Source organism: Muscardinus avellanarius (genome assembly GCF_963383645.1).
Source record: "Muscardinus avellanarius genome assembly, chromosome: 2".
Classification (NCBI taxonomy): Eukaryota; Metazoa; Chordata; class Mammalia; order Rodentia; family Gliridae; genus Muscardinus; species Muscardinus avellanarius.
This window is the reverse complement of record NC_137787.1, coordinates 127,417,728-127,561,906: the sequence shown is the minus strand read 5'-3', so window position 1 is coordinate 127,561,906 and position 144,179 is coordinate 127,417,728. Positions and strand designations below refer to the sequence as shown.

At 40.6% G+C, this 144,179-nt stretch overlaps 1 protein-coding gene across 1 annotated transcript; it reads left to right on the top strand.

Moving 5' to 3' along the window:
• Window positions 1–31,102: 31,102 nt before the first annotated feature.
• On the top strand, window positions 31,103–98,879 carry UBL3 (ubiquitin like 3; the record flags this gene model as incomplete). The annotated part of the gene is made up of 5 exons (XM_080719952.1): window positions 31,103–31,158; window positions 87,649–87,757; window positions 94,400–94,486; window positions 98,475–98,552; window positions 98,827–98,879. Exons 1-5 carry the CDS (start codon window positions 31,132–31,134, stop codon window positions 98,877–98,879), a joined length of 354 nt encoding a protein of 117 aa, XP_080576078.1. The 5' UTR covers window positions 31,103–31,131.
• Between the last annotated feature and the right edge of the window lie 45,300 nt (window positions 98,880–144,179).

The window sequence follows — 144,179 nt, the reverse complement described above, 5'->3', positions numbered from 1 at the left end:
CTACAGATGCAAAAGTATTAATCCATGCTCTTATAATGGAAAAAAGCCATTAAGCTTGAATGACCTTTTTCACATCACCAGCACGCTTTCTGTAGTGTCTACTGCAAAGTACTAACCTCATCTTTTGAATGTTTATTTTCTGCTATAAAGTGGGAGTGGAATTGATATCACTAGGCTAGGCATGACTATTATAAACATTCATGTATATTAAGACAAAACTCCAGGCTTGGTAATAACAAAGCCATAAAGCACTAAAAGTGGTGGAATTAGAACATCTAAGTTCTACATATTAAAAAAAAATTAAATTTGTCATGTTGACCATGGTATTTTAAGTTTCCAATTATTCTGCTAATTGCAAAATCTTAAACAAGGACAAGGAAAATGGGAAAATAGATTAATGTTACCATGAGAACCCTAATTTTTTGGAGCATAACTGTGAAATAACACCATGCCTTTAGTTTTTATGCATAAGGGGAAGAAAGAGAGCAGAGGGTGAAATGCCAGTGTGTGACACTCACAATGAAGAGGTCCATGCAAGCTTTGATGTTAATACTGAACAGTGTTAAAGAAGGACCAGTTAACACCTCACCTGCTGCTAATATTCCACTGGGCATAATTAAACCACCATCAAGTTTTCCAAGCAGAGAGGAGACACATTTTCTTATAAGAAGTAAAGTACTTCTCTCTATTCTGCCTAAATAATACCCCCAAACACTGTGAAGAATTTCTCCTTCAATTGTGACTTACTGAAGTTAACCTTTTGTAGCCATGACAACTAATGTCAGATCCTGATCTGAAACAAATTCTCTTTCATCCTGATCCCCAAGTGTTTCTAAATTCTCAGGGTACCTCCACATGCTCATTAAAAAGCCTGGTCGCATTTCAGAAATGGCTGCCATGAGCCTGGTAGGGTGGTGCACACCTGTAATCCCAGTCCTTGGGAGGCTGAGATGGGAAGCTTACAGGTTCAAGGCCAGCCTTAGCAATTTAGCAAGGCCCCCAGCAACTTAGTGAGATCCTGTTTCAAAATAAAATAGGGTTGGGGGGGTATAACTCAGAGGTAGAATCTTCCTCAGTTCACTCCCCAAAACCACACACAAATGAGAGAGAGAGAGAGAGAAGAGAGAAGAGAGAGAGAGAGAGAGAGAGAGAGAGAGAGAGAGAGAGAGAGAGAGAGAGAGAAGAGAGAAGAGAGGAAGATTGAGGAAGATAGTATATTGTTTCCTTTCTCACACTCCCCACGTCCTGGTTCTTCCCCTTCCCATGTGTGCTCTAAGTCTCTGTGGCACCTGACAGCTCTTCTGGTCACTCGAAGCTCCCCAGTATCCTTCTGGCCAGCACTGGCTACATGATCAGTAGAAATGTGGAGGCACAACTGAACTCCAACAGTGGGCCAGCTTAGATGGGAGCTGTAAACCTGTGGCAGAGACTCGTTCTCCGAGTATCCTTACTCCTCTTTTCCCATAACTAGGAGTCATAGCTCCAGCTGCATACATGGCTACCCCAGATAAAGATCACAGTTTCTAGCTTCACCTCCAGTAAAATGTGAGAGCACATGTCTAAGTTTGGCCATTACTGGATATAAATGGAAATGGAAGCAAAGGGTTATGCCCTTTCCCTTCCTTCTTCCTGTCTATTGTTCAGAACATAAATTCAATGGCTGGAGCTCCAGCAGCTCTTGGGAACCATAAAATGACCTGATAAATGGAAATTATGCATGAGGTAGAGAGAAAAAATTAAGTTTGTGTTCTTTTGCCATTATGAATACAATCTAGCTCAGAACTAACTGGCCCTCTGGATGTATAGAACAGAGGAAATAAATCATCTTATTTCTTGCTTAAGCCACTGTTACATGTTAGTTACAACCAAAATTAATCCTAACTGTATACTAAAAATATAAAGCTAACTATAATCAAAATAACAACTAGGTGAGTTGATTTTTCACCATCTAGGGCTCTGTATTGACCCTTCCCCCATAGCCCCATGCCTTCTGATGCCCTCTGTCTGCCTCCACACTGGTACTCCAACACGGCTCTCATGCTCTGCAATTTTGGGGGGTCAAAGGTTACTGGGGATCAAACTCAGGGATGCACATGATAGGCGCATGCTCTACCACTGAGCTCTACCTTCAGCCCTCTGCAATTTTTAATCACCCACCTTGTAGCCAGATTTGTCCATAATAGAAAATAATGGATGTCCTTATTCCAATATAGTGTTCTAACAGAGGCTTGGGATGACTAGACCCAAAGAAGGGGTCTCCAGCAGGTAATTATGGAAGGGATGTTCAGGTTTTTGACATTCAATATACGAAATACAGTTCGGCAGACTGTCAGACAGCTGCACGTTTACATATAGTATTTCAGAGTCAATTAGGATCTCCAGCTACTTATTTATCTCAACTTTCTCCTCACCCTGCTTACTAGCGCAAAACCATACTGATGTTCAGAATAGGCTACATGGAGCCAGCTAGAAGAAGTATGGAAGTTGATAGTTAAAAAACGTGTCAAGCTTCCAGAAATTATATTCTTTTGATTTTCCAAACACGGAAATTAGTGTTTAAAAAAAGCCCCATGTCCAACACAACAGCATGTGTTGGAGAGTCTAAGGCCCCTCATGTCTTCATTAGCTAGACCTTGAGCACTAGTAATGAACCTGCAATTCAAGGAGAAACTGTTCCACATGGGAACATTGTTTCTGGGTGGTTCCTTGACTCCACACTCTAATAAAACTGTGACCCCAGAGCCTTCCATTTGGAAATGGTGGACAACCACTGATTAACACAATATCATATTTCTTACCTCTTCAAATCATCAAAGCCAAAGCTACTAATAATAATTGGTGAAACATGAGAATTTGTTGTTATTTCAGTAGTTTATATGAATGATCTTTTCTCTAACATCATAACTCACAGTCAGCTAACAGAGAAATAAGTAATAGGGAAATAGAGGACATTGCTCAGGTCATAGAATACTGCCTGAATAAACATCCACTTTTTCTTTGCTTTCTTTAGTATCACTTCCAATAAAAACACAGTAACTTGAGCCTCTGTCCCAGACCCCAAAGCAGCAGCTTGTGAAGAAACACGGCGTTTCCTTAAGATGAAACGGAGTTCCTTGAGAAGAAACTCAGCATTTCCTTACCAGATTCTTGTCTGCGATGAGCGAAGAATGACACCTGCAGACTGCAGGAAGAGGAGTAAAAGGTTTATTGGAAGCAACAGGGAATAGGAAAGTGGCCAAACACCCCTAAGGGCTATCGGGGCTCTGGTGTCCAGCAGCTGCCTTCAGGTCACTACCCGAGTGTTGCCCGGGCCAAGTGCCTTCAGTTGCAAGCTGCTTTCTCCCAAAGTCCACATGATCTGCCAGAAAAGAAGTGCAGGTCTCCCCCTAGGGACCCTGATCGGCCTTGATGTCCAGGAGAGGCCTTCAGGTCACTACCCGAGTGTAGCCCGGGCTAAGTGCCTTCAATTGCATCCCACCTTCTCTCAAATCTAATGCACCCTTGCGAGAGAGAAAGAAAAGCTCCCCAACGGGGTGGGGTTCCCAGAGTGGGTAACTGTCCTGGTGACTGGTCTAGGGGTTTATATATTTCTGCATGTCCTCTATTGCTTGGACTTTGGGAGGCAGTTCTTAAAATTTGTATAGGGTATTTGCATGTCCTTTGAGGGGTCTCCTTTCAGAAGGGGTGTCAGACTTGCTCCAGGGATGTCTCCTGGGTTTGTTGATTAGTAAACAGATGGTTTTGTGAAGCTTTGGTCATTCTTATCTCTGAACCTTGGAAGAGCTGGTCTCTTTTAGGAGCCTTGGAAGTTAATTAGTATTTGTCGCCCCTCAGGAAATTAAGTTTTTCTACCGAGGCCTCTTCCCTATCTGCCTACTTCCTTTCTACCTCCTCACTTCTTCAAATCATCAAAACCAAAGCTAATAATAATAATTGGTGAAACATGAGAATTTGTTGTTATTTCAGTAGTTTATATGAATGATCTTTTCTCTAACATCATAACTCATAGTCAGCTAACAGAGAAATAAGTAATAGAGAAATAGTGGACATTGCTCAGGTCATAGAATACTGCCTGAATAAACATCCACTTTTTCTTTGCTTTCTTTAGTATCACTTCCAATAGAAACACAGTAACTTGAGCTTCTGTCCCCTACCCCAAAGCAGCAGCTTGTGAAAGACATGTAATTGTAAACCAACTTCCTTAAAGATAGCAGAGCCCTGAAATGCAGGGCTGGCCTTGGAAACTAGGAAAGCAAATAACCTTGGGCTAAATGTTATCATCCTCTTCTTCTCCCCTTTCTTTTATCCTATTACTGTTTACAAAAACAAACCTCTGGCAGGAAATGCATTTAAAAAAATGATTAAAATAAGTTATTAATAATTAAAATACATATATGTTTTAAATACAGAAAGAGGTATAGAAATAGTTACATACATCTATATAAATTACCTGTTATATCCAGGTTTACCCATATATGTAAATAAATATACATATATTCTCCTTTTTACTAGAGAATTTGCATATGTATATATACATATAAATATTAAAATATGGGGTTTATATATTCTGTTTTATACTTTTTAATAAACACATGTGTGTGTCTTAAGCTACCTTTCTTTTATTTTTACTGTAAGAACTATCTCTTAGTTATATATCATTTTTGTCCTTGTATTAAGGCCTCATTTCCTTAGCTCAGCAAGTCAGAATGACCGTTTCTTGATGTCAGGACACAGTCCCTGGACACGCAGGGCACTGGAAACTGTTACACACGGGTTGTCAGCACCCTTCTAGGCATTGTGGGGAAGGATAAGGCATCTTGTTCCATGACTGTGGCAATTAACTGGTAGTCTCATGAGAGATGAGGCAGAGGGTTGGAACAATGTCAGAACAATGCCAATTGAAGATAATTAGCAACGATGTCATGCTACACATGTCCTTGAAATCCTGACCCACAAGCCTAAAAATAGACCTCAGGTGAGTAAGGAGCTAGGTAGCCAGAGACGTGTCATGGTTCTGTGGGGGAAAAGCCAGCCCGGCCAACCTCAGAGCTTTCAAAACTGCTATAAGGAGTCATTTAGGTCAGAATTTAATCCCATTATACCATTGGTAAATTTTCCATTTTGAAGCATCCATCACACTGGTAAAAGGGACTCTGATGTGAGCCCTTCTTACTTCTCTAGGAGTGGGAAACTGCTCACTTGACAGTAAGGGAATGACCCTTAACCCTCTGTTCTGCCCACTGAGAAAAAGAGCCTGGGGTCTTCTTGTGCAAAATCCTTTGAGAGGCAGGAAAAGAAAGGGAAGAGAGAGGCTTACGCCAAAAATCCGTTAAAGGGAAATAAATGAAAACAAAATAAGGTTTTAACCTTACTTCTAAACCATATTATGCATTATGATGTCTAATTTTAATCTTTTTGTAAAGTGAGCACTAACTTAAATGCACTAAAATCAGTATTTAATTACCCATGAGTTCACAATAATTTATCCCTTTGCAAATATAAGAAAAAAATTCTTACCATAACAAGAAAAATCAGCCTAAAAGGAGTAAGATTTTGTTTTAATCCCATATTTAAGTAAAAGTTATTTAAATACATGGTTTAAATTGTTAGATTCATCAACTCATGAATTTGTGTTAAATAAGATAGAAAATGCCCAGCGCACTGCTAGCCACAGAGTACAGTGTTCAGCAAATGCTAATCCATTATTTTTAACAAAACCATATAATTAAGCAATAATCTTCAGTGTCACAAGTTTATTGAATATTTTAAAAATTTCATTAACTCGCTCATCTTATGTTTTTTTTTTCCACCTGGGTGAATTTAAATTGTACAATGGGAACTATTTTAAAATGCTTAGTAGTTTTAAGTTCTGTAGGACCCTCTCTATGGATAACTACTTATCTCAAAATTTTTGTGTTAGAATTAATTCTTCTTTATGTACTTTAGCAATCATACTATCTTGGCCAAGATCTCAGACTTACAAATTGTTATTATCTCACCATGTCCAACAGGTCTTTACGGACAGACAGACCATTCTTCTCCTTCAAAGTGGAAACGTGGCAGTGTATTCGTAGGGGCATCTGTCATTCATTTTTAAAGAAATTGCCGCTGATCCAATTCATCTCTGCAGTATGCAATAGCCTCTTTCTTCAGACTTTCTTTAGTAAGTGGTTAAGTATTTTGGGGTATCTTTGGGCCATTTGCAGGATTTTGCAAAGCTTTGCTTAATAGAAGGGCTTTGGGTAAATGTAGGAAAACCAAATTATTTTAAATGCAATTCAGCTTTCAAGCAAATCCTCTAGTTGCTCCTTTGCAAAGGGAAGGATTCTCTTACAAAGCCAATAATTACTTCCTAATGCATGGGTTTTGCAAATCTGAAATTCAATCCATCAGATTTGCTTAAAACAGGTAGACCCTTCATTATTTGCTAATCTGAGGATTGGTCTTTGGGCTTATTTTTAATTTAAAGAAGAACAAAAAGAATCAAGAGAAGATTGCTTTCATCACACTCTTGTTTTGGCGGATCTGATTGCTGTCCTAAAGAGCAATGTGGCGCAAATTGGAAAAAATCGTTAGCTCTGGAGATGGATGGAGCCAGTTGAAGCAAAACGGCTAAGACTTCGCTGAACAGTCCCCACCTGAAGACTTTTTATTTTTCTCTGCACTTTGACCAGGTTCTTTAGGAGACTACATCCTATAAAAGCAAACAAACAAAACTCCAGAATTTCACATCCCCTAGAAGGAAGGCTAAATCTGCAACTGATTCTGTTCAGGGTGGCAGCAAATAGGGTGGGTGAATCTCATACAAAGAGATGTGTAGGCAGAACAAGTGTGTTGGTAAGCTGATGTTGTAAATCAAAACCACTGGGGTGGCAAAGGACAGGGGCTGTTGGAGAGACACGTTTTTCTAACGTGGAGAACATAAAACTAAAAATAAGACCACCTTCCAATTATGAAAGGCTGGACCATGTCTTTTAAATGTATCCTTGGTGCCCCTCATTCACAGGCTTCTATCTTGCTGTTGCTGCCATCTGATCCTCCAGGGAGGAAAAGAATCTTGTTTTGTCCCTGCCAGACCTTCAAAGTAAACCTAGCCCTTTGTTTCAGAGCTTTCTCCCTCACAGAAAGCGGATACAGTTGCTACAAATGATTGGGAATCTGACAGTGGGAGTGGGGGCAGGTTGTACAAAAAAAAGAATTTTCCTTCCTGCCACCAAGACATTTAAAGTCATCTCCCCAGAGGTAAAGAACATGTTCAGTTGGTGCCCTGGGCTAAGAGTTCCTCTCTGGGGTCCCAGGCAAAGCAGTGAGATGTACAAGGGGGGGATCTATGCCTCCTAAACACCCTGCCCATCTCTCTGTCTAAATTTGTTATCGAGATTTTTGGCTGAATGTTCTTTAAGGTGATGTATTTTCAAAAGGAAGCCTCCAATTCTGACTGCTCAGCTTAATCAACCTCTTTGAACTCTCCTTTCGGGCTTTCTAAATCCTCAGTGTACTTGACTGCTTGAAGTTGAGCAAAAGGGCATTTCAGGAGATCAATCAAAGATAATAGGAGGCTTCTGAGCTTTCCCAGTTTAAAAGAATGCTGTTTTCAGAAATCATGAACAAGAGTACTATTATGAGCATTTAATTATTTCTATGAATACATTACAAACTCCTCCATCACTAGAATGTAATAACTAAAAACTGCCTTACAATGAAATTTAAATGAATTTCATTCCATGAAAATGAGACTTGAAAATTAGACAGGCAAACAATGGCACAACTCCCCCCAGTTGGTTCCTCAAAACTGTTGCTCCGTCAAAACACCAGAAGAATGTTGTCCCTGGCATGTACGACATGATATAAACACAACTTTTATCATAATTTCAAGACCCTAGTTATGTAATATTCTAGTGCAACTCCAACTACTTCAAAGATATTGTGAAATCCCTTCAAATAAAAAGCCGGGCATGGTAGCACATGCTTGTAATCTCAGTATTTGAGAGGCTGAAACAGGAGGATGGCATGTTCAAGGCCAGCCTCAGCAATGTAGCAAGACTCCCATTAATCTAGTGAGACCAATTTCAAAACATAGAAAGGGCTGTGGGCATAGCTCAGTGGAAAAATGACCCTAGGTTAATTCCTAGTATCGGGGTGGGGGTGGGGGAGAGGGAGAAATCTCAAATAAAGTTTAGTGCACTTTGAAAAGAAGCTACATGATGGTGTTTAGAGGTAGAAGAGCATACATTGCCAATGATATAAATATATTTGTGTCTACTACATATATACTCAAAAATCTTTGCCAAGAGCCTAAAGTTCTGGGATTGAAACAATGTTAGATTGAGCTTTAAATATAAAAAGTAAGAAAATAAATGAACATCTCAAATACATTTAACTTTGACTAAACTTTATTTACACAATTTATGAACTTTTTCTTTTCCTTCCTGATTATACTTGGATTCTGGTTAACTACTGCTCAGAAACTTCCCAAGACAGGTGGTTTGGTAAGAGAAGATTTGAAAGTCATACTCAAGTATGATCAAAATGTTGGTGGGGACATAGATATTTCTAAAAAATACTTTTGTGACATAGACCTATATTGGAACAATATGCAGCCATTTATTAGGATATTTACGAGGAGTTGTGATGCTGGCAAAGTGCTTATAGTGGTGAGAAAAGATAAAATTCCAAACTCTACATGAAGTAGGAGTTCAGATATTTAAAAGAAATATAGAAGTTGGGCATGGTTGTACACACCTATAATCCTAATACTTGGAAGGCTGAAACAGCAGGCTTATAGGTTTGATTCCTGCTTTTAGTAATTTAGCAAGATCCTATTTCAAATATAAAATAAAAAAGAGCTGGGGAAATAGCTCAGTGGTAGATCCCACTCTGAGTTTAATCCCCAGAAACACACACACACACACACACACACATGCACAAACACACGCACGTGCGCGCGCGCACACACACACACACACACACACACACACACACACACACACACCAAGCTAAATAGTGCGGTAGAGGAAGGTATGAGGGATTTTTTTTTTTTACTTTATATCTGATTGGCTGGGTCCTCTGGAAGTGACCACAGCGGGGACAGGAGGCAGAACCCTGGAAGCGGAGATATCAGGAGAGTCCAGGTGCTGAGACATACTTGAGATCGTGGGACTACAGATGTCGTGAGAGAATCAGCGTTCCCATGCTTAGTCCCTCCCCCACCCAAAAAAACCCACTTAAAAGTAGGATCATTTCCGCCTCTCCATGTGGGTGACTCAGCGGGCCAATCTGGACTACTCGCAACCCTCCAGGCAGATGGCTCATCGGTCCCTCCCAGACCCGCTGACCTTGCCCCCAAACCCAAACCCGAAGGTGCTGAGGTGCTGAGGCGATTCTTCTGATTAAAAGTAGATTCTGCTACCTCGCTGGCTGTTTGCCTCCTTCGTAATCTCCCCCAACCTTCTCAAAACTCTCAATATCCTTTCATACTTTTCTAATGAGGATGTATTGTAAGACCCCCGCCGAGGGGAAACCCTCAATCAACCTCGGGATAAGCGACCTCAAGTACCACGAGAGACTACGTCCTTGATGCAATGAGCAAAAGATAAAGGTTTATTAAGGAGCCAGTGCACTGGGGCCGACTCACTCGTATAGGAGTTCAGCCCGGAGCCACTGAAACTGAGGGTATTTATAGGGAAAAGACCATTAGTTAGGGGGTTTGGGGCTAAATTGCATGCGTTTACAGAAAATTACAGAATCATTTGAAAAGTACATTCTGTAGTCAAGTGTTAGATAAAATACCAGGTGCAGTCAGTAAGCTCCCGGGTCAAGGCGCTCTGGCCCAGACAGTATAGATAAGATGGGGTGGGCTTATCGCATATCTTACATTCCTAAGCTGTAAGCTGCAGTAAAATATACTTTTTCTTTTTAACTATTAGCTGGCTGTTTTAACTATTAGCTAGCTGCTAGGGGCTTATGATTTTTTCTCTAAATGGAGCCTTTCAGTATTACTCTAGTAATGACTTTAAACAAAGTTTTAAAATACAAATTCTTCAATTTCAACCCCTTTGGAAAAATCATAATAGCCAAAATATGGAACCAACCTAGGTCTCCATCAACAGCTGATGGATTGAAAAATTTGGGGGAATACACACAATGAAATTCTACTCAGCTATAAAGAACAAAATTATGTCATTCGCAAGAAGATGGAAAGACCTGGAGAACATTATGTTAAGTGAGATCGGCCAAGCACAGAAAGAGAAGGGACATATGTTTTCTCTAATATGCCCAAACTAGGGAACATTAGGAATACCAGAGGGACTCCAGATAATGGAGGGGAAACCTCAGCAAAGCTAGAATGGAAGGATAGGAGAGGAAGAAGGCTGAGGTTGATTAATGGAGGGGCTGCATCTGAATATGTTTAAAAGTATGAATAGCATAGTCAACCTGGACATTTATTGTTGGGAGTGGGGAAGGAAAGTGGGGGGAGGACACAAGCACAGTCTGAATGTATGCCATTTTCAATATGTTATATATATAAAAAAACTAAAAAATAAAAATGGATAACCAGTTAATAACTAAATAAATAAAATACAAATTCACTTTTCTGTCTTCTTGTACTCAGTGATTCTTAACTCATTTGTTATTTTTGCAGTGGTTAGAGAAGATCTTAAGGTATTGCCATAGAAATTTCCAATGACTACTGTGGTCATCGTCCAAGTTCACAGAGTGGGTTAAAAGGTTTCTGTCTACATGTATCATATACTCTGTAATGATGTTTTAGTCCACGACATATATGACTGCATATATGACAGCGGTCCCATAATATGCTATCACCTACTGACATCATAGTCATCTAAGTTTGGGCAGGTACACGCTATGATCACACAGTGGCGGACTCATCTCATGATGCATTTCTCAGAGTGTGTTCCATTGTTAACAATACATGACTATGCATGATACATCATCTATGCATTATATGACTGTCACTGATTATTAAGATTTACCTTTATTTTATTATTTTATTCTATTTGGGTACTAGAGGTTGAATCCAAGAGTGTCCTACTATACTGTCAGTCTTTTTAAATTTTTTACTTTGAAACCGAATCTTACTAAGTTATGGTGCATTGGCCTCAAACTTGCTATCTCCCTGTCTCAGCCTCCCAAGTACTGGATAACAGGCATACACCACCACAGTGGACCCGGCTAAGGTTTAACTTTTAATGGCTAAACAAAAGACTTTATTCATTCTCCCAGGAAAAAGCAAATGGAGCCCAGCAAGTAATAGTCTATTTTTTTAAGATTTTTAAATACTTTTATTGATGCATTACAGTCTCACGTCATAATGTAAATCATAGTGATCGTGTCATACATGCACACAGCACTCAATGGGCTTTCCCTCAACTCCCTCCTCATTCGCACACACTCCTTCTCCATACAGGGAACTGAGCTTGACATCGGTATTCTCACATATGTACATAATGTGGATGAGAGTAATTCCTTCATTCATCCTCCCTCTCCCCTCTCCTTCCCTAGACCACCTCCCTGACTCCAGTGAAGTTTATCCTCCATTATCTGAATCCCCTCTGGTATCCCGATTACTCTCAGTTTCTGAATATTAGAAAAACATATGAACCTTCACTTTCTGTGACTGGCTAATCTCACTTAATATGTTTTCCTGGTCCATCCATTTTCCTGAAAATGACATTATTTTGTTCTTCTCTATTGCTGAGCAGAATCCCATTGTATGTATATCCCACAATTTTGTAATCTATTCATCTGTTGATGGACACCTATGTTGATTCCCTAATTTGGCTCTTGTGAATTGTGCTGCTATGAACGTGTATATGCATATATTACTGTAATTCTCTGATTTCAGTCCCTTTGGAAAGTTACCCAGGAGTGGTATAGCTGGAAAACAATAGTTTAAAAGGAAATAAAGACAGAAACAGAGGAGCATTCTAAAAGAGAGACTCTTAATATTTTCATGGAGAGTGAGCATCAGAAGAGACCTCTTTTTTGGGTCAGAGGCGTTTAGCTGGGAGCACTGCCAGGGCTGGGGCTAGAATCGAGGGATGGGCACAATCATGGCTCTGATATTCAGGAAGAATAACTCAGGTTGGTGTGGGAGCTGGGGGAGTGAGACTCCAGAACACAGAGTTTGAGGGAGTCTGGCAGAAACCAGGGGTAAAAGCAGCCCTGACTCAGGAGGTTGGACAAAGCCATCCTCACCTGGGGACCTGAGTCACCTGAACCAAACTACGCTATTTTATACCTGTAGCCACCTGGCTGTGGGTGGACAGTGTCCTTGCTGATGAACACAGAGAAAAGTTGCTTTCATTATCACGGTTGCCAAGGTAAGCCACCACATGTACTGCTCTCAGGGCAACAACTTCTGAGGAAAAGAAGTACAGAGACGTCAGCCACAAGTAGAGGGAGGATGCAAGCAGAGGCCATAGCTGCACGCTCCTGGGTGCTAATTAAATTGCCATTTCTTATCGCTGCTGCAGTAGCTACAGGGGAACATTCCCATTCCCACAGTTTGTCTGTGATAGGATCACTGTCTTCTCTGTGATCCTTTCCCTTCTATGACCTCAGGTCATGGCTGCTGCAAGGGGTGGGAGGTGATATAGTTGGTTGTCATCTCTCCCTTAGACATATCTAGAATCTCACCACCTGTCTTCCTCTGCTTCCACTGGAGTCCAAGTCGTCATCATTTATTTATTTATTTATTTTTCTTTTTGTGTGGTACTGGGGGTTGAACTCAAGGGCATTCTATCCTTGAGATATACCCTCCCAGCCCCATTATTTTGAAACAGGAACTAGCTGAATTGTCAAGGCTGGCCTTGAACCTGTGATCCTCCTATCTCAATCTTCTAAGTACTGGGATTACAGATATGTACCACCATGCCTGGCATAATTTCTTTTTTTAATAAAGATATCTAATTGACAAGAATTGAATATATTCAAGGTGTACAATATGATGATTTGACATGGTATATTATGATCAAATTAATAAACACATCCACCCCACCCCTGCTGTAACTTAGAGCCTCATAACTTGTTTATCTTATCACTGAACCCTTTGATTGGCTTCTCTCCATTCTACCCCAACCCCCAGTTCCTTCCAACTACCATTTTTCTTCTCTACATCTATCAGTTGGCAAGTGGCCACCATTTCTCCTAGATTATAGTAAAAATAGCCAGAGATCTCCTTGCTTCTTCCAATCTTTCTCTACAATCTCTTCTTCGTGTAACAGCAGGTACAATTACCTGTGATGTAAGCCACATATTGATTCTGCCACACTGCCTGCGGCTACAGTTTGCATCTGGAATGTCCTCAAAAGTCCCATGTGTTAGGTGCTGGGTCCCTAGCAATGCTGTATTGGGAGGTGTTGGAAAATTTAAGAGGTGGAGCCTAAGGGGAGTTTTTATGTCACCGGGGCTGTGTCCTTAATGGGATGATGGGACCTCTTCTTTCTCTCTTTTGCTTCCTAGCCACAGGCAGAGCAGCTGGGCTCCACCATGTGCTTCCAGTCATTGTGTGCCACCTCGCCACAATAGACTGAAATCACAAGCCAAAAACAACCTTCTCTCTCTCTCTCTTCTTTTATTTCCTTTCCTTTTCTCTTCTTTTCTTTTCTTCTTTTCCATGTTGGAAATTGAATCGAGGGGCACTTCACCTCTGAGCTGTTTTATATTTATGTCTTATTTTGAAACAGGGTCTCACAAAGTTGCTAAGGGCCTCACTAAGTCACTGAGGCTGGCCTCAAACTTGCAATCCTTCTGTCTCACCCTCCCAAGTACTTGGATTACAGACATGTGTCACCATATCTGGTACAACCTTTCCTCTCTGTACATGTTGATTATCTCAGGCATTTGTTACAGTGATGGAAAGCTGACTAACACACCCACATAAGCCCAACATGGTTTTCCTGTGTGTGAATATCTTTCAAAATCCTTGGCTGGGCCTTCAAGGCATAAGTGACTCAGCCCTGAGCTCTCTGAGGTCACTCAGGTCATTTTCACCTAGGGCTACCTCTGGTCTTCATTCAGCTTCTTTGTTGGGCCCATCAAGCCTGCCATCAAGCCTGCCATTTCAGGGTCTTAGCACTTGATGACTTTGCTCATAAAACTCTTACTCTTCCTTTAAAAAAAAAAAGTTTGAGTTTATCATAGTTGTTTTTTCTTTTAAATTTATAGGTTTACTTTATGGGGAACTGGGGAGTTAAACCTGGGGGCTCTACCACTAAACTATACCCCTAGCCCTATTTTATTTTTATTTTGAAACAGAGTCTTTGCTAAGTTTGAGGGTCTCTAATTGCTGAGGCTTGCCTTGAACCTATGATCCTCTTGTCTCAGCTTCTCAAATAATGGGCTTATAGGTGTATGCCATGGCTCTCGGCTTAATCTATACATTTTCAAAAACAATGACCATACCTAAATACTTTATAAAATCCTAATGTTTTGCTAAGCAGAGTGTTCCGCATTTTGCAGCCACTTGATGTCTGAGAGCAAGAAGCATAAGTATTCAGGGAGGATCAGGCACCTTGCTGGGGAAAAGCACAGCTACCTGGTCCCCAACAAGCTTCTTGGGTCACATCTTCTCAGTAACTTTACCAGAATCTGGGTTCTGGTCCTCATGTTTCTCTCTGCTTCTTAGGTGGCTTGTCTTCTTGCCATCACAGCTCAGTATAAATGTCCTTTCTCAGAGAAGCCTCTACAGCCACCCAGTCTAAGTAAGCTTGCCCACCACTCTGTCTTCTAGTATCATTATTATTCATTCATGGCATGTAGCACAGACCGAAGTGGCCTACCTGCTTACTTTTTGTTTCTTCATATTAGGATTCCAGATTCATTCACTTGTTAGAGCAGGATGATCTTTTTTTTTTATCACTGCTGCGGTACAGAAGCCCAACACTGTCTTTTCATAGGCAGCCCCAAGAGTTTGTACTAAAGCAATCAAAAGTCAGTAGATTGGAGAAATTTTTAATGCCTTTTCCCAAGGTACCCCCAAAGACTTTCAGAAAAAGTCTTTTACAAGAGTTTTATTTCCTGAACTGTACTGATCAAGTTTTTACTAATGCATTTTTCTCATGAGATGATCCATGCCATCGTGTTCCAGCCAAAAGCCACGAAATCTGATATTTCAATTCCCCAAACAACCCTATCAGTTCTAAATATACGATTCCTTTTAACTTGTTTTTTGTTTGGTTGTAGTTGTTGTTTTAGGTTTTAGGAGGGTTGTTTTTGTTTTTGGTACCAGGGATTGAGCCCAGAGACATACTATCTCCAAGTTACATTTTCAGCCCTTTTAATTTTTCATTTTAAACCAGATCTACCTAATTTGCTGAGATTCTTGCAAAGCTGCTGAATCTGGCCTTAAACCTGCAATTCTGTCTCACCCTCTCAAGTACTGGAATTATAGGCATGTGCTACCATGCCTGGCTTCCTATTAACTTTTTTTTTCTTGTGATACCAAATATTGGGAATAGAATCCAGGAGCCTTCTACCTCCTGGCTATGCCCTGCCCTCAGACCTATTTTGGCTTTTATTTGGGAACAGAGTCTCACTAAATTACTGAGAGCCTCACTGAATTGCTGAGGCTGGCTTCAATCTGTGATCAATCCTCCTGTCTCAGTCTTCCAAGTACTGAGGATTACAAGTATGTGCCATCCGACCCAGCCTAACTTTTTAAAAAATATTGAAAATATCTCAGGATTCCTCCCTCTATTCTTCCCCATCTTTAAAAATCCCAAGCATCAAGAAATCCAAGCTGGAAAACTTGTGGATTAACCTTCAAAGAGTTTTCCACTCCAACTTCCTGTGATTCTATGGGGCATTAGAACATGTCAGCTGATCAAAAACTAAAAATGTCACTCTCATCTAAGAACATGCTGGTGTTTTTTTAAATTATTATTTCTATATGGGTCAAACAAATTTAGATCCACAGCCAATTAGTTTATCTGAGCTGAAAACGAAGGCCAGAATGAACACGCAGAAAAACTAAAGCAACAAAAAAGCTAAAAACAAAGGAGACTATTTACTTTCAAGAGTCCCTGCTGAATCATCCCATAAAAAACATCCATTCCAAAAATGGTAAGCCCCTGTCATTGATATGAAAGCTCTTTTCTCTCTTGCAGTCAGCAAAAGAAAGTTTTTACAAGAATGAAAATAAACACACCCATGGTGCTATAAATAAAGGGTGAAAAGAGAGCCAGCTAACCAGGCATACCACCACCACCCCCAGCACAGAGGAACACCAGGCAGCTGTTCAGAGAGGTGTAGTGTGCCCCGGCCATGAGGCACCAACGGCTCATAATTACACATTTGAATTTCATGCTTAGCCTCATAAGAATCATAGTTAACACATTTGTCAACTCGCGCTATCACACAACTGATTTACCACAAGACCTGGAACAAATCAGCCCATGCCCAATGCTCAAATATAACTGAAGTTTAATTTTTAGAAAGAAGAACACCTCCAACCATAACAACAAAAGCCTCCCCGAAGTATTTTTACAACTGTTATTTGGCATATTCTAAAAGAATGACCTTAGAGTAAGCTAGTCTGATCATTTAATTGCCATGCAGTCGAAGTCCAACAGAACCATGCTCAAACATCCAACAAAATAATAATAATAATAATAATAATAATAATAATAATAAATTTTATTATTTAATAATCATTTTATTATTATTAATTATTGTGGTATTGGGGATGTAACCCAGGGGCATTTTACCTCTGAGCTACACCCCCAGCCCTACTTTTTAGTCTTTATTTTGAAACAGGGTCTCACTGAGTTGCAAAGGGCCTCACTAAGTAGCTGAGGCTGTTCGTGAACCATGATCCTCCTGTCTCAGCCTCCCAAATGCTGGGATTACAAGTATGTGCCACCATGCCCGGCTATTATTCATTTTGTTCAATGGGTCCGGAAGGAAATTTGAATTTGCAATTTGGCAAGCACTTCTTCAAACACTTTAAAACAACAAAAGGGCTTTGAGCCATTTGCTCATGTCCTGATGAGAGAGCAAGAAAAAGGATAAGAAGTCACTGGGTACATTCAATCCTCCAAACATTTAATATTATGAAGAGGTGGGTCTAAACTCGCCATTGTTTTTGTTTGTTTGCAGTATTGGGGATAGAACCCAGGAACGCTGACGTGCTAGACCAGTCCTCCACCATGGAGCCACAACCCCAGCCTGCCACTGATTTATGCTAATAGATATTAGTGGTGTGCTTAGTTTTTAAATAAGTGGTAACATTTTATTTCAGATTTTCTTTTAGACTACTTTACAATGCAGAGCTGCTTTAAATCCATCTGTGTAGAAAGTTAGGCTATCCTTCCAGGAATGGACAAACCTGAGAATGGATTTGATGGATAAATCATGTCCTTCAAAGAAAGCAAACTCACAGGCCCTGTATTAAGTCAGTAACTTATTGCTGAATGACCACAGCTCCTTTCTTGTGTTATCTGTTTATGGAAAGAAAAGTATATGTGCCTGAGCTAAGGAGAAAGAAGCTCATGTTCTGATGTTTTAACTCAACTCTGTAGGAGCGAGTCAGTGCAAACTGCTAAGTGGCACCTTTTCTTTTTTTTTCTTTGTTATTTTTAAATTTTCATATTTATGTTTTTATTTATTTATATCTGAAATACACCCCCAATCCTATTTTATTTTATTTTATTTTTGTTTGGTAACAGAGTCTCACTAGGTTGCTCAAGGGCTCACTAACTTGGTGAGGCTGGCTTCGAACCCATGAACCTCTGTCTCAACCTCTCAAATACTGGGATAACAAGCATGTGTCACCATGCCCAGCTACATTTTCTAATTGTCCCTTTCCTTTCTCCTTAATCCTTCTCAGAGTGAAACAAACCTGTGTATGAATCCCAGAGACCATGAGAAAGTTATTTATCTCCTGAGATTCTTTTCTTCATCTGTAAAGATGGGCATAATGAGGTGACTTTGTGGAGTTGAAAAAATGATCACATAAAATAAAGTTTGCAAAGGCTCAGGTGGTATTTGACACACAGATGCCTCCCAGGGGCAGCAGTGCCATCCAGCTTACCATCAGCTTCTCCTCCTCACCCTCATTTTGCCCTCACCTCCGATATCCTTAAAACCGCATGTGTGTGGTTGAGTCCAGGTAGGAGTGTGGGATGTATCCCATGTTCTTTCCCTCCTCTTCTGCTGCCTCATTAAAGCCCTGTGAAAAATGAAAAATTACAAATGAAAGAGCTTCACCAATCAATGTATTTCCATGTCTTTGTAATTGGTATGATTTCCTTTAGGCAAGGGAACAACAACAACAAAAAACTCTCAAGCATAACTCAGGGACTTTCTCAGGAGTTGAGATATTGGAGATGGAGAGGATGGAACCTTCCCTGGGCTCCCCAGAGCAGAAGCAAGACAGCCGCAGGGAGTCACTGTGCACTCTGCCTCCTGCCCGGGGCATTCATCTGTCTCTGTTGCTGGTTTCCAATTAGCATTCTCTTTTGCAAACCTTATCCATGGATATATTGTTTTCATCTTTCCTTTTCCTTTCTGTTCATCTTCTATTCTACGTAGCATCCAGACATTTTTTTTAATGAAGTATGCTCTAAGTTCCCTAAGATTTGGGGGAAAGGTAACTTTTAAAAGATAGCCAACAAGATGATTATGATTATGATTATGGAGATCATATTCAATCATAATGAAAATTGCTGGATTATGCTATTAAAATCTTCAGCCCAACATCATCCAGTATATCTTTGTTTAAATTGTTGCAGTGCACAGGGCCTAGTGTCACCTGCCTGTAATCCCAGCACCTGTGTGGCTGAGACAAGAGAATCCCAAGTCTGAGGTTAGCCTTAAAACCTTATCAAGATCCTCAGCAACTTAGCAAGACCTTGTCTCAAAATGAATTAAAAAAATTGTAAAAAGATGTGGGCGTATCTCAGAGGTAGAATGTCTCTAAGTTCATCCCCAGTACCAAAACTAACTAACTAACTGGCTGCGGTGTTTTGAATTAATTTAAAATAAAGTGTTTTTGAGTAATCCCCTCATACTAGATTTTCTATGAATAGATAGTAACCTTTTGTTCTCAACTTTGAAGCTGATTTAGAACTTAGATGTGTTTAGTTTTCAAGCTAAGTCTGAGCATTTAGTATTTCTATTCTGTTTATAGGTGGTAGGATGTGTATTCCACCAAACAGACTTATGATATATACTGCTGGGGCTTTAGCAAAAAAAAAAAAAATCTGCGTGACTATCTCTTTCATGAAATTTTGATCTCACTGAAGTACTTCTAGTCTCACTTTAATGTCATATCGGTCTAAGATCTGAGATGGAGAAGAGACAATAGAGAAAATAACAATAGGAAATTTTCAGAAAGGCTGTATGGGGCAGGTATCAACCATTTGGCTCATGAGATGATCTGTAACTGTTAAATAATGTGTGTCGTGTATAAAGAATGGACATATATACACATACATCTATCTTACAGATGATCCACTATCAACCATTTCAAAAGAAATTATTTTAACATCAAAGAAGTAAGAAGCTCCTTCTCTTTAAACAAAAGGTGAATGATTACATTTAAATAGATCTTATGAAAAACACATCTATTATTTTCCATATTTCCCCACACTTTATTACAGGGTGTGAGCCCAATGCTGGGAGGCCACGGAGATGGCCGTTGGCCCCAGGAAGGACCAATGAGGAAGTAAACTAAGGGGAAGTGGGTACAGAAATGTAGGCGATCCACCCAAGAAACAGTAAGAAGCTAGACTCGGTAAGACATGGCTGTTGAGGAAGAGTGAGGGGGAAAAAGGCGAGGGTGGACTATGGGAGGAAGGGGGTATGACTGGGAGGAGGGGGCAGCCTGGTGGACAAGCATGTGAAGCTTTAGAGTCCAGTTGGGTGACACCATAGGAAGGTCTTATGGTCTGGAGCCCAGAGGAGAAGACTGTGCCTTTGATGTAAAACTGGACATCATCAACTTCAGTGAAGCATGGGGGTGGAAGGTGTGCAGGCTGAGAAGACAGAAGGAAAAGAAGGGAAGCGAGGTCAAAATTAGCAACCTGGAAAAGATCCACATTTAATTTTGATGTAGAAATGAGTGAAGAAGATGGAAAAGGAGCAAAGAGGTGGTCAGAAAACCTGGAAAGCGAAGCCTCGTAGAAACTGGGTCATTTTTAAAAGATAATGATGGTGAGCATTTCTAGAGCACTGAGCACGGTCTGAGCGCCTCGCAAACCCTGTTTCCTCTGGCACTGGCAGCAGTCCTCTAAAGCAGGTGCTGTGATTACTCACGTTTTATGGCTGAGACGCTCACATTTTACTCAGATCGAGTAAACGTGTCCACAGTGCTAGTGAGTGGTAGTGCTGGAATCCGCTCTAACTCCAGAGCCCATTCAAAGGCCAGGGAGTGGCCTGTAGTGTCAGGGAATCAGAGCACTGGTCAAGAGTGACGAGTCCAGAAAGGTGTCCCTGGCATCTGTCAGATGAAAATTTTAGCCTAGGAGTCAGGTGAAGTGTGACCGTGAAGGGGATGCCACACTGAAGTGGACCAGGCCCTCAGGCATTCATGAAGGTGTCTTGCACAACTCCTGGGTCAAAAATCCACATCCGTTACAATATGAGTCACTTCAGGAGTTGTGCGGTGTACAACCTCCACGGCTGCACACGGTGACCTTGTGTTAGGGTTATGTGGAATACACCGGATGTACTCACATACGGTCATCCCACAGCCTCCGTGGGGATTGTTTCCAGAACCCTCACAGAGACCCAAATCCTCAGAAGATCAAGTCCCTTAAATAATATGCCTTAGTATTTGCTTAGAGCCTACCACATCTTCTTGTGTACTTTACTTTTCTATTTTATTAATCTTTATAAGTGTATTATGATTGTAAGCAATGATGGGATTAACTGTGATAAATTCATATGTACATCCTATGCACTTTGGATCATCTCTAATTTAACTATAACACCCAACACAGTGTAAATGCTATGCAAATGGTAGCTGTACTATATTTTTTGGGGAATAGTGACAAGAAAAGTGGTTACACATATTTAGTACAGTGCATTTTGTGTTGGGGAGGGTACCAAGGATTGAACCTAGGAACATTCTACTTCCAATCCACACTTCTGGTTCTTTTTTTTTTTTTTTGGTACTAAACCCAGAGGCATTCTACCTCCTCTGAGTTATACCCCAGCCTGGCTTTTCTTCCCTTCTTATTTGGAAACAGGGTCTTGATAGGTTGCTGAGGCTGGCTTTGAACCTACAATTCCCCTCTCAGCCTCCCAAGTACTGGGATTACTGGTGTATGCCACCGTCGCTGGCTACTTACAGCCTTTTTCATTTTTTTTTATTTTGAAACAGTCTTGCTAAGTTGCTGAGGGTCTCACTAAGTTGCCAAGACTGGCCTCGAACCTGCAATCCTCCTATCTCAGCTAGGAAAGTACTGGTATTCCAGGCATGGCCCATCATGTCCAGCTCAATTGTTTGTTTTTCAAATATTTTCCATGGATGCAGAACTCACAGATGCAGAGGGGAACTTGGGAGAACTTGGGAGAAGTTTGATGTTCAGAGAAGTTTGATGTTAAGAGAAGGAACAAGACGGGGTAGGAGTTGGAGAAGAGTACTAAGAAATTAGCGGGGTCCTTTTTAAATGGGAGAGATTTCAATAGGTTTCCATTCTACAAAGAAATCAATGTGAGTCTCATCTTTCCTGTTTTTTCCTGCATATTTGTGGACAATACCCCTTTTCCTCTACCATTTCCTGTTTTGGACACATAGTTTAGGGCCAACCTTAGGCAGAAGGACCACGGGAGAGGGAGGAACAGGGGATGTAAGAGAGAGAAGGATTGCTTATTGAAACAGGTTTTGGGAGTGAGAGAGGGTGGCTAATGGCAAGTAGAAGCTGACTTGGCAGAGAGAGGGTAGGGCTTTCCCTGTCACAGAGGGTGAAAAGGCAGAGTGTATAAACAGCAAAAGGAATGGATACAACTATGTGATATTCCTTACTTGACCCCTTTTCTTTGTGCAGTAAGTGACCATGAGATCATAGTTTGGGTTCAAATTTCTAGGCCCAGCTGGGCTTATTCTGTTAGCCATGGGGCCAACCTATTCATAAAAGTGCTTCCACCAGTTTCTATAAGCAAAGCAAAGCAAAGCAAAGCATGCTGGGCATGGTGGCACACACCTGTAATCCCAGCACTTGGGAGGCTGAGACAGGAGGATTTCAGGTTTAAGGACAGCCTCAGCAACTTAAAAAAAAAAACCCTTAACAACTTAGCAAGACCATATTGCAAAATAAAAATTAAAAAAAGAACTGAGGGGTGGGCGTGGTGGCCCATGCTTGTAATACCAGCTTTCTGGAGGCTAAGACAGGAGGATCACAGTTCATGGCCAGCCTCAGCTACTTAGTGAGGCCCTCTGCAGCTCAGTGAGACCCTGTTTAAAAAAATAAAGAATAAAAAATAGGGTTGGGCACCACTCTGATAGGAGAATAATATCCAGAATACACAAAGAGCTCAAAAGATTCTACACTAGCAAAACAAACAAACCAATCAAGAAATGGGCAACTGAAATGAATAGACACTTCAAAAAAGAAGAGATACAAATGGCCAATAGATACATGAAAAGATGCTCTTCATCACTGGCCATCAGGGAGATGCAAATCAAAACTACGCTGAGATTCCATCTAACCCCAATCAGAGTGGCAAGCATAAAGAAATCAAACAACAACAATTGCTGGCAAGGATGTGGGGAAAGAGGAACTCTTTTACACTGTTTGTGGGAGTGCAGAGTAGTTCAGCCACTATGGAGATCAGTATGGAGATTCCTTAGAAAACTGGGAATAGATCCACCATTTGATCCGGCTATATCACTCCTGGGTATCTTTCCAAAGGGGTTGAAATCAGAGAAATACATTAACATATGCATACCCATGTTCACAGCACAGTTTGTAATAGCCAAAATACGGAACCAACCTAGATATCCATCAACAGATGAATGGATTGCAAAATTATGGGAAATACACACAATGGAATTCTATTCAGCTATAAAGAAGAATAAAATAATAGCATTTGCAAGAAGATGGAAGGAACTGGAGAACATTATGTTAAGTGAGATTAGTCAAGTACAGAAAGAGAAAGGACATATATTTTCTCTAATATGCCCAAGTTAGGGAGTAGTGGTAATACCAGAGGAACTCCAGATGATGGAGGGGAAATCTCAGCAAACCTTGAATGGAAAGATAGGAGAGGAAGAAAGCTGAGGTTGTTCAATGGAGGAGCTACATACCAATATGTCTAATAGTATAAATATAACATGGTTAACCTGGACACTCTTTATTGGGAGGGAGAAGGGAAATGAGGGAGGAAGGGCACGAAGCACAGTCTAAATGTACACCATTTTCAATATGTTCCACTTATATATAAAAATAAATAAATAAATAAATAAATAATAGGGCTGGGGTGTGGCTCAGAAGTAGAATGCCCCTGGATTCCATCCCCGGTACCTAAAAAAAAAAAAAAAAAAAAAACCAAAAAAAAAAAAACACCACCACCAACACCAACAACAAAAACCTAAGGATATAGCTCAGAGATAGTATGTTACTGGGTTAAATCTCAGTACAAAGAAGGAAAAGGGGAGGAAGAAAGGAAGGACGGAAGGACGGACAGATGGTTTGGATAGGTCAGTGCTGAGCATGATCTATCCAGTGTTTCATAACTGAAAGCATGTGCTGTAAGAATAAAGGCTTAGGCTATCCCATTCGAACAGTGGCATTTCATTAGGATAATCAAAACACAGCTTACTGAAAGCTTATTAATGCTAGAGCATATTCTAAGTTTTAAACCGATGTGCTCTGATGCAATTTCCTAAGTGTGTGTATCTCTATTTGCAATTTTACCATTTCCTTCTTTTTTTTAATATATGAAGAAAGTGAGTAAGTCATACAAGCTTTCAACTCTAATAAGTGTCAGAGTCAGGATTTGAATCCAGGGCCCACCCCACCCAGAGTGCTCTCTCCTGTGCTTGCTGTTTTGTTCTCTTGCTCTTTCTCATCTGTTTAAGTTCAGTTCAGCCCTTCTCTTTTCTCTGAGGCACTAAGTCAAGGATTTTCATTGTGATAAGTTAATCGTGTCTGAACTCTCCAAAATGGACGAGCTGGTAATCTAACTTGAGGGCTCCTGACATTCCAGAGTAGCCGCCAAGCTACACAGGATAATCAGTTCTCTGTATTACGGACACCCCCCGTAAGACAGTGAGGCCCCGGCTCTTTCCTGGAGTCTCTAGTCTGCTTGTTGCAGGAAGTGATGCTAAGCAGATTGTTCAGTTTAGGAAACACGGTCATGAAATCCAATCATGTGGACACTTGCTCAATGAAGCCTGACTCAAGAAACCCACGGGCAATGACAGAAGCCTCTCTGTGGCTGCAGCCATTCTCTAACTGTAGAAACTGTCCTACCACGAGGATGCCTTTGAGAGCAAGCTCGAGGCTCTGAAGAAATGTCTCCTTGCTTCTTTATGCTACGCTGTTGAATATTAATATAATGTTCAATATGTTTACTTATAGAGCCAACATTTTCCTTGGTGAATACAGAAAAATACAACTTGAACATATAGAACAATTAAGAACCAATGAATGAATCAATCCAAAAACTATATACATCATAGCCATGCTAGAGGTTACTGGGGTATAATAGAAATAGCATTTGCAGTTTCCAACATGAGATTAGTGTTAAGGAGAATTCACTTGTGTGTACTGGAGGGAATATAATGCTCCAATAGAATTTTTTAAACTTTCATTACTTTTGATATTAAATTTTATTTTTAAATTGTGAGCTTATTTCTATGAGAATGAAAACCAGGAATAATGACTGTGTTTTATGATACCAATCTGGTAATAAGTTCTATACTTCTTGGGCATATTTGTCATGATTTACCATAAAATTATATAATAATTCAACAATTACATAATACTGCTAGGAATCATTCTTTTTGTTTCTTGGAACTTCTTAGAGGAAACTCGTTCTCCTGTATATTTGAAAATCACAAAGAAAATGTGGCTGCTTCTCAAAGAGTCTTTATTTCCTCATTTGTTCAAAAGAAGGATGGAGGTGATATCATCTCTAAGATTCTTTCTAGCTGGATGATTTGATGACCCACAGTGTGGGCAAAAGTGGGGGCCAATAACAAAGAAAGGCACTGTGGGGCACCGGCAGGGGACAACACAAGAACTGCTTTTCTGGTGGCCTATGAATTCTTAGACTGCCCAACTTGTGCATTGAATGTGACCCGCAGCCACATTCTCAGTGGTTTAAGGACTAATCCTATCACATTGCCCTCTTGTCCCCTGTATCCCTTAGGTAACTAAGACCTTCATTGACTTCTCCTTGATACATTCTGAGTCTCTATGTTCCAAGAGTCCCCCTCCAAGTTTGCTCAGACTTCCATAAGAGATATAGACAAGTATGATGAAAATTAAAATACCAAATGAGGAGTTGACAAGCACTACCATAGGAGCAGGACCAGGCATTTTGACAGTGCATAGGGAATAAAGCCGGCTCTGCCTTGAGGTGTGTGGAGTGTAAGCAGGTGAAGGCCCCGTGAACAGGTGGGAAGATGGGGACCTGGGACACGTGGGCCAAGACTTGAGGCTGGGGGTGGAGGGAGAGGCCAGGGCTGAAGCTCGGGTGGCTGCTTGAGAGTTAGGGTAGAACTGGGTTCAGGAAAGTGCAGGAGTGGGAAACCAGAAGCAATTCATCATGTGCTTTGTGAGTCTGAATGAGCAGGAGTTGCTCTGACGAGGGGAGCAATTGCAAGATTTTGAGCTAGAGTGCCTGATGAAGTTCTTTTCTTGGAAGTAAACACAGAAGAATTCTATCACTGAGCTATATACCCCCAACCCTATTTTGTTTTTTAAACAAGGTCTCACTAAATTGCTGAGGCTGGCCTGGAACCTGTGGTCCTCCTGTCTCAGCCTCTCTAGTACTGGATTACAGGCATGCACCATCCTACCCAGCTGAAGCTTGTTTTTATAATAGGATGGGGGAAGGCTTCTCAACTCCAAGAGTACCTTTCGACTGTAAGTTTGGGGTCAGCCATCATGTTTCATGAGTATAATGTGATTTTACAAAGTAAATCTTTGAAGTGATTCTTAGACTGGTTGAAACCAGAGAGGAGACTTAGCATAAGAACTCTAGGTGTGGCTAGTTGTGCTTAGTCCACACTGGGCCCTGGCCCTGGGACAGACAGGATCACAGCTGCTCATTGCTGGGGAATCCTGGACTGCACCTTCGGTTCTTTATACCTTCAAACCAAACAACCTTGAGCAAAAGCAGATGGAGGTGGCCAAGGCCCTCCTCACGTCCCCTGTGCAGTGCACTGTGTGTCCATGGGGTCCCCATCTACATTGCTACAGCTTTCTCTGCCTCTTGACAATGGATGCCATAATGAGAAAATTTGCTGAAGAAATGCCTGGTAAAAGGCTACTCGTATCACAAAAAGTAATGCTTCCACTTGCTCTAAATCCATGCCTTGAGAAGACACGTAAGGGGATCACTAGAGATCCTTCCCTAATGTATGGGGGAAATAGTTTGCGAAATAGCTTTATTAAAATAAAGTTTATATATTATATGATTCAACCAGTACCTAAAAGGTAAAAGCAACCCAACTAACTATTTACATATATGCATACAATAGAATACCATTCAACTTTAAAAAAGAAAGAAATTTTGAAACACATGACAAGTTTGAACCTTGAAACATTATGTTAAGTGAAAGAAGCCAGTCACGGAAAGACAAAAAATAGAAACAGAAAACAGTGGCTGCAAGTGGGGGAGACATGGAAGGGGCATTCATTGCTTAGTGGTGCAGAGTTTCACTACTGCAAGATTGAAAGAGTTCTGTGAATGGATGGTGGTACGGTTCCATAACAAAGTGAATGAACTTAATGTCACTGAACTGTGCCCCTGGAAAGGTTTAGATGGTAAAATTTATGCCACGAGTATTTTGCCACAATTTTTTTAAATGCCCACTTAAAGCACTCCATTCAGTGGTTTCTAGAATATTTAAATTAGGTAACCATTGCCATAATCTTTTTTTTTTTTTGTACTGGAGATTGAACCCAGGAGCATTCTGTCTCTGAACTATACCTCCAGCCCATTTACTCTTTATTTGTTTGTTTGTTTGTTTTGCTACTGGCAATTGAACCTACGGGAATTCTATTTTCCAGCTACACGCTCAGCCCTTTTTATTTTTTAATTAAAAAATATATTTTTTTCGGTACTGGGGATAGAACCCAGGGACATTCTACTTCCGAGCTACATCCCAGCCCTGCCCCTTTTTAATTCTTTACTTTAAAACAGGGTCTCACTGAGTTGCATAGGGTCTTACTAAGTAGTAGCTGAGGCTGTCCACGAACTGCGATCCTCCTGTCTCAGCCTCCCAAATGCTGGGATTACAAGCATGTGCCACCACACCTAGATTATTTTTTATTTTGAAACAGTCTTGCTAGGTTGGTGTTACATTGCTGAGGCCGGCCTGGAACCTGTGATCCTCCTGTCTGAGCCTCCCAAGTACTGGGATTACAATTGTGCACTGTAATGCCCAGTTTTTATAATCTAATTTTATAACACTTTCATCATCTTCCTAACCCCACCCCCAAAAAAAACTAACCTTTTGCACTGATGAAGAGTCACTTGGAGTCGCTGTTTCCAACAAGCCCCAGGTGTCATGCCCTATTTTTCCAAAACATGGTACTCACAGCTCAGAAGGGCCCTTAGAGACTTAGTTCAAGCTCCTCAGATCAAGAATTTGAGGCTGAGAGAAAGCAGCATCCTGACAAAGGGCACACAACCAATGTGTGGCTCAGCCAGGTCCTTGGTTTCTTGTGAAGCTATTTTTCTCCACCCCCAAAGCTCTGTCATTTCCAGCTGATACTGACAATAGACTCTTTTTTTGTTTGTTTGTTTGTTTTTGGTGGTACTGGGGTTCCTGGAAGCCCTTCTACCTCCGGGCTACACTCCCAGACCTATTTTTACATTTTCATTTTTGGAAACAGGGTTCTCCTAAGCCAGCGCGCGGCTGGCTTCGAACCTGCGCGATCCTCCTGTCTCCGCCTCCCAAGCGCGGGGATTACAAGCGTGCGCCACCACGCCCGGCTGACAATAGACTCTTGAGTCGGGAAGATGCTGTGGACAGCTGGGACCCTTTCTGGGAACTTCCCTCTCGCCCTCCTGAGTCTGGAAGCAGAAAGAAAAGGGAGAGGAGCAGACAAATCTGTAACCATATTTGATGATGTCTCCTATGTTTTACCTATGCCAAGGAGAAGTTGTAATGGGTTTTATAGAGAAGAATGTCTCAGTCTCTCTTAGAAGAGTAATTGGATGTGGTGACTTTGCTTTTGAAAGATGTGGCCTTTTGTGGAGGGGGCAGCGTTACGTGGAAGCCCACAGTAGCAGCATGGGCAGAAATGCCAAGGTCTTGAGCCGGCAGTGGAGGGCCTTCCATCCCTGGCCACAGGACGATGGGAAGCAGCCGGAGACGAGTGAGTCGGTGCTGCCATCTGTCCTGCGGGCTTCTGATTTTTGCCTTGTTACTTATTATAGTACTTAGGCCCTCCAGAGCCATGATGAGGGCACTCACGGGGGAAAATCTGGGGTCAGGGATGGCGTGGGGGACTAACAGTGTAAATGAGTGCCTTCAAAATGTGTTCCAATCTTCCTGGCCAGCTGCAGCATTCTTGACTGCTATTTTTCCTGGAGGGCTGATGGAAGGGTAGAGGGGTTTGTGGTTGCTGAACATGGAGAATGAGAAGCAGAGTATCAGAGAACCAGAGAAAATCATCTAGCCACAGACTCAGACATATCTAGACAAAGTCCTGGAGTCTGATCCTGTTGGTGAGACTGGGCCCCTTGTTTCTGTGCCCTTTGGATTCTTTAATAATTTGATCTGTCCTCCTAGGAGTGCCTGGAATTCCTCCAGCTACTCAAGCGGCAGGTACTCTAAAGGTCCTGTGAGTTTCCACTGGGTGAGGCAAACCTGACTGGAGACACTGCTGTGGAGAATGACACAGGCTCACAGACAATGGTCTCCCTGAGGACAGTGACTGAGTCCTTCATTCTAAAACTGCTAGCACCTAGCAGAGTGCCTGGCCCATTTGTTCACTGAATGAGAGAATGAGTAGTTACATTTCACATCAAATGATGCACTGTTATTTACGATGTGATTTATTTCCCATGCACGAAACTCATCCTCACAAGGGCCCCTACTTTACTCCTGAAAGGCAGGCAAGAATGTTTTACCCATGAGGTCACAAAGCTTAGGCTGAAGAGGTGGCTTCTGGAATCCAAATCCATTGACATTTTTATACAAGTGCCTTATTGAGACCACCCGTCCTTAAAAGGGCTAAGACAGATATGGATAAAAATTCAGATGGACATTTGTAGCTTCTGTATTCTGTTCCTACATCTGGAGTAGGCATTTTAACCTAAATCTCTTGTTAATGACATTATTTTCTTCTATTTAAAACTCGTAGTTCAATTACATTATGAGTTAAATAGGATTTAGAGACTAAACTGGCAAACCGGTGAATCCTCATGCAGTTCTTAGTAGCTATTTCCTGATATGGATTTGGCATGATAACATTATTGTATCTAATACAGTTTTTGGTAATTTCAATTTACTAGATTGTATCTTTATGGCCCTGGCTCTTCAAGAAACACATGTTCAAAACTTCTCATAGCTTAATGAGATCCTTGTTCCTGTTGAACTTCTACGACCTTATTGGAAATCAATGACTGCTTCTGATCTTCAAAATGCAATGTGGAAGAGACCTAGATGGAATACTCCACCAAATGGTTTGAGATGGCAGGATGTGGAGAGAGTGCTGTAATTAAAAGAAATGCTTCTGCTTGGAGAGAGAACTTGTTTTAACTCTGTGTGCACGTAGCGCAGGAGGGGCTTTTCCGTGCAGAATTATTTTCCCCCAACGATTCGCGCTATCACAGCACTCCAGGTAGCAGAGGATCACTTAACTCCAGAGCCAGGAGCAGCTGGGCAAGACAGCGAGGAAAGGGAGCTTTCTTTCCCCAGCAACTGTTGCTAGGGGGCGTGGCTTCGGAGCCAGGCCCGTACGCGCTCGGCGGCCCCTGCTCCCACCCCGCGCGTGAGACTACACTTCCCGTGATGCTCCAGGGTGGTCTCCGTGGTGACGCACTTGGTGTCCGCGGAGGGAGGCGGCGCGGGCGGGCGGGGGCGGCGGCTGGGGGCGCGTTCTCCCCGGGTCCCCTACTCGCGCTCCGGCAGCCGCCGCCGCCGCCATGTTGGCTTGAGAGGCGATGACAGGAGGCGGCCGCGGTGTGCGGGACTGAAAAGTGCAGGAGGGGGAGGAGAGACGACGCTCCGAGCGGATCCCTCCGTGGGCCGAGGCGAGGGAGGACCCGGCGGCTTCCGGAGCCGGCGCCGCGCCGCTCGCGAGGCCGCGCAGGAGGAGGGAAGCGGGCGCGGAGGCGAGGAGCGGAGACCATGCGCGCCGACCCCCGCCGCGGCTCGCCGGCGCCGGCGGCCTGACCGTCGCCTCGGCGCCCGGCTGGTTAAATGCCCTTGAGCGCGGCGGCCCGCGCCCGGCCCTCCGCCCGGCTCCAGCCGCCTTCCCGGCCGCTGCGGGCCGCGCGCGTCGATGTGTAGCTACATAGTTATCTCTGCACTTCCACGCCGGGGCATTTTTGTCCTGCTTAATGAGGACTTGACTCGGGAGCGAGTGTGAATCACTGCTGGGGCTGGGAAAGGAGGAAGGCGATTTAACCCCCTCCCACCCGCTCCATGTCCCTGTGTCACTCGGCTCGGTCCACCTGGCGCGGCCGGTCCTGGCGCTGCTGCTGCTGCTGCTGCTGCTGACGACGACGGGGCTGCCCCTGCTGTCCCGAGAGTTTCCTCCGGCTCCGGCTTCACAGCTCCTGGATATTGTTCCTCTTCGCACCAGAACCTCGGCCAGACCGACACTTTGACTCCGAAATAACTTAATATTACTTTTCCGGGGTGGAAAACCCATCACGACCGGTCGAAATCGTGAAGGTTGATTCCTGTAGCTGGAAGACTTCTCTTTTTTTGTTTCTTCTGCGTAAACATCTGGGTAAATCTCAAACGGCAAGATGTCCAGTAATGTCCCGGCGGATATGGTAAGTGCACGATAAGTTATGACAGTCTTTGATTTAATGGTGGTTTCTAATCGTATTTAATCAGAAAAGACTCAGGCACGGGGCTCGAAAGGGTGGCCGGGGACTGTCGAAACGCCACCGTTCTGGGAGATTTGGAGAAGTTGATGCTTCTGGTTTCCTCCTTTTAGGGAGTACTGTTTTTAAAACGGGTTTTCTCATTTGGTTGGGGTTTCAAAACCATTAAAAGACACTGGAGAAGTAGAGATATATTAGCAGCGGCTTAACGAGGGGGAGACATTTCCCTCTTTGCTGGAAGCCTCCGAACACTTGTGTTTTAACGCTTTTGAAAACGTCAGTGACAGTGGGCAGAGGACTGACGCCGGTGCTGGGTACCGAGGTAGACAGGGAAACGGGAATCCTCCTCTATGACTTACACGAGATCGTTAATGCGTAGGTACACAACAGATATTTTTCAAGAGCAGGGATGTACATCTCTTCAGAAAAAAAGTACAGTAGACATTGCTGTGAGCTTTTTGGAATGTCTAGGTGAACAAGTACGGCGACAGAAACATTTTAAGGTGTTTTGGAATCTTCATAAATCTAGGCTGGCCGTATATTGGTACTTGTAATGGATATTCCAGGGCATTTTAGTGACAGATTATTTAGTGGTGTATTGGACTTTTAAAAGCTTAGGAAACGTGTTACTGAGCCTCTATCCCTGAGTGTTGAGAACTTGAAACAAAAAAACACTTGTTTATTGAGGCTTTTCCTTTGGTTGATAAAGGTTAGGGTTCTGAGTCTGTTGACTAACAGTTACTGTGTAGTCTTCCAGTGCTGGGGGAGGGGGTTGTGGGAGTGTGAAATTACACTTTGCAGTCCTAAGGACAAACACAATGCAGTGAACAGGAAGATGAATAATCCTGTTTATGAAAACTGAAGTTAATGCAATGATGTTCACTTAAGTTGACGTTTCAGTGTGTGTGTTCCAGTGAGAAAACAAAATTGAACTCTGCTGATGATTAAATTTAAAAACGTCAAATATTTCTATAGGAGCAAACCTCCTCTACAGAATTTAAAATAAGAAATTAAATGGCTTTAAACAAAGTGTTTTAACCTTGCTTTAAAGACATTTTGTTTGAATTCACAATGCAGGACAACCTCGGTGTTCTGTCTCTCGGGGTTGACAGACGGCGCCTTACACTTTGCTTTCTGAGACCTAAAACTCTTGCATTGTCCTTTTGGTTTTCTTTTCCCTCCCAGTGTGCACACGCGGGAGAATAGACTCCTGCCTGTAAGAGTGGCTGACATGGTTTCCTCTACACTGCCACCGCTCTGGAAGTTGCCTGGAGAGGTCTCTAGACAGTGCTTGGAAATGCTGTTTCCTCTGCTTGATGAGTGATCTGTGGGCTCATCGCCTTTGGCAAAAGATTTGCTCTCTCCTCTCCAGAGCCTCCATTTTCTATTACCATGCACAGCGGAAGATATGTTCACCTAAGTACCATTTATTCTGTCACAGAAGTTGTAATGAAATAGATAAGTGTCATTAAACAGCCACTACTTTCTTTAGGCCCAGTGATGATGAAAAGCTGGGATGTGCGTAGCATCAGTGACAAATTGAGATGATTTGGGGAATACTGTTTCTGAGTTGGAGAGAGGGATTGGAACTGGGACCAGGGGCCTGGGAAGTAGGGGCAAGGTTGTATTAATAGCTGCAATTGTAAAATAAAACTACATATCAATTTTCAATGGTATGTTAAGGCCTTGATGATTCTGTGGTGCTTGGAGATCCCTTGATTAAAGGTGATATGCAAGGGCAAAGCAGTATTATGTAAGAAACATATACTGCCCCAATGATGCTATTTCTGAATGTGTACTGAGGTACAACACAGGTTACATTATTGAGGTTTTTTTTTTTTTTGTCTAAGGTTCTTCTTGGAGATTAAGTTTTTTTTGTGAAAGCCTTTTAAACCTCATTTGGTATTTGCCTAAGAAGTGCCTTTATTGGATGTGTGCCTAGAATTCCCAACTTTTTGAAACACAATATAATATTTGTTAGAGGTTATTGATTAGATGCTTCATATTTGTTAAACTTTTCATACCAATAATCGACAGTTTGGGTTTACATTTATGATTTAGAATCAGAACAATTAACCACTCTGAATTTGAAAGCTGATCTCTACCAATCCCAGGTCTTTCCACAAATTAACATTTCCCTTAGAGCAAAACTCTAATCGATTAGGATACATACTATAAACTTGCAAGGCTGAATACAGACATTTTTGCTAGGTGCATTAAAATGTTAAACTAAGTGTTGACTGCTAGTAGGTGCTATTTAGAAACAAATGTTGTGCTCTTTTACATTTTAGTGGTGCTTGTCAGCTCTATTAAAAAAAAAATCCTATCCAGTAGCTAGGATAGGGAGTGATGGGGTAGGGTGGCTGAACGTGTAAACCCTGTCATGTTTTCATTAGTCATAATTCTTGCTTGAGGTATGGTTATTGCTAAATCGGTTGATATTTTTGGAAAAGTCTTATGGCTGTGTTTGTGATTCATTTTTAAAATCAATTTTTAGCATTGTTTTTGTTTTGTAAATGAAATTCACATTTAAAATTTTAAGCATTCAGTAATTTTTGTATTTGCTGTAAATGAGTCTTTTATAATGACAAGAGATTTTTTATAATCTCAATTTTTCAAGGGGGAATTGGCCTCTGTAGTGAATGGATTTGCTGTACTCTTAAAAAATCATATGCAGTTGCTACTTTTTCTGTTAAAATTCTGTATAATATATATATATATATATATATATATATATATAGTCCTATAAATATTATAAACATGCTTATATGAAATGTTGGTTTTTCTTTTGCCAAGAGTGATTGGTTTTGAACTAGATTTACCAACATCTCAGTGTGGAAAATTTTGTAAAAAAATTGAAAATATCTGAAAAATATCACTAAATAATTCATTTTCTTTATTTTTTTTATTCAAGATCATTGTTTATGATGAGGCAATATTTATTGTTTATAACACGATGAATGTTAACAACTGTAGGCTTTCTGTACAAAGACATTTACTGTTGATGTTAGCAGTAAGGCATAAGACATTTTATACAACACTGATGTTAGCAGTAAGGATTAAGAGGGTAAATAAGGTAGTAATTAATTATTGGAAAGTTAACAAGATATGCATTCTTATATTTATAAAAGTATTTTATACAACATTTGGAATATTAGGGCTTTGGACTAAAACTATATTGTATGGTAACTATTATATTAAAAACTCAACCTAGAAAGAAATTGACTGTGAGGATAATGGTAAAGTATTGCTGGTATTTGAAACATTTTAGTTGATGAAACAATTAAAAGATGTGAATTTTTAAAAAAATAATTAATGTAGAAAGTTTACAGGTGTAGCAATTTGTAGTCAGGTTAAATGAGATACTGACAACTGGGGTTTTCTCAGTACATTTTATGTGCTTAATGTTAGAATACTTTTATTGTAATTTTTATTGTGTCTTCTATTCATGGAAGAAATATTAGGGCCCTCTTGTGGACAGGAAATTACTAAAATGAATTTCCTTCCAAAGTGAACTTTTATCACTTTTCAGGTTAAAGTAATATGTAAATACCAGGGGGAAATGCCATGTTAGAAAAAGATCCAGGGACCAGAATATCTTTAAAATTGAGAAAAGTATATTGAGGTCTATAAAAGAATAATTTCCTCTTTACTTACAGCTCCTTTTTTTTTTTTTTTCTTTTGCTAAACTATTTCAAGTCTAAGTTGGGAAGTTTTATGAAGCTAAAAAGTAGCTTAAGTATTGCGTATATATGTGTGGTTGAATAGTTTAATAAATAATACACCTGTAATTGCGTATTTCTCTCAATTGCTTTACTTGAATGTGTCATATATTTGGTGTTTTGAGTTAGATATCTTTATTGAGAAAACTAGATATTTCTTGCAGCTTTGAGCACTTTCTTCTTTCCAGCTCCAGTCTACCCTCGTCTCATCAGTCCTCTGTGAAATGGTTTTGAGTCCACTCAAGGTCACAGAGAACTTTGCTTCCTGTGAGTTGTTCTTTAGTGCTCTTGACATTCTTCTTACATTGGCATCACATTTATATTGACATAAGTATTTTATATTTGTTATTTCTTCCATAGTTCTAAAACAGCACAGAATTTAAAAACAAGTGACTTTCTTGACACATGAAATGTTACTCCCCGTTTCTTATGGAAGAAGTAAATATTGTTCCATATTGCTACTAGAAAACAAAGTCTGATGTCAGCTTCTCTTACCGTTTTGAATATAAAAGCTTTTAATATTAAAGCTTTAAATTATTTTAAATTAGTAGATTAAGTACTAATGGCTCTACTAGTTTATATAATTTGAACCAATAAATATGTTTTAGACTGAAACATCCACTTCCTAAATATGCTCTTTTAGCTGGGCATGGTGGCACATTCCTGTAACTCCAGTACTTGGGAGATTGAGATAGGAGCATGGTAGGTTTGAGGTCAGCCTCAGCAATTTAGTGAGACTCTCAGCAAACTATCAAGACCCTGTTTCAAAATAAAAAATAAAATAGGGCTTGGGATGTAACTCAGAGGCAGAATGTTTCTAGATTTAGTCTCCAGTAAAAAACACACACACACACACACACACACACACACACACACACACAGCTCTATGATTTGCAAATTCTTATTCTGAGAAAGTGAAAGTAACTAGAATTGATTAAACCTGGACACTTTGGGTAATAAACCATTCTGAATCAATGAATACATGAAGTTGTGTTTTGAAATATCCAACAGTTTTGGGTTACCATCTTGTTTATACAGAATATACCATGCATAGTTTAACTTGCTTTTGGTCACTTAGAGCCACATTTGGTTCAATCAGTGATCGCTGCATTTCTGTATCCTGTAGAAGCAGTATTCTCTAACCATGATGTTCCTGGCACTTACTATAGATTGTAAAGTTTTATGCCCTTTATTAGATCATACTACAGAGTGAGATGAGGCAAGTCAGTTGAGGTGTGAGAACAAAAATATTGAAACATCTGTTTATTTATTTTGTGCTCCGAGGAGGGAGGGGTGTATTAACCTATGGATTGGCTCAGAGGCTTTCCTAGATCCACATTCAGGGGGTCACAGTGAGTGCGATTTGCTCAGGGAAGATACAGGAATTCCATAACTTAGAAGCCAATAGCAGCACCAAGATTTTCTTCAAGTTTTTGCAAATTTTCTATTTTAATACATAGTAACTTTGAAAGATACTTTTAAAATAGAAGAACCTGTGATACTTAGTATTCAGATGACAAAGGTTTACTGTAAAAGAATTTGAGTTGTAGAACTCACAGATGAGTTAGACATTTTTATTACAGAAGATGATAGTTCTAGATGCTGTTCTCTTCTGTGATAAGAGGCTATTATTAGTATGCTATCTAAGATATTTTTGAGGAAACAAACTTTTAAGTTGGCACTTTAAGGCTAAATTTTAAATCCTAAGTGAGAAGGTACCTATTTTTCAAAAGAAATTTTATGGAGAGAGATCATTTTGAAGCATGTTTAGTTATTTGTAATCCGTTGAAAAATCTTACTTGAAGAGAATTCCAGTGGACTTTGGACCCATTTGTTGGAAAAAGAGTCAAGCAAAACATTTAGTTTGCAACAAATAACCTGACATTAGAAAAAACATTTTTTTGTTTCTTGGTATTGGGGATGGGGCATTCTACCTTTGAGTTACATCCCCCATCCCTATTTTTCATTCTTTATTTTGAAACAGGGTCTCACTGAGTTGCAAAGGGCCTCACTAAGTAGCTGAGGCTGTGACCCATGATCCTCCTTTATCAGCCTCCCAAATGCTGGGATTATGAGCCTGTGCTACCACACCCAGCAATCATTGATATCAGGTAGATGACTTAAAAACTTTTGGATATTTGGTGATAAATGGAAATGTAATATGGCTTAGTAAACTAGTAAATGACACATTCTTCTATATGGATCTATGCGCCTTTGTGAGCTAGATTTTTTCAGTTATGACTTTATTAGAGCTCTTAAAACCATGTATCAAAATAGAACTTCACAAACTGGGAAACAAAGTTTGTTTTAATAAAGAGGCATATTGAATTATCTTCTCTCAACATGGTAATAGTAATATTTTTAGTGATTACAAGATTAAAACATTCATATTTTAAATAGGTAATAATTAAAATAAATAACTAAAAATTTTAAAAATTCTTTTTTTGTATTTTTTTTATTGGTGCAATGTATTCATACATCATAATGGTATAAAGAAAATACTTTTGTAGACATACATGCACACATCGCCCAGTTTGCCCCTACCCGATCCCAACCCCGTTCCTTCCCCATCCCTTCTTCCCATGCTTGGCTTAGTGGTTGACATCTAGTTTTATAGCAGTTTATTCAATATTAACGATGATAATCTCACATAACAGTTTCATTTGTCTGATACCAAGCTTTTGATGACTTAAAGATAACATTTCAATATTTCTTTTTGCTTTTTTTCTTACTTTTTTTTTTTTTAGGTGAAACTATCATACATTTATTTATTTATTTTTCAGAAAAGATCTATCCTGATATGGAATATGAACTCTAGATACCCAAAACAATCTCGAAGAAGAACAAAGCTAGAAGATGTATATTTTCTGATTTCAAACCATATAAAGCTACAATAATTGAAACAGTGTTCTAAAGGCAGATATATAAACCATTGGAGTTAAATAAAAGCCTAGAGATAAATTCTTCCATATATTGTCAAGTTATTTTTGACAAGGTTTCCACGAACATTTGGTGGAGGAAATAATAATCTTTTAACTAAATATTGTTGAAAAATAATAATTACATGAAAAAGAATAAAATTGGACCCTTACCTAACACATATACAAATATTAACTCAAAATAGATAAAAGACCTAAATATAAATCTTAATACTATAAACTTTTAGAAGAAAATCTGGGTCATAAAACCTCACAACATTGAAATTGGCAGTGATTTCTTGGATATGATTTCAATGGCACGGGCAACAAAAGGGTAAATAAACTCCTAAAAAATAAAAAAAAAATTGTATATCTAAAGACAGTGTAAACAGAGTTAAAAGTTACTGATAGAATGGGATAAATATTTCCAAATGCTATATCTGGAGGTATATTAATATTCCAACTAGAAATCCTAAAACTTAGCAACAATAAAAGCAAACAATACTATTTAGAGATAGGTAAAAGACTAACATAAATAATGAATCTCCACAGATAACCAATCTTAGTTGTCTGTTGGCTGGAAACTCTTGTTTCTCTGGTTCTGGTGTGTGTTACCTAATTCTTCTTTGTAGTTAATCTCTTTGAGTATTTTCTCTAGTGCTGGTTTTGAAGACATAAATTCCTTCAGTTTCTGTTTGTCGTGGAAGCTTCTTATTTCCCCATCTAATTTGATAGAAAGTTTTGCTGGGTAGGAAATTTTTGGCTGGAAGTTGTTTTCTTTCAGAGTTTGGAATATGTTACTCCAAGCCTTTCTGGCTCTCATGACTTGGTTTGGGAAGTCTGGAGTGATTCTAATTGGTTTGCCTCTGAATGTCACTTGGCCCTTTGTTTTTGTTGCCTTTAAGATTCTCTGCTTGGCTTCCACATTGGTCATTTTGACAATTATGTGGCGTGGGGATCCTCTTCTCCGATTCTGTCTAAAGGGAGTTCTATAAGTTTCCTGGACCTGTGTATCGACCTCTTGCTCTATGTTTGGAAATTTTTCTGCTATTACTTCCTTGAAAAGATTGTTGATCCCTTTGGTTTCACCTTCTTTTCCTTCCTCTATTCCAATTATTCTTAGGTTAGCTCTCTTAAAATGGACCCATATTTCTTCAATGTCAAGATTCCTGCTGTCGGATTTTCTTTTCTAAATTAGAAACTATGCGTTCATTTTTTGAATGATCATCTTCTAGGAGTGAGATTCTATTCTCCATGTGGTCTAATCGGTTGTTTGTACTTTGAATTGAGGCCTTTACTTCATTAATTGGATCCTTTATCTCTCTTTGCCTCTCTCTGAATTCTTTTCAAAACACCTCTATTATTTCTACAGTTATTTTCCTGCTTTGATCTTCTAGAAATCTCTGAATTTCTGTTTTATCGGGTTCTGATGTTGTGGGGTTGTGGGCATTCATTGCTCCATTGTTATTCCTCTTTCCCATGATTTCAGAAGTTTGTGCCTTCTCTGGGTTCTTCCCTGGGTCACTACAACTTCACTTAAGGTGCTCTGGATCTTGAGTCTGTGGTATCTCAGTCCCCACCACTTTACTGGGTTGTATCGCAGAGTCTCAGACCCTGGGAGTCAATCAAGGCTGCTTTAGACCATGGGGTGTGCCAGGTTGGGCGTTGTCCTATGGTGTGATATCTCTGCCACCGCCACTCCCCCACTGGGTTAAGTCCCTGGGAGTACAGTACTGGGATTTCTCCTCTAGGGGCCACAATTTGACTCACTGTTGTTGAGTGCGCAGGTGGAGCTATCGTGGACTCGGTGAATTCGCTGCTGCTGCCACCGGTGACAATATGGCGCCGCTGCCACGCCCTCGGCCGTGAGGCTGGCGTGTTTCTTTTCTGTTTTTGAGCTCCGCTCTGAGTCCCTGCAGGGTGTGCTGAGCCCATCCTCTGGGAGCTTTAGATGCTCCCTGCGCCGAGAAATCTGCCGAATTGCTCCCGGCTGATCTGCAGCAGCTCACCTCGGCTCGCTCTTTGCCGCTCCTCTCTGGAGCTTGGTGGGCTGTTGAGTGCGTTGGTCTGGTGCCATTCGGTGAGCTCCCTGTTGCCACCGGCAGTAAGGCGCTGCTGCCGCGTCTCAGGCGTGAGGCCGGCGTATCTCCTCTCTGGTTCTGAGCTCCGTTATGAGTTCCCCTCCTCTCTGGAGCCTGGTGCTACAAGGGAAAATGGCGCCCACCGCTTCGCGCCACGGCAGTCTGGTTTCTGGTGTCTCGTTTTTCCAGCCCTCTTTTTCTCCGTCCCTTAAAATTACTTTTTTTGTTTCTCTGCTGATGGTGTTTTCTGGCTATGAAAGGCACTGATTTTGTGGTAGTAGAGATTGGTGGTTAGCGGGGCTCATAAGCCCCGCTTTTCTCTGTCGCCATATTCCCGGAAGTTCTAAAAAATTCTTTTAACGTATGTTTTGTAATATACATATGTAATATCTGATTTACAGTGAATACATACATACAGATATGATATTCTTGAGGGTTTTTTTTTTTTTTTCCGGTACTGGGGATGGAACCCAGGAACATTCTACCTCAGAGCTACACCCCCAGACCTATTTTTTTTTTTATTCTTTATTTTGAAATAGGGTCTTACTGAATTTCAAAGGGCCTCCCTAAGTAGCTAGGGCTGGCCAGGAACCTCTATTTTTCTTTCAGCCTCCTGAATGCTGGTATTTCTAAGCATTTTAACTTGTGTTTGATATTTGTTGTGTTTCTGTCTTCTGCCTTGTTGAGCAATTCTTTGTTTCTGTGGTCAGTATGCCTACCTATCCTTTTCTAAGTATTTAGAGAAGTTGCTGCTTCTAATTCACTGTGGGTATAGAAACCAGCTCTCTAAAGTATCATATGTATTAAAAATGAGCAAATGATGTCTTGAATAGGATTTGCAAGAGACGCTTTATAGTAAAGTAAAATGCCCTACAGCATAGCAGTATGGTCTCTGTCTCACAGACTTGGTCGTATTTATTTTGATTCCTCAGAGTTCTGTTTATTTGGGACCTTACTTTTGGCTCTTAGCTGTGTTTGCAGAGACAGAGGGTTTTCGGTTCATGCATGGCATGTTAAGCACATGCTGTACTACTAAGGTGTACTCCAACTATCAGATTGTGCTTTTTGCTGTTGTTGTTTACTTATTTGTTGAAACAGGTTCTCACTGTGATGCCCAGGCTGGCCTCAAACTCCTTGCCTTCAGCCATCTTCCTGCCTCCAACTCCTGAGTAACTGGGCCTACAGGCATGTGCCTCCATGCCCATCAAGATATAAGATCCTTGGTAGTGAATAACTAGGTAGATGATTTTACAAGTCAAATTGCATACATATAGCTTTACTTCAAGCACATAGAGGAGGGCAAACTAACATTTATTATGTAATTGTTATTTACCAGGCACATGCTTAGCATTTTACATTATTGAATTTCACTTAAGCCTCACAGTGACCTTGCATGAGTATAGATGGTGCATGGATGAAGAAAACTGCCAATTCCCACCAGGCAAAGACCACTAGGAATGTAATGCTTTTGTCCTGAAGCAAGTTACTAGTGGTTTGCAGCAGGAAAGAGCACTTGCCAGGGAAACCCTGCAAGTCTGAATGATTCTAATTAAGAGGCTAAGGGAAGTGGGAAATCTGGATTGAACTGGAGGTGGGTTAGTGATTGGGTCTCTCAACAATATTTGTTTAGGAGACAGGGGAAACTAAGGGACTGAGTAAATGGATGGTGAAAAGTGGTAATCAGAGAAAAGGAGACTTAGTCATTGTGAAGTTGTAGTGTGTTACAAACTGTGTTACCTTGTAGTCTTCTTTTGGCCTTGTCTGTAGCTGTTGGATATCTGATTGTCAACTGCTCATTTTTGCTTTCTCATAACCTAGGTTCAGAGAGAATAAGAAACTTATTTGAGGTCACAGCTAGGAAAAAGTTGAGTTATGACAGGAATTTGGGTTTGATGGCACAGTGATAAACATTCTTCACCTCTGTCCTCAACCCCCGCCCCCCATACCTGAGCAAGATGTGCTATACCCCTCCAGCACATTTTCCTAAGTAGAACAGCTTCCTATTCCTTCCCAACACCTTGTTGCAGGCATTCACTCCAGACTGGGCTGAGATGATGAAGATGAAACCCATTTTATGTATCCATGTAATATGCCATGTAAGCCCTGGATTGGAATCATTTTAATGAAGGCTCGTTTTACCAGTTGCTAAAATTAAGGGAGTTTCCTTTAAGCTTGTTGCAACTTTGTGTACCTATTTGCCACAACACAGTTTTTCTATGAAGGGGCCTCATTGACTGCTTTATACATGGAACAAGTAAATTGACTTTGTAAAGGATTTCATGCTTTGGGGGCAGTTCCTTTTTTGTCTCTGTTCTAAAACTGCTTACATGTGATGCATTTCTCTATTGATTTCAATCTAGTAGCATTTTTATGTTCTGCTGTCTATGAGAATTTTCTGTGACTAGATTTTTTTTTCCAATTTTTATTTTATAACTAGATTTTGAGAAGAAAATGTTCTTCTTGCTGAAGAAAATTGTTGACATTTGGCATCATATCTTGCTTGTACTTAAATTAAGATGGCAATTCATTGTGTCTAGACAAAATGTTCTCTTGTTCTTTCTCTTTCTATCATTTATCTATCTTTCTTCTTGTGGGGATTAAACCCAGGGGCATGTTACCTTCATGCTCCATAGCACTTTTCTTTTTTATTGTTTTGAAACAGGGTCTTACTAAGTTGCTGTGGGTTTCACTATTCTTTTGAGACCGGCCTCCTAACCTGTAATCCTCCTGTTTCAGCCTCCCAAGTACTAGGGTTAGTGTGTGCCACCACACCTGGCTTTATTATGCCTTTTGATATGCTAGATTGTGCTTCATTTCAAATGCTCGCATTCTTTTTGTTTATGAAAACATTGATTAGCATTTTAAATTTCTTGTAAAATCCTTGGCAGATTAATAAGTTTAAGGTTATGTTGACCTCATAAAATAAGCAGTGGATGTTTAATTCTCTGGAAGAGCTTGTGGATATTAATTTTATTGGATCTATAAATGTTCAGAAGCTATCAAGGATAAAGCTATCTGGAGTTTTTCTTGTGGAGATTACTGATTCTGTATCATCAGTATATACAGGGCTATTTGCATTTTCTATTTCTCTGTCAATTTTTTTTTTATTGGTGCACTGTATTCATACATCATAGTGGGATACATACTTTTGTAGACATACATGCACACATCACCCAGTCAGCCCCCACCCGATCCCCACCCCATTCTCTCCCCATACCTCCCTCCCATGCTTGGCATAGTGGTTGACATCTAGTATTATAGCAATTTATCCAAAATTAAAAATGATAATCTCTCATAACAGTTTCATTTGTCTGATACCAAGCTTTTGATGACTTAAAGATAACATTTCAATATTTCTTTTTACTTTTTCTTACCAGAGAATATTTTTTTTCTATTTTTTTAGGTGAAACTATCATATATTTATATATTTATTTTTCAGAAAAAAAAAATCTATCCTAATATGGAATATGGACTCTAGATACCCAAAACGATCTTGAAAAAGAACAAAGCTAGAAGATATATATTTTCTGATTTCAAACCATATAAAGCTACAATAATTGAAACAGTGTAGTACTATTCTAAAGGCAGATATATAAACCATTGGAGTTAAATAAAAGTCTAGAGATAAATTCTTCCCTATATTGTCAAGTTATTTTTGACAAGGTTTCCACGAACATTTGGTGGTGGAAATAATAATCTTTTAACTAAATATTGTTGAAACATAATAATTACATGGAAAAGAATAAAGTTGGACCCTTACCTAATCCCATATACAAATATTAACTCAAAATAGATAAAAGACCTAAATATAAATCTTAAGACTATAAACTTTTAGGAGAAAATCTGGGTCATAAAACCTCACAACACTGAAATTGGCAGTGATTTCTTGGATATGATTTCAATGGCACAGGCAACAGAAGAGTATACAAACTCCCTAAAAAATAAAAAAATATTGTATATCCAAAGACAATGTAAACAGTTAAAAGTTACTAATAGAATTGGATAAAATATTTCCAAATGCTATATCTGAAGGTATATTAATATTCCAACTAGACATCCTAAAAATTAACAACAATAAAGGCAAACAATACCATTTAGAGATAGGTATAAGACTAACATAAATAATGAATCTCCACAGATAACCAATCTTAGTTGTCTGTTGGCTGGAAACTCTTGTTTCTCTGGTTCTCGTGTGTGTTACCTATTTCTTCTTTGTAGTTAATCTCTTTGAGTATTTTTTCTAGTGCTGGTTTTGAAAACATAAATTCCTTCAGTTTCTGTTTGTCATGGAAGCTTCTTATTTCTCCATCTAATTTGATAGAAAGTTTTGCTGGGTAGGAAATTTTTGGCTGGAAGTTGTTTTCTTTCAGAGTTTGGAATATGTTACTCCAAGCCCTTCTGGCTCTCATGACTTGGTTTGGGAAGTCTGGAGTGATTCTAATTGGTTTGCCTCTGAATGTCACTTGGCCCTTTGTTTTTGTTGCCTTTAAGATTCTCTGCTTGGCTTTCACAGTGGTCATTTTGACAATTATGTGGCGTGGGGATTCTCTTCTCCGATTCTGTCTAAAGGGAGTTCTATAAGTTTCCTGGAGCTGTGTATCGACCTCTTGCTCTATGTTTGGAAAATTTTCTGCTATTACTTCCTTGAAGAGATTGTTGATCCCTTTGGTTTCACTTTCTTTTCCCTCCTCTATTCCAAGTATTCTTAGGTTAGCTCTCTTAAAATGGGCCCATATTTCTTCAATATCAGATTCCTGCTGTGAGATATTTTTTTCTACATTAGAAACTATGCATTCATTTTTGGATTGCTCATCTTCTAAGAGCGTGATTCTGTTCTCCATGTAGTCTAATCGGTTGTTTGTGCTTTGAATTGAGGCCTTTACTTCATTAATTGCATCCTTTATCTCTTTTTGGCTCTCTCTGAGTTCTTTTCGAAGCACCTCTATTATTTCTACAGTTATTTTCCTGATTTGATCTTCTAGAAATCTCTGATTTTCTGTTTTATCGGGTTCTGATGTTGTGGGGTTGTGGGCATTCATTGCTCCAGTATTATTCCTCTTTCCCATGATTTCGGAAGTTTGTGCCTTCTCTGGGTTCTTCCCCTTGGCTCACTATGACTTCACTTAAGGTGTTCTGGATCTCTAGTCAGTAGTATCTCAGACCCCACTACTCCTTTACTGGGTTGTATCACAGAGTTTCCGACCCAGAGAGTCGATAGAGGCTGCCTTAGACTGTGGGGGGTGCCAGGTTGCATGTTCTCCTATGGTGTGATATCTCTGCCACCGCCACTCCCCCACTGGGTCAAGTCCCAGGGAGTACAGTACTGGGATTTCTCCTCTATGGCCCACAATTTGACGCACTGTTCTTGAGTACGCAGATGTAGCTGTACTGGACTGGGTGAAATCGCTGCTGCTGCCGCCGGTGGCAATATGGCGCCGCTGTTACGCCCTTGGCCGTGAGGCTGGCGTATTTCTTCTTGGTTTTGAGTTCCACTCTGAATCCCTGCAGCGTGTGCTGAGCTCAGCCACCGGGAGCTTTAGATGCTCCCTGCGCCGAGAAATCCCGCCTGGCTGTTGCGCAGTGGCTCACCTCGCCTTTCTGTAGCTGTCTGGTGAACTCGCTGCTGCCGCCGGCAGTATGTTGCTGCTGCTGCGTCCTCAGGCGTGAGGCCGGTGTATCTCCTCTGTGGCTCTGAGCTCTGTTCTCAGTCTGCTTTCTCTCTGGAGCCTAGTGATTTTTTTCCTCTGGTGATGGTGTTTTCTGGCTATGAAAGGCGCTGATTTTGTGGTAATGGAGATTGGTTGTTACCGGGGCTCTTAGGCCCCGCTTTTCTCGGTCGCCATCTTCCCGGAACCCTCCTCTGTCAATTTTGACAGATTTTGCTTTTAAGGGTTTTTCCATTTCATCTAAACTTTTGAATTTGGCTTAGTTTTTCACAATATCCTTTTTATCAATTTGGTTTGTAGTATCTATAATGATACCTATTTTTAAAATCTATTACTGGTAATTTGTGCTTTTTTTTTTATCTATCTCAGTCTTTTCAGAGAGCCAATAAATGTTAGATTTACTATATACTTACCTTTGATTTCTGCTTTTCCATTTCTTTCCTTTAAAAAGTAATTTGTTATTCTTTTTCAAGCCTCTGTAATGAATACTTCAATAGTTAATTATTACCTTTTGTTTTTTTCTTTCCTTTCTTCCTTCCATCATTCCCTCTAACCTCTCTCTTTTCTTTTTTTATCTTTCTCTTTGAGATAGGATTTCACCTTGTTGCCTCGGCTGGCCGTAAACTTTCCTGCCTCAGCATCCCAAGTAGCTGAGACTACTAGCATGTGCCACCACAACCAGCTTTCTATTTTTAATGTATGAATTTATGTATTACTTTCCCCCCAAGTGAATCTTTAACTAGATCTCACAAGCCCAGTATATATTATTATAATTTAATTCAAAGTATTTTAAATTTTTCTGGGTTTTTTTTGACCCGTGGATTTATTTAGAAATATATTGCTTAATATTTAAGCATTTGTAGATCTTCTGTTTTCGTTATTGCTATCTATTTTACTCTTATTGTTGATTGAGACCATTCATCCTATGATTTTAATTGTGGGTACATTTGTTGACATCTACTTTATAGTCAGTTTTAGAAAATTGATTGTGGTTTGCTGTACATATCAGTGAAGTCAGATTTATTCATCATGTTCAATCTACCATATCATTACTGACATTTTACTTTATTTTTGTGTGTGGTACCAGGGATCAAACCCAGGGCCTTATGTATGCTAGACAAGCCCTCTACCACTGAGCTAAACCTTTACCCACTACTGACTTTGTCTTTTTTTTTTTTTTATAACTTAGTTCAGAGATGTGTATTAAAATTTCCAACTGTATGGACTTGGCTATATGTTTTTAGTTCTCTCAAATTTTTCTTTACATACTTTGAGGATAAGTTATTAGCTGCAAATAAATTCGTGACTGTTTTGTCTTCCTACTGGGTTGATCCATTTTTAAATTTTTATTATCTTTCTTATTTCATCCTTTTCCTTTAAACCTTTCTTTGGCCTTCTACTTAAGGTAAATGTCTTCAATCATCATATAGGTGGATTTGGAGTTTTACTAAGTTTAATGATCTCTGTTGTTTTACATTTACTGTAATTGTTTACTATATTATTTTGGTTTATATTCTCCATTTTACAATTTTTTTCTATTTCCACCATCAGTCCTTTATAACTTTCCATTTCTTCCTTTCTTTAGGATTAATCAGATTGTTAATCCATCCCCCTCCCCCCCTTTAGCCTGTTTGTTATAGATCTGTTATTATCTTCACTGGGTAACTCAGAGTTGACAGTGTACATCTTTGGCTTATTTGAGTCTGGCATAAGTTTACTACTTATAGAAAATGTAAGGGCCTTACAACACTTTAATCCCATTTACTCCTCTGATGCCCTTTCCTTTATTTTAAACCTCAAAGACATTATTATTGTTGTTGAAATACTGCAGTAATGGTAATATTAAGGTTCTAAAGTTATTACTCGTTGGGCATGGTAGCGTGTGCTTATAATCCCAATACTTGGGAGGCGGAAACAGGAAGATTGTAGCTTTGCGGCCAGCCTCAATTACTTAGTGAGGCCTGCCACAACTTAGTGAGACCATATTTCACCATAAAGTATAAAAAACAGGGCTGAGGGTGTAACTCAGAAGTCTGCCCCTGGATTCAATCTCCAGTACTGAAAAAAAAAAAAAAAGTGATTACTTATTTCAATTTGTTCTTAAATTTCTGGAGGTCTTCATTTGTTTTTATTTTACTGTAACTTTCTTTATATATAGGGAACTCCCTTTATTAATACTTTTAGTGCAGGTCTTTTGGTAATGAATTCTCTCTCTTTTTTTTTTGGTCTGAAAATGTGTTCATTTTACCTTCATTTTAAAAGGTCTCTTAGCATCTTTAAGATGTTGTTTAACATCTTCTGGCTCCCGTGGTTCCTGTTAAATCAGCTTTTGTTCTTATTGTTTCTTTGAAGCTAATGTGTTTTCCTTTGGCTCTTCTTAAGATTTTTACCATGTCTTTGGTTTTTATTATTTTACTATGATGCACTTATGCGTAGCTCTTTTTTGGGGAGGAGGATTATTTTGCATGGAATTTGTACAATATTAAGTCTGTCTTTGGCTTACCACCATCTCTCACTTTGGGAATTTTTTTTAGCGTATATATTTTTTTTTAACATTATTTAGTTCTCTTCTTTCCCTCTGGAAAAGTTACATATGTGTTAGGTCATCTTACTGTTCCCATTTTTTTTTCCCTCTGTGTGTCAGTTTGGATAATTTCTACTAACTTATCTTCAGGCTCATTTATATTGTCTCTGTCCAATGTCCAGTTATGCCAAATTATTTAGTTCTTTCTTAATTTTGGTTTTTGCATTTTATATCCCAAGGCTTACATAGTTTCAAGATGTTTTCATCAGTTTTCTTGGGTATATTAGTCATTGTTGCAAATTTTTTGTGTGATGTTTCTACTATCATCACCTATGGGCCTGTTTCTCTTGTCTGGTTTTTGATTATTTAGTGCTTTTTCCTTGGATGTCTGGTAACATTTTATTAACACTGTGATGAAGTAATAGAGGATCTGAGTGATCCTCTTTATCCTATCTTTCTTCAGGTAGGACTTAATATCCTCTGGCAGGCAGTTAAAAAGCATTAATGACTGATTCATCAGTGATTGATAGGACTTGGCTAAATTCAGGGTGTTCTAAAAGCCTAACTCCTAGTGGCCCTTTTAAAGTCTGATTTGAAAGTTTGGCCTATTTACCAGCACGCTGTATCCTTAGCAAGTCCTGAATTTAAGTATTGTGAGGCTAAAAGATTGCTCTGCTCAGCTTTTTATCCTGTATGCAAGCACCTCTTTTCTAGGTTCTCCTGAATTTCAGCCTGTGCTGTTTATGACTCAGCCCATTCCTGGAGGGCAGAAGGTGAAAAGAGCAGAGTATTGGACTTGTTTCTTTCTTATGTGGAATCCTCAATTCCTGGTTACTTTGTTAGTACAGAATTTCAGTTTTTGCCTTGCCCAGTGAGTCTGACACAAGCTCTGGGATGTGGCCTTCTTGGCCTTTGGCTCTGTACCTCTACAAATACCTCAAGGGAGGGAGGGAAGGTGGGAGTGAGCGTGTGTGTGTTTTGGAGGGGGTGCTTCTAAATGTGTTTTCCTTCTCTGAGGGATATTCGTTCTTCATGTTCTAGCTCTTGCTCTCTCTCCCCCTGTCTTTAAGTAGCTGGGTCTGGGAGGGGACACACTTTGAATCACTTTATAGTATTTTTCAGCGGGAAATTTGATCTCACTTTGCTCTTCTGTCATTGCTAGAACTAATTACCCTTCTTTTTTGAGTCTTGGTTTTATTTTTTATTGTGTTGTCCTAGAGGATCATCAGTTCTTTATCTTCTGTGTTCTAGTAGCTGATGATACCTAAATTAATTAAACACTGTGTTACTAGTGCACCATCAGCCAAGCAGCAGTTAAATCGGACATCTCTGAATCTCTTTGAGTCTTCTCTTTTCCTCATTTCCATTTCCAGTCTCTGCTTTCACACTGTATCAAATCCTTTTCATCTCCATACTACCATCTTAGCACACATATCTCTGGAACTGATCTTTCTACTTCCACTCACAATCCCTTGTCATACCTTTTCCAAAAATAGCTTGATTGGGTCCATTGAAAGATAAATTCCCATGAGTAAAACTACAGATCCTTACCACAGCCCTTCAGGGTTCTGCATGATCTGGCTCCTGTCTTTCTATGTCATTTGACTTAAAATGCTTTAGCTGCACTCTGTTCTCTTCTTCAGGCATGCTGCAGGCTCTTTCCCACAGCTGGGATGAGCCTTTGACTGCCAGACACTTTTCCTAGGATACTTATCAGTGTGCTTCTATACCTTTTGTACATGAGTAGTGCCTTCTTAGTTCTCTGTCTCCAGAGGTACTTTTCCTGGCCACATTTAAAGTTGATTGCCCTTGCCCCTTTGGTTTCTGTCCCAGCACCTTACTGGCCTCCTCTGTAACATTTAGTATACTTTATTTATTTATTTATTTTTGGCGATACTGGGGATGGAACTCAGGGGGCATTCTACCTCCAAGTTACACCCCTTAGGCCTATTTTTTATTCTCTATTTTGAAACAGGGTCTCACTGAGTTGCAAAGGGCCTCACTAAGTAGCTGAGGCTGACCGCAAACCCGCAATCCTCCTGTCTTAGCCTCCCAAATGCTGGGATTGCAAGTGTGCGCCACCACACCCGGCTTAGCATACTTTATAATTCATTCTTTTGACCTAAGTCAGCCACAGATTCAAGGAAGCTAAGTCTATAGTTTTCATTTGCCTTTATGGCACTTGTATGGTTATTTTTGTGTAGTAGGTTTTTCATAAATGTTTATGGATTAAAGGAGTAATGATTAATAGGCACTATGTATATGAAACTCATTACTTAAAACATTTACTCCTCTAGAGCAGGGCATGGTGGGTGCACATTTGTTCCAGTACTTGGGAAACTGAAACAGTAGGACCACAGGTTTGTGGTCAGCCTCAGCTACTTAGCGAGGTCCTCCACAATTTAGTGAGACCCTGTTTCAAAATAAAGAATAAAAAATAGGGTTGGGGGGTGTAGCTCAGAGGTAAAGTGTCCCTAGTTTCAATCCCCATTACCACAAAAAAATTTGTTTTTGCTCCAAAATTCTCTTAGAACAAGCCTATCATGTAAGTAGGTGCTTAACTATGTTTTATTGGGAGGGAAGTGAAGTTTAATAATGTTTGATAATTCTGCTGAAGCCAGCTAGCTAGGTGCTTTTTGTGCTCTTTTATTTCTAACCTTTCAGTCATTCTTGACTTTCTTTATGTCATATCTTCTTTATTATATCTTCATTATTTATTATATCCAATAGTTATGATTATATTAATATCCTGATATTTCAACTTTAGCTTCTTGCCTTTGCTTAAGAAAATTTTTTCTAGGGAAAAAAATCTAGAAATTTGTAATGTATGTTAAGATAGTGTTAACAGGTTTGATACTCTTAATAGGACTTACATACTTGAAGGGGTAGATTTCTTGTGTGGCTATCCTGCTTGCTACATCCTTGCAGGACCTTACCTTTCTGCCTGCAATGTGCATCTCTTCTTTTTCCTCATTTGTACCTGAATCTTGTCTTCAACTGCAATCTTAATTCTTTGGTAATATTTTGTATCTTAGTCAGGCACATGCTGGGAGCTATAAACCAAAAGTGACAACTGGGGCAAATCCTGGGAGGGACCAGGGAAAAGTAGCCAGAGTGGCAGGTTAGCTTTTTCCATCAGGGGTTGCTAGCAGTATAAAGCACCAACTCCAAAGGGGCAGGGCTAAGTCAAGTCCTGTTCAGTTGGCAGCATCTTTGCTTCTGATGGCCTGGGGATGTCTAGGCAGTAGTCTCAACATTACTTGATGTATTGTAATGCTGCATGAACAAGACCATGTCTCCAGACAAGGTAGATTTTAGAAGCTAGATAAAGAGATTGGAATCCTAGCTAACTGGCCTGGAATTTAAAGTAGGACTGCAGAATCAATTGTTCTCTCATAAATACTATTACCTCTACTGTGGCAGTTGTAAACAAATTATGTACTCTTTGAGAAAAGAGAGAAACTTTATATACCTCTGTACCTAGTGCAATGCTTAGTACATAGAGAATACTCAAAGAATATTGCTATCCCTGTAGTTCTGTCCAACAGAGCTTGCACAATGATGGAATTGTACTTATTGTGTTGTGCAATAAGGTATATACTAGCTACATATGACTGTTTGTTGTGCTCTTGTCATTTGGCTAAGAAACTGAACAAATTATATTTAATTTTAAAGAAAATATCTGTGGCTAATCTATGGGACATGACAGTGAAGTGATTTACACAATTCTTTTAGCAGATAAAACATCTCAGACTTTTTTCATTTTCTTGATTTCTTTCTGCTTATATTACAAATGGTCTCAAATTGCTGAGATTATGGTTTTTCTATTTTTTTCCCTTTCATTGTCACATCCATTATTTTGCTACTATCATTATATATACTGCCAATCATTATATATACTACCATTAGCTTTTCTGTTACCCTTTATGATTTTAGTTAAAAAAAAAATCATGTAGGAACCTGGAGTCATCTTTGATCTCCTAATTCTAGTAAAAATGTGCAGTTAACCATCAGAAAAGGAGAAAGGTGTAATGGGCATTTCACCAAAGAAAAACAAATAACAACAGTATGAGATTAAATGAATGTAAAAGGGAAGACATCCAAAACTACAGTGCCTCTATTTGAGGACGGAGGAATTTAAAAAGCAAGAAATGGAGCAGTCTCAGGAAAACTTTTTTTTTTTTTTAAAGCTAGATTGTTATGAAAGCTATACAAAGAGAAACTCAAGGAGGAATGGTGGTCATCAACAGCAGATAATGCAGGGAGAAGAATAAAGACTAAAATTTATTTTTAATAACTTGGTGAAAGCTATATGGATAACACATTGCCAAATATTTTGATGTGGTCAATATAGTGTTTTTTAATGTTCTTATAGTTTTCCATATTGGTGTGCTAGATATAGAAAGATTTAGTATGTTCACTTTTTTAAATCATAATTTTTTCATCTTGTGCCTATATCTACCTTTTCTCAACCCATTTTATTTTTTACTTATTTTATTTTTTTGTGGTACTTGGGATGGAACCCAAGGACATTCTACCTCCAAGCTGCACACCCAGCCCTATATTTTATTCTTTATTTTGAAACAGAGTCTCACTGTGTTGCAAAGGGCCTCACTAAGTAGGAGCTGAGCCTGTCTTCCAACCAAGATCCTCCTGTCTCAGCTCCCCACATGCTGGGAATACAAGTGTGTGCCACCATGCCTGGCCGCCTCAACCCTTTTTAAAGGGGGTCTTTTGTTGTTATCTTTTTGGAACTGGGGATCAAACCCAGAGTGCCATACCTGCAAAGCAGGCACTTTGCCACTTAGCTACATACCAACCTCTACAACCCTTTTTTAAAAAAATGTTAAAATATTTTTATTTGCTACCATCTATAATCTGGACAAACATTAACAGTACTTGCTTTTGCTTTGAAATTGACCCTTTTTAATCTTAAACCGGCGAGTTTTTTTTTATAATCTAATAGGATTGTTGGTTCAGTAGTGACTCTTCAGTTCATGCTTTGATGATGGGGTTTACTAGAGGTATTGTTTCTTGTTTGATTCTCTGTACCCAGAGGAAGTTAGAGCATCCTGCCTTTCAGGTGCTCTCTCATTCCCAGATGGCATAGGAAACAAGCGAATGCCTCTTTCATTCCCCAAAGTACTGGCTGCCTTATTCCTTTGGGACTGTACAGGCAGCCAAGAAAAATAAAAAAAACTGAAGAAAGGCTTCCCTAAATAATCTTTATTCTGGGTTTACTCTTTGGTTGTATATAGTAATAGAGAATGGAGATGTAAGCTTATTAATATGTATATTTTTAAATTATGCCAACACTTGAGTCATTTCTGAAAGAAATGCTGTGTATCTAATTTCTCAATTAGAACCATTAGAAAGAGAGCTGAATCTTCCTGAACTAGTTCAAGTGGCCATCTCAAGATGGACAAAAGGGATGCTATCTACCATGAAATTGTAAGACCCTTTTGTTGTTTCCTATGTGAAACTTGGAAAACTTGCACAAAATATAATTACCTGAGAAACGCACCAGGGATAACAAGTGAAAAAGGGAGGTGTTTTTGATTGGCACATCAGGTATTACAGGACAGTGGTAATGGTACCCACTCACTCTGTTTGAAAACACAGCACGTTATATATTTACTATTAATTTTAGTTAGAAGAGTAACTTTCCTAATTTGATTATCCTGGTCTTAATATATTTAAATATTTAATTATATAATTTTTATAAATAATTCATATAAATTTGGTAAACAATAAAAACATTTAAAATAATCTAATTTTAAATAAGCTTTTTAGAAGGAAGGGTGATTGTAATTGTGTAGTGTCAACTAGACTAATGGAATTGCCACACAGCCACAGATGAAATTTAACTTATCATTATAATACAATGAAGGGTGGTTAGCCTTTCTGTGATCTTTCAGTATACTTGGTCAGTGAGTTCCTAAAGGGAAGTATATATGTGACTTGGCCCATTTTGTACTTTTTTGACCATACTCTATTCATTCTATCTTTCTGTATTTGAAAATCTAAACTTACTGTTTTTTACTATTATTTTATTCTAATTTTATAACTATTTAGAAAAGTAATAGGATTATAAAACAAAGCATTTAAAATTTATTTATTTATTTATTTATTTATTTATTTATTTATTTACTGGTGGTACTTGTTCCTGGAAGCCCTTCTCCGGGCTACACTCCTAGACCTATTTTCTTTTTATTTTTGGAAACAGGGTCTCTTAAGCCAGCAAGGCTGGCTTCGAACCAGCGTGATCCTCCTGTCTCCGCCTCCCAGGCATGGGGATTACAAGCGTGTACCACCACGCCCAGCTAAAACAAAACATTTTAAATAAAATACTATTTATAAGATTCTGTTTCTTATACATAAATGCTATTAATATTTTCTTCTCTACATTTTAAAACATTTTTGTGATATATATGTATACAGTTGTATGATTGGTTCATTTTGAAATGTTCTGATTTGTGGAAGTCTTAAAATTTGCTGACCTTCTGTAAGGAAGTTTACAGTCACTTAAGAGTGAAAATCTTTGAATTTTTCTAAAGGATAAAACAATTCTTTTTAACACATATCTGTACCATTTTTGCTATTTATTTATTTATTTATTTATTTAATTTTGCAGTACTGGGAATGGAACCCAAAGGCATTCTACCTCCGAGCTACACTCCCAGCCCTATTTTTTATTCTTTATTTTGAAACAGGGTTTCACTGAGTTGCACTTGACTAAGTGGTAGCTGAGGCTGACCGAGAATCGCAATCCTTCCTCTCTCAGCATCCTGAATGCTGGGATTACAAGCATGCACCACCACACAGGGCTCCAGTTTTGCTTTGTAAATTGCAGTCTTTGTGAAGATTCTATAGACTCTAATATGATTGTGACAGTAACTATAGACACTTGTAAAATTCTAGTTCAGTAAAATCAAATATAATAAAAACTCATCTAAATCCAACTACTCTATTTCTGTAGAATTAAAAGGAAGAAGCTGGGCATGGTGGTGCCCACGTATAATCCCAGCATTTGAGAGGCTGAGACAGGAGGATCACAGTTTGTGGACAGCCTCAGCTACTTAGTGAGGCCCTTTCAACTCAGTGAATATATAAATTAAAAGTTTTAATGTATGTATATTTGAGGTTCACAGAAATGTGTATTTTATGGAAATTGTAAACCCATGAAAACACTGATTTCTTAGCCTTTTATCAGTCATCTTTGTACCTGTCAGTAGCCTTCTTGTTTTGTATTTTTAGTCATATGATTTGGTTAGTATATATTGATTTCCCAATAAGCACTATTTGGCTTCACACATACTACTAATAAAATTTTCCTGCAATGCTATGAGCTAGGTTTTATTATTCCCATTTTATAAATAAGGAACCTGAAACATGGATATTTTTAAGCAATTTGGTGGCAACTGGTAGAGCTAGGATTCATATATCCAGGCATCCTATTTTCAGAGGCTATTATGTTGGCGGTGTAACATCTCTAGATAGTCTGGAAAGGTGACTTTTTTTTTTTTTTTGGTGGTACTGGGGATGTAACCCAGGGGCCTTCTACCTCTGGGCTACACTCCCAGTCCTATTTTATATTTTATTTGGAAGCAGGGTCTCGCTAAGTTGCTGAGAGCCTCACTGAGTAGCTGAGGTTGGCTTTGAACCTGCGCAGTCTTACTGTCTCAGCCTCCCAAGTGCAAGGATTACAGGCGTGCCCCACCACACACAGCGTGACTATTTTTTTTAACTACTACATATATTAGAAACAAGGCAGTTCATTTTATATATGCATTTGGCAATATTATAGAGCAAAAGGCAGCATTCATTTAGGAAATGATTGTAAATTGAGCTAAAGGATCACTTGAAATACCTTTAGTAAGTGGTTTACTGTATGTTTCATGGTTAGAACCTAATTTATTGATTTGAACAATATTCATTGTTCTTTAGAATGAAGGAACAAAAGTAGAGTAGAAAACAACTCATGGGGAATAAAATCTTTACTGTAAAAACGATGAGATTCTTAAGGAGATTCTGCTAATTTCTAGTATATCTCTTTTCCTGGGTCATTAATGTACTGCTATTAACTAGGGACTTCATTAGAAAAGCTTCTTTCCAAAAAAGCAATAAAATGCCATGTGGTGAAAGTACTGTTAGACTTATGTAAACATTATAAATTATTCTGTAAAATTTATTTGTATAACCTTTACATTTCTTAAGTTGTTGCCATTTTATCCTCATAGTTATCTATAGAAAAGTTTTGGGAGGAAAGGATGGCAAAAGAGATTAGTGGTGTTGAGTTATTCCATATAACAGAGTTGTCAGATCTTTTAATCTGCTCTCTGTCATTATTTGGGAGGGGGGAGCATCTTTGAATTCTTTCTAAATTGCTAATATAGTTCTGACTTTTAATACAGTATAGCCTTTCTGATAAAAAAAAATTTCTTTAAATTTGCAATGCTGGGAATTCAACCCAGGGGAATTCTACCTCTGAGCCAACCCTCCATTTAATTATTTATTTACTTATTTATTCATTTATTTTTAATTTTGAAATGGGGCTTGCCAAGTTGCTGAGGCTGGTCTTGAACCTGTGATCCTCCTGTTTCAGCCTTCAAAGTACTGGGATTACAGGAATATGCCACCACATTTTCCACGTTTTATTTTTTTAAATGCTCTTAAAGAGGACATTTTCAGTGTTATAGTATTTTATTTCACCATTATGAGTAGTCAGGATCAGTTACAGAAAATAACTGCTTCATTATATCCTCTTCTGATCCTGTGAAATGGTCAAAAAACTATTATAACACCTTCCTTAGTTTATGGATTTTGCCAAATCTTTTATTTGGCTCTTTCTTTTGAATCCTTCGACCATCTTTCTGTATTCCAGATTCTTGGTACAGATACTTAAGCAAAAATCTTACTTGACCTTTCCATCTTACACAGCATATTTCTCATTTTCTTTCCCAAAGCTAACTGACCATTTTCATGTGGAATTTGGCTCGTATTTTAACATTCAGAGTCTTGGAGAGAGATTTAAAGATATCAAACATATATAAAATAGAATAGTATAATGAACCCCCTTACGTCTGTCCCAGCTTTGGTGATTACCAACTCATGGCTTATAATGTTTTATTTGTAGCTCTACCTCCTCTATTTGCTCCTCCTGAATTATTCTGAAGTAAGTTCCACTTTTATTTTATTCATAACTATTTCAAGGTATATATATTCTGATATAATAAGTACTGATTGTTTTTTAAAACAACCATATTACTCTCATCGCACATTAAAAATTAGCTGTAATTACCTAATATTATTAAGCATACAAACATACCAAAATCAAATAAAGTCAAATTTTTATGGAGTCTTAGCAATTTAAAAATTTAACATTTCAAAATGTCTTGAAAGTTAAAGTGATTTTTGTCTTGTGAACAATGAGAAAGGCAAAAGACATGGGAATATTCTGTTTAATCTTGAGACAAGATAATCTTAGAGTTAGTTCTCTTTTTCAGTTTTACACTAAAAGAAGTAAAACGTTTTGCTTTGCTATCATTGCCCTCTAATGTTGAGCACAAACATATCTGTAGCATTTTACATTAAAAAAAAAAGAACTTTTTTTTTTGTGTGTGTGGTACTGAGGATGGAACCCAGGGGCATTCTACCTCCAAGCTACACCCCCAGCCCTGTTTTTTTTTTAGTCTTTTTAATTTTGAAACAGGGTCTCACTGAGTTGCAAAGGGCCTCACTAAGTTAGCTGAGGCTGTCTGTGACCGCTATCCTCTGGTTTCAGCCTCCTGAATCTTGGGATTACAAGTGTGTTGCCACCACGCCCAGTGAAATAAGAATTTTTAAAATATGGTATAGACTTTTTTAAAAGCTAGGAAAAGCATATCCTCACTCAGAAATAGTTCTGGAACAGAGAAATATCCTTCAGGTGATTGATATGTTTTGAGAAATCATTAGGTTTCTGTCTTCCTTTTTTATTGGAAGGAAAAGGAAGAAATAGTTTGTTTTTTTTTAAACTACTCGTCAAGTGACCTAAAGAGTTCTTTTTCCTTTGCTCCACAAGAGATTAGTAGTTATTTAAATAATTGATGTTAAGTGTCTCTGAATTCCTGTGGTTTGATGGCTTTACAGATAATAACTTTCTCTTCCTGACTAAAAAGGATGTGTGTGATAGTATCTTTTTTTTCCCCTGTTAGTCTAAATTTAGATTTCTTGATCATGAATTAAAAAGCTTGTGAGTGATAGAGTATGACTTTTTTCTTATTTTTAGCTTTTCCTTCTTGTTGTTCCTCCTGGGTAATTTTTCTTTGCTTCTTGATGCAGTGAAGGGTGGACACACAGCTAAATGCTGGTGTGATGATACCACTTCTAGGAGAGGACATTTGCACATAATGTGTTTGTACTAAGGACATAAAATGAGGACCTAAAATAAAATCTTTGAATGAACCACACTAATTTGCTCAACTGGCAGCTGTGTCAATTTTTAAAAATAAACTTTTGTAGGCCAGGCATGGTGGCGCACGCTTGTAATTCCAGCATTCAGGAAGCGGAGACTGGAGGATCACAGTTCATGGACAGCCTCAGCTACTTAGGCCCTTCGCAACCCAGTGAGACCTTGTTTCAAACTAAAGAATTAAAAAAAAAAAAAATGAGAGCTGGGGGTGTCTCTCAGAGGTAAAATGCCCCTGGGTTCCATTCCCAGTACCGCCAAAAAACAAAAAAAGATCAAGTAAATAAACTTTTGTTAACAGTTCAAGCTAGAACAAGTGAGTTATTTTCTATAACTTGGATTTGAACTGAAAAATAAAGCAAAAGTTTAAAACATTCTCTGGATCAAATCTTAATCTTGAATCCTTAGCTAACAGAGAAAACATTTCTTTATATTTGGTTGCCATTTACCAATTTCTCTGTTCTCCCATCTGTCAGAACCCTGACTTCAATATATGTACATGTAAATTTGTATTAACTATTCTGTTGAACATACTTGATTTTAGCATTCATCTGCTAACTGGAACTTTATTATCTGTGATTACTTTCAGCTTTTAGGGCTAAGAGTACAGTTTATACTTAAAAAAAATAAGAAACGGCTTAGCAGCACTACCACGTTTTTTGTCTTTGGAGGATTGTTGCATATAGCCAAGATAACTTGTGTTCCACATCATGAATTGAGATATAATTCAAAAGTCTTTGCTCTGTAGAGTTTAACCATGACCTAAGAAATAACAAAGGTCTCTCAATACCAAAACAATTACACAGACTCTTATAACCAAATTTACAAGCTTTACTCATGGATATTTTTTTTAAATAAAGAGTTCAAAATACAGGGTATATTTGCTTTTATTTTAGACACACTTGATGGCACTTTAGACAAATTAAAACTAAGCTCATAGCAAGATATTTGTTTTAGATAATCACAATATTCAGCTTCTACTAAAAAAAAAAGATTAGTTGATTGGAAAAGTAAATACCTTGAACTCCACACTGATATGTCTTAATCTAGACAATTTCTTCAATACCACATTATTTCAGGGGAAAAACGGAGACTACACAAAGTAACATCATAATGTTAGTGCTATATACTAATACAGTTGTAGTATACTTACAGAATACCCTACAGTTAAAATGCTTTTTTAAGCTGGATATGATGGCACATGCTTGTATACAATGAGACAGAAGGACCACAGGTTCCTGGCCAGCCTCAACTACTCAGTGAGGTCCTCTGCAACTTAATGAGACCCTGTTCCAAAATAAAGAATAAAAAAACAAGGTTGGGAGTATAGCTTGGAGGTAGAATGCCCCTGGGCCCAATCACCAGTACCACAAAAAACAAATGCTCTCATTTATATTTTATTCTTATATTTCTTCTAAATCAGAGTCTTCTGAGTGGGAGGAAAAAATCTGAAAAAGCTAGAGGAATTTCTAGCATAACATCCTGCAAGTTTAGGGGAAAGTATCCAGGAGCTCTTACCTAGTAAATATTAAGGCATCATTGTGTGATAAATGATATTTATGATGTTTCCATTCAGAATCTAATTATTTGATAGAATTGAAGGGTGCTAACCTCATCTATATTAGAAACATACAGATTATTAAACTGCCCATAAGTTGATGTGGCCCCAGAAGAGGAAACTAAGACAGGAATGCATGGCTCAGTTCCTTCATTGCAATAAGGGTGTTCTAGACATCTTCCATTGAGTTCTTTTCTGTTTGGATGAGAATTTGTTTTAGTCACCCTGTGAGTGACATAGCCAATCATCCTGTGAGTGACATAGCCATTTGTTTCCTTAAATCTACCAACTTAAAGGTAGATTTCTTTGTCGGCAGATTGGGAAGCACTCTGAGAATTCCCCTGTAATGTCAGTAACATCACATGAAATTTATATTCTAGCATATGAAAATAATACTTATTTAGAGATATAGTGGTATTCAAAAGAGCAAAAATAAAATCAGAGTGTTTTGTGTTGGTTATACATATTCTTTGTCTCTGGCCTCACACATTTATTTTTTCAGGAAGTTAACAGATTTCTAGTGTGAGTGAAGTAATTTTAGTGTGAATATCTTTGGTCCATGCTAGATTGTAAATTCATGGCCATTTTCCAAAATACAAGCATTTGTCATTTTATAATAAACCATTTTGACTGAAGGATTTCAAAAGTTTGAAGTAGGTTTAGTATAAGAGCTATTTTCCCATCCATTTCCTGCTTGACCAACTCTTATTTGAAATCTCAGTATAGGAGACCCTTTCTTAAGGGATTTCTTAGGGAATTATGTTATACTAGATTGTCAAAATTGCTACTGTGTTTTCCCAGGATTAGGCCAAATCATGTCATTTGGGAACTTATCTAAAATTTTTAGAATATTTGTTCAATATGTATTTAAAGGAAGAGGAGTAAACATTTTCTTTTCATAACTTTTCTATATAGAAATAAACATTTTACTAAATCATTTTTACCTGTTGATGCAGGGTCAGTTTTCTAAAAGGTAAAAATTTTTTTAATTAGATAAAAATTTTATTAGATAAAATTTAATTAGATAAAAAATTTTCTAAGTTTGGTAGTTTTTGTTTTTATGTCATAATTTTCTGAAGTGGACAAATACTTAAAATTTAGAAAATAAGATTTATTATTCATGGTAAAAAAAAGCTCTATCCTGTTCAGTTTGGGACTTCAGCTGACTGAAACCACACATGACTAGTATATCCCAGTAGTGCTTTAGTGCCCCAGAACAATTAAGTGGCATGTCTAAGATATTACAACTAATAAGTGTTACAGTGAATAACCAAAGTCAGGCTGTATAACAAAATTGAAAAGTCACGTGCTAATATGGTAACATAATGGCTTCATAGGTCAATTCTGTGTGTGCATGTATGGTTTCAGCTAGATATTCCCTATTTTTTGTCACATATTTTTCTAGAAACAATGTAATAAATTGGAAGTTACTTTCCTTTGATAATAATGTCATATCTAGAGTTGCATCCCCAAGTAAGGACTCAGAATTAAGTAAATAACATAGTGATAGCAATTGAAATTCTGTGGTTATTTAATAAAATCATGTTTTAAACTTATCAAATGCACATATATATACTTTACAGATTGAGTATACATAGAGTGGAAAAACATTCTATGGCACGTTTTCAAAATTTTGATACAAAATTAAATTGCTTAGCGTGCTTTATTTATTTATTTATTTATTTATTGGTACTGAAGATTGAATCCAGACCATTCTACATCTGAACTGTACACCCAGACCTTCATTTTAATTTTTGTTTTTTGAAGCAGGGTCTAAGTTGCCAAGGCTGGCCTCAAACCTATAATCCTCCTGTCTAAGTTGTGTGCCACCACGACTGGCTCCATGTTAAATAATTTATTTTTTTCATCTCCAAAATTGTTAAGGCTTTTGGAAGATGACTGTATTGGTCTAGAAGAGGTCATTAATGAAAGCTACCCAAATAATTTCCCTCCTGTTTCCCTTTAGCACACAGTCATTGAGAATTTTATATGTACCTGATTCCTCCTAGAAGCACTAACAACCACACCTGGCCTCATTGTTCTTTCTTTATGACTTTGTCATTTTAAAATATATTATATATTAGAATCATTGATAGCAATAGTTGGAATTATATCATATGAAATATTACATATTAGTTTAGGAATACAACCATTGGGGTGGGGGATAGTGGTTCTTATTATGAGGCCTAAAAACTTCACCATTGACACATAGCTGCTAGATACAGAGACATGGTCATGAAACACCATCAAGTGAAGTAATAACATGTAGACATATCACTGATTCCAAAGAGAGGACAAAGCCATATGAAACAGATTTTAGAATAAAATGCTTTTAAGTGCAATCTTATTTAAGCCAAAGAACTCCTTACTTCATCTTTATAGTGAGGCAAATATCTTGGTTCAATAAAGAAAAAAGGCATTAAACCAGATTCAGTGAATATATGATACCCTTGAAAATTGGCATTGTACCCATCCTCATCTGTAGCTCCCCTTCCCTGCCTCATTGCAGACATGGATAATTAATTATAGCTTATTTTATATGGAGCCCCAAAATGGCTTCAGAACTTTTCCTAGTGGAGCATTTCTTTGGCAGCTTTTATAAGTCAGTAGGAATTGGCAAGAGTGATAAACCCTGTTTTCTGGTCTAGCATTAGATACTTTCTGATTATTTTTATTTCTGAAGTAGACTGATGTAAAGGTTAGTAGTAAATCTTTATGCAAGAGAAGATAATTACCAGTAGATAAGTAAACAACTTTATTTTTCCATGGCACAATTTTATCTGGTTGGATAAATTTTATGTAATTTGTTGGTATAGAATACAAGATGCTACTTTTTTGTGTGTTTGTGTAACCCAGAGGCTTTGTACCTCCAGGCTATACTCCCAGCCCTATTTTTAATATTTTATTTGGAAACAGGGTCTCACTAAGTTGCTGAGAGGCTCACTAAGTAACTGAGGCTGGCTTTGAATCTGCGTGATCCTCCTGTTTCAGCCTCCCTAGCGCGGGGATTACAAGTGTGCGCCATTACGCCCGGCCAAGTTGCTACTTTGGATGCACACCAGTTTATTCTAGAGTGGCATTTTTAAAAATATATATCAGTGTGCTTTTATTGGTGTATTATAGTCTCATTATAATGTAAGTCATGTTGACAATGACATACATGCACACAGCTCTTGGTACCTCCCACCTCCCTGTTTCCAATATAGAGTGCTGAGATTGACATGTACACACAGTCTGTGGTAGTATTTTCATTAATGAACCTCATTCTTCCTCCTCCCCTATCCTTAGATCTCCTCCCTGGCTCTACTGAGGTTTCTCCCTCATTATTCGGAGTCCCTCTTATATCCCAATTACTCCCTATCCTACACATATTATAGAAAACATACGACCCTTTCCTTTCTGTGATTGGCTAATATCACTTAACATAATGTTCTCCAGGTCCTTCTATTTTTTCGCAAATGACATGATTTTGCTCTTTTTATTGCTGAGTAGAATTCCATTGTATGTATTTTCCATAGTTTTGTAACCCATTCATCTGTTGATGGATACCTGAGTTGGTTCTATAATTTGGTTATTGTGAATTATGCTGCTATCAACATGGGTATACATATAATACTGTAGTTCTCTGTTTTCAAACTCTTTGGAAAGATACCCAGTAGTGATATAGCCAGATCATATGGTAGATCCTTTTCCAGTTTTCTAAGAAATCTTCACACTAATCTCCATACTAACTGAACTAGTTTGCTATTCCACCAATAGTGTAGAAGAGTTCCTATGTCCCCACATCCTTGCCAACATTGTTTTTGGACTTCTTGATGATTGCCATTCTGATTGGGGTTATATTGAATCTCAGTGTAGTTTGGTTTGCATTTCTCTGATTGCTAATGATGTTGAACATTTTTTCATGTATCTTTTGGCCACTTGTATCTTTTATTTTGTGAATTATCCATTCAATTCAGTTGCCTTTTTCTTGGTTGGGTTATTTTTCTAGTGTAAAGTCTTTTGCATTCTTTGTATAGTCTAGATATTAGTCCTCTGTCAGATATTTGATAAAGATCTCCCATTCCATAGGCTTTCTTTTTGGACTCTTGATTTCCTTTGATGAGCAGAAATGTTTTAATTTGATGCCATCCCACTTGTTAAATATTGTTTTAATTTCCTAAGCTCTGAGCATCTTGTTGACAAGGTTTCTACCTGTGCCTATATGTTGCAGTGTTGAATCTTTGCCTTTCTCTAATAGCTTCACAGTCTCTGACCTAACTTCCAGGTCTTTGATCCATCTTGAGTTGATTCCTGTGCAGGGTGAGAGGTAAGGATTTAGTTCCACCTTTCTACCAATGGAATGAAAATTATAAAACACTAATGAAAGAAGTTGAAGATCTTGGAAGATGGAAAGTTCTTCCTTGCTCTTGGATAGGTAGAATATCTTTACTTGAAGGTGTTTCTTGCAGGCAGCGTATAAATGGATTAAGGTTTTTAATACATTTTAATACCTTTTGTCTTTTTATTGGGCAGTTGAGGCCATTTATATTTAGTGTGATTATTGAGAAGTGATTTTTAATTCCTAACATTTTGAGTTTTAACTTCTCTTTGAGGTAGTGTTTGTTCTTTTTTGCTTAGTTTATTTGATGGAAATCGTTTCTCTGATTCTGGTGTTTATTGATTCTTTTTTGTAATTAATCACTTTGAATATTTTTTCTAGTGTTGGTTTGGAAGACAAATTCTTTCAGCTTCTTTTTGTCATGGAAGATTTTAATATCCCCATTGAATTTGAGAGATATTTTTGCTGGGTAGAATAGTCTTGGCTGAAAGTTGTTTTGAGTTTGGAATATGCTGCTCCAGGCCCTCCTTGTTTTCATCACTTAGTTTCAGAAGTCTGGAGTGACTCTTAACTGATTTGCCTCTGAATGTCACTTGGTCTTTTACTTATTGTTGCCTTTTTCTCTCCTTGGCCTCCATGTTTGTCAATTTGGTTATTATGTGGTGTGGGGAACCTTTTCTCTGATCTTGTCTACTGGGTATTCTGTAGGTTTCCTGTGTCTGTGTTGGCCTCCTTTTCTGTATTTGGAACATTTCCTGATATTAAGTCTCTGAAAAGATTATTTATTCCTTTGGTTTCTGCTTCTCTTGCCTCTTTTATTCTTAGGTTAGCTCTTCTAAAATTGTCCCATATCTCTTCTATGTCCAATTTATGCTGTCAAAGTATTTTTTTTCTAAATTATATACTATGCATTCATTTTTGGAATGGTCATCTTCTAAGAGTGAGATTCTATTTTCCATGTGGTCTAGTCTACTACTTATAGTTTATATTGATCCTTTCACTTCAATGCACCCTTCATTTCCTTCAGAGTTTCTTTCTGTTCAGGGTGTCAGATTCTTTATTCATTTGTTTATTTTTTTCAAGCTCTCTTTAAATTCTTTTCAGAAATCCTGTATCATTTCTATTATTAAAGTTCTGATTTGTCCTTCTGGTAATCTCTGCTATTCTTTGTTGGCAGCTTCTATTATTGTAGGGTTGTGGGAGCTCACTACTTCTGTGCTATTTATTCTTATCATAATTTCAGATTTCTTAAGTTTATGTCTTTGTTGTTTTGATAGCTATCTCACTCTATAGGTGTCAGCTCATATATAAAAGGATAAATTGTGTAGTATTCCATGGTGAAGTTTGAGTGAGGAGGAAGGAGCTGGAGTATTGGATACAAGAGTAGGTTAAAGTAGCAGATAAGATTGAGTAGAATGAGAGTTTGAGTGTAGTAAGGTAATATATAGTAGAGATAGCGAATATATAGGAGGATATTCTAGTAGCCAGCATGCACACATGTACACACACACACACACACACCACCACCACCACCACCACCACCACCACCAACAGTACAAAAAAAAAACCCTACAAATACAGAGTACAGAGCAGACTTGGCTTCTGCAGTCCTCCTGGTTCTGTGTGTGTACTTTCAGCTGTTTAAGATTCACTCCTGTATTAGGTTCCTGAGCATGTTCCAAGCACTCTCATTTTCTCTGTAACCTATAGCAATGATGTCAGTTTGTAGCCCCACTTTTTGGTCTTCTTCATTGATTGGGACCCTGGCCTGATGTTTCTCTGTGTGTTGGCACCAAGTACCACTGTTGCCTCTCCTGTTGCAAGCCTGGGTCTCTGAGCTCTCTACAGGGCTTGTCCTTGCATCATTCACTGTCTCTGCAGGCTTTGGGTATCACTGGGGCCAGATCCAGTGTAAGCATGGATCTCCATGCTTTCCATAGACTCTGAGCTTGCCTCTTTCTCCACCTACATAGGTGGCAGGTGCCGCTGGGACCAGACCCAGTGTATACATAGGGGTCTACATTTTCTATAGATGAGGCTGGGTTGTTATGATTTTTCCTTGATCACTATGATTGGGTGGCCCATGGCAGTCTCTAGGGGCCCTATTAGAGCATTGTGGCCTGTGGTCTGTAGTCGTCTTTGCCTTGTTGACCCTGGGGGCTGTCTGCTAGTCCGTGCCTCTGAGGTATCTGACAACAGACTCTATCCCCACCTTCACCAGGGTAAGCCACAAAAAAAAGTCTTAGACCCCAAGACACTATTATTTGCCATGGGAATTCCCTGGGTGGTCTCCTATGGAAATGGCTAGTAGACTTAATGTTGAGTGCCACTCTGGATCTCTGGAGGATGAGGTAGGCTTGGCCTTCACTGCCACAGGTTCTAGCCAGGCATCCAGGCAGTAGGACCTCTGGAGTTTGAGCGAGTTGCCCACCACTTACAATTTTGAAGAGCCGCAGCCACTTATTTTGCATCAAGTCATTAGCTTTTTTGCTGGGGGTTCTCTGAAGGCCACAGTGCTAACAGTCCAAGCATGGTTTCTAGAGTAGCATTTCTGACACCCTAGTTTTCTAGAAGTTCTTGTTTAAAAACATGGTAGAATTGCTTAAGAACTCATTTTAAAATCTAGCTTCTGTATCATTTGATGTTGGATAATTACATGTAAATCCTATATCAAGAATATTTAAATTTGTGCTGTATTACCTCAGTTTCTTAATGTGATGTCCATTTCAATATAAAAAATATGGGAGGACAAATTTTCTGAAAATATAAGAGCAATGATATTCATAATAGGTTTTCCAATTGTACTGAGGAGTGATTTCCCCCCCCCCCAATAAAAGGAGACTCCTTCTTATGTAAAGGCATATAGAATATATAGCTATTTTTCTCAAAGGAAGGCAATGTTGATTGTATAAGGGCCTTTTTAAAAGTAGAGATGCTCAAGGATTTTAAACACCTTTTTATCACTGAGTAGCCTCCTTAGCATTTTATTTTTAATGGTTGGCTTAACTTAAGTGGTTTCCATTTTTGAGTTATATGGCAGGTTTGATGTTTAATTTTTTTTTTTTTTAGTATTAATGCCTGAAATACAGGATTACGTATAACCAAGTTGTATATATGCATGTTTGTGTATAGATATAAAAGTAAATCATCCATATTGTAGAAATGTGGGAGAATGAAGAAAAGGATAAAGCAGAAATTGAAATTATTCATTAGTCTATCATCCAGAAATAATAGCTATTAATATTTCACATATTTTAGTTTTCTTATGTCATGCTGTGAATAGTTTTATATTTTGCATTTTTAAAATTAATATTATGGAATGATCATTTTCTTGAGATAAAGTATTCTTTAAAAACACAATTTCCTGAGGCTTACTATCTTATTGGAAAGGTCTTACAAGCTCTGAGTCTAGTCTAGTCTACATTAAACAAGTGATGTTCTGGCTAAGCAAACATACTTCTTGGGGCAGGGAACTCATTGTTTTCATAAATTAACCTGTTTTTTTTTTTTATTTCTGTCTCTCATAATTTTTTATATTTATTTATTTGTGGTCCTAGGAGTGAAACTCATAGCTTTCTACCTTCAGGCTATACTCCCAGACCTATTTTATATTTTATTTGGAAACAGGGTCTCACTAAGTTGCTGAGAACCTCACAAAGTAGCTTAGGCTGGTTTTGAGCCTGTGCAATCCTCCTGTCTCAGCCTCCCAAGCACAGGGATTGCAAGCGTGTGCCACCATACCCAGCTCCCATAATTTAATTTTTTTTAATGTGGTATTGGGAGTTGAACCCAGAGGCATTATTCTACCTCTGGGTTATACTCCTAGACCTATTTTATTTTTTATATTGAAACAGAGTTTTGCTAGGTTGCCAAGAATGTCACTAAGTTGCTGAGGCTGGTCTGGAACCTGCGACCCTCTTGTCTTAGCCTCCCAAGTACTGGGATTACAGGCCTGCACCACAACACCCAGCTGATGATTCCTTTTTCTATGTGTCTTCCATTAGTCCAGTGTGCCCTAACAAATACCAAGATTAGTCTATATACATTCCTCAGTATGACAGCTTGTCAATCCAGTGTGAAATTAGCTTGTGTCTTCTTTCCCCTAAGTTTTTGCCTCTGTGGATATTTCACCTCCTTTCCTAACCAATATTGTGTAGATGTAATTTTAAAAATAAAGAGTCTGCTAACCAATTTTCCTCTTTACCTTAACACATTTCTGTTTTACAGCTTTTTATTCTCATTTTACATCATTTAATCATAGCTAAAGGTTTAATGGTCTATCTGATTGATCTCAGTTCTCTTTAAGTTGTGAGTCTCTTTTTCTTTCTTTGTAGAATACTTTTTTTTCAAAAAAATTCTTTAAGAAGTTGTAAGCATTTAATATCTATCACTATTTCATTTTAAGAAATTAAAACATAAATTAATTTTTTTGGCATTGCTGGGGCTCAAATTCAAGCATTCTCTCATATGCTAGGCAAGTATTCTATAACTGAACTAGAACCCTAGTTCCCAAAATTCAATTTTTAATAAAAATTCCAGTTTTAGCATGTCCTTTTTAGTATCAAATGAATCTTGTATAATTCTAGACTTTTTATTCACAAAAAGTGAAAAAAGATGTGATTTTCTTTCCCTTACATTGTAGTAACCTATCAAAACAAATTAATAATCATTGAACTTGCACATTCAAATTAAAAAATCTCCCACTTAAACATACACCAGGTGACCAGCCATTCAAATTGAATTCCATGTTAACTGGATCACTTAGAGTTCAGGCTGCTTTGTCAGCAGATTCAGGCTGGTTGCCTGCTGATTCCTCTCATCAGTTAAAATTTGTAGTACAGGCTCATTAATACTTGTTAAAACTAAAAAGAATTTTAAATACTGAGAATATATTAAAATCTTTTTTATAGTAGTGGGTCTTTGATATCTGTCTAGAAATTGGTTCAGAGGCTAGCCTCGGTGTGAAAGAACATCACTCATTGAAAGAACATCACTTATGTTTGAATACATATGTGTCATTTAGGGTGAGGTAGCTCTGACAACTTGACTGGAATGTACCATCACACCAAAAGGTGGTCTTTACTTCCATTCATTTTTTTATATTTTATAAATGTTATGGCTGCATAAAATAATTTTATAAGTAGGTGTTGTAGAGTATATTTAATTGTGTTTTTCTAGATTTATCCATAAATACATTCACATGTTAGGGTTTTTTTTTTCTTCTGAGTTATTTACATCAAATCAGTTATTAAGAATTAAATCTTATCAGTTAAAGAAAGGGGTATTTTTTTTTATAGCTGATGTTAATAACAAATGACTTTCAGAAGGGTTTACCTTGTTTTAAGCTTGCTTGTCTTCCTAAATGTGCCTACCTATTGGCTATCAGAACTTTTTAGTTCAGTGGCAAAAGGTAAGAAATTGGATGCTTTCACTTATATGTGAAAGCTGAAGTGAATGTGGGGAGGGGAGATGGGAAAAAAGCTCTCTGAGGCACATGATGTATTTAGACAAATGTATAGACATCGATCACTAAGCCAAACATGGGAGGGAGGGTTAGAGAGGGAGGGGGTGAGGACTGAATGGGGCTGACTGGGTGATGTTTGCATGTATGTCTACACAAGTCTTTTTTTATTACCCCACTACAATGTATGAGTACAATGCACCAATAAAAAAAACTTATTAATTCATTCAGTTAGGGTTAGAAGGTGAAACAAAGGCTGCAATTAAAATTCATCAGTTTTATTACTTTGATAGCATCTCATCATATATTCAGTAGAGGAAGATATCAAAATTTAGTATTTATAATATATTCTTAAATAACACTTGAAGTTCAGTGACTTCTTGATTAGAATTGACTGTAGGGTATTCACAGAAGTAAGACTCCTACATAATCATAAATATGAACATGACAAAGAACAGTTATTCAGCAATTGGATTCTAAAGTAAACTCCCAAAGCTTTTGAGTATTACTATAGTCATTCCTACCTTTCTACTTTCAATCCTTTGGCCAGCTTAGAAAAATTTGTCCTCAGTCCATTCTGCCATTGCATAAAAGCTTCTATGTTTTGGACGTTTCATTTTTCAGTGTTCATAGTTGTCCTTTGAGATTTGGACTGACTTTGAAAACAAGCAAAAATTAGCCAAAACAATCTGAAACAACATGATGATAAAAGCTATATATCGTAAGCTTAAAAGAAAAAACAAAATGTGATTTGTAAAATAACAAGACATGATTTATATAAGAATAAAATCTGAGAAGGAGGTGATGGAAAAGAGCAGGAGTAGTCCTAAACTGGGTTTGAACCTACATCCAGAATATAAAATTTGACTCTTCCCTCTTCCATTCCACAGCATGGACATGTGGTCCAAAGGGACCACTTTCAAGAACCACACATGCACGTAAAACTTCTGTTTTTGTTAGAGACTCGTGTTATGTTCTCTATATATGAAAGCAAAGAAAATAATATAGAATAATGTGATTTCTTGTGTTTTGGTATCAAGACATTTTTACTTAACCATGTGATATCTTCAATTGTATTTTCAAATAGGTTGAAATACTTTTTTTGTTGAATAGTTTAAAATGTTGACTTACTTTATTGCCAAAGATTTCTCTTCAGAAATGTGGTCTTGATAGTTCAACAAGTTAAAGAACTAAGCCTCTTGAACCTCAACCAAAGTGCTTTTGCTCCCTGGGAGACATTTGACAGTGTGGGAGTTAGATTTTTATTGCCATGACTTTGTAGTGTGGGGGTAGAGTGGCAATGGCACGTGTCCTTCTTTGAGGTGAGAGAGGACAGTATACATCGTATAATGTAGAAACAACTCCCAGAACAAAGAATCATCCAATCCAAAATACTAGTCATGCTGAGATTGAAAAACCCTGTGTAGCCTAAGATCTTGGTTCAGAAATAGGGCTTTGTTAAAATTTTCACTTTGTCAAGATATGTAACCTTTGTTAAGAATTACTTTCCTTACCGGGCATGGTGGTGCACCTTTGTAATCCCAGCATTTAGGAGGCTGAGACAGGAGGATCATGGTTTCTGGACAGCCTCAGCTACTTAGGCCCTGTCAATTCAGTGAAACCCTGTTTCAAAATAAAGAATAAAATATAGGGCTGAGGATATAGCTCAGAGGTAAAATGCCTCTGGGTTCCATCCCTGGTACCATCAAAAAAAAAAAAAAAAAAAAAGAATTTTCTCATGAAAGTAAGATACTATCTATCTAATATAATTAATATAATTAGCAGTTTCTGACATGTGATATATAGCCAATAAATATTATTCATATTGTTACTATCACCAATAATAATATCAAACAAATCAAAAATTACTAGAATAATACTTTGATGCGCCTCAAATTTTGGGATTTCTTTGCTAATTTCTCCCATTTGAGAAATAATTCATATATCCTTTATGTAACAGCCGTGATGCAGCATGCGGCAAATCAGACCACTTAGAATTTTTTCTTTGCTGGGTGTGGTGGCGCACACCTGTAACCCCCGTATTTGGGAGGCTGAGGCAAGTGGACCCAGGACACCCTTAGCAAGTAGTGATACTCATCAACCAAGCGAGACCCTGCTTCCAAAAAAGAAACTGAATAGGGCTGAGGGGGTAGCTCAAAGGTAGAATGCCTCTGGGTTCAATCCCCAGTACCACACAAACACAAGATTGTCTTCCAGCTGAGCATGGTAGCACATGCCTTTAGTCCTAGTACTTGGGAGGTGAGACAGGAGGATCGCAAGTTCGAGGCCAGCCTCAGCAACTTAGTGAGATCCTGTTTCAAAATAAAAAATAAAAATAAAAGGTCTGGGGGTGTGGTCAGAGACAGTATGCCCCTCAGTTAATCCCCAGTACTAAAACAATGAAGCTTTTGTCTACCACATACTTTCTAGTTGTATATTTTAGACTACTTTATTCACATTTTAATTATCAAAATAATTAAATGCCATGAAAATTTTGTAGGATGGTTGCAGACATTTGGAGGACATGTCTTTAGCCTATCTGTTGGTAAGCATGTGGACTGTGGCCTCCTTTTAGGATTACCTCCTCAGTAGCTGCTTTGGCTTTTTAGAGACCTTATCTGTGAGTAGGGTAATCCTGGGTTTTTTCTCCTCTCTAATGACCCCTGATGATTTTATTGTGGCACATCGGGACAGTGATCAGCTAGTTCAGCCCTTGTATCATTCCTCCATTAAGGATATTTAATATGCTACCCAAATAATATTTAATACCCACTCAACTGACTAATAGTGGAAAAGAAGAATGAAGCAAAGACATGGAAGGAATTCAAGGCGTGTGATTCTGCTCTTGATGAAGAATTTAACGTAAGCACACATTTAACAATGCTCAGGATTTATAGGCCTGAATGCTTGACAGATACCAGGTTAGGACAAGGACAAATCCAGGACTGCCATTCTCTGTGACTGAAGCACTTTCCTCCTCCTGTGTAAGCATGAGGGCCTGGCATGGTGGTGCACACTTGTAATCCCAGTGTGGTGTAAGGACCATCTCAGCAAATAGTGAGACTCATCAACCTAGCCTGTTTCCAAATTAAAAACAACAACAACAACCATACAATAATGACGATGGTGATGATGATGATGATGATGATGATGATGGGGCTGGGGATGTAGCTCAGGTAGAATATTCCTAGGTTCAATCCTTAGTACTTGCACATACAAAAATAAATTAAATCACTCAATAGCTCTAAGACTAACAAGAGCTTAAGGACTTGGAATTTACATTAAATGTTCATAGTTCTTTTCTCTGATCTTGATAGTAGTCATAAAAGAAAAATGATCAGTTATGTCGGGTGCCTCCCACATGCTTGCAGGTAATGTATGCAACATCAGTTATATTAAAAAATGTTGAGGTTGTGAAGCTGTTTTGGAAAATGTGGAGTTAGAAATATTCTATCTCTAGCGCTAACCTGGTCAGTAGAAATAAGTGTATTGGGAGGTTCTAAAGAAGGAATAGGGGGATTATTTATCAGGTAACCACAAATGCATTATATTAGGGACACTAAATTTCTTTAATTCTAAATTCTGTCTGTATTCTCTCTCCATCACTCCCGGCCTCCCTCCCTCCCATCCTCCCTCCCTCCCGTCCTCCCTCCCCCTCCCTCTCTCTCTTAACTACTAGGGAGCAAAACCAGGGGTGTTCTAGCTCTAAACTGCACCTCCTCAGACTTTATTTTGAAACAGGATCTTTCCAGGTTGCTGAGATGCTCACTAAGTTGTTGAGACTGGCCTTGAACCTGTACTCCTGTGTCAGACTCCCAAGTGCTAGTATTATAGGCATGTGCCACCACCTCCAAATGGCTGTATCCTTCAAATCACATTTCATTCATCTAGTAAGATTATTTCCTTGACTTTGAGCATCACATTTTTCCCCACCAGGTAGCAAAGTACCTAGAACATAACTTTCTTCCTCCTTTCCCTTTTCTTTCTTTCTTTTCTTTTTTTTTTTTTTTTTTTTTTTTTGGTGGTACTGGGGTTCCTGGAAGCCCTCCTACCTCCGGGCAACACTCCCAGACCTTTTTTTTTATATTTTTATTTGGAAACAGGGTCTCTTAAGCTAGCGCGGCTGGCTTCGAACCAGCGCGATCCTCCTGTCTCTGCCTCCCAAGCGCGGGGATTACAAGCGTGCGCCACCATGCACGGCCTCCTTTCCCTTTTCTAACCTGAAGATTTGTGGTTTTGTTGTGGAGACAGAAGATAAAGATAAGGCAACATGCCAAAGAAAACAGATAATAAAATATAGAGAATAAGAAAAATACATGAGTATTTTCACAAGTTTGTATTTTCATAAAGCATTTCTACTAATTACATATAAATAGCAAGTTTGTAAGTACATTAACCACTCTTCCATGGCACTGTAATTAATATGCCATCGTTTCAAAAGGAGACATTTAGTAAACCATGTTCTCTTTTCATAGCACAAACTTCTTCTCAAGTTTTTCCCCAAAGTCTTCCTTTAACTTCTCTACATTTAGAATATGAAGCCTTTGCAAAATATCAGCTGAGTTCAGAACGGTGCCTACTGAAAGGTTAAAAGAATCTGGAAATAGTACCTTTTAGTAGCATGGCCTTATCTGTCATGATTAGAATTCAAACCAGATCATGCAGGAGAACCAAGATTAAATCATTTTATCACCTAAAAGATAGCAAATATAATGAAAGATGCATATTCCGGTAACTTCTAAGTTCTTGTGTAGGTATATGGGAATTGAACTCAGGCATTCCATCCCACCACCCCACCCCAGCGACACTTCCAACTCTTTTATTTTTTATTTGGAAACAGAGTCTCACTAAATTGCCAAGAGGCTCACTAAGTTGATGAGGCTACCCTAACCTGTGATCCTCCTCTCTCAGCCTCTTAAGTACTAAGATGACAAGCATGAACCACCACGCCTGAATCTTAAGATTCAAATAAATACCAAATCTAATGAGTGTAGGAGCCAAGGTTACAACAGTAGTTGTAAGGGTTAGATTTTTCTTTGAGCTGAAAAATTAGGTAGTATGTACATTAATGACAAATAATTGAATCTGAATCAGACTTTCTGTGAATACTCATTCCTGTTGTCCTCCTAAGGTAGAGGACCTTTCATATCAAAAGGATCTGATACTTTGATTTTATTCATATTTTTATTATTGTTTATTATTGTTTCATATTTTTTATTAACTGTGAAGATAGGTGTTTTGTTTTTACAATTTTCTGGCAAATAATAGACAAATTTGACATCATTTAGGTTCATGGCAGGCTGCTGAAGGACCTCTTTTATTTAAATTAGGGAGTCATTGGCAAAACAACTATAAAATAGGTTTTGCTTGGCAGGTGTGGTTTCAGGCAGGAATCCATCTTCTTCCCATTAAGGCTTTTTGGATCTTGAAGAAACCTTAGAAGCTGAGGTCATCTTGAAAATTTCATAGGAAAATTATCCTGAAATTGTGATGATAAAAATTTTTTTCTAATTAGACAAATATCTTTTACTCCCTGGAAAATTATGATTGCCTTATAATCCTAATTTTGTAAAACTTCATTGTGGAAAATTTTAAACATTCCTAAGAGTAGAAAAGTTGGGTGTTGGGTGTGGTGGTGCACCCCTGTAATCTCATTACTTGGTAAGAGGACCACAGGTTCAGCAACTTAGGGAGACTCTCGACAACCTAGTGAGACCATGTCAAAACAAAAAATAAAAAAGAGTTGAGTGTGTGTGGCTCAGAGGTAGAATGTCCTTGTACATAACCACCAGAAAAAAAGAAGGAAGGAAGGAAGGGGGGAGAGACAGAGAGAGGGAAGAACGGAGGCAGGCAGAGGCATGAGTAGAAGGCATTCTAATGTACCCCTGTGTCTCTGCCACCATACCTCAACAACAACATATACTATGCTTACTATACCTCTTCACCGCCAGCCTCCCTAACTTTTTAATGTGATACTTTAAGCATAAGTACTATCTTGTCATTTCCCCATAAATCTTCATATGAGTCTCCAACAAATAATATTATTTCCTAATGACTAAATGATGCTAATCATTTCTTCATGTGCTAATTGGTCATGGTACTTCTGCTTAAAATATATAATTGAATATTGATTTTGCTTGTGATTTTTTAGGGGAAAAGCTTATATGTCTACTAACAGTGTTATATATTGGAGAATTTAAGTTTCACTATTTTATAAATAAACTATTAGATTTATAAGAATTATTGTGTAATTGGAAAAATTTGTCATATGATAGTTGAAATATCTAAAAAGGAAATAGGGTTTATTCAATTTATAACCATAGTTTAAAATCTATGCATACTTGTCCTTCAGTGTCTATATGGAGGGAAGTTCCAGGACCTCCTACAGTTACCAAAATTTGATGATGAAACCCTTATATAAAGTGGCATAGTATTTTCATATAACCTAGCATATCATATGTTATTTGTAACACCTAATACCTAGTATAGTGTGAATGCTATAATAAATAAATAGTATAGCATTAAATACTTAAATAGTTGCTATACTCTATTGTTTAGGGAATAATGACATGGAAAAATGTCTTTAACCTGTTCAGTATAGATGCATTTATTTTTCCCTAGATATTTTCAATTCACATTTGGTTCAGTTCAAAGATGTGAAACTCACTTGATAAGGACCAACCAATTAATCAAAGGCACGGATAAGTGATACACTTGACAGATTTATAAATTGAATAAAAACTTAAAATTAATTTTAAAAACTAGTACTAACTTAGAATTTATAACTTTAATAAGTCAAGTAAGTTTTTAATTTAAAGATCCACAGTTGAAGTAAACTTTTAAGCAGTATTTGCTCTGCACAAAAACTACACATAAGCAACATCCCAGGGCTCAAAAAGCAACTCACATCTTCAACCTTTAGTAAAGGCTTAATTTTTGTCATCTGATTATCTTTTTAGGACTAATAGCTCTAACATGTTTCTTTTGCAGTGGATCTTTTAATCTTTATCTTCTGTTCTTTGTTCTTTTTTTTTTCTTTTCTTTTGGCTTTCCATACGAACCAAACAACAGAACTTTACTTTTTCTTTCTTAAATAAAAACTTTGGGAGCAAGGGGTATAGCTCAGTGGTAGCTTCCCACAAACGCAGTGGATTTGATCCCCAGCACTACCAAAAAATAGATAATTAAAAATTTAAAAATCATTCCTCTTTTTAAAAATGGAAACCTCAGTACTACCATCACTCACATACTTTTTAAAAATGACCCTAGATGTTGATGATATTGTTTTCTATACAACTGGAAGGTTTTTGTTTGTTTGTTTTCATAGTATTGGGGATAGAACCCTGGCTGGCCCTTGGGCATGTTAAACAAGCACTCTACCACTGAACTATATTCCCACCCTTACAGTTGGAAATGTAGACCTGGCTAGGGATCTTTGTGTTTTAGTTTAACTCATTCTTGGACCAGTTGAATTGGAGCAATACTGGACAAGTTACTTACTTATACAAAGTTCAATTAAGAATGCCAGTATGATTTACATGCTCTTTCTGGAGAAATTTGATGACTGAAGTCAAGGCAGAAGGAGCTATTGTCTCTAATTTGAAAGCTCACTTGTACTCACAGCCTGTGTCCAGTGCTATTCCACTTGGGGAGAGACTTCCAACTGATCTGTTCATTTCCACCTTGGTCAGAGGGCAAACTACTATTTTCACTTTACTGCTCACACATGAGGTGGAATTGTTAACCTAAGTTGTCTGCAAGTGTGTGTGCAGTCCACACATCAACCTTGGCCCGTGAGTTTTCAAAAATCCTTTTCCTCTCACTTGGTAAGCTCTTGCCTCTTCATGTCTTTCTTTTTGGTTATCATTACAGGAAGTTTCAAAGTCTTATGAAAGTAGAAAAGATATTCTAGTAGACCACTATCTGTAGATATTTTCTTTGTTCCCTCTGTGAAACAATTTGTTTTGCTTTCTGTATTGTAATACTGCTTTGATGCTTCTATATTTATATTCTTTAATAGATATAGTTTATTAGCAGCCAGAGTTTTTATTCTTTATTTTGAAACAGGGTCTCACTGAAGACCTCACTAAGTAGCTGAGGCTATGCGCAAACCATGATCCTTCTGTCTCAGCCTCCCAAATGCTGGGATTACAAATGTTGCGCCCCCATGCCCAGCCTAGCGTCTATAGAGTTTTTTTAAAAGTAATAGTTTGAAGCCTTCACTTCCAAGAACTAGTACTGATGATTATGCCAGGTAATATTCTTAGCTTAGAATATTAGGCATAAATACAGAATTTTATGCTTTATTTGACTGATAATTCTGTTTACTATTACAGAGTGACATTGGTCCACTTATCAGTTTTACTTGTCTTTTTCCCTGCTTGTCATGCAGAGATGCCCTACTGGATAATTTTATACCGTTCTTAAGTAAATTGATAAATTATTTATTAGAATTTTAAAACTTAATAACTAATAATAAAACACCATTGTATTTAAGTAAGAATTCACGACTATTCCAGAAACATTATTTTATAGATGAGAACCTTAATATTAAGAGCACATGAGGTCAGGCTATCTGGGGCACCACTAAGTGACAGTATCACTAGTCACAGGTTGATGCAAATTGTCAGTGCAAGCTGAATAGGACCTCAAAGCACAGGCAGCTTACAACAATCACAACAATCGCTTTCTTTATAGGCAGACAGAATGTGTTCTTCTTAAACAGGAGAGCTTGGTATCACTTTTGAATAATGAGCTTACTGACAAACATATTGTAAAGAATAGGGTGATTTTTAGACTTTTTTTTTCTTCCTCTCTCTTCAGGGCAGCTTGTGTTTGTTTGTTTGTTTGTTTGTTTGTTTGTTTGTTTTGTTTTGCGGGTCTGGGGATGGAACCCAGGGGTATTTGACCTCTGAGCTACACCCCCTGCCCTATTTTTTATTCTTTATTTTGAAACCGGGTCTCACTGAGTTGCAGAGGGCTCACTAAGTACCTGAGGCTGTCTGCGAACCACGATCCTCCGGTCTCAGCCTCCTGAATGCTGGGATTACAAGCGTGCGCCACCACGCCCGGCTTGTTTGTTCATTTGTTTGTTTATCACTCTGGTCTGTTTCAGAGCTTATATTTCTTGATAGTTATGCATGGAAAAATAATATGTTATCTTATCACCTAACTATATGTAACAGTGAAAACAAAACTTTTTTCTTCATAATTGTTGGTAAATCCAACATAAAGTATCCTGCTAAATGTACCCACACAAAGCAACTCATCTCCAAAATTGTTCTGTAGCCACATGGGTAATAAATCCTGCGTGGTGCTAAGAGAAATAAGTGTTAAGACTGATTTTTCAACCTCAAGGACCATGATTTAACTAGAGAGATAAGATACATAAGCTGTTTCTTGGTACATACAGTAACTGATGTCATGTATATAGGATGATCTTATATTTTATTGTCTAAATTGAGGCATTTCAGGGATTAAAAGGGGACTACTCATAATAATGATGGCATAGCAAGCATAAATTAGAATCATCCCAGTCAGGCATGTGAATCAGGTCAGCAGAATGCTCTTAATATAAATAATATTAATTTGTTCCAAATAGAAATCTGGGTAGGGAAATAGTAGTTGGACTAAAGAGTTTGGATTGTGAACTATGCCCTCTTAAGGATACTTTACCTTGTTGTTCTGGTTTACCATCCTCCATAAAAATAGAGATAATAGTTCCTATCTCATAGGGTTGTAAAACACTGTGCATAAGTGTATTGTAAATGATAGATCTGTAGAACACACTAGCAGAATTTTAAACTTCTGAGAATGTTTGGCAATGTGCAGGATGGACTGGGCCAAAAAATTGACGACAGAATTTGAAAGTTAGAGACTGGCTATGGGAAAAGGGTGAGAGTACTTAATGTTTCTGAGCTGCTGAGCCTGTGTGACTGGGGAGACCCAGAAAATGCCGCAGAAATAAATGCCAGGAAAGACAGCTGCTGTTTAGAAATACATATATTCAGGGTTTTTGTTTGTTTGTTTGTTCGTTTTTAATGGTACTGGGGGTGGAACCCAAGGGCTTTCTATCTCCGGGCTATACTCCCAGACCTATTTTATACTTTATTTGGAAACAGGGTCTCACTAAGTAGCTGAGGCTGGCTTCGAACCTGTGTGATCCTCCTGTCTCAGCCTCCCAAGTGCAGGGATTACAAGTGTGGGCCACCATGCCCAGCTTATATTCAGTTTTAAACATAACAGTTTTAAGGGTATAGCAGTGTACCTGATGAAAAATGATTACTTGGCAGTTGGAGAAATTGAAATGGGGAATAGGTTTGAGAATACAGCCATGTGTCACTTAAGAATGGGAACATGTTCTGAGAAGTGTGTTATTAGATAATTTGATCATGTGCAAACATCATTGAGTGTTCTTACACAAATGTAATAGACACTTAGCTGTGTGTGTGTGTGTGTGTGTGTGTGTGTGTGTGTGGTGATAGAGAGATAGCCCTCGGATACATATACCATATGATAAAGCTCCTAGGTACAGATAAACAAGCAACACAAGATTAAATCAAGCATTAGAGAAATTAAGAGACAAGCACAAAATGTATGAGGTTGCTGTCAGAGTAACACTTTATAGTGTTTACACTGAACTTTTCTCCTTCTCTCTTTCTCTCTTTCCCTCTCTCCTCACTCTCTCTCTCCTCTCCCCCCCCCCCACCCAGGGATATTCGACATCTAAGCCACACCCCCAACCTAATATTTTATTCTTTATTTTGAAACAAAGTCTCACTGAGTTACAAAAGGCCTCACTAAGTAGCTGTAGCTATGAACCTGTGGTACCCCTGTTTTAGCTTCCCAAATGCTGGGATTACAAGTGTGTACCACTTTTAAAAATTTTTTTAATTTATTTTTTATTTTTTGGTGGTACTAGGGGTAGAACCCAGGGGCTTTCTAACTCCGGGCTATACTCCCAGACCTATTTTGTATTTTATTTGGAAACAGGGTCTCACTAAGTTGCTGAGAGCCTCACTAAGTAGCTGAGGCTGGCTTCGAACCTGTGCGATCCTCCTGTGTCAGCCTCCCAAACGTGGGGATTACAAGCATGCGCCACCATGCCCGCCTGTGTGCGCCACTTTTTAAAGTGGGAGTACACGCTGAAATAATGATAGAAGGTATAGAATGGTAAATACAAACCAGTGACATAGACATTTAGGGTCGTTATTAAGGATTATATACTGCATATAATTGCATATGCTGTATTTGTATGCCACTGGTGGTGCATTAGGTTTGTTTATACCAGCACCACCACAGACACGTGAGTAATGCATCCTGCTATAATGTTACACTGTGATGCTATGATGATTAGACATCACTCCTTGGTAGGAATTTTTAGTTCCATTAGAACCTTATGGACTGCCATCGTATATGCATCAGTTATTGGCCAAATTGTTTAGTCAGTGGATGCTGTTCCAGTAGGTGGCATTTGAAGCCTTAGAAGTAGATGAAATTTCTCAGTGTTGGGAAGGTGGGGGGGATGGAGAGTTTGATGAGGGAACTTTGGAAAAACCCATATTTGGTGTTTTGTTTTTTGCCGCACTAGGGATGGAACCCAGGGACATTTTACCTCTCTCTACTCCCAGCCCTACAGGGTCTCACTGAGTTGCAAAGGGCTTTACTAAGTAGCTGAGGCTTTCTGCAAACCTTGATCCTCTTGTCTCAGCCTCCGAAATGCTGGGGTTACAAGTGTGCACCACCACGCAACAGCTTACCCAAATTTAGATTATAAGGAAAAAAAGCAACTTAAAACAGGGAAGGGAGGTCAAAGATTGAAGTGTCTCAGGTCTAGGTTTTATCAAATGCTAGATCTGTGTGTGGGATGATAACAGGTACTATGGGAAAGAAAATTGCTTCTCTGGCAGATGTACTAAACAAGAGTTAAACAATTGGAGTTAGCTGGGCATAGTGGTGTACACTTGTAATCCTAGCACTTGGGAGGCTGACAGAAGGATCACCATTTCCAGGCAGCTTCAGCTACCTAGTGAGGCCCTTTACAATTCAATGAAACTCTGTTTCAAAATAAAGAATAAAAAATAGGGCTGTGGTGTAGCTCAGAGGTAGAATGACCCTGGGTTTCATCCCCAGCACACCCCCACCAAAAAAAAAAAAAAAAATTGGGTCCTGGTCTCTAGGCTTTTAATGTACTAGTCATGCATGGCAGGTCTCCGAAGGAGAATTTGTGAAGTTATGTTTCCCAGATTGATCTATTTGCTGAGCCCTTTTCTCCCCAGTGTGCCTGTGAAGCCAGTGTGCTAGAAAGCATTCACTGGGAATTGTAGAGACATAGTGCAATGTTTTCAAGAAGGAAGAAGTTAAATTATACAGAATGTTGCAGAGACCAGGGAAGATGGAGAGGAGAGGGGCTTTTTGATGTTTTACACGGTGGTGATAGCGGCCTCTGACTGCAGTTCAGTCAACGGCTTCTGTGGGCTCTGGTGTGCAGGGAGTCAAAGGCCAAGAGCCAGTGCTGAGGAACAAAGGCAGCAGATGGACGTCTCCCCACCTCTGTGGCAATGTTGAGTGCAGAGTGCCAGCAAAGGAATGGCCTGTGGGAAGGCCTGGAGGCAAGGGAGAGCTCAAGGGTCTGAGGAGCCGAATGAAGACACCTGTGTGTGGAGCAAAGGGAAGGGCAAGAGTGGTCAAGACGATGGTGGACAATAGGCAGGGCCATAGAGACCATGGTAAGAATTTGCTGTATTCTTCAGCAGAGTGGTGAAGTGGGTCGTTATCAAAGCCTCAAAACCCATTTCCACAACTCCAGAATGGGTTAGTAATAACCGTTTCAGAGATGGGCGAGGTGGACCAACTAAATGCAGTATCTGAAATTAGTAACATGATGGCAGGCTGTTAGATTTACTTTTTTATTCACTTTATTCTGGACTTTCAGACCATAGGTACTTCCCTTTTATTATTTTAAAAATTTACTCAGCAGCTGGACATGATGGCACATGCTTGTAATACCAGTTCTTGGGAGGCTGAGACAGGAGGATCACAGGTTTGAGGCCAGCCTCAACTACTTAGTGAGGCCCTATTTCAAAATAAAGAATAAGAAATAGGGATAGGGTTGTAACTCAGAGGTAGAATGCCCCTGAGTTCAGTCCCCAGGTCTGCAAAAACAAACATTCAGCAAATACTCATTAAATACTTAGATCATTTCCTATCTCAGCTATCCCTCCTTTTCATAGCTATCTGCCTATACATCGCTCATAGCTTCAAGGTTATAAGATCTTCAAGAGATTTCATATTAAGTCTTCTGTAACCCAGGTAGTGAGCTCAGTGTGTTTCAGAAAATTCATAATAAAAGAATGTTTATAAAATATATAATTACAGTATTACCCCACAATTGTTTAATTTCAATTTTAAATCAGTCTTACATAGAAAAATAAGATCATTCTCTTCTCCGTCATTCTTTTTCCTGTATAAAAATTAAAATATGCCACTTACAAATCTGTAATTGTAGAAAAAGATTATACATTTATCAATCTTGAAATTCATAGATTGTCTTAAATCACTGATAGGTATGTATCTTTTTTCTAGTTCAAGTAGTTATTTTAATACAATATTTAAAAAATAATCATCAAGTGGGAATAAGAAAAATAACTAGTGACAGACATAAATATCATGTTTTTATTAAGCTGTTTGCTTTTAAGTCTTTTTATTTTGAAATAATTATAAATTCACTTGAAGTTGAAAGAAATAGTACAGAGAGAGCCCATGTATTCTTCACCCAGTTTCCACTAATGATAATATCTTAAATAACCACAATATCACAGCAGGAAGTTGACATTAATAGAATTCACAAACCATTCAGACTTGCCTAGTTTTGCAAACATTTGTACGTATGTACATATTTAGCTCTACGCCATTTTCTCACAGGGAGTTCACGTGAGTGCTGCCATAGTCAGGATTTGGAACAGAGCCACACTTTTACAGACAGCAACTCCTCCTGCTTCCCCTTCCCAACATCTGGCCACCACAAATCTGGTCTCCATCTCTGTCATTTTGTCATTTCAGGAATGTTAAGCGGAATCATACAGTGTGTCCCCTTTGGGGATCTGTTCTTTTCACTTGACATATTCCCTTGGGATAAGTGGAGGACTTTATTTTTATTTTATTTATTTATTTATTTATTTATTTATTTATTTATGTATTGCGGTACTGGGGATGCAACCCAGGGGCATTCTACCTTTATTCTATATTTTGAAATGGGGTCTCACTGAGTTTCAAAGGGCCTCATTAAATAGTAGCTGAGGCTGGCCTTGAACCACGATCCTCCAGTCTCAGCTTCCCAAATGCTGGGATTACATATGTGCGCCACCACACCCGGCTAGTGGAAGACTTTTTAAAAGTGATTTGCAACCAGTCATGGTGGTACAGGCCTATAATCCCAGTACTTGGGAGTCACAGGTTCAAGGACAGCCTCAGCAAGTAGTGAGTCTCTCATCAACCTAGTGAAACCCTGTTTCCAAATAAGAAATAAAATCTTACTGTGGGGGGGAGGTGGAGTCCCTAGTACCACATACAAAAAAGTTATTTGCAGAGAGGGTCTGACCCCTTGCCCACTCACCACTCGCTGGTTACTGCCAGTTAGCAGAAAGGCAGGCCAGAGAGAGCCCCGCAAGGCGGCCACGCTTCTGCTGAGCGCTTCCTGAGAGCTTAAGGAAGGTGGGGAGCCCCAGTGCTCATCTGAATTCTCTCTCAGAGAAGTGGCAATTTTTTTTCTGATCAACATGTTGATCTCTTAGTAGAAATTAGTTCCATTTTTTTTTAAAGGGCCTTATCCAGCTGCATAACTGTCTTTTATTTCCAAAGAGCATTTCAGTCAGTTTTCTCCTCCTTTCCAACTCCTGATCCCCCCCCCCTTGGTCTTGACCATTTTAAAACAAATTATTATGTGAATTAAGTTTGGGATGAGATTTCTTCAAATTGACATCTAACAAATAGAAATGGTACTGAAAAGTTTTTGTTTCATTGGTCTTACAGAAAACAATCATAGAAGTAGATTCCTCCATCTAATCTAGGAGCAAATTTTTGTTTCATAGATAGAAAAGTAGGACTAAGTCAAGACCAGTCTATTAATCTTCAACACCACCAAGAAATTACTGTTCAGTCCCATTCTACACACTCTGTTCATCCAATACAGTGCTGAGTGCTGAAGCCTGAGTTCTAATTATAGCTCCTGTCTTTTACCTCTTCCCCTCCCTCCATCCCTCCCTCTCTCCCTACTTTCCTCCCCTCTCTTTCTCTTCTTTTCTGTAGTATTGGAATTGAACCCAACCGTCCTCCCCAGCCATGTTTTTTATTTTGTATTTTGCAACAGGGTCTCACTTAAGTGTAGAGGGCCTTGCTGAATTGCTCAAGCTGGTCACAAGCCTGTGGTACTCCTGTCTCAGCCTCCCAAGTACTGGGATTACAGGCGTGTGCCACACCTGATTTATCTCTATCTTAATACTGAAGAAACCCAGATATTATCAATGTGCATTGGTTAAATACCTGCTACGTGTAGTACACTATTTTAGGCACTGGACGTGTTTCAGGAAGTGGGGTACTTTACTCGACAACTTAATGTTCAGATTTATAGCTACTACTTTAAATTTTGGAATCAGCATATTTCCTAAAGCAGCGTTTAGCTAACAGTTTTAGATACTTTTAACTCTAAGACTTGGTAAATTCTTAGATTTACAGTTGTTATTTTCTCCCCTTTCCTTTACCCAAAGGGAATAATTAGGGTTCCTCTAAAATCCTGCCTTCCTGTTTGTTCCCATTTTATAGCTCAGAGCCACTCTCAAACTCTACCATCAGTTCGAATTTCAAGTGTTTTCTAGAGTTAGACAGGTATACTATGTGTACAAAATTGAGTGAGGAGGGCTTAGTAACCAGGTGTGTCACACTGAAAATTCATGCCCACCAATAAACATTAAAGAAAAGTCTACAAAGGTTTTTAAACCCATGTCAATACATCAAGAGTTTTTCTGAATATCTCAATTATTTTAGACCACTGATTTCTAAAATATGAAAGTATATTATGTTTATTGGTGATACTCGTGTGTCTCGGGTTTTTTGTTGTTGTTGTTTTTGGTAGTACTGGGGATGGAACCCAGAGGCTTTCTACCTCCAGGATATACCCTCAGACCTATTTTATACTTTATTTGGAAACAGGGTCTCACTAAGTTGCTGACAGCCTCACTAAGAAGCTGAGGCTGGCTTTGAACCTGTGCGATCCTCCTGTCTCAGCCTCCCAAGTGCGGGGATTACAAGCATGCGCCACCACGCCTGGTGTGTCTTGGTTTTAAAATAGGAAATGCTGAGAGATTTGGTCCTGATATTATGTGGAATGACAGAAAAAATAAGATTAAAAAAACAACAACATATGCTTAGTCCTGCTTTTTACACCTTAGCCTTTTCAGTAAATGGGATATTGGTTTAGCCACCCATTTTATGTTTTATAGTAGCTGAATAAATAAAATATCATTAGGTCTAAGTGATTTGGTTCATAATTTCTACTTTATCAAAAGCTGCTTTCCTTCCTTAAGGTAGTCTCATATTTTATATTTTTAATTTTTTCTTAGAATATTCAGCTACTCAGGCTGTCCTAACAAATGTGAGGGGTACATTTCTCACAGTTCTGGAGGCTGGAGGTCTAAGACCAAGATGTCAGCATGGTTGGGTTCTGTTTAGGGCATCTTAAAGGTGTTTTGGTGTCATTATATTTAATAAGAGAAAAAACCTGGGACTTGGCACAATTCAAACTGGTCTACCAACATTCTCTGTTCTCCCCCCCCCCTTTTTCTTTGTGGCACTAGGGACTGAACCCAGGAATGTTCTACCTCTGAACTGTACCCCCCTCCCAGCCCTATTTTATTGCTAATTTGAAACAGTGTCTTGCTGAATGACCATGTGTGGGTCTGGAACCTGAAATCCTTCTATCTCACCTTTCCAGTGCTGGAATTACAAGCATGTGCCACTGCCCCCAGATTCTCTGTTATTTTTACGTAGAAGTATTAGTCTAGATTGCCTAGTCCCAGGGCTCAGCTCTGAATCAGACTCAACTTTTAGTAAGACCATTTTTACTCTTAACAGAGGTCCAGAGCTGTAGAAAACCAAATTTGTATTTCTGTAACTTATGGCAAATGAATAGATATGACAATTCTTAAAAATAACATTAAGCCGGGCATGGTTGCTCACTCTTGTAATCCCAGCATTCGGGAGGCAGAGACTGGAGGATCACAGTTCTTGGACAGCTTCAGCTATTTAGGCCCTTCACAACTCAATAAGACCCTGTTTCAAAAATAAAAGACGGGCCGGAGCGTGGTGGCGCATGCTTGTACTCCTAGCATTTAGGAGGCTGAGACAGGAGGATCACAGTTCAAGGACTGCCTCAGCTGCTTAAGTGAGGCCCTCTGCAACTCAGTGAGACCCTGTTTCAAAATAAAGAATAAAAAATAGAGCTGGGGGTGCAGCTAAGAGGTAGAACGCCCCTGGGTTCTATTCCCAGTACTGCAAAAAAAGAAAAATAGAAGAAAAAAAAAATATATATATAGACTAAAAATAGGACTGGGGGTGTAGCTTGGAGGTAGAATGTTCCTGGGTTCCATCCTCAGTACAAAAAAAAATGAAGTTAATGATGGCAGAAATTTATAAGTGAATATTTTAAGATTTACATTAAGAGGATCCTTGTCTTCTTTCAGATAAATTTGCGCCTCATCTTGGTGAGCGGAAAAACAAAGGAGTTCCTGTTTTCTCCAAATGATTCTGCTTCAGACATTGCAAAGCATGTGTATGACAACTGGCCAATGGGTGAGTGAGTGGTGCTTCTCATCTGAGGGTGAACAGCACTAATTCTTTATTGCCTGCCTTGTTTGAAAACGTTATAAGTGCATAAAATAGAAAAGAACAAAAGTAATTGAGGGCATAATGCTCAGACTTAAAGGAGATCACTGTATCCTTCCATAGATTTTGCCCTTTATATTTCTCATTTCCATATAGTAAAGGAGCCCAAAATATGTCCCTGCTTTTGCCTTAAAGGTGTTTCAATGTTAAAAAAAAAAAAGAAAAAGAAAAAACATTTTTAAAAAGGAAAAACACAAGCCAGGCGTGATGGTGCACGCTTATAATCCCACTATTTGGGAGATTGAGACAGGAGGATCACAGGTTCTTGGGCAGCCTCAGCTACAGTTAGGCCCTCCGCAACCTAATGAGACCCTGTTTCAAAATAAAAAGTAAACAAAAATAGGGGATATAGCTCAGAGGTAGAATATCCCTGGGTTCAACCCCAAGTACTGCAAAACACACACACACACACACACACAATAGTTAATACACATACACTTTTATATCAGTAAACCTCTTTCTACCAAAACACAAAATGAAAAGAAAGAAAAACTGTCATTAACAGATTATAACATGTTGTCTTTAGTCTATTTTATTTTATTTTATGTATTTATTTATTTATTTATTTGTTGGTGGTACTGGGGTTTCTGGAAGCCCTTCTATCTCCGGGCTACACTTCCAGACCTATTTTATATTTTTGAAACAGGGTCTCTTACGCCAGCACGGCTTGCTTCGAGCCCGCGCAATCCTCCTGTCTCCGCCTCCCAAGCGCGGGGATTACAAGCGTGCGCCACCACGCCCGGTGTTTTGGTCTATTTTAAATTAAGTTTAAATCAAAGTTAACTTCTAGTTCTTGTCACTTTACGAGTTCCCTGAGCAAGGTCAAGAAAGAGTAAAGTATATTTATGCTTTGCATTTTCAAGCCAGTAACCATAACAATTATGAAGAGTGTATATGGTTTCTCCGCTTCTTTTCTATCTAAATGAGACTCTGTCTTTCTCCCTTAAGTGAGTCTTTAGTTGTTGCTCTTTCTTTGAACTTCCCCAAGTGTCATCATGACCCTTTATGACATGGATCTTAGAAATAGACTTCAGCTAACAATTTGATTTTTTTTTTTATCATACTGGGGATTGAACCCCAGCCTGATTTTATTTCATATTTGGAAACAGGGTCTTGCTAGGTTAATGAGAGTCTCACTACTTGCTGAGCTGTCCTCAAACCTGTGATCCTCCTGTCTCGATCTCCCAAGTATTGGAATTACGAGTGCCACCATGCCCTGCTCAATTTGAACTGTGTGTGTGTGTGTGTGTGTGTGTGTGTGTGTGTGTGTGTGTGTAACTGGGGATTGAAACTCCCGACCCTATTTTTTTTTTAATTCTTCATTTTATGTATTTATTTTTTTTATTTAATATATTTGTATTGGTACATTGTAGTCAAACATCTCAATGGAATACAAGACTTGTGAGGATATACAAGCACACATCATCCAATTAGCCTTTATCCAATCCCCATCCCATTCCCTCCCCCTCCCTCGATCCCATGTTTGATTTAGTGATTGACTTTGATATATTTGTTTAAGTACATCATGTGCTTTAAGGAGATTCCATCTTCCCCCACCCCATTCCCTCTGTGATAGGTCCCCTTATTTGCTTCTCCATAGGGCCCTTTCTTTAACTAAATTTCCTCCTATTACCCATTTTTTCCTAGTTTTTGCATATTGGGGAAGCATCTGATTTTTTATTTTCTGTGATATTTCTCTGTGGATGCCATATTGCAGGCTCCAATCCCACTCTCAAAGGCCCCAGCACCAGCGGTGAGGCCGGTGCTGGGGCCAGCGAGGCCAGGATAGGAGCCAGCCTTAAGGCAAGGCTGGTGCTGAGGGCAGCGAGGCCGGGATTGGAGCCTGCCTTAAGTCAAGGCCAGTATTGGGGCCTCTGAGGGTGGGATCTTCATTTTATTTTGAAACAGAGTCTCACTCGCTAAGTTGTGGAGGACCTCACTGAGTAGCTGAGGCTGGCTGAGAACTGCAATCCTCCTGTTTCAGCCTCCCAAGTACTGGGATTACAAGCATATGCTACCAATGCCTGGTTTGAACTTTTTTTTTTTTTTTTTTTTTTTTTTTAGTGGGTCTGGGAATGGAACTCGGGCATTCAACTCCGAGCTACACCCCTCGCCCTATTTTTATTCTTTACTTTGAAACAGGGTCTCACTAAGTTGCGGATGGCCTAACTAAGTAGCTGAGGCTGTCCACGAACCGCGATCCTCCAGTCTCAGCCTCCCAAATGCTGGGATTACAAGCATGCACCACCATGCCCAGCTCAATTTGAACTTTTAAAGGAAAAGATTTATTCCAGCAAACACTACAGTGTATACAAATGAATCAATTAAGGCATTGTTTTTCAATTTTAAATAGCATAAAGAACCATTTCAGAGGCAGAAATTTTTTTCAGATCCCCTAGTACATTTATTAGAATGTACATTTTAAAACATAGAAACATAAAGCCCAGTTAAATTTTTTATTCTTAATAACTCATAAAAACCGTAGAACTAAAATGGTTCTATAAAAAGGCAAATATGACTCTAAAACCAAGAATGTTCAAATTAACAACATTAATGTGCCAGATGATGTATTTTTGCTAAAGCAAACCACTGTTTGCACATGAATACTGAGTTGGATGTGCTTGTCCTGTGTGGTGTATGATGACCCATTCGCCTGCAGGCATACCACAAAACCTTTATTCATGCACTGTACCAAATTGTCATTCAGTCTTCTTCTAGACAGAATGCATCATTTATGTATCAAGCTAGCCTCTGTTCTTTTTTCATTAACCTCTTAACAATTAAAGAAGTACTGACTGCTCAGCACCACCAGTACAGCCATAAACTAGCGCACACTGAAATCCCAAAGCTATTCTTGGTCATCATGTGATTATTTGAATCATCTAGAGATCTTTCCAGATATCAATAAAATAAAAATAATTTGAAAATTCCTAAAGAAACTTTCAGACAGTAAGGACATGTCTTTGTGGATTCACAAGCCTGAGTTTAAGAAACTGATTAAGGCAAAAACTTTGAAATATTAAAAGTTTTTTCCCCCATTAGTAACAAGGAGCTAGTCCTGAATTAGAATAGAACTGACACTAAAGGTCATAGCTAAGAAGAAATGTCAAAAAAGCCTGGCGCTGTAAGAATGTTGCATCTTCTTTATAGCCAGGCAGGATAGATAACTATCAGTATGAAACCGTTTTTAAGTACCTGAGTGATGATGTGCTGATGTGATGCAGATTACTTTTACGTTTTTGCTTGCTTCAGGGGGAGGAATGATGATAGATTCTGATGTAGAAAATTTAACATAAGACAGAAAAAGGGTTATGCCACAAAAATTACTTCATATGAGCAATATTATAACAAGGTAAAAGAAATAATTATTTGACTTAGCAATTCAAGTTACTCTAATTCCTTAAGGTATCCTGATTAATTGTAAACAGAGGTAAGATTCAAGTGCAGATCTTTGCCATTAAATAATATTCCAAATTAACAAATCATCTACCAGTATTAAGAATTGGTTGAGCTGAGCATAGTGGCTCACACTTGTAATCCCAGCATTCTAGAGGCTGAGACAGGAGGTTCGAGGCCAGCCTCATCTACTACTTACTGAGGCCCTTTGCAACTTAGTGAGACCCTGTTTAAAAATAAATAATAAAAAATAGGGCTGGGGGTGTGGCTCAGAGATAGAATGCCCCTGGGTTCCATCTCCAGTTCTGCAAAAAAGAAAAAAAGAAAAGAATTGGTTGTATCAAGTGAATGTTACTTATGTTCATGAAAAAAGTTTTGTTACTGTTTTTGTAGTCCTGGGGAGCCAACCCCAGGGCCTTGTACATGCTAAGCAAGTGCTGAACCACTGAACCACACCTCAGCCCCCTTTATAAAGCTTTTTTTTGGTGGTACTGGGGTTCCTGGAAGCCCTTCTTCCTCCGGGCTACACTCCCAGACCTATTTTATATTTTTGAAACAGGGTCTCTTACGCTAGCACGGCTGGCTTCGAACCTGCGCGATCCTCCTGTCTCCACCTCCCAAGCGCGGGGATTACAAGCGTGCGCCACCACGCCCGGCTTTATAAAGCTTTTAATTCCTAATCTTTCCCCACTTTTTCCAGATCTGCTCAGCAAATGTAGATAACTTTAGAAAAGGAAAACATTATATAAAATACTGAAATTAAATTTTAGGTCTATGTTGTATAAGATCAGTTAATGTATTTATTGATGCTTATAACATATGTATAGTAAATATTAGATCAACAGAAGAAAATAGTTTGTGCGTAATGGACTTCTGGAAGGAATTGGTTTTCTTTAGCATACCCTTATGTAATCTTGTGGAAATATTGCTAATAGCTAGAATAGACACATAGCTGTTATTGGGTCAGAAAGATAATAAAAGAATCTAATTTATATAATTTTGCCTGAAATTCTACCTTTAAGCCTCATTCCACAAGTCTCTCTAAATTTTAGATCCTCTGAGAGGGAAAGGAAGATACTATATTCAATGAATAAAATATATGGAAATCACAAGACTCTCTACAATAATAAAAATATGGATTTTGTATCTCAAAGTGTTAAAATACTAGGCTTTTTCCATATAATTTAGACAGTGACTGTCATTTGCCTTTATATCTGTGGAACACCTAAATCTTGACCAAAAATATTCTATTAAACAATAACTCTAAGCTGGGCATGGTGGCTCACCCCTGTAATTCCAGTACTTGGGAGGTTGAGACAGGAGGAGCTAAGGTTCAAAACCAGCCTCAGCAACTTCACAAGGCTCTCAGCAACTTAGATCCTGTTTCAAATAAAAAGATTAAAAAGGGCCTGGAGGTATAGCACAGAGGTAGAATGACCCTGGGTTCTATCTCCAATACCCCCGCCACACACACGGAGATAAAATTAAAATTGGTGAACTCAAAGTAATTCTTACTGAAGAGGCTTGTTGGGTCTTTGTTCTAGAAGAGGAGGGACCTGGGAGCAGTGGTGAGAGCACAGCCAAGGCTTATTACCGGGAGGAGAGAAGTGAGAAATGCAGGAGGGTGGGCAGGTTCATTTTCCTCCAATTTCTGCTGTGCCAGAGTCACTGAGGGGTGGGCAGTATTTTTTTTCTCAAATTCATATTCATCATTTTGAACACTCAGAAAAAAAGTCAAAAAGAAAAGTCTTTACTCATCTTCTTTCTCCTTTTTTATGGCTTGATAGTCTATTTCTTTTTATTGCTAAGTAATATTCCATTGTCTGGATACACTGCAATTCATTCATCTATATAACTGCTAGAAAACATCTTGGTTTCTTTCTTTTTTTTCTTTTGTTTTTATTAGTGCAACCTTTCTCTTCTACCACTCATTCTTTTCAGAACTCTTTTTTGTGTGTGTGGTACTGGGGGTGAAACCTAGGGGCTTTTCTACCTCCAGGCTATACTCCCAGACCTATTTTATATTTTATTTGGAAACAGGGTCTCACTAAGTTGCTGAGAGCCTCACTAAGTAGCTGAGGCTGCCTTCGAACCTGTACGATCCTCCTGTCTCAGCCTTTCAAGCGCAGGGATTATAAGCGTGCACCACCACTCCCAGCAGAATATTTTATACTTTTTTGTGTTGACAATAACCACCTGGTAATAGGGACTTCTGTAGAAAACAAACATATATCATACTAGACTTGGTGACAAAGATAAAGAAATTCTCATGTCATTATCCAAATCAGAGCTTAAATTGTTAATTTGCAAGCTAATGAAAATCACTAACCTTATATCTGTCATAATACCAGTGTCCTTAAAACCATTACTTTAAGCGCCGTGGTGGCGCACACTTGTAATCCCGAGCTTGGGAGGCGGAGACAGGAGGATCACACAGGTTCGAGGTCAGCCGCAATGGCTTAAGAGACCCTGTTAAAAAAAAAAGTATAAAGTAGGTCTGGGAGTGTAGACCAGAGGTAGAAGGGTTTCCAGGAACCCCAGTACCACAATAAAATGAAATAAAATAAAATAAAACCATTATTTTAACTGCTGTACCATAACATATTTTACTATAAGGTTATATGCTAAAATCAAATATTCTGTTACATTCTATAAACTGTTGCCAATGTTCTTTTGCTTTTTTTCCCCCTCTGTACATCTTTCAAGCTTTTATGTTTATGTAGTGCTTTAGAATAAATATTTATCACCTTTATCAAATATATTAAGTCCTTTAAAAAAATCTTCGTTAAGCCCGTTTGTTATTTCCAGCCTTAAATATGTATACTTTAACAGGTAAAAATACTGGAATATTATAATAATGTCTGTTAATTGCTGATAATTAATACCAACTTTAAAATGATAGTCTCTTAAGAGTTAGATTTTTCCCAAATCGTTTTTTTAATTGTTTAAAGTTGAGACCTACAGTTCGGCACACTTTAGTCTTCCTTAAGAATCAAAGCTTCAGTGAATGCATGAGCAGTGACTGTTTCAATTATTAGGAAGCATCATCTTTGCTGTAATCCAGCTGATTTGGATCTGGGTGTTTAAGACAATGCAGTCTTGCATCACTTAGGTGGTGAAATGTACCTAACCAGTTCCCTGCGTTTTTTTCAGACTGGGAAGAAGAGCAGGTCAGCAGTCCAAATATTCTACGACTTATTTATCAAGGACGATTTCTGCATGGAAATGTCACATTAGGAGGTAATAGTCACCTTTGTAATGGGATTTTAACGTCTGTCTCCTGTAGCAGTATTAATTCATTTTAAATACTAATATCTTTGAATTTACTAAAAGACCTATAAATTTAACTCTGAATTCTGCCAGTTTTTGGTGTGCCTACTACTTTACATTTTGCATTCTGTTAAATTAATTGTATTACTATCCTATGAAATACCCTATCCCAGTATATGTAGAAAGAAGTCTAGCTGGGCGTGGTGGCACATGCTTTTAATCCCAGTGCTTAAGAGGCTGAGACAGGAGGATCGCATAGGTTCAGCCACTGAGTGAGGCTCTCGGCAACTTAGTGAGACCCTGTTTCCAGTTAAAGTATAAAATAGGTCTGGGAGTATAGCCTGGAGGTAGAAAAGCCCCTGGCTTCTACCCCTAGTAAAACACACACACACACACACACACACACACACACAAACACACACACACACACACGCCTATACCTACTATATTATAAATGTAATTTTATTGTACTTCTAGATAATATAATTTAAATGCAGTTTTTTAAGTTAAAATTGGAATGTAGCCAGGTATAGTGGCGCACACCTGTAACCCCCGGTATTTGAGAGGCTGAGACAAGAGAATCACAGGTTCGCAACCAGCCTCAGCTACTTAGTGAGGCCCTCCTCAACTTAGTGGGGAGACCCTATTTCAAAATAAAGTATAAAAAATAGTGCTGGGGGTGTAGCTTGGAGAATGTCCCTGGGTTCCATCCCCAGTACCACCAAAAAAAAAAAAAAAAAAAAAAAAATTGGATATACAAACTAGGAAAAGTTTTTGATCATGGTTCTCACATATAATGAAGAGATGTTTTTGTTTGACTCCAGGTAACATAATTGCTAATCATGTGAGACTACCAATAGGAGATTGCCTTGAATACAGCAGATGGCAGTCTGGCATAGAGACTGAAAGAGCAGGTTTGAAACCAGACTGTGCTGGTTCCATGGGAGCTCTACCACTTGCTGTGTAGCCATGGGCAAGAAACCAAAGCCTGGCTCTCAGCTTCCTCTCTGTAGTAGGATTACAGGAGTGTCTACCTCACAGGCTGGGAAGGGTGGATCAGTGGATATATTTAAGAACTCAGAATAGTGCTTGGAGCCGGGTGTGGTGGCACACGCCTGTAATCCCAGCCTTCAGGAGGCTGAGACTGGAGGATCGCAGTTCGCAGACAGCCTCAGCTACTTAGTGAGGCCCTCTGCAACTCAGTGAGACCCTGTTTCAAAATAAAGAATAAAAAATTGGGCAGGGGTTGTAGCTCAGAAGTAAAATGCCTCTGGGTTCCATCCCCAGACCTGAAAAAAAAAAAAAAAAATAGAATAGTGCTTGGCACTTAGTAGTAAACACTTAGCTAACTGTTGTTTGTTTGCAATTGGGGAACTGTAGCTCAATAGTGCCCCCTTATGGGGGTATATCAGCAGGGTTTGGGCTTGGATATTATATTTCAGATTTATGCAGATATTAAAAATTTGTAGGCAAATGATATATATATATATGTGTGTGTGTGTGTGTGTATGTATATATCACTTAAATATATTTATATCAAATATATTTCAATATAGTCAGACTTTTTTCTTTAAACTTAATAGTGACGTATTTATCCTTCCTTAAAGGTAAAAGAGTTTTAGCAGACCTTTATTGAACTCTTCTTATGTGCCAACACTTGAGAATACAGGGTTGAATAAGGTGAAAGTGCCCTTCAACGTGCTGTAGAGCTGCATGGGGCAAACAGAAAGTCCACTGTAAAACACCGCATGGAGCTGGCCTGTGGCACATACCTTCTACCCAGTGCTTGGGAGGCGGAGATAGGAGGGTTGAAGCAGTCAGTGACTTAACAAGACCCCGTTTCAAAATAAAATAGGGCTTGGGGAAAGCTCAGAGGGTAGAGTGTCCTCAGTAACACAAGTGTGGTTTTAAGACAGTAAACACGAGAATTCCCTGGGAATGAAAACATAGATGATAGATAGATAGATAGATAGATAGATAGATAGATAGATATTTTTTGCAGTGCTGGAGATAGAACTGAGGGCCTTGTGCATACTCTACCACTGAACTACAGTCCCAGTTCACCCGGGGTGCTCATTTAAAAATGCAGTTTTACATGTCTTCCATCTCCCAGTTTCACTCCTCAGTGATTTTTATGTGTGCTGAAAACCTTTGCTCTGGAAATTGTCCAGTGCTATAATAGAAAACAGAAACAATCACAGTGAAGAAAAGATAAAACATTTTAGATTCTAGTATTTTTTTTCTTCACCTTTAATATTGTTAGCATAAACTGGGCATGGTGGTGCACCCTTGTAATCCCAGTACTCGGCAGGCTAAAACAGGAGGATCACAGGTTCACAGCCAGCCCCAGCTACTTAGTGAGGCCCTTCGCAACTTAATGAGACCCTGTTACAAAATAAAGAATGAGAAAAATAGGGGTAGGGGTGTAGCTCAGACATAGATGCCCCTGGCTCCATCCCCAGTACTACAAATAAATAAATAAATATTGTTAGTAAAAATGTCTAGTTTTTCTAACTAAAGTTTAAATGGAGATGAAAAGTAATAGTCCCCACCAACTAAATTTATAGTTCCTAATGGTGATTCTCTGTAAGAGTACTAATATTGAAGGTAATTAGAAATATTTTTAGAATTTACATGTTAGTCATCATCATTCAGAGCAAGATTTAAAAAGTAGGTGAGCTGGGCGTGGTGGCACATGCTTGTAACCCCGGCATTCGGGAGGCTGAGACCCAATGATCTCGGTTCTCAGACAGCCTCAGCTACTTAGTGAGGTCATCCGCAACTTAGCGAGACTCTGTTTCAAAATAAAGAATAAAAAATAGGGCAGGGGATGTAGCTCAGAGGTTGAATGCCCCTGGGCTCCATCCCCAGACCCGCAAAAAAAAAAAAAAAAAAAAAAAATAGTATGTGGCAGCAAGTCAGTCACACTCATCACATAGTGATCTTAGCCTTATATGAGTTTGTAGTTAATGAGGACAAAGTGGTTTGAAGTGTCAAATCTAAAACATCACAGCTCGAGGAATAACTCTAGAAGTCAGGTATACTGGCTGCTTCTAGTTTTATACACAGAATACAAAGCAATTTGCCACGAAACTTGAAGTTTGCATTACTTTGGTGGTTCGTTGATACATAAATGCATATATTATTTTGTCTGAAATATTTCATAATGAAATTTGTTACTGTGAGAAGTACTTTTAAGGACTTATCTACAATGATAATACTGAGAGAGTGAATTTGATCTTTTTAAGAAAATTATTTTCGAATTAAAGATTTAAGGTTGAGAATAAATGCCTAAATTGTCATTTCTTGTTTCTACCTTAAAGTATCTTTTTTGGTGCAATAATTGTACTAGGCAAGTGATATGCAACGAGATTTAGAAACACATCTCTTAATCTAAACTTTCCCCTAATGTAGAAAAGGTATGCTGAATTTTGTTTCCTCAAAAGATGATCACTAGCCGGGCGTGGTGGCGCACGCCTGTAATCCCCGCGCTTGGGAGGCAGACAGGAGGATCGCGCAGGTTCGAAGCCAGCCGCGTGTGCTGGCTTAGGAGACCCTGTTTCCAAATAAAAATGTAAAAATAGGTCTGGGAGTGTAGCCCGGAGGTAGAAGGGCTTCCAGGAACCCCAGTACCACCAAAAAAAAAAAAAAAAAAAAAGATGATCACTAATAATAGCCTAGCTAGTATGTATTTTCTTCTATCCCTTCCTTAAAAAGTATGAATATGTGTGTCAAGCTGATGGTTGTAGCTGGGAAGAATCATTTTTAAGCTGTAAAAGTCGTCTCTCATAATACTAAATCTCATTTGTTAAGGAGAGGTGATCTACTTATTAAGAAGTTAAATCTGTTGAGGAAGCCATACAAAAAGCAGTTCATTTTTTAAATGTTTTTCACTTCTAGTTAGTTATTTTAATAGGTTGATATATATGTAACAAATTATCTTCTACTTTTTCTGTAGCATTAAAACTTCCTTTTGGCAAAACAACAGTGATGCATTTGGTGGCCAGAGAGACGTTACCAGAGCCCAACTCTCAAGGTAAGCCAAGTGCTAGAAAAGGTGTCATTTGGGCCACAAAGGTGGGCATGCAAAAAATGCCTGGATTTTTCTTGGAATTCTGAAAGAAAGAAACAAACGACCAGACATTTTTGAAACATACTAAAAATAAAAGGGTTTTTATTGTAGCCTTTGATTTTTTTTAATATATAAACATTAAAAAAAAAACCTGTTGCTTATTATATTTAGGTGCCTTTTCTCTCCTGCCCTCAGTTTTAACATTCTGGTAAACAAAGCTTTTCTTCATTTTCCCTAGGTCAGAGGAATCGTGAAAAGACTGGAGAGAGTAATTGTTGTGTGATCCTGTAAACACAGTCAGCCTAGTGTGGTGTGATGCAGTCTTGGTCTTTCATGCTGCTGGGACAGAGGTGACCCAACGTAGCTTCAGAAACCCTTAGGAACAGCCTGCCTGCAGATCCATGGGACTGAATTATCATGTGAACACTGTCATCTTTTCTTGTGAAAGTAAAAACCAAGAACATTCTTCGTTATGACTTTTTATTTCTCATATTTTTGTTTATGTTGAGCAGTTTTAAACTGTATTGGTTTCGAATGAAGTCAATCTCCAGGGGAAAACTTAACAAGTTATCTTTCATAGCAAAAACTATTTTGCTGCCACAAACATTTTCACCACCAGAACTAACAAATCATGTGTTCTAAATACAATTGCACTAAAAAAGAATTTTCCTCATCAGCAGAATTTGTAAAATTTTATGGTACCCAGAAATACTCTTATGTACAATCCGCACTGGAAGACACTCCACAATCAATCAAGTTAATTACCAGGCCAACTTGAGAGGAAAAAAATGGTAAAGAAACTAAAATGTTGGGTGAATTCTACCAAAGGCAGCCATGGTGGCTGTCCTGGCACAGAATATTAAACTGAGTGTAACTATTTTCACTGCAACAAGTGAAAAGCAAACAAACAAAAATGTGCCTGTTGTTCAAAGCACTTGGTAGAGGGCTGCTGAAACTCTCCTTGAACACACTCACTCCTGAGTCCCGGGTCACCGAGCGCTGGTCCAGACAGCAGGGGAGGGCGAGAGCGCACCTCCTAGCCTCAGCGTGGGAGGTGCCAGGCGCACAGAGGCTTTCACTACCATGCAGAAATGTTAGAAAACGTCATCGGTCAGTTTTATGTATTTGAATATCAGAAAATTAAAATTTCTCATAATTATCACTCATCCATAATCATGTCTAGCATCATGCTTATTCATTAAAGAGTTCAAATCAGTTCTTAAGATTAAAAAAAACTCCATAGTACAAATTTTATTTCTTTATGTAGTCTGCATTTGGTATTAGTGCTTGCAATTGTATTAAAATCAAAAGCTGATTTTAAGGCATACACGATTAAGAATGCCACTCTTATTTTACACCGATAATTTAAAGATTGATATGCTAACAACAATTTGCACAGCACTAAAGCATGATCTAGTTTCATCTAAACCTGTAAAAATGAAAGATTTTATATTTTTTCACTGGGAAGAAATTCTTCCTGGATGAAATTACAAATATGTGTAGAATATATTTAATAAAAGACTTATAAAATACCTAACTATAGAATTTAAATATAGATTGGCATGTAGTATATAGAAAAATATTCCATATAAATAACATTAGCCTTTTTAAAAATGAAGTTGCAGGCTGACATCATGTTCTATGCTTAATACGTGTTCACAGTCCTTACCAACATTAAATGTAAATCGTTTCAAATGGTCAGCTTTGTTTCAATGCAATCAGGTTGTTTTACTCATTGTTAATGCTTTGAAGAAAAGGCTTTAAATGCAGTAGATCTACGAAAATATTGTTCATACTGATCAGAATTAAATTTGTATAGAGCAGAGTTTTAAAATGAATGTAAATAGCACTAAACATTTTCTTTCTGCAACCTGTACTTATAGATTCTTTCTGTAAACTAAATTCAATAAAATATTGTAGTGCATTTTGGTGGTAATTTTAAAGGTCTGGATTAGGTCAGTATTTATTTAAATACTGCCTCATCCATGTTAAAATTGTTTTCTACTTTTATTTCTGAGTCCTTTAAAATTCATTTAATTAATATTCTCTTGTTGGTTTGAGAGTATTCCCAGTGTATCTTTGATATTTAACCTGGTTAATTTGTGCATAGTCACAACAGTGGATAGAATTATGTAGTCTCTTTATCACTAAAATGTTATATTAAAGAGATATTAAATATTTATATGCTTTGTTGACTTGCTAAAATGTGAACACTGTTAGTGTTGACTGAAGAAGAATCTGGTTGTTACTTAATTGGGAATTTAACCATTTATGGCTCTATTCTTTTGTAAAACCAACTGCTGGTAATTATTTTTAATACCTATTTTGATTCTAATTACTCTTCTGCTTTTCCAAATTTAAAAACTATTAATCACAATTACATTTTTAAGATGGTTAAAATTATCTCTGTTGGTTTTCAATACATTTTTCTGTGTGTTCCCCCATTATGTATTTCCCTTTTGCAATACTTCAATTTAGAGTTTGCTAAGTGGGATAAACTGGTTCATTACTACAGAAAGAATTATGTCACTTAATATGTAATAGCATAGTTGTTCAAAGTGAAAAAATGAAGAGCAGTGGAATCATATACTGAAAACACCAAAAATTAGATGCCTTAATAGTATATACATGCAAATACTTAACTCTCCCTTTAAAAGTAATTCCTTGGACATCTGATGGTTAAAATACAATTGATCCTATCCAAGGCTGCATTCAAGATCCCTCTGCCAAAAGTAGCAGCTCACCTCCCTGAAGGTGAGCGCGGCAGAGCGCCAGCTATGTACATAAAGGCTACCTGCGGCCGGGGCCGGCCCGCGCTGGCATCAGGCTCATCTCCTCACCCGTGTCCTCGACCTCACGTGCTCTGGACGAGGTGAGGTCCTTCTTTTATTAAAGCCTCAGCATGTCTCCGTGATCTGAACTGTTTGCTTTCTTTCAAGATAAGTTGTATCTTCCCATGGAAAATATAGTAGCTAACATCATCATTCACATTAAATGAGGTTTTCTTATAACAAACATTTATGTTTAGTTTTCTGAAGTCATTGTGACCAATATTCTGGTAATTTCTGTTAACTGATTGTAGCAAACGATGTTTAATGTGGAAAGAAATTAAAGCTTCCTTCACCTGTTGTAAAATATTTCTCTTAAATGACTTCCATTCATAATTTTAATATAATTCCTATTATCTCTCTACCCTTATTCTTTGCCTAGCTTATAACATTCTTCAGTAAAATTCAACATTATGCCAGCCTTTACTCTTGCTATGCTTTACCAAAATCAAAGAGAAATGGTCAACCAAAATCTAACATGTTTTTATACCATCCTCACGGGTAACTGTTGCAGTCATTCCAAGTTGTTCATTATCATTTTGTAAAATGGTCACTTAGTGGTACAGGATGGATGGAGTGGGAGGAGGGCAGGAGAGGAGGTCAGAACTTACCTGGTTGGAGTGAGGCCCCTGGCTACATGCAGCCAGGCACCATTTCCCCAGCTGGTATGGGCAGGGTTCTTGGACGTAGGCATGAGATGATCAACTGTAACTACTAGTGTACTCCACCTGCATACTTTCTTTGGAAAGCTGTAACACATGCCCAGTCCTTTTATATACACAGCTTCTATAAGAGTTCATAGACAAAACTTTGATATCAAAATTTATGTGATCTTTGTCAGTGTCGAATGTTTGCTCTTTAAACTATTTGTTACACTCTGCCTCTATTTTCAAGATGACAGCTTACAAGAAGTACAGAGTGGACAGAGTAAATCAGTATTAGGAAAAGGGGGATCTCATGACTCAACCAATAAAAAAGGAGTTGGGAAGCCAGGTGAGTAGCATATGCTTGTAATCCTGGTACTTGGGAGGCTGAGACCAGAAAATTGTAGGTTTGCAGCCAGCCTCAGCTACTTAGTGAGGCCCTCCACAACTTAGTGAGACCCTGTTCCAAAGTAAAGAATAAAAAGTAGGGCTGGGAGTGTAGCTTGGAGGCAGAATGCCCATGGGTTCAATCCTTGGTACCCCCCCTCAAAAAAAAGGGAGTCCGGCATGGTGGCACATGCCTATAATCCCAGGACTTGAGAGGCTGAGACAGAAGGATCCCAGGTTCAAGGCAAGATTCTGAGACCCTTAATAACTTAATGAGACCCTGTTTCAAAATAAAAAGGGCTGCAGGTGTAGCTTAGAGGTAGAACACCCCTGGTTTCAATTCCTAGTACCAAAAAAGGTAGGGTAAACACACCAGCATGTGTTTCCCTGAAATGGCTCTGCAAGTAATTTGCTTTACATATTTTAGGCAGAGACTTACTAGTTTTAGAATGTAGTTATAACTCGTTCAAACACTACATTGTGCCTCATTTGTTTTCTACAGATATTTCTTGAAGCTTTTTTGGTGTAAGTAAGTCAACAATGTGAAGAGAAAACTGCTATGACAATAGAGGTGGCCAGTTGAGGGGAGAGTGAGCAGCCGAGTCGCCAAGGCTGCCTGTGTTTAAGCACTAGGCCAGCCACGAGGGCGTCAGATGGAGTGGGCCCTCTCAAGATGCCCACAGTCTGTGGGGGAAGATGGCAAGCAGAACTATACACCAGCAATTGTGACATGTTTATGCATAAATTTTCATAAGAACAAGAAGCAGATACCTAGCCCTAAAGAACCAAGAGCAGCCTTCCAAAGGCCATGTCAGAATGGAATCCTTAGCAACAGGGTGGAATTGTGCGTCAGTTTCATATCTGTAATAACAGTAGTCAAAAGGTGAAAATGTGCCATCTGTCCAGCAATGCATAAATGCAAAGCAAAACGTATAAACACAACAGAACACTATTCAGCCTTAAGAAATTCTCACACATGCCACAATATTATGAACCTAGAAAGCATGCTAAGTGAAATAAGACAGCACAGACATAAGATTTCTCCCATGTGAGGGCCCTAGGGTAACTCCTAGAAACGGAGAGTAGAGGGATGGTTGTCAGGACCTAAAGCGGAAGCATGGGAGGCTACTGGTCAATCATCCATCCAGAGCTTGAGAAGATGAAAAATTGTGGGGTCAGTTGTACAATAAAGATGTATTTAATGCCCCTGAAATTGATTTAAATGGTAGGTTATGTGTTAAATGTATTTTACCATAATAAAAAGTTATATGTGGATGGTAGAGATTGAACCCAGGCCTCTTGAGTGCCTTACCACTGGGCTACATCGCCAGCCTAATATATTTTTCAAAAACCCAAGTCAGTACTAACCAGGAAAAGGAGGCTGGTGAGGGACAGAGGCGCCAGCCCAGCACACAGCCCGGCAAAGATCAGGCAGTGCCGGGGTGAGCTGGCCAGGAAAGCACTGCGGCTCCATATGGCTTGAGCGTGGAAAGTAAGACTCTGCAAAGGAGGAGTGAAGAAAAGGCTGGAAAAGTGAATGAAAGCCGGGTGTGGTGGTGCACACTTGTAATCCCAGTACTTGGGAGGCTGAGACAGGAGCATCTGAGCTACTGAGTGAGGTCCTCTGCAACTTAGGCCCTATTTCAAAAATAAAGAATAAAAAAAAAATTCCAGCTGGGGAGTGTAGCTCGGAAGTGGAATGCTCCTGGGTTCAATACCAGCACCACTAAATTAATTAATTAATTAAAGTGAATGGAGCATGTGTGCATGTATGCCTCTACATCTTATACTCCATTAAGATGTATGACTACAATACACCAATAAAATTAAAAAAAAAAAAGTGAATGGAGAATACGACCCGAGGAGTTGTGGAGCCCCTGCCGGTGCCTGAGTTCTGATCTTTTCTGAAGACCGCTGCATAGTGCACAAGGGAGTCTTGTCCACATAACATCACCCGAGAAAACTCCCGGTGCCATCTTGGTGCGCGTCCCTTCAGTCTATTGTAATTATTAATTACTTTGTTGTTCTTGTAAAAAAAAAAATGTTTGTTGTAAAGAACCCAATAGTCCTAGACACAAAGAGTTAGAAAGTGTTTTATAGCCGGGTGTAATGGCGCACACATCTAATCCCAGTACTTGGGAAACTAAGACAGGTGGATTGCAGGTTCACAACCAGCCAGATACTAAGTGAGGCCCTCTGCAACTTAATGAAACCCTGTTTCAAAATAAAGAATAAAAGTAGGGCTGGAGGTGTACCTCAGAGGTAGAATACCCCTGCACTCAATCCCCAGTACCACACACACCCAAAAGTGTTTTGTATTATCTCAAGTGTGGGTCACTTATAAATAAGAATGTAAATAAGAACTGAATATTCATATAGGTAGTTGAAATCACTTATTTATTTTTTTATTCCAAGCTACACTCCCAGGCCATTTTACTTATTTTTGTTTTGAAATATCTTGCTAAGTTACTGAGGACCTCGATAAATTGCTGCAACTGGCTTTGAACCTTCCATCCTCCTGTCTCAGCCTCCCAAGTACAGGGTTTACAGGTGTGGGCCACCAGGCCTGGCTGCAAAATCACTTTTATAAACTTGGACTCATATTATTGCAGCTGCTTTTAAATTTTCAGGCATTTAATCTTAGTTGATTTTCAAAGAAACTATAGCAACACTAAAATACAGATCACATAAATTTCTCTACAAGATGCTTATTTCCTAAGGTCCCTCACGGGTCAAGGAGAGGATAATGGTGAGGAGGAAGAGACGGGAGGACAGGGGAGCGCAGCATCCAAGGGCTGCGGTCATTGCTTTTGTAACATCAGTTTCAGACAATACTCATCTATTCTCTGCTCCAGAAAATGAAATGCTAATGCCTTCTACCTGACACCCTGCAAATTTTGTAGATTATGTGATTAATATTTTCCAGATTTCTGACACTTTCACAAGGCTTGAACGTGGAAAGAACAGAGCTACATGTTCTCATAATTTCTTAGTTTCAACTCTACAGTTCAGTGAATTCCATATTCCCTTGCCAGTCTTCTTTTGTTTGTTTTTAAAGTCACGATTTACCCATCAGTTGGTTTTCAAGCAGTCTTAAGATACTGTCTGAAGATGCCCACCTGTTGCCCTGCCACTTGAAAGGCTTCTTGACAGATACCATGATCTTTGATTGCACTTTTCTCTAGATTTTTGCATTACTCCGCTGTTTTATGGCTTTGATTGTTTGTTAGGAAGAATACTGAAGCCAGTTGAATATGTTTCTATTGTAGCTGATTGGTTTTTCTGGATGCCTGGAAATTGGCTACTCTGTCTTAGCATAGAGCTGCAGTATCAAAGTCTCCAAGAACATGGGGTGTGCTTTTAGTCTGCTGATTCAATTCTGCCTGAAATATTTTGTTTTTTAATTTTATTTTTTGTGGTACTGGGTATTAAACCTAGGGACATACTACCTTTGAGCTATACACCTAGCTGTCAAAATTTGAAACAGAGCTTGCTAAATTAATGAGGTTGACCTCAAACCTGCTATCCTTCTATTTCAGTGTCCCAAGTAGTGGGGTTACAATGCCAGCCTGTCTGGGAGATTTCATGTGTTTATCCTTTAAGTTTTTGATTTTGAGACCATCTGGCTCAGGCTGCCTTGAGTCCTGGGCCCAGGCGTCCTCCTGCCTCAGCCTCCCCAGGACTGTGATTACAGGTGCATTCCACCACGGCCAGTGTTTGTCATCAGTCTTTGAGCAGATCTTCTATGCCCCATGCGGACGCCTACCCTGAGATGCCTGTTTCTCTTATATTGGAGCCTCTTGGTCTCTGTGCCATAACTTTCTCTCCTCTGCTTGTTTTGACATCTCCATCCTCTTCATTTGCATTCGCCGAGATTTCTGCAAGTCTTCTGTGTCAGCACTTTGATTCTTGGCTGTCTAGTCCTTTTATTTTCTCAAATGTGCACTTCAGTTCTCTAATTACTGTGGTGGAGTTAGAGGGAACGGGGTGGAGGGGAGGCAGGCACGGGAGAGGGCGCACCCTGCTCTCTCTACTGATGTGGGCCCCGCGCCCACACCCATGGCTCCCTCCACTCGGTTTGGGGGCCAGGGGCTCGTGTTCCCACAGGAGGTTACCCTCAGGGCTCAGACGCTCCTCCCAATTTAACTCTACATTATGTCCCAGGCCCCTCATTTATGCTAGGGAACGAGCTTTCTACCATTTCCCTTCCATCTCCTCTGTCTCACCCTTGACTCTTTGTGGAATGTCTTCTGTTTACTCCTCACTCTGAGGGTAACAGGGAGTTCGGGGAGATAGCAAAGTCTCGCTGCTGCAAGTAGTTATGAATGACTTGCCTTTGACCACCACTTAGCACCTTTGATCTGTCCGTCCCCCTCACCTGCCAGTCGTGCATCCACTGGGCACCCACCTGGAGGGTGGAGAGGTATCAGGAATTATTTGCAATTCATCTCATTTCCCACTGAGTCACTGGATGCTCTCCTTTTGCTGTTGGTTTTCATTCTCTCCCTGCCCACCCCGCCACCTCACTCAAAGTTTGCATCCTCTTTTATGTAGTAAGGTGACAATCCGCTACACGTTCTTCCTTGTTGGACTTCCTGTTGACAAATCCAGCCAGCATAGTGTGTTGATTTTTTTTTTAATTTTTTTGTGGTTCTGGGGGTGGAACCCAAAGGCTTTCTACCTCCGGGCTATATCCCCAGACCTATTTTTTACTTTATTTGGAAACAGGGTCTCACTAAGTTGCCGAGAGCCTCACAAAGTAACTGAGGCTGGCTTTGAACCTGCGCAATCCTCCTGTCTCAGCCTCCCAAGCGCGGGGATTACAAGCGTGCGCCACCACGCCCGGCAGCATAGTGTGTTTAGAGAAACCTTTTCAACATCACTTTGCTGGCTGAGAAATCATCGGCAATTCAATGCTCCTGACCACATGAAGCCCCCAGGCCCCAGCCCCTGGAGCACTGAGCGCCCTGCGTGCAGTGAATACACCCTTCCAAACCTCTTCCGGCATTCCTCTATAAACTGCACACATGCAAGATGAAAGTCACAGGTTCCTGATTCTCCCGCAGCCAGAGTCTTGGCATAGATACAACTTCCTCCAGCCAGATGCCCTCGCTGAGCTTTAGCGTCCCAGGTGGGAAGAGAAAGCAGGCCAGAGGCCTCCCTGTGCTGGGAGGGTCAGGCATGAAGGGGGTAGCTTCCTGGATCATAGGCGACTTTTTGAGAATAGCTAACTGATCACCAAGACCGTGGCCTTCTAGCTGGCCCAGTTCAGCAGAGCTGCCAGGCAGCCTTTCCTGGAAGCTCAGATTAGACACTATTTATCCTTTCCCTTGTCTGAGTAATATATACCACCCAGTCTTTTCTGCTTCAGCTCACTACCACAGGGCCTGGTTTCTGCGATTACAGTGGGTCTCCATATCTGTGGGCTCCACACCTACGGATTCAGTCAACCAAAGATCCATTCCTGCAAATTAATCAACCACAGAATGGAAAAAAAAATGCATCTGCACTCAACATGTCAGACTACTTTTTTCTTGTCATTATTCTTTAAATAATACAGCAGAACAACTACATTCATGGCTTTTACCTCGCATTAGGAATTACACATCTAGAGATGACTAACAGCACAAAGGAGGATGTGCACAGGTTAGATGCAGACTCTGTGCCATTTTCTACAAGGTATTTGAATGTCTGGATTTTGGTATCTGTTGGGGTCCTGGAACTAATCCCCAAGGATATTGAGGTACCACTCACTGCATTAATTCTGACTGACAAACTACCTGACTTTAATTCTCATTCTCCCATCCCAAACCTATCAGGCCAGTCTCCCTGCTGCTCCCAGAAATACGCCCTGCTCATTCCTGCCTCCACATCTTTGTCCCATTCTTACTTTCCCCTTGACTTGTAACCATACCACTGGGTCCTCTCATTTCAGATCTAGAGCCTAGGTCTCTCTCCCCAGGAACTCTGTGTGGTTTCTATCCATCATCTCTAGTGGACGGGGAGCCACAGCACAGAGGGACCAGAGCAGGCTGTTCATTTGCCCTTCCACTCATCATGGAGATACTGGAAAAACCCATCCTCAGTTACCTTTGTTCTGAAATGTGCAGATTGGACCGACAGATGCTACATATTCCCTTCCAGTCCTGAAGTTAAGATGGGTGATTGAACTGAATAGACAAAAGAAGAAATATGTTCAGTCAATATATTTTAAAAACGTTCAAAGTCGTTAGCAATTAAGGAAATAAAAATCAAAACTACATTGAGACTTCATCTAACTCCAGTTAGGATGGCAAATATAAAAGTACAAATAACAACAAAAGCTGGAGAGAATTTGGGGAAACAAACTCTTATACACTGTTGGTGAGATGGCAAATTAGTACAATTATGGAGATCAATATGGAGATTCCTCATAAAACTAGGAACGAGCCATCATACTTCCTAGCTCTATCTACCACTCCTTGGTATTTTTCAAAAAGAGCTTAAACTAGAATACTATAATCTGGGTGTGGTGGTGCACACTTGTAATCCCCGCGCTTGCGAGGCTGAGATAGGAGGATCGCGCAGGTTCAAAGCCAGCCTCAGCTAGCTTAAGAGACCCTGTTTCCAAATAAAATATAAAATATGTCTGAGAGTGTAGCCTGGAGGTAGAAGGCCCCTGGGTTCTATCTCAAGTACCACCAAAAAAAAAAAAAAAAAAAGAATACTATAACAATACATGTATATCCATGTTTATAGCAGCACAATTCACAATAGCCAAATTATGGAATCAACCTAGGTGTCCATCAAAAGATGATTTGGTTAAAAAAAGTGGTATATAATTTCACACAATGGAATTCCACTCGGTCATAAGGAAGAACAAAAGTATGTTGTTTGCAGGAAAATAGATGGAACTGGGGAATATTAAACTAAGTGAGATCAGCCAGTCTCAGAAAGCTAAGGGTTGTTATGTTTTTGCTCATATGTGGAAGCTAGAGAAAATAGAAAACATAGGGATTTAAATATTGTGGAGGGAGACCTGCAGAGTAGTGGAGGGGAACTGGAGGAGGGACTTGGGGGAAAGAAAAGAGGATTCGGGAAGGAAATAGTTCAAATAATACTCTGGTAATACATGAAGGTGTTACTACCAAGCTCACTAACATGTACAGGGAAGGAGGTGGAGCCATGTGGGATGTGGGGGAAATGCACCAGGGGCTGTGTGTGTGTGTGTGTGTGTGTGTGTGTGTGTGTGTGTGTGTGTGTTAGAATCACATAGAACCTCACAAGGATGTACGATTGCAATGCACTAGTAAAAATACACACACACACACACACATACACACACACACACACACACACACACACACACACACACACACTTTACACTTTCCTGGAGATAGATATATAAGTATCTCCAGGAAAAGCCACTCCTCGATTCAAGAAAGCCATGCTGCTGTTAAAGACATCTTATTTTGAATTCTGCGACATCTTTATTTCCTGACACCTTTTTTCTGCAAGGTTGACTGTGCACATGTGGAACTGTTTATTTTAACCATTGGAAAGAAAGCCCAAGCCGCTGGCAGAGCCAGGCTCTGAATGACGAGGAACAGAGTCATTCTTTTAACGAGGCCATTCCTGCTCAGAGTGTGGTCACTGCTGTCTTGACAAAGTAAACAACGTGCATATGTTCAATTACCCAGCTTGTCTACTGAGACCTTCCGGCTACAGCCACAGCCTGATTGGTGATGGTCCAGAGCAAGGTCTCAGTGCATTCCAAAGAAGGCAGACGCCCCAGCCCCGGGGCAGACCACTGGGCCACGCTGGCCTCATTAGAGGCCGTGCCCCATGAGCCTGGGGGATGACTGACGTGGCAGAATAAGTAGGCCAGGGTGTGAGATCATAACCAGGTCTCCCCTCCGAGCAAGAAATAAGATGTGCTGAGTTCCACACCACTGCGGAGGCTGTCATGGTCAGATGCTCAAGGTTCCCCAGGGAAATAAGCCAAGGACCCTCTAGGCAGTTTGGGCAGCCTTCCATGGAAAACTGGGAAATGCCCAGCTACTTTTGTTTGTTTGTTTGCTTTAGTTTGTTCTGCAGTATTAGAGATGGAACTCAGGGGCTGCTCTGCCACTGAGCTACACCCCAACCTTACTTTGTCTTTTACTTTGAAACAGGGTCCCTGGTACTTGGGAGGCTAAAACAGGAGGATCACAGGTTCGAAGCCAGTGTTAGCAACCTAGTGAGATCTTGTTTCCAAATAAAAAGTTAAAAGGGCGAGGAGTGTAGCTCAGAGGTATAATGCCCCTGGGTTCAATCCTCAGCACTACACACACACACAAAAAAAAAAAAAAAAAGATAGAAAGAAAGAAAGAAAGAAAAGAAAAGAAAAAAGAAAAACAGGGTCTCACTAAGTTTCTAGGCTGGCCTCAAAATAGCAATCGTCCTTGTCTCGGCCTCCCAAGTACTGGGATTGTAGGTGCACATAAATACACCTGACTCAGCTATATTTTTTAAATGCCTATTTATCCCTTCTGTATTCAGCCTGCTCTGTATCCAAGAGCAACATCTCCACATCACCTCACCCTAACCACCCAACGGAGGCCTCCCAAGGATGGTGCACAAAACTGGCCCACCGGAAACTGCCCTGTCAGTCTGTTTCTTTATGTGTATGTGCCTCCAAAATTGTAGCTGTTACTTTAACAAACAAGGTGGATAAGTAGCATAATAGAGTCAGCTTTGAATTGCCTTACTGTACGTCCATCTGCTTTGATCTCTCAGGTACTTGCTCTCCCTCTTCTCTTCCTTCTCTTCTCCATCATCTTGACCCCATCACCTTGACCCCACTTTCTAAAGGAGGGAGATAAGACAGACCCAGAATAGTAGGAAGCATCACATATAACTATACTGATTATACTGATTCCATAATCACAAAATAGTTTTGTAGCAAATTTTTCAGAATGTTGATTTTTATTGACAAATTACTGTATTATTTTGTTTGCTGTTGCTACAATGAAATGCCAGACTCAGGGTAACTTTATGAAGAAAAGAAGTTTGCAGTTCTGGAGATTCAGAGGTATGGCACTAGCATCATCTGAGCTTGGGTGAGGACTTCATGGAAGTCAGAGAGGGATGAGGGGGTGGGCTTTTCTTATAACAACTCTCTCTCTCGGAGTTCAGACTTTCTACTAGAATTGTCTTAGTCCCTTCCCAGAGCAGTGACCTCACCTTTGTGTGTGTGTTGTGGGGGAGGACTAGGAGTCGAATCCAGGGGCATTCTACCTCTCAACTCCAGCCCCAGCCCTATTTTATCCTTTGTATTTTGAAGCAGGGTCTCACTATTATGGAGGGGCTCACTAAGTTGCCGAGGCTGGCTGCAAGCCTGAGATCTTCCTGAGTACTGGGATTACAAGCGTGTGCCACCTTGCTCGGTTCAGGCTTCAGCTCTTAAAGGTTCCACCACTTCAGCATTGTGACATGGGGGCCAAACCTCCAACGGAGACCACATCCAAACCATAGCAGCAGCCTGGCCTAGTCGTCAGCTGCGAGCTCAGTGTTCTGTTTCTTGCTTGCCTGGATGTCTCAGCGCTGTTTCTGCTTATTTGCACCAACTATCCTTACCCAGTTCTCTGTTTATCATCTACACACTCTTCTAAAACCTTTACATAATCCCTCTTGGTGTTGTAAAAAACAAACAAGTGCACCAATCAGACAGATGCGTCTCTGTCCCAGGCATAACACAAACTAGTTAAATGAATGCAGGCCCATCATTTAACTTTTTCCAAACATCAATTTGTCCAATTGAGAACACATATAATACTACCTAGTCTCCTCTCCTAGTGTTTTTTTTTTTTTAATTGCTGTTAAGATTCAGTGAGCTAATGTCTGTAGAGACTCTGGCACATGGTAAGTGCTCAGAAGATGTGAATTCCCTTTTCTTTTCCTTTTTAAAGCCATCCTTGCTATTCTGTGGCTTCTTTGTTCATGGGTGCATTTGGGAGGTAGGCAGGATATTCATACTAAACAAAGACCTAAATATCAAAGCTGGCCGTGCACACCTTGTTATCCCAATAAGCAAGAAGCTGAGATAGGAGGATCCCAGGTTTGAGGTTGACCTCAGCAACTTAGTGAAACCCTTAGCAACTTATCAAAACACTGCTTCAAAATAAACAAAATAAAAAGGGTGGAAGGTATATCTTGGAGGTAGAATGCCCCTGTGTTCAATCCCCAGTACAAGAGAGAGAGAGAGAGAGAGAGAGAGAGAGAGAGAGAGAGAGAGAGATGATGATGATGAGAGGAAGGAAAGAAGAAAGGAAAGTAGGAAGGAAGGGAGGACTTTGTGTGTTCTGACCCATAGCTCCTAGGCTGTATGTACGAAGTTTAAACAAGAGAGTCAGGAGCTAGCATTTAACAGCTGGGGTAGGTGCATGAGCCACAAATGCAAATTTGTTTTCTGGTTTCAGTTCTCCAAAACTTCTACGGGGATCTCCAAGATTAGTGTTCAAGTAGGAAGTGGAGAAACAGCTGTAAGCAGTTTAACATGGTCTGCAAGATCATAAAGAAGTATGAAACCCAAAAACCAATGTTACTGCACAAATTGCATCCACCCCGGAATCGTATGCTGAGCTGGGTAAAAATGCAGCCTATGAGTGGGATCGTGCTGATAAGCTCGGGGTACTTAGTTGTAAAGTTCACACCTTCTTATTACTGATAGGTGTTACTTTAAGCAAGTGACAACTTTAGCAACACTTCAAAAATATCAGAGGTAGAGTGAAGCGCTCTGTGCAGTGCAAGAAACAGGCTTTATCCCACTCACCCAACATCCGATGCGTTCTTGTTCTGAGGAAAGATGGTAAAGGGGCCACATATCCTAGGCAGCCCAGTCATGTGACTGTAGTTAATCCTGCTCCCTTCACGCTGGCTTTGATACCTACCATATTGGTTTGCTGGGAATCCATAATAAAGTACCTCCATCTGGGTGTCTTCAACTCTGAAATCTGTCATCTCACAATACTTGGCACAAGAGGCTGGACATCAGAGCTCTGGGTGTCAGCAGGACGGGCTCCTTCTGAGAGCTGGGAGGAAGCATCTGGTCCAGGCCTCTCTCCAGCTTCTGGAAGTTTGCTGGCAATATTTGGTGTCCCGTGGCTTGCAGACACATCAGCCTGACGTCTGCCTTGATGTCCACATGGCGTTTTCCCAGCGCATGAAGCTGTGTTCAAATATCTTTTTATAAGGACACCAATCACACTGGACTAAGGCCCACCCTGAACCACTGTGAACTCTTCTTAACTGATTCCATATGCAATGACCTCATTTCCAAATAAAGTCACATTTGTAGGTACAAGGGGTTAGGGCTTGGACATATGAATTTGGGGAGGTGGGACACAATTCAAGCCCTAATGCCCACTATGTGGCAACCCTCTGGTAGGTGCTAGAGACAGAAAGATGAGTTGATGATAGGTCTGATTTTTCCGCAGTCCTGGGGGCCTGACTCATACTGTGGGAGCTGGGGTGCAGCTAATGCAGAGGATCATGGAAATTTGAGCACAGTATTATGGGGAACATGAAGGAAGGAGGCTTGGAGAATGGCGCACAAGCGCTGGGCGGAGACACAGCCTTCACACTGATTCCCAGAGAAGCTGAGGGAGATCTCAGTATTCAAGACTTCATTTACCAAAATACAGTTTCCAAGTCAGGTGCCTATCTATGGTGTAAAAGAGGTAATTGTTGTTAAAAACAAGTTTACCAAGGAGCATGAGTAGTTTGGTCTAAAACTGAAAATGAAAATGCCATGTTAGGCCTAAATGTATCCACAAAATTCATGTTAAAGTCCTGCCCCCCAGGACCTTAGACTGTTAGCAGTTTCGAAGATAAGTCTTTAAAAAGGTGATCAATTTAAAACAAAGGAGGGCCGCACTCTAATATGATGGGTGTCTTTATAAGATGAGATAAAGACATGTCGGGAGAGAACCAGGGGTGTCTGCGCACAGGGAGGCCCCACGAGGACACAGAGTTTAGAAAAAGCCATCTGTGTACCAAGTAGAGACGCTCAGGAGAAACCAACCCTGCCCGCACCTGGAACTACGGATCCCAGGCTCCAGGCCTGGCACTTCACTCTGGCAGCCCTCACAGACTAACCACAGTATTATGAGTTCAGAAATCTCGTGTGTGTGTGTGTGTGTGTGTGTGTGTGTGTGTGTGTGTGTGTGTGTGACGGGGAGGGCGGAGTCTGCTTGTTTGATTTTGGTTTGGTTTTGTGTTGCTTCTTTGGGGGAGGTACTGAGGATTGATCCTGGGGTCATTCTACCTCGGAGTTATACCCCTAGTCCTATCTTTTATTTTTTGAATTTTGGCAAGAGGGTCTTGCTAGGTTGCTGAGAGTTTCACTACTTGCTGACACTATCCTCGAACCTGCAATCCTCCTGTCTCAGTCTCCTACGTACTAGGAATACGGGTGTGTGCCACTACGCCCACTTTTGTTTTGCTTCTTAATGTTAAAATCCAAGATAATATATGAATACATTCCCTTTCTATCCAAACCTCATTTCCTCTCCCCAGGTTGGAGCATACAACTGTGCGTGTGTACACACCTATGCATTTGTACGTGTGTGTGCATACATCCACATTATTCTTTTTTTTTTTCTTTCCAGTACTAGAGATTAATCCCTGGGGCCTTCTTTCTACCTCTGAGCTACATCTCTACCACTTCTTTTTTTTTTTTTTGGTACTGGGGGGTGAAACCCAGAGGCTTCCTACCTCCGGGCTATACTCCCAGACCTATTTTATACTTTCTTTGGAAACAGGGTCTCACTAAGTTGCTGAGAGCCTCACTAAGTAGCTGAGGCTGGCTTCGAACCTGTGCGATCCTCCTGTCTCAGCCTCCCAAGCGCGGGGATTACAAGCATGCGCCACCACGCCCGGCTCCACTTTTTATGTTTTAACTTGTAACAGGGTCTCATTAAACTACTGAAGCTGACTTCACACTTGCAATCCTTCTGTCTCAACCTCCCAAGTACTGGGATTACAAGTGTTCACCACTATGCTTGGCTTTTTACAATTCTTTATTTTTTTATTTTTGTAAACAATCAAAAATTGTCAAAACAGTCTGAAACAACATGGTAATAAAAACTACATGCCATAGGCTTTAAAGAAAAAAAAACAAAATGTGATTTGTAAAATAATAAGGCATGTTTTATACAAGAACAAGATGTGGGAAGGAGGTGATGGAGCTGGAGCAGTCCTAAACTGGGCTTGAACATACATCCAAAATATAAATTTTTTTTGGTACTGGGAATGGAACCCAGGGACGTTCTATCTCTGAGCTACATCCCCAGCCCTATTGTTTATTCTTTATTTTGAAACAGGGTCTCACTAAGTAGCTGAGGCTAGCTGCGAACCCAGATCCTCCTGTCTCAGCTTCCCAAGTACTGTGATTATAAAAGTGCGCAACCATGCCCAGCTATATGACTCTTTTTTAATAAATATTATGATACTGTACATAGTATTTGACAAGTTTTTATTTTTTCTATTAGTAACGTTGCTCTGAGATCTTTCTATATTTTAACATTTTCTTTATTGACATGCTTTTCAATGACTTCCAGTATTTGTTTTTAAAGTGATTTAAAAAAAATAGCCCTTTAGGTCTAATTGAGAGTTTAAATTGTCCAGTTTTTCCTTAAAATTGCATGGGGAATAGAATGGTTATCCTGAATAAACTGCCCATGCCTCGGAAAATTAAAAAAATAACCAAAGTGCTGAGTTTTTTAAGAATTCAGCAAAGCCATATTCCTTAATTTTATAGTTTCAATGCAAAAAACCCTCCAATAAAATAGTGTTATTTTTCCAATGTATATAATTTGTACCCAAACCTAGATGAATTTCTGATCTATTAGTGCTTAGCTTCCTAAAATGTGGATTGAATGTTATGCCCGAGGCTTAGTGGTCCCTGTTTCTCTGGTCCGTGGTTATCATCCTGCGCATGTACAAGGCTGGTGAGCATTAGTCCTTTACTGTAACTCAGTATGGGTTCAGATTGCTTTGAATTAAAATCAACCTCTAGGCTAAGAAGAGCTGATATAATTTATTTTAGCCTTTGAGTGACATAACAGATATGACAGTCCCCTCGATTTGCCAGTGCCTTTGAGAGAATTAATTCTAAGTGTTTTACAATACTTTTGGAAAACACAATTGTTTAAAGCTATATCTAAAAGATTTACTTTAACTACGGCCATGAATGTTCAGTCAGTTACTACTTGTACATTTTACCCACTCAATTTAGCAGCAAATGGCTTTTATTGAAGTCTAAAACAAAAGCAAACACAGTAATCTGATAGGATGTGTGCTGAATAAAAAAACCTCTAGAAATTGTATTTCAAAATCAATTTGAGGCACACAGCATGCAAAATGTCCTAATGCAACTGGACACAGTACCCGTTAGATTAAAGTTATAGTGTACAACCTTAACTAAAAATAGTAATTTAAAGATAATTCAAATATTTACAATATCAATTAAAATAGGAACCTATGGTTCTGAGCAAAGGAAATAACAAAGCTTCTATTTATTAATTTATCTTTTCTGGTACTGGGGATTGAACCCAGGGTTGTTTCATCTCTGAGCTACATCCCCAGATCTTTCCAATTTTTTTTATTTTTTATTTTTGTGGTACTGGGGATGAAATCCAGGGGCATTCTACCTCCAAGCTTCACCCCCAGCCCTATTTCTTATTCTTTATTTTGAAACAGGGTTTCACTGAATTGCAAAGGGCCTCACTAAGTAGCTGAGGCTGTCCTTGAACCGCCATCTTCCTGTCTCAGGCTCCCAAATGCTGGAATGACATGCGTGCGCCACCACACCTGGCACCAGCTCTTTTTATTTTTATTTTGAAACAGGACCTTGCTAAGTTGCTGAGGCCAGCCTCCAATGTGCAATCCTCCTCTCTCAGCCTCCCAAGTACTGTATTATAGGTGTGCGCCACTGTGCCCTGCAAAAGCTTCTATCATATGTTGATACTCCCATTCCTGCCTTCAAAATTTCATCAGGCTTTCTGCAGATGATGAACCCACACAAAGCTACAATTGAGGACAAGCCCGCGCCTGAAAAATATTAACCAGCAGTAATCTTAGCAGTAGTATTGATAGAATAATAGGAGCAATAATAACTAGGAGTGGCATTGATAGCAAAAACCCAACTGGTTTGAGATATCTTCGATTACAGTTTTACATGACTTTTGGTATTTACAAGAATTTGAACTAATGGAAACCACCAGAGATGTTGTCGTAGATGAGGCTGTTTTCTCTCCTCCCAGTGCTTCAACTGTCCTTGGTTGAGCAGAGCAGGAAGGAAGCCTCCCTTCATCTGAGGTTCAGTGGGGAGCAAGGAGGAGGCCCCTCCCAGATGGTGCCTGCCCAGTGGCTGGGACCCCTGCTCAGCCCATGCAGCCCCGAGCCTGGCTCTGGAAGCCCATCGCACTTCCAGCACAGCCCAGATCACTTTTCCTACTTCTTTTCTCTTATGAAGAATGGAGCTATCCAGGTGTGGTGGCACACGAACGTAATCCCAGTACCTGGGAGGCTAAGACGGGAGGATTATAGGTTCAAGGCCAGCCTCAGCAACTTTCTGAGCCCTTGGCAACCCTGCTTCAAAAATAAGAAAGACGGGGGCCTGGGGGTGTAGTTTAGAGGTAAAGAGCCCCCGGGTTTAACCCCCAGGACAACAACAACAACAATAAGGATGGAGCTGGTTATTACAATAGTGCAGTGTCCGGTGGCTCCAGGGAGAAGGCAGAGGGGAAAGGGCTTGGCGCGGAACTGGCATTGCTCCTGCTCTTGGTTCCCATACTCACTGGCTGTAGCATCTGGAGAAAGTATTTAAACTTCTCAAAGCCTAATGTTTTGGCTCAAAAATAGTATTGATACCACCCACTTCAGGGAGCCAACAGACCTCGATTGACAGGAACATCCTGGAATAGCCTCTCCCCACCTGCCCACTGCTGACCAGGCACAGAAGCCATCGCTGGGGCAAGCAAGGGCGCCATGCTGTCAATACCTGTTTGGGTTTTAATGAAATATGGACATCAGTACTAATGTTCTTATGAGTGTGGACTTCACAAAACAAAACACAGTGAAAACAACTATTTGATACTTCACACATCAGAAAAATATGAACATATTATAAACAGCAAGAAACATATTGATGATTGTTACATATTTTTCATTTAAACATGCAATCATTAAAAACAAAGTCATTAAAATGAAGTGTTTGAAAAAGGAAAAGCTACATAAAATGAAGAACATCTAGAGACAATTAAAATAAGAAATAAGATTAAAAATAATCATTAAAAGTAAAACAGTATACTTGTATCTTTTCCAGAGTTTAATCTTGAAAACAAAGCGGCTCAATCGTGCTACGTCATTGTTAAATGAGGAACAGATTTTTGGGAAGAATTTTGCAAGCATTTGAGAAGGCTCTTCACCTTACGCTCCTTAGAGAAAGTGTGAGGAGCTAGCTAGCTCCAAATGTACCCTCAGGCTCCATTTCCAAAGCATCTCATCTGCTGCTTGACAACTCTGAAAAATTCTTTTTTTTTTTTTTTTTTTGGTGGTACTGGGGGTGGAACCCAGAAGCTTTCTACTTCCAGGCTATACTCCCAGACCTTTTTTATATTTTATTTGGAAACAGGGTCTCACTAAGTTGCTGAGAGCCTCACTCAGTAGCTGAGGCTGGCTTCAAACCTGTGCGATCCTCCTGTCTCAGCCTCCCAAGCGCGGGGATTACAAGCGTGCGCCACCACGCCCGGCTTGAAAAATTCTTTTAAATAACTCCTTTTTAGGGGTGGGGGGGTCAATCGGGGACCACTATCAAGCTTTTTTTGACAGCAAGCTCTAGTTTTGTTTTGAAAAAGGGATCTCAGTTTTAACTTCCCGGTCTCTGCTTGGTCACATGTAAATACAGATTCCAATGTGGAGTTTCCATACCCACTTCAATAATATTCTGCTTATATCCTGCTAGGAATTTTTTTCCATTTATTTATTTATTGATTGATTGATTGATTGATATACTGAAATTGAACCCAGGGGCATTCTACCTCCAAGTTACACCCATCACTCTTTTTCTTTTTCATTTAGAAACAGGTCTTTAAAAGTTGCAGAAGGTCTTGCTAAGTTTCTCAGGCTGGCCTTGAACCTGTAATCTTCTTGTCTCAGCCTTCCAAGTACTGGGATTACAGTCCTACTAGGAAATTTTTGATTGAAATAAGAAATCATTTTGCCAAAGAAGTTTTCCTCTTCCTATGCTTTCATTAAAAATGTAGTTTGGGAAGCCAGGCATGGTGCCACAGAGCTGTAATCCCAATACTTGGGAGGCTGAGGCAGGAGGATCATGTGTTTGCAGACAGCCTCAGCAACCTAGTGAGGCCCTCCACAACTTAGTGAGACTCCGTTTCAAAATAAAGAATAAAATAGAGCTGGGATTGTAGCTCAGAGATAGAATGACTCTGGGTTCCATCCTCAGTAACACACACACATGCGCGCGTACACACACACACACACACACACACACACACACACACTGTATTTGGGGACTGGGATGTAGCTCATTGCTTGCCTGCCATGAGTCATGTCTTGTGTTTGATACACCAACAGTCAGAAAGCAGAGTTTTGTTGCAGCTGAAAACCAATGGAGCTTGGAATTCTCTAAGTATGTCTTAGGACAACTCCAGATTATTTAAATATTTCCCAAAAAAAGAGTTTCACCCACAAAAATGTATGCATTTCGGTGTTCAGAATCAGCAGTGAATTATACACTGTGAGTGATCATCAATGCTCATTGTATGTGTTCATTTAAAACCCATTTCTTAACCGGGCGTGGTAGCGCACGGTTATAATCCCTGCGCTTGGGAGGCTGAGACAGGAAGATTGCACAGGTTCAAAGCCAGCCTCAGCAACTTAGTGAGACCCTGTTTCTAAATAAAGGATAAAGTAGGTCTGGGAGTATAGTCTGGAGGTAGAAAGCCCCTGGGTTCCACCACACACACACACAAAAAAAAATTAATTAAAAAAAACATTTCTTGAACATGGATTATCTGTCAGGTCTTCTACTAGAGGATAAATTGAGGATATACCATGTTATTATCCCTGCCCTGGAGGGGTGCTTATGTTCTAAAGTGAGGTGTAGAAAGCAAACAAGTGATTGTGGATGGTGATTTGTACTTGGAGAGAAATAACTGAGCGCTAGGGCAAAGGACAGAGCTACCAGCAAAGGAGGTGAGTTGAGTTTTATGGTCAAGCTGAGCCATAAATGATAAGAAAAAGGAAACGATAACCAAGAAAATAGAGGTCAGTGTTCCAGACAGGAAATGAATGAGTGCAAAGGCCCTGGGGCAGGGAAGAGCTTTGTGTATTCCAAGAATTTCTGGATAACCCTGTGACTTGCAGAGTGATAGCCTGGGGTGAGGTTGCAAAGTTAAGAGGGGCCAAGGCGGGCAGAACTATGTGGGAATGTAGCTGGAGGACACTGGAATGTCCCTGAAGGATTTTAAGTGAGAATGTGAAATAATCTGCCTTTAAATTCCAAGTACAGCCAAAAAGAAAGAAAGTAAGTAAGAAAAGAAGAAAGAAGAATGCTTTGCTGAAAAATAGTGGGAGGAGGGAGAGGGAAGGACCACCAAGGAATACTGACAAAACCACCCCTTTCACCAAAGAGAGAGCAGAGCCAAGTGTGGTGATGCATGCCTGTAAACCCAGTACGTGGCAAGCTGAGACAGAATGATCACAAGTTCGAGGTCAGATTTAATAACTTAGTGAGACCCTCAGCAACCTAGTGAGACCCTTTTTTTCAAAATAAAAGGGAGGTAGGGAGGTTAGGGTGAGCTCAGAAGTAAAATATCCCTGAGTTCAATAAGAGAGAGAGAGAGAGAGAGAGAGAGAGAGAGAGAGAGAGAGAGAGAGAGAGATTGACTAGAAGAGGACCCAGGACGAAGGCTGGATAAAATCCCACATCTAGGGGAAAGAGGCAGGAGGAGAATGAAAGGCAGATGTCATCTAGGCATAGAGGCACATGCTTGGGGAGGCTGAGACAGGAGGATCACAGGCCAGTCTTGGCACTTTCATGAAGTCTTGTTTCAAAATAAAACTAAAAAGGGGCTGGGGGTGTAGCTTACAGGTAGAATCGCCCTGGATTCAATCCCAGTACAAAAATAAATAGGTAGATAGGTGGATAGATAGATGATAGATGATGATAGATAGATAGATAGATAGATAGATAGATAGATAGATAGACAGACAGACAGACAGACAGACAATTTGGAGCAAGACATAAATAGTGTGGAACCTTAGATGCCAAGAGAAGTGATTAAATGCTCGTGGGAAAACCGGGCGTGGTGGCGCACGTTTATAATCCCAGCATTTGAGAGGCTGAAACAGGAGGATAGTGGTTCACAGCCAGCCTCAGCTACTTAGGTCTTTTGCAACGCAGTGAGACCCTGTTTCAAAATAAAGAATGAAAAATTGGGCTGGGGGTGTAGTTCAGTGGTAGAATGCCCCTGGGTTCCATCCCCAGTACTGAAAAAAAAAAAAAAAAAAAGCTCATGGGAGAATACTATTTCAAGAATAGTCATCAAATATGTCCAAGAGAGCAACTTAAGGACCAAAGCATCCATTGGAATTGGCCAAAGGAGGTTATTACTGATCTCGTCTCCCCGGGTTCGGAGCAGGGCTGGGTGTACTGCGTGGATGAAGCCACACGGAAGTGGGCCAGCAAGGATGTGCAGCTTCCGCAGATAGCTCTTTGGAAAGCTTTCGCTGTGGAGCAGGACACAGCCCCCACTACCAGAAATGAAGATGAGCCTCTCTGCCCCCAAGGAGCTGTTCTCTTTCTCTCAGTCTCAGTACCTTTCCCAAGCAGCCAAAGGGTCTTCCTGCAGGTTTGTCTCCTGATTGTCCTCCTGGGGCAGAGCTTGCAGCAACCTCACCTTGCTGCCCAGAAGCATCTTCTTCAGAAGCCCCTCGCTGCCCTGCCTCACCTCTCCTGACTCAGCATGTCTGCTAGCATCCCAGAGACCCTGACCAAGTCACCCTTTCTTCTCAAACGGTTCAAAGATAGCTTTTCCGGGCATTCTCACATAGCAAAAATCCAAGTCAGAGATGAGAACGTTCACCAAGAATTGGAGGGTGGGAAGTTAAGGAGAATGCCTAAGAACGCGATTGTTCTCACAGTGCTTCGATTTTTCCAATTTTATTTTGTTAAACTAACCACATTATGGGAAATTGCCGATGGAAGAATATTGGCGTTTCAAGGCAGAGCAGTGTTTTAGAAAGAGATTACGAGGCTTTTATTGAAATCGCAGGACAGCTTTATTTTGAACATGCGCTCTGTAATGTTCCCTTCCTCAGGGAGGAAGAAAGATGTGTAGAAAATGTAAGAAAGGAGTAAAAGGGATTTCATGAAGGGCGGGCTGCTCGGAATGAAGATGCTCGCTCTGACGTAATGGAGGAGGAGTAGAAACTGGAGACCAGAGACAGGAGAGAAGCAAAACAAAATAGGATGCAGCAAATGTAGTTGGTGCTCACGTCACACGCCAGTGACATCTCTTCTGCAAATTGACATCTTTTCTCTATTGGCTGCAAAGCTTCCAAGTCTCAGGCTGGCATCAGACCATCCGACCGTTGCAAATGGTGGAGAAGACACTTCCTGGAGCCCAGCGCGTTCTCGTGGTGTCACCCAGTGTCCTGTCACCAAACAAAGAAAAAGACGGGAAAGGAGGGCATCGTTCTCCTCCCCTCCAATGCTCTGGACACCTCCCAACAACACGACATATTCCTCAGCTTGCCCAAGCGTCCATTCCCACCACTTCCAGACAACTACAAGCTCCAGGATCCTGGTAGACCCAAGAGCTTGCGCCTTTTGCTCTACATTGCTTCTGGGAAGTTCCCACTGTTCTATGGAGTAAAAACAATGCCTATTTTGTCCATTCTGTCTTTCCAGCACACAGAAGCTCAGTGGTAGTCCTTGAATATAAGTGAGGAAATCAAAGAAGCTTTCCAAAAGAACAGACTCACAAGTGGAATGTCGACTTCTGCTCCCATTTACCTCTGAAGAAGTTTCTTTTGCTTGTGTTTGTCTGTTTGTATCTTTATTCCTTGGAGAATATATCAAAAGTGACTTTTTTTTTTTTTTGCTGGATCAGCCAAGTGATCCAGCTTGGAAAATCTATGAGGCTTATGACATCTTTGATGCCGACTTCCCTCTCAGGGCCTCCTCTGCAGCCCCTGCTCCACCTGTCTCTTCTCTTCACCCTCCTCTCTCCTGATTCCCATCCCTTCCTTCCCGCCCCAGTCTCCAGGGCTGAGCCATCAAATCTGGTGCCTAAAGGGTAGTTCCTGAGGGTCAAGTTCGCTGAGAATAACTTGAACTTTAGTCAAAGATTCCTGAGGACCAACCTAAAGGAATAACACTGGTAAAAATTTCTAGAGATTGGAAAAATGTGATTTAGGAGGAATAAAATATCCCCTTTCACCTCATCCACATATGCAACTATATATTTTGGACATTCATAAGGCTGTACCTGCCCACAGATCACGTCAACAAACCAAATCACTCCTGGACTGCACAATTATCTTTTATGGGAAACTACCATCCTCACATCCAGCCATTCAGCCATCTATCCTGCTCAGTCATTCACTTTTCTCATCTATGAGTGGTGAGACAGAAGACATTTCAGTTCTCCAGGGGCTTACAGACTTGGGGGAAGGGAGATAGTAACTAAATAATCCAATGAGTGAGGGCAATGCTTCAGATAAAAGGAGCCAGGCTGTGGGAGTGCAGCCCAGAGATGCCCTTGGGGCTGGGGGTGGTGCCAGGCTTCCCAGAGGAGGGAGGAGTAGGAATAAAGGGTGGACTGAGGATGGAGGAGACTCCATGAGAGAGAGCATGGCTCTCACAAAGCCAGCTGGAGCTCAGATATCCAGCTGAATACTTAGAAAAGAAGGCAAAGGCTAATCGTCTCAGTTTGCTTGGGCAAAGTTTAAGCTTTTTTTTTATGCTAGGGATTGAACTCAGGGTCATTTTACCTCTGAGCTATACCCAGCCCTATTTTTTTTTTTTTTTTGGTGGTACTGGGGTTCCTGGAAGCCCTTCTACCTCCGGGCTACACTCCCAGACCTATTTTTACATTTTTATTTGGAAACAGGGTCTCCTAAGCCAGCGCGCGCGGCTGGCTTCGAACCTGCGCGATCTTCCTGTCTCTGCCTCCCAAGCGCGGGGATTACAAGCTTGCGCCACCACACTCGGCCCTATTTTTTATTTATATTTTAAAACAGGGTCTTGCTAGATTGATGAAAGTCTTACTACTTCCTGGGACTGTCCTTGAACCTGTAATCTTCCTGTTTCAGCCTCAAAAGTACTGGGATTACAGGTGTGCACTACCATGCCTGGCTAAAATTATATATTTTTATCTGTGTTAGTCAGTTTTCTGTCACTGTGACAAAATGCCTAAGATAATCAACTGTATAAGAAAGGTTGCTTGGCCCTTTGCTTTGGGGCCTGTGGTAAGGCAGAACATCATGGTGGGGTGTGTGTGGTAGAACCAAACTACTTACTTCATGGAGGCCAGGAAGAAAAAAGAGAAGAAGGGAGACACAGAGAGAAAGAAAAAAAGAGCATAGAGGGGCCAGGTCCCCACTATCCCCTTCAAGCACAAGCCCCCCAATGGCTTAAATTTTTCCCCTGAGGCTCACCTCCTAAAGAGTCCATCACAGCCAGGTACAGTGGTACACGCCTATAGTCCCTGTGTTTGGGAGGTTGAGTCAGGAGGGTCATAAATTGGAGGCCAGCCTCAACAACTTAGCAAGACCCTAAGAAACTTAGCAAGAATCTATTTTGAAATAAAAAAGGTGGGGGGGGGCTAGGGGTATAGCTCAGAGGTAAAATGCCCCTGAGTTCAATCCCCAGCACCAAAGAGCAAAATAAATAAAGATTCTATTACCTCTGATAGAACCACTGGTTTCAATGTGGGAGGCTTTGTAGGACATTCAAGATCCGAACTGCAGAATTAACTTAGAAGACACAGAAATCCATGGCTGGCTTAGAGTGAGAGAGAGGCCAGGGCATTACCATGCTCTGAGATACGTCATGGATGGCTACGCCTTTCTTCTCTTGCACTCTGAGGGCAGAGCATCTATTTCTAGGGAGAATTAAGACTGTGCTTTCCTGGAAAGCAAAGACAAAGGCAGGGTCAAGGTTCCACCACTGACTTCCACTTCAGAGATAATAGAAATAGAAAGCTGGAACTCTGGCTTGTAAGGGCAAGCTTTTGCAAGCTTTTAGTGAATCAAATGGCAGAGCCCTAAGAGAGCAGGGTGGCAGAGTCCATCCCAAGTGAAGAGATAATAGACTGGCGTGTGTAGGGAGGAAGAGGGCAGGTTAGGAGGATGAGCGCTGTGGCCAGGGGCATCCGTGACCCATCAGAACCCCGTGGGGAGCAGAGAAGAGGCCTCCTCAGCAAGTGTCAGAACACCATGCTGGAACCCAGCCAACAGTAAGGACTGTCTACACCTGCTGAGAGTGTCCAGCCAACACCACGGGCTGTATATACCTGCAGAACAGCACCCAGCTAACCCATGGACTGTCTATACCTGCTGAGAGCACCAAAGATTGTCTACACTTGCTGAGAGCTCCACCCAATACTCATGGATTGTTTACACCTGCAGGAAAACACCGCCCCAATACCCAGAGACTGTACATACCTGATGAGAGTGTCCAGCCAACACCATAGACTGTCTACACCTGCTGAAAACACCCAGTCAGCATCACAGACTATCTAAACCTGCTGAAAACACCCAGTCAGCACCATAGACTGTCTATATCTGAAGGACAGCACCAACCCAACACCCACAGACTGTCTACACCTGCTGAGAGCACCCAACCAACACCATGAATTATACACCTGATGAGAGTGCCCAACCAACACCATGGACTGTCTACACCTGCAGGACAACACCCACTGAACACTCATGGACTCTCTACACCTGCTGAAGGCACCCAGTCAACACCCACAGACTGTCTATACCTGCTGAGAGCACCCAGCCAACACCATGTTCTAACTACACCTGCTAAAAATACCCAGCCAGCATCACAGACTGTCTGCAACTGCTGAGAGTACCAAGTCAACACCAAAGACTGTCGACACCTGCTGAGAACACACAGCCAACACCCACAGAATGTCTACAGCTGCTGAGATACTCCAGCCAATACCCACGCAGTGTCTACACCTGCTGAGAATACCCAGCCAGCACCACAGACTGTCTACACCTGCTTAAAGCACTCAGCCAACACCATGGACACCCAGACAACACCCACAGACCTGTCTACACCTGCTGAACACACCCAGTCAACACCCACAGAGCATCTATACCTGATGAAAGCACTCAGCTAGCACCACAGACTATCTACACCTGCTGAGAAGACTCAGCCAACACCATGGACTATCTACACCTGCTGAAAACACCCAGCCAGCACCACAGACTGTCTATAACTGCTGAAAACACCCAGACAATACCAGGGACTATCTACACCTGCTGAGAATGCCCAGCCAACAGCACGGACTGTCTACATCTGCTGAGAATGCCCAGCCAACACCACAAATTGTCTCCATTTGCTGAGAGCACCCACCCAACACCTCGGGAAGTCTACACATGCTGAAAGCACCCAGCCAGCACCGTGGACTGTCTATACCTGCTGAAAACAGCCACCCAACACTCACAGACTACCTACACCTGCTGGCAAGCATACCATCTGGCAGCCTAGGAGGAAGAGGAGGAAGAGGCTGCCTTTCTGGCTGCTTACAGTCCACCCACCAATTGCCTAGCAGGAGGGCCATCATCTGTGACCAGCCACTCAAACTATTCTCTCAACTCAATGGCCTTTAACACCTGCAAGTTCCCTTCCAGAGAGATAATAGTAATGGTGACACACCCAAGTGGGATGGTAATCCTGCAGATGGGAAACCCTTTCCCAGTTACCTACACATGGGTGAGAATAACCAAATCCCTAGACTGAGATAGTGGTGAGGGCAGTCCCTGCTATGGATAAGAATGGCCCTTTTCAAAGTCTACTCCAGCTGCCGAATGGAGAGCTGAATGCCAATAGCCAGTGCAGAGGTGGTGAGAATAGACAGGACGCTGTTACAGCAGCCCTGGAAAAAAGTGGCAGTGGCTCCATCTCCACAGCTGGCCTCACTGGTGATGGAGCAGCCTGGAGTCCAAAACATTGCTGTGATGCAATATCAGCACTTAATAAAAGATCAGATGTAAAAATACAAGAAAATGTGTCTCCGCTCTTAATTAGTCTTCCGCTATAATGATGAATCAATCTCAAAATTTCAGGGGCTTCAAATAGTCATTTAAGCTTTTTGTTAATGGTGTGCAGGTCACTGGGCCTTTCTGCTTCAGGTCACAGGTGAGGCTGGGGGATCCCCGTGTGCCTCATTCCGACCCGCAGCTCCTGGGGACTGGCCATCCATGGCAGACGCAGAGGGCCAGAGGCCAAGGCAAAACAGCACGTCCCAAGCCTCGACCTGCCCAAGGCCTAGAAAGTGCCTTCACTTACCCCATTCACCTCAGCTCCGCCTCCTTCCTGCAGGTGGCAAAGCACAGAGACAGTGGTGCAGAGAATTGACTCCAGTGAAGCCGCCGCAGGGTTCACACTACCTCTCTCAGGAACTGAGGTGACCTAGAAAAAATGCAGGAATGCAGGAATGGAGGGCACCTGGGCATGGGTGGGAGAGAACATGGGCTCCATTTGGACATTTGAGCTCAGGACACCTTGGCAGGAGCTGCAGAGAAGTCTGGCTTGGTGGGATGGATTTGGGAGCTGGAGCAGAGGCTATCATTTTTTCTCTAATAGCCATCAAATCAACTCTCCTTATTTTTAGTATTAAAATATTCAAACTTTAGCTGGCCATCCTGTCTCCCCTGAGCTAAGTTGATCATCTGACTATTTTTTTTTTTTTTTGGTGGTACTGGGAATGGAACCGAGGGGCATTCTACCTCTGAGCTACACCTCCCTCCCCTGCCCTATTTTTTACTCTTTATTTTGAAACAGAGTCTCACTAAGTTGCAGAGGCCTCACTAAGTAGCTGAGGCTGTCCGCTGTGACGGGCCCCGCCCATCAGCCAATAAGTCCGAGAGCTAAGATGGCGCTGAGCGGAATTTCCCCAGAGCACTTAGGTAGTAAACAGCTTTCAGGAAGTGACGACAAGAGCATGAGATACACGGGAACACCGCATGCCATAGGGCAACAGCCAATGGACTGGCTGTTGCCATGAGTTGTGCACGTGAACAGTCTGCTGATTGGCTGTTGGGCTCTATATAAGGGGAAGATTTCTGGGGGGAGGGAATCGACGGGAGAAGATCTACGGGAAGAAGATTTACGGGAACTGTACAAGAACCTGGGGTAATAAAACTGCTTGAGGAAGATCGTGTAAGAGTCGTCACTGCGACCGACAAGTGGTGGCCCGTACGGGGACCTTCGCTTTGATCAGAACCTCGGCAGTCCAGGGCAGCCGGCTGGTAAGTACTCCTTGACTCCGAAAAGGGAGGAGGAGGCTCCGTTTACGGAGGGTTATTTTCCCCGATCAAAGGGGGCTCCATTAAGGAGGGCAGCTGGCTGGTAAGTACTCCTTGACTCCGAAAAGGGAGGAGGAGGCTCTGTTTACGGAGGGTTATTTCCCCGATCAAAGGGGGCTCCATTAAGGAGGATATTTTTTAGTGTAAGCAAGTTATTTCCCCGATCAAAGGGGGCTCCATTAAGGAGGATATTTTCCCCGATCAAAGGGGGCTCCATTAAGGAGGATATTTTTTAGTGTAAGCAAGTTAGAGAATCGGGCTGGTCCTGATTCAAGAATAAATAGATAGGGTAGCACCATGGTTTACAGTATCAGGGAATCTTTCTTTAGCAAGCTGGGATAAATTGGGAAGAGACGTAGAACGCGCCGAAGAACAAGGTATTGTTACAGGAGGGACTCGGCCGCTTTTTCGGCTGATTCATGCCTGTTTGGAAGAAAGGCGCTTTAGAAAATTTGTGCAGGAGGGCCAGGCAGCTTTAGACGGTGTAAAAGAGGAGCGTTCAACTTCCTCTAAAGTGGCCAGTGAGGAGGATTCAGAGTCAGAGGGGGAAGATGACTCTGAGGAGGAATTAGAGGCCATTGGTAAACAAGTGAAAGCTTTTGAACTGATTAAAGAGGAAATTTCGCCTCCTCCGTATAACCCTTCTGCGCCCGGAGCAGGAGAAGGTGTCTTTTTTAGTAGTCAGATGTGGAGAGATGCGGGAATTGGGTCGTCAGCTGCTTTCAATATAGCAATAATAGAGAGTTTACATCGTTATGCCATGACCCCAGGAGACTGGCAAAATTTAGTTAGGGCCACCTTAAATCCTGGCCAATACTTGGATTGATCCACAATGGGGGCTTCTGACTGCTTTTCCTTTTCCATTGCCTTTGAGTCATTCTGCTCAAGTTTTTCCCCGCTTAATCCTTTTACCTTTTCCCCTAAAATTGGCACAGGAGCAAATTCTACTTTTGCAGGTTATAATTTTACTTATCAGAGCCCGACCATGGCCTTTCATTCTAACCCATTTGATCTGTGGCTTCTTTGTGGGATAAATGGCAGTTGCACGGATTTAGCTCCCCTTGTCATGATTAATGATAACGCGTCTATTGCCGCTAATCTTTCTTGCGAGCTTTCTGCATATCCTACAGATAACTGGTCATCGAAATTTGACAATTTGACAAAACAATTGCGGTTGGAGATCATCAAAACCAATACTACTCGAGTTGACCCGGTGATGGCCCGCACCTTGATGTCCTGGATCCAACAAGCAGCTCGTCAGTTAAAAGAGTGGGCTGGACTGGGTGCTCTTGGCCTCTGTCTGGTCTTACTGTGTATCTTATGTCTCTATTGTCTTAGAAAACTAATCCGTCAGCGCGCTACGGATCAAGTGCTCATAGCTCAGGCATTTGCAGCCATGGAGTTGGGACAATCCCCTCAAATATGGCTTGCGGCGATGGGAAAGTCTTAATGACAGGATGCCAGCTAGGACTGCACTCGGGACCCCGGGAGGGTGCATCCCGAGGAGGGCATGCTCAACTGCATACGGGTTGCCACTGATTCTTGTCCCGTCCCTGGAAAAAGGTGGTGGGCCTAGAAGCCCCTTCCAAACATACAGGGGTTGAGTCCTCTGTCCTCTCCTGTCTGAAAAAACAAAAAAGGGGGAACTGTGACGGGCCCCGCCCATCAGCCAATAAGTCCGAGAGCTAAGATGGCGCTGAGCGGAATTTCCCCAGAGCACTTAGGTGGTAAACAGCTTTCAGGAAGTGACGACAAGAGCATGAGATACACGGGAACACCGCATGCCATAGGGCAACAGCCAATGGACTGGCTGTTGCCATGAGTTGTGCACGTGAACAGTCTGCTGATTGGCTGTTGGGCTCTATATAAGGGGAAGATTTCTGGGGGGAGGGAATCGACGGGAGAAGATCTACGGGAAGAAGATTTACGGGAACTGTACAAGAACCTGGGGTAATAAAACTGCTTGAGGAAGATCGTGTAAGAGTCGTCACTGCGACCGACAGTCCGCGAACCTGCGATCCTCCTGTCTCAGCCTCTCGAGTACACCCAAGCATGTGCCCCATGCCCAGCTCATCTGACAGAATTTCAACCAGTAAAATATAAGACGTATCATATATCAATTCTTTATAGTAGCCTTAAAAAGAAGGAGTATGCCCATTCCCCTCCTTTATTTCTTCTTTCTGGCAGAAATATGGTTACAATGGTTGGAGCCAAGAAGTCACTGTGGACCACGAGGTAACAGTCTTGGGTTAGCAAGGGCAGAACACCAAGACAAAAGAGGACCAGCTCAGCCGGACGCGGTGGCGCACGCTTGTAATCCCCGCATTTGAGAGGCAGAGACAGGAGGATCGCGCAGGTTTGAAGCCAGCCGCGCTGGCATAAGAGACCCTGTTTCCAAATAAAATATAAAATAGGTCTGGGAGTGTAGCCCGGAGGTAGAAGGGCTTCCAGGAACCCCAGTACCACCAAAAACAAACAAACAAACAAAGAAGACCAGCTCTCTGACTGTCACCTTGGAGCCACTGGTGCGGGACAACCTATGCCGTGATTCTAAGAAATGAAGCTTGGCATATTGGTGCGTGCTTATAATCCCAGCGTTTGGCAGGCTGAGACAGGAAGATCGCAGGTTTGAGGACAGCCTCAGCAAGGAGTGAGACTCTCATCAGCCTAGTGAAACCCAGTTTCTAAATAAGAATAAAATACATCTGTGGGTATAGCACAGAAGTAAAATTCCCCTGGGTTCAATCTCTAGAATCACAAAACAAACAAACACAGCATTTACCTTATTGTCATCTGCAGTCACATCCAATTCTGGCTCTTACAGGTGTCATGGGATCATGGCCCAACTCTTAGCTCTGTCCACCTTACCTTCAGGGGATCCTCTGCCCTGCAGGATGGCTGCCTAAGGAACGTCACACAAGTGTGACTGTGCTCCTTGGAACTGCCTCTCCATGGGCACCTGCCACACCGCACAGGCTGCCGACTGGTCTCCCATTCGAGAGGATGGGGATGCTCTTGGAATCATTTCTGAATCCAGTGCCTAGAAAGTACATAGCAAATGTTTGGTGAGCAGATGGATGCCAGCATTGTTTGTTTTACACACACACACACACACACACACACACACACACACACACGGCGGGGGGGGGGGGGGCGCTATCCCATGGCCTCAGAATCAGTTGGTTGAAGAATGCTGATGTAGCTGGCTGCAGCAGTGCACACCTGTAATCCAGGACTTGGAAGGCGGAGACAGGAGGATCACAGGTTTGAGGCCAGCCTCAACAACTTAGCACGGCCTTCAACAACTTAGTGAGATTCTGCTTCAAAAATAAAAAAGAAAAATGGCTATGGGTGTATGGGTGTAACTTACAGGTAGAATGCCCCCGGGGTTCAAGCCCCAGTAACAACAAACAACAATAAATTCTGCATCTTTTTTCTTTAACCTGACCTTCTCCCCTGCCCCTCTGGGTAGAGTCAAGAGTTGCTCACCTGTCCCACGAAAGCTTCCAGCCCTTGCCACTGATGCCCAGCTACCCGCCTTGGAACCTCTGGCTCCTGCTCAGCCCCAGCAGATGCACACCAGAATAGGCTGCATGGACCTGTGCCATCCAGCAGACATGGCTCCCAGCAGGGTGTCCCAGAGCAACTCACTCTCACTGCAGCGTGGACTCCTGCCATGGACTGCCAGGCAGCCAGCCAGGCAGGACGCGAGCTGTCAACCTAGGATCCTCGGAAGTCCTGGAGGCCAAGTCACGGTGGGCAGGCAGGCCGCTCACTCTCATAGCATCACAGGGGAAAGATGTCCATTTCCCTGCTATAGTCACTTTCTGAGCTGGAACCTGGGACACCACCCCAAGGATGGCACAGAGCTCCTGTGATTCTACTTAATACGATACCGAGGCCGGGCATGGTGACGCACACTTGTAATACCAGCACTTGGGAGGCCGAGACAGGAGGATCGGGGTTTGTGACCAGCCTCACCTACTTAGTGAGGCTCTCTGCAACTTAGTGAGCCCCTGTTTCAAAATAAAGAATAAAAAATAGGGCTGGGGGTGTAGCTCAGAGGTAGAATATCCGTGGGTTCCATCCCCAGGTACCGCAAAACAAACAAACAAACAATTTGTAGAATATGAGCATTGCGTTCAAATCACGTCCCACTTCACAGAGGAGTAAGTTGAGGTTTGGGGACAGGGGTAACAGGTTACAAGCTGGGGATCCCAGCCCAGAGCCAGCTGCTCTTACCCCAATTCTGTTTTCTGGGTCACTTGGGGGTGGGTATTGCTTGTAAAGAATCTGTCAATCCACAGCAAAACATTTCTCTGTGGACACAGTCTGATCGGGGCCCACTCAGAACAGGATGGAAATGTATCTCACACCACAGGCACGCCGCAGGCACAGCACAGGCCTCAGTTCCCTCAGAGGGGAGGCCCTCGGCTCCCCGGCAGCCGCACACAGTCTGTTATATCACACCACCACTTTCCCTTGCCCGGTTTTTGGATGAGGGCAGCTGCAGGGCGAGGCCTTCTTGAAGTGGGGCCAGGCCAGTCACCAGGCTTTGAACGCAGCTACGCAGGTGCCATTGCAGCCATTTCCTCGTCCCCCTGGAAAGCAGGGCCCGGTCCATTTGTGGAAGGTTCACGACGGCCAGCTGAGCAAGGCAGGTCTCGGGGACCAATCCCTGCATGTCCCAGCCATGAGAAGAGGGATGTTCAAGACCACAGTAGGCCCCTGCCGGCTGCTGCCAACACGAGTCCCATGGCAGATGGACCCAGGCCCGAGCTGGAGGCGGTGAGTTTGGCTGGACACAGATGTCCACAGCATCTGCAGGACCTTCATCACAGAGGCTCCATCCACCTCTGTGGCCCAGCCCCATGCGACCCCCGTATCCCTGGCCAGCCCTGGACCAGCCAGGCGCCCCTGGCCTGTGAACTCTCTCCCTCTCCTCCAGGTGTCTGTGAAGTAGACTGCAGGTTGCAGCTCCCCCAAGTGTGCAGCCTGCTCCTTCATCTAAGTGATGCTAGACAAGTCGTCCAGCCTACCAGGGAGCCTTTGTTCCCTCCTCTGGAAAACGAGGGTGGCAAGGATCGTATGGCACAGTACACGGGAAGCACTGTGTATACTGCTGGCCTGTCACGAATGCTCCCAAGTGTCAGCCCCGGCCTCCCCGCCAGCCTCAAAGCCAACTCAGGGGGAAGGAACACGCCAGATGCCTGTCAGTGAGTAGTGAGTGGTTAAACATACTGTTACATCCACACCATGAGACTCAACCCAGCAATGAGCGCAAACGAGATACATGGACAACATGGCTGCATCTCACCCAAGTTAAGCTGAGCACAAACGCCAATTCCAAAAGGCAACTACTCTGTGATTCCATGGCTCTCACGCTGGAATGACAAGATGATAAAAATGGGAAGCAGATGAGTGGTTTCTAGGGGATAATGAGCCAGTGGGGGGTTTTAAAAGGACAAGAAGAATTATTGTGTAAAGCCGGCTGTGGTGGCGCACCCTTGTAATCCTAGTACTTGGGAGGCTAAGATGAGATATTCAATTAGCCCCTTGGATCAGTGGGTTTTATGACCATGTTTTTAATCAAGTTGAATCAAAACTATTTTTAAAGATGCATTTGCACTGAACATACAGACTTTTTCTTATCATGAATCCCTAAACAGTTCCTGAAATGCTATGTGATAACTGTTTGCGTAGCATTTATACTATATTAGGTATTATGAGGCATCAAGAGAAGATTCAAAGTCTATAGGAGATGTGCAGAGGTTATATGCAAATAACCATGGTATTTTGTATAAGAGACCTGAGCATTTGGGATTTTGATATTCATGGGGTTTCTGAAGCAAGTCCTCTGAAGATAATAAAGGATGACTATAAAATAAAAACACTTCACCAGGGTGAATTCTTGATATGTGATTTATATCTCAATTTATAAAAATTTCCCCTCCTTCCTAAAAGAGTTACTGGCACGATCTGGAAGGAAGAATGACCTCTGGCAATAGTGGTATGAAAGTCCCTTAGGAAGAAATTACTCATTGAAAAAAGTGTGAACACTGACAGAGATGTGAAGATGCCTCAAGTTTTGAGCCAAGTCACAAGAAGAAAGAAGAAAGAGGTGAGGGAGATTACCACGGCTGTGTTGGATCTGAGGTGACAGCCGGCTCTCTGGGGACCTCCATAGGCAAATGGAAGCCTGGTGTTTGGAAATAAATGATAGAAGTTTGAGGTCCAGGAGGAGATGAACTATCTCAGGTGACAGGATCAAGACAAAAGATCATCCATTAGTAGAAGAGACGCTGGAGTGAATTTCTCTCCACCAGAAAAAACAGAGCTCAGCACGTGAAACCCGCTGTCTCCAAGACACGGAATTCCAATTTTTCTTCTCTCCTTCAAAGGGTGAAACCAGATTCAGCGAGGGGAGAACATAACTCAGAGGAGTGATGTAAGAAAAAATTCCCAGGTGTATTCATTTCAAGTCACCCCTCCATGCCAGTCTGGTATGGAGCTGTATTTCTATCTTTCTAATAAACTTCTTTAAATCTTAAAAAAAAAAAAAAGAAAAATTTCCTCTGGGGAAAATATATTGCTTGGTTGGCCCACCTATTGATTATTGTAAAGTTTTCTGTTGCCCTGGAAGCAGAGAAAAGACAACTTTGGGGTTAAAATTCGTATTCAAAAATTTTAAGGTAACATTCTAAAAACCAACTTTTTAAATTTTTAAGTTAAACTTGATAAATCTTATTCTTTTACTTAGAAGCATTTAAATTCATGTCATTATTTATCCAAGAACTTAATTTCTCTTGGACATTTCATAGAACACTTATAATTAAGATGTATTTAATTTTCTTCTAAAAACACTTTGGTTGTCTAATAAGCAAAACTTTCCCAAATGCTTAAATAGTGCTCACAAGATGAATATATCAACTTTTGTATAAGTTTAAATGGAGGTTAAATTCTCTTAAACTGGCATTACTGGTTGCGTCTGAGCCCCACAGGGCCCAGCAGTCAAACAACTGGCCTGTCAATATCCACATCCACAGAGAGCTGGGACAGGAAGGCAGATGCTCCCCGAATAAAACAGAACAGGCCTGGGTGATGAGGGCACGGTACAAGCCTGACCATGGGAAACTCCAAGTGGTCCCTGCTTTTGACCCTGACCTAGACCATCCTTCCAACACGAAGTCAAGCACAGTGGCCTCCTCATGTCTCCACACACTCCTAGCTCAGAACTCCTAACTCAGATCATCCTTTTCTCCCCCTCTGCCCATGCCTAAGACAAATGCAACACCTCCACAGGCCTAGCTTGCTGGAGGCCCTGGGTTCCATCCCAGGACCGCAAAAACAAAATGAAACAAAAGTACCAAAACAGTAAGGGGCCCTGCAAGACCTCTGGGCTTCATTACTCGTGTCTCCAGCAACGGCATCTGTCCTTGAAGGCTTTCCACATCCGACACCATGGTTTCACTGACAAGCTTCCTTCCTCTGGCACCTCTCAGCAATGACTTACAATATTTCAAGAGTGCTTGCAATGAAGGAAACCCAGGTCGAGCAAGACTGTGTTAGGACTAGAGAGTGTTCTGAAAAGCCACAGGGAAGTGTTTGAAATCGCACTCCAGCACACGTGAGTCCAGAGGTGCTTTGTTCTTTGCTGGAGCAGCTGGGAGGTCAGGAGCATGCCCCTGGTGTGGCCAGATGGCCGGGGCACAATGGCTCCAGCTTCGAAGCCAGCATGGAAGCCTCCCCCGCCAGCTTGCAACTAGCGCTTCAACCAATTAGTCACACTTAATGCGATTGTTATTTAGGGAGATGGTAAAAACTCAGATGTGCTTTATTCTGGATGAAATGTTGGGCCAGGGGTCTGAATGATTTAGATCCTCCCACAGTTCAGCTGGTGGAACCATTCCTTATCAGTTCAAACACCCTGGCCAGAAAGACAGAGGCCCTGAGTGCGGTGTGCAAAGCCAGGTTCCCCACGTGCACAGCCAGGTCCCCAAGTGCTAATGATGTCACTGGGCTCATCCCTCTGTGGGGTCTGGAAATGTGAGCCTTACCGTACTCTGGCTAGACATTCTGGTGGCAGCAGCTTAATAAGAAGGGGACAGAATCGTCCATTTATAAAACATATCTTTAAAACTATGCATCACTGGACTCCTGCCTGAGGACCAGAGCTGAGCTGAGCAGCCTTATCTCCTGGCAGAGGACAAAGATAGAAGCAACTATCAAAGTCTCCAAAAGTAATTCCAGTGGTGCTAGGAGCTGAGAACAAAGGGACCCAGGAACAGGGCCATGGCAGAGGCTGCTTCTGGCTGGGCAGGTGGGGGAGGTGACAGAGGGCCCTGAGATGGTATAGGAAGCTCCTCTGGGAGAATCCTGTGAATTCCCCTCAGGTGGCCATCCCTACTCCAGCTACATCCAGGAAGGGCACAGAACCATCTTTCTTATTTTGCCTTCTCCAATGTGGTCAAAGCCTGTAAATGCAGTGGCCGCTCACGGGTGGCTCTTGCTATGGAGACAAGGACTCTTGATAGTAGAGATTGATGCACCTGAAGTGTGTAGAGTGTCCCAGTGGCAAAGACCAGAGGGAGAAAATGCTTGAGCCCCGGTATTGTAGTAAGAAAAAATGACCATGGCTCTCTCTCCAATCCAGACGGTAGCAGTGGCCAGCGAGCAGCTGGGGTCATAAAGTCATCACGGTGACACCTGGCTGCCTTTAGCCTTGGGGATCACTTCTTACTCAGAACTCACTTGTTAATAGAAATCTGCACTTGTATCTTAAAGAGAAAAAAAAAAAGTCCCGAGCTAAGGCATATCAGCATACTAAGACAGAAACCAGAAAGGCTATTGACTTAGGAAACAGACCTAGGTTCAAATGCCTCTGCTGCTGCTTGCTCATGGTGAGACACGGGCAGGTTGTCGGACCCTTTCAGGGCTCTGGGAATCCCAGCTCGCAGGGCTTAGAGGGGCAGGCCCTTGGTTCATAATGTGCATATAAGTGCCCTGGACATCTATTAAAGTGCAGATTCTGATTCAGGAGGTCTAGGACAGGGCATGTCCACCATGCCTCCAGATGATGTTGATGCTGCCGTCCATGAACCTCACCTTGAGTGGCAAGTGCTCAGAGCTCCGACTTGTGCAAGGTCTTCGCAAATGCTGTCTCTCCCACTGGAAGGATCCCCACCTTGGCACAGAGTAGAAGTTGATTAAACACATCCAGTATAGACTACATTTGTGTGTAAAATATATTTAATGTGTATTTTTATACATTATTTATGTATAAAATATATATAAATGTATACACCATACATATATAAGTATTTTATATACATTATATACATATATAATACATTATACACTTGTATATATGATGCATATATGTATATATGTCTACAAAAATGTAGTTATTGGAATCTGCTCATTGACATGTGGGAACTAGTTTGGGACTAGTTTTATTTTAGAAGGTTTGATCTTCAGGGTTAACTTATGGTGGTGGGGCAGTTTGTTAGAGACATTTGATCCCTCTTTTCCTTGGGCCCTTGGACCAGCAGCCCCTCCAGTCCCTTGGGCCAGGTAGGGACTGAGTTTTTTTCTTCTCTTCAGATTTGACTCAGGACTCTTCATTGCCACCCACAGATTGTAGACAGAGGCCCTCAGGGGCAATGGCTCCTCCCTCTGCTCTAATGCCCTGGACTCTTGCTGGACTGTGGCATCCGGAAGCCAGTTAGAGCACTCTGCACACTCCTGGGCATCTTGCAATCCTGCACAGCAGCTGTCTTTGGAGCCAGAACCCTGGAAGATGAAAAGGGCCAGGACACAGGGTGGTTAGCGTTTTGCAGTCTGTGTCTCCCTGCATCTAATTCACCTGGATTCTTGTTAAACATGTGGGTTCCTGGGATCCACTGAATGGAGATCCCTGGACTCCAGCTGGGTCCCTTTGCATGCTGCATTTTTGGGCCTTGATTCTCTGTGGGAGGACAGAGAAGTTCTCTGTGAGCATGAATGGCAAACAGGTGAGCCTGTGGCTCAGAAGGTGATGAGTAGTTCTTTTGTGAATAAGAAATCCTGGAGCATTTGTACTAGGGATTGAACCCTAGTTCAATTGTACTAGGGCATTCTAGGTCTCAGCTAGACCACTCCCCGGCCCTATTTTATTTTTTGAAATTTGAAATAGGGTCTTGCTAAAGTGATGAGCGTCTTGCTAATTTGCTAAGTCTGGCCCCAAACCTATGATCCTCCTGTCTCAGCCTTCCAAGTACTGGTATTACAGGGGGTGCACCATTGCATCTGATAATATTTGTACTTTTTCTGCTTTATAAGGGTTTTATAAGGGCTCTGCTGAGTGGGAGCAAAGGGACTGACTTCCCTCCGGTGGAACTATGGAGCAGCATTTCTTCCCGGGAATGCCACACCCATTTCGTGGGTGCCCCTTTGCTAGATCTTGAAGGTGGGAGGAAAGATGATGGTCCTACACACTGAAAATATGGAGGGGTCTGCACAGAGAACACACAAATAAGCCCTGAAGTAGGAAGAAAGGGCTCGCTAGGCTTAGGGTATGAGCCTGGTTCGTCCCAGCAGACACTTCAAAGTGAGTCACCCTTCCCAGAGTGGTGTGCGGCCAAGCCTGGGAGGAATACTGTATCAAGAAAGACACACACCAGTTGGTCTAGGCCACGTATTTCAGCTGCGTGAGAGATTGGGTCCTCTGGCTAGCATATAGATCTTTTCCATACTCTTACAAAATCAATACTTTTGTTGTTATTATTCTTGATGAAAAAAATGTGGAGATTGTGTCAGTATCAGAAAAGTTTCTTCAGATTTCTCCTAGAATTTCAAGGGTCCATAAATCCTGCGGACCGGCTGGGAGCTTGCTTCGAATATTTTCAATACGGAAAAGGGGGTAGTTGAGCATCTGGCCCAGACATCGACTAAATCTATCTATAGCGTAATCGGTGCAAAAAAAAAAAAGCCAGAAGACAAATTGAGAACGGTGGGTGTAAACAGAAGAAAAGGTGGCAGAAGGGGAGCCAGATGGAGGAGCCTGTGAGCAAAACACACAAACAAAGGCTGCTTGGGATAGCAGAGGGCACATTTGCATGTGGGTCTGGTCCTGCCTGGCCTGGGAGCACCTCCTTGGCCTAGAGGTGGCTAGACCCACATCTGCTCTGAGGGCAGAGCACTTACACAGCAGCAGCCAACCCTGCCTGCACATGGCACAAACCTTAGGCACACTAGGACACACACAATTGGCCTTGTTAGTGAATTCAAAATGCAAACAACTCGTAGACAAATTTTTTCCATTCCTTGGAGAATTCAGGCTCCTGGTGATGCTGGGGTCTAATTAGAGCCAAGGATTAGGGAGAAATGATTTCTTCGTTACTATATATATATATATAATCTTTCCTTCTGCATTGTCACAAAATTCCAAGACAGCCTGGATATATTTTGCTTGTAGTTTGGAGAGAATGTGGTAGAGTCTCTTCCCTGTGCTGAAGTGTAATGCGCATGGTGGCCCCTTGATACCATGTTTGCTGATAAAGAGATTTCCTTATCCGATCAAGCCTTCTTGCAGCTAGGAAAGGATCAATAGTTAAAAGTATTTATGGTTGAACTGTATCTTGGGCTCATTTGTCAGCAGAAGAGGAACAGGACGCTGCCAAACAGGCCTACCCTCTATCTCAGCCCAATAGATATTTAGAATTAAGGAATAATCACTTCTGCATTTGCTTACAAACACTGACATTTCCCCCAAAAAAGAGCCCAAGAGAGACCTTGGCAGTGAAAGATGACACTAAGCCAGGTGCATTTAAGACCACAACAATAAATAATTGTGTTGCCCTTTTCAGAGCCGCGACGCGTGACCCATCCAATTAGCCCTCCCGAGGCTCGTTCTGATGGCCACACTGTTCACAGGGTCCCACACGCGTTTGTCACAACAGCTTTGTCTGCTGCGTCTGCTTCTGCTTGCAGTTTACATCCCATGCAATCAAATTTCATGCATCCAAAATGAAAAATTAAACTGCCAGTTCTCATCTCTTTGGAGGAAATTAGTCTTATTTCTGCCATAAATCATAAGCATGTGTCAGCTATAAACAGCATGAGAAACGCTGGAAGTAAATTACTTTCAGTTCCCAGAGAAACCCAGGGTTACTGAGGGCAATCTGGTAATTTTTAAATTTTATTTTAATATTTATTTAATTATTTATGTGGTGCTGTGGATTGGACCCAGGGGCATTCTACCTCCAAGCTACACCCTCAACCCTTTTGATATTTTATTTTGAAATAGAATCTTGCTACATTGCTGACACTAGCCTTGAACCTGCAATCCTCCTCTCTCAGCCTCCCAAGTATGGGAATTACACTGCTGAGACTTGGTAATTTTGACTTAGGAGGGAGAGGCAGGCAGTTTCAGAGTGGGTGAGGCAGGTGGATTATTTGACTATTTCTGTTGAAGGTGGGATGTCCACACCTTCTGGCTTCCAAGGGTCCCCGGTTTATGCCTGTTTCCTGGTGTCATTATTAAAAGCATCCCTCTCTTTCTGGGTCCCAGTTTGTATGATAATTATATGGTCGTGCTAATTAAGGTGCAAATAAGATAAGAAGCAAAAGCTTGCTTTGTGAGAGAAGCCAGACACAAAAGGGCACCTATTGTATGATTCCATTTCTATGAAATGTCCAGGATAGACAAATGCATAGAGACAGAAAGTAGATTAGTGGTTGCCAGGGGCTGGGGTGCCTTGGGGAAATGGGAAATGACTGCTAATGGGGATATGATTTCTTTTAGGGATAAGGAAAATGGCCTAAAATTGATTGTGGTGATGTGAGTATGCTAAAAAAAAAACATTGTATTGTACATTTTAAATGGGTAAATTGTATGGTATATGAATTATAGCTCAATAAAGTTGTTATATTAAAACAAAAGTTTAAAAATAGTTGAGCCACAGAAATACCAGAAAGAGAAAACGAAAAAGCTTGTTCTTTGTCTTTCTGCCAGCTAGAGGAAGTGCTCTGCACTCTGCTGGCTGGTCCCTCCAAAGAGGCTCATAACTAAAGTGAGGGATGTGGTGTCATTCGTTGGCCTCTGGGGGGCCCTTGCACACAACTCCTATGATTTTATGACCTTTGTTGGGCCTAAAAAAGAAGTGTGAGTTTCCCAAGGTCATTTCTGGGAACCAAGGTGCATGGGGTTTGTGGCCAGCCCCAGCTACTTAGTGAGGCCCTTTGTAACTCAGTAAGATCCTGTTTCAAAATAAAAGAATAAAAAATAGGGCTGGAGGTGTAAGTCGAAAGAAGAATACCCCTGGGTTCCATCCCCATTACTTCAGGAAAAAAAAAAAAGGGAAAGAAGAAAGAAAGAAAGAAAGAAAGAAAGAAAGAAAGAAAGAAAGAAAGAAAAGAAAGAAAGAAAGAAAGAAAATGAAAGGAAGGAAGGAAGGAAGAAGGAAAGAAAGAAAGATGGTGGGTAGGTGGGGAGGGGGTATGGAGGCCTGGCAGGTACAAGAAGAACCCAGAAACAGTGGTTTGGCTGAAAGGAAGATGGCAAAGGATTCTGCTTGGGACTCATCTTTCCCTATTCTTGCCTGATACTAGTGAATCCCCACTTAGGGAGGAAAAGGGAGGAGTAACAGGGCGAGGGTGGAGGTGGTTTGGAGACAGGAGTTTCATTCCTGCCAGAGAAATTAAGCCATTATCACACAGGTAGATTAGGGTCAGAGTGAGCCAGATCTGCTCCTTAGGTTGGGAACCCTTGAAAGCAAAGAAGGACCATGAAGACTTCCTAATGTCTGAACCCCCTTCTCTGGTCCTCAGAAAGGTATTTTGGAAGCCTAGAGATGCTTTGTTTCCAATCCATCTACCAGCACTGGGCTCCTCCTTCAAAGGAAGGGAGTTGAATTTGAAACCAGTGAGAAGACCAAAAATTGGTCCTGTGCATTTTCATGTCCATAACCCTAGAACAGGGCCTGGAATTCAGCAGTGGGCACTGGGGGCCAAGTTGGAGGTGGATATATAGATGAACCACACACACACAAGATTCATACAACACCTCTGTGTGGTTTCCAGCTCCAGGCTCAGGACATTCAGCCTAGGTCACCAACAGAGGGCGCTACATCCCTGAGAGAGCAAAGCTGGGTCCCAGGCCAGAGTCTATCTGAAGACAGGAGCCCTCTGCTCATTACAGACCAGAGACAGAGATGGGGCATTTGAATACTGGAGCTGGACAGGCAAGGGACCCCAATACCAGCACCGTGGGGACAGTGAGGAGACAGTGAGTATTTTCTCAGCATTAGGAAAGGAAACCCAACCATTTGAGTCAAGTTCTCACCTGAAAAGATCCCCATTGGCTTTGTTCACTACTCCAAGCCCTGCTCCATGCCTGACTTGAAGAAGGTATGCAAGAAAATGCATGAACCCAAGAATCCCAGCTGGGGGCTAGACCACATTACCTACGCTTAGGCTGTATCTTCGGCTGGAGTGTCTTAGAAACCAGAGTTATATATAAATTGTTATAAACCATTCATGGGTCTGTACCTGGACTAGTATTTTTGGTGAGCAAAGCCAAGTCCTGAGGAAGCCCAAATGGTGGGTCCAATTAGCTATGTAAGGAAGAAAGATTGAGAAAGATCCTACTCCCTAAAACAAGTCCACAAACCCAGGTAGACAAAGTAAAGAAGGAATAGTGCAAACATGAGATGAAACCCTCTCATGGAAGGCCAGCACACTAGGCCACCATGTCTGAAGGTGAGTGCACCCACCTGACCCCTGGGAATCTGAGATGAAGCCTGGGCTCAGAGGTACATCCAGCAGTGGGCAGGATGGAGTTGTGTGTCTGCTATGACACTATCATCTGATTCCTTCTGCTTTCTCACATCCACATGTCTCTTTCATCCTTTATTGTGAGTCTTTGGTTTTAATGTCTCTTTTGTGGTCAAGGAAATTTCCAAGAATGAAGATCAGGAACCAATAGGAGTGCTGGACAAAATAAGGCACCATTTTTTCAGAGGAACACCTGGAAGTTCTCACCCTGGCCCCGTGGTGAAGCACAAACCCACCCTCAGCCATTCCCTCAATGGGCAGAGTCTTGTGGCCTGGAAGGTGACTTGGGGACAAATGTAAGAACAAATAAAAGAACCTTG